Source organism: Amblyomma americanum, chromosome 6 (assembly GCF_052857255.1).
Source record: "Amblyomma americanum isolate KBUSLIRL-KWMA chromosome 6, ASM5285725v1, whole genome shotgun sequence".
NCBI classification, from domain to species: domain Eukaryota; kingdom Metazoa; phylum Arthropoda; class Arachnida; order Ixodida; family Ixodidae; genus Amblyomma; species Amblyomma americanum.
The window spans coordinates 39,205,151-39,328,104 of NC_135502.1; the positions used below are offsets into that span (position 1 = coordinate 39,205,151).

Sequence of the window (122,954 nt, forward strand, 5' to 3'; positions counted from 1 at the left end):
TGTAACCACAACGTTGGCTAATTTTTGCCTCTTAACTATCTTGGCCTAGTTGCATGGTTGGCTATATTTGGCCTACAATTTTTGTATATTTTGGCTATGCCACTCAGCGCTATTTGGCAACACTGGCCCTAAAACATACCGGCACTAAAACATTAGGGACTCTCTCGGAGAGCGCGAAACCGGGGGAGGGAATGGCTTCATGAGCACTTGACTTGCCAATGCCGGCCGCGTTACGTCCCGTTCTCTCCTGAGGTTTTGTAGCGACAGCTACACTACGCCACCTCTTCGACCCTTCAGCGTGGCACCACTTGAGCTCCGTGGCGCCGCCGTTGGTCACGTGGTGCGGAGCAGCAGCTGCTGCCGGCGGCGCGGCGCACAAAAGCCGCAACAGCTGTGCGCATGCGCCGTGCCAAGTGGGACGAAGATGAAGAAGGAACGCCCCGCGAAACGGAGTGGCGAGACTGACTTTGCAATTCGACTGAGCGAGTTCCACTCGGCCAGCTGTAGCTACCGCGTCACTCCTGGTTTAACCAGAGCTAAGCCACAGCCATTTTTATGCGAAGCATACTAGCTGCACAACCGAGCTCTTCCTTGCTGCGCCGCGCGCGGCCGCGTAGCTACCACTTGACCTACATCGGCGCACCACGTGATATGACGTCACAACAGCTGTGAAAGCTGGGGCTCAACTCGTGCGCTCGCTTGCGGACGCGCTGCCTCCGCCGGCGGCCTAACTCCCGCTCCTACCGCTAGGAGATACTGACGTCACGCAATTGTATAAAAGGCGACGCACTCGTTGAGTCAGTCGAGCAGCGAGATGTCGGCCAGGGAGAGGGCGGCTCGCCAGACCGCAAAGCGCAAGTTACAAAGAGCCACGGAAACGGGAGAAGAACGAGAAGTACGGCTTGCCAAGAGACGTATGCTTCGCATCCTAGGCTTAACCATAAGCTAAGCCAGGCCATTTTTTTTCCTTCATGATGGTATGACGGCAAGCGCCATTATCACGTGACTAAGCAGAAGCAGACAAGACGCTAGGTGACGGTGCGGACAGTGCAAAATGGAGTTTTTGTATTCTGTTGGGATTTTGGTAGTATCAAAACCAAGCAACTCCATTTGAAAATGGGAGTTGTAAAGAGGATCCTCCATTACGATCTACCTATTTCAGTGAGGGGAGGAAAAAGCGCGTATATAATAATAATAATAATAATAATAATAATAATAATTGGTTTTTTTGGGAAAGGAAATGGCGCAGTATCTGTCTCATATATCGCGCATATTCTTTTCATTTGCATTTTCCTTCCACTTCCCAGTTTTGATTGACTGATTCTCAATTTTTACTCCACACTAATGGAGTAAATGGTTCATCACATGGAGCGACGTCAGACATTTAAACTCCCATTAGAGCTGATTCTTGCTTACAGTGTCGGAAGTAGGAAACGTAGCGTCGGCGGTACGAACCGAACAGACACCTGCGGCACGGCTGAAAAGCCTGCTATAGATTGATTTCCCATGCTATGCGATCAGCGAGCATTTGCGCAGTCGGCGAGCAGCAGGCAGGTGCTACCAAATGGATGCTACATCTTGCATCTAGTGCTGATACCGGGCGGTTCCGCACATACCAAGCAGATGGCAGTGTTTGTCGTAGCTCGTCTCGATGCATGAGTGCCTCATACGTATAAGTTCATTAAGGCACCCTGATTTGTTGGACGAGGTATACTGCAGGCGCTTGTGTTTTCTGCGACTCGTATTAACGTTTTGTCGTTATGAGTACACGTGGGCCTGCCCACTGGCTCAAGCTGAGCCACAATCACTGCCACGTGCAGACAGTAGGAGAGTTAAAAGAGATGCAAGAGGAAAGATTGGAAGATAAGACGCGTGTCGCAACAACCGCGTCAACCGAAACGACGACGGCGGTTTGGCAACAGATACGCCCGGTGACAAAGAGCCCTCACCACATTGGTGAGAGCTCCTAGATCCCAGCCCCATAGAGCCAGGAATCCACCGCTCCACCCCGTGCACATGAATGCGACAGAAGTCGACTCCAGACCCCCTTTTGAGGGAAAGAGCAGGTCTTGAGAAGGAAAGGCTTGACTCGTCCTCCACTCTCTTCCTCGACGTTTTTGCACTTCCCCTCAGAAAGTGGACTGGAGTCGACTTCTGTCGCATTCATGTAAACGCGGCTAAGGTTACGTCCCTGCTGAGTTCCCTTTCCAACCCGACTCGCCTTATGCACGCCCGCCTCTGCTTTTCTGCCTTGTTCTTCCCGCACGTGGTCCCAAACAAGTGCTCGCTCTCTCTCGCAGTGACGCTCGCGAGACTGCGCATGGGCCTGTTCACCAACGACCGCGATGAACCCGCCCGGAGCAGCCAGCTGCGTCACTCCTGGGTGCTGCTGCCGATCGTCATTGCGCTCGCTGCGGTGCTGTCCATGCGCAAGCACCGCATTCTCCACCAAGCCAACAACGTTAACCTGCAGGTGCGCCAGATGACATCCTGCCCGTTCTCTTCGGAAGGGTACGGGAAAGGCCTTTGTCTCCTGCTGTGGATGTTATCATGGTAGTTATGCTGGTGATGATATGTACCAGGTGCTTCAGGGAAGCCCGCCACTAATTTCTTTCAATTGGGTTTTAGCGGTAAACAGAAGCTTCTTGCGGTATTGTAATACCAGTGTTGGTGGATCTCTGAAAACCGGCAAATCATGTTAAGGATACATGCGCAGGGAAAAAAAGTGATTTTTTGGTTTTTGCTTGTTTCATTATGCGTAAGCCTTCTTCTTTCTTGTTCAACAATGCCAGTGCCGACAACAGGCGGGAAATTAACAAAAACTGTGATGTAAACAAACCAAGTGACCGGGAGATGACAAGTGAGCTGTTTTCACGACGGTATACCAAGTTTGAGTGGCGGCGTTTCCACCATTGCGTCGCTTCAGCTTTCTCCTTTCAGACGCGCGTTCTCGGGCTTTTCGTAGCTCGAAAACAAAAAAAAAATCAACACTGTCATTTTTGTGTTCCCAGGAGCTACTGCCAAGTACGAATAACTGGGAACGCATTTTTCTTCCTTTATCATTTTCATGCAACCTCAATGCTTGTGCACGACATGCTTGCACTTGCGCTAGTCGCATTACAATGAAATTTGGCATTGATATCCCTTAGTATATGGAGAATGCAACTATGCTATTTTAACTGTAATTCAGGGTTGGGAATGTGATTCAAGTTGGTCACAACCATTGCAGTCTCATCAAAAAGAGAAGTAAATATTTCTAATTTTTTCAAAATTCTTAAAATTTTCCACGCATGTTTTTTTTTCTCATTCAATAAAAAGACTCATGGTGAGCAAAATGAGAGATTTTCAGTGCTTTCGTATGTCTATATATACTGACGAGAAATAGGCGCGCAAAAACGTCCTTATTTTTCAAATGCATGATTAGCAAAATTTGAATCAGGAAAAGTAGACGAAAATTGACAATGCATGCAGTGAAATGTTCAGCCATCTGGCACAAATATTAACAAAAGCGTTTCTTCAGGGGCAGGTCCCCTTAACTGGTAAAGCTATTGACTAAATTCTAATAGATGACATTTTAACTATTACCGATAGGCGCCTGATGGCAATTAGTGATTAGTAGCCGGCCGGTATAGTAATAGCCATATCAGTTTCTTTAGAATTTCGAAAACGCAATCACCCTCGCCGCTGTGGCTCAACGAATTCGGGCCATTTCTCGCGCCGTTCGAAAAGCGTGCGCCGGCGGGGAGCACAAAATGGCGAACATCACATCGTGTATACCACTTGGCAATCTTTGCCCCGTCCGCGCTACATCCACTGGATCTGCGACTCTATAGGTTGTTAAAAACGACGTTGACGGACTCAACAGACTCTTAGCAAGGACATTCGAATAAAGACTTGCACTATAAGATTTCTGCATCCGATTAAAGACTCCGGAATTCCGTGTGAACCTTTCGTGTTAATAGGACGGTTTAGCCTACATATGGAAAACTCGCATGATGGATAAACATGCATGATGGATAAAACCGCCACGTTGAACGAGGTCACTGCTCAGAGAACAGTGCATTTTAGCGCAGCATTGCATCTTATATCACTGGGACTGTCGCTCGACGTTCGCTTCAGCTGCGTTGAGCCCCTCTAAATTCTTTTCTACTGCGTCAGCAGTATAGCACCCTTTCTCAGAAAAAGACGCGCGTGTGTAGCTTCCATCCTTGATGTCCTCTCCGGTGGGCACACACCCGCGCACACTGGCAAAACTGCGTCTTCCGTAGTTTCTTCCTATTCACTAGAGGGAAAGCTGGCAGCTCTACACTATATCCACCAGGGACGCCCGAGGCATGCCGGGAAGACAGCAGTTTCGGACTGACATCTGGTGGCTTGTTGGCTGTGCTACGAATCTGATTTTTTTTTTGCTGTTCAGTTTTGTTTTCCATACTGTAGTTTTCACTGTTTTGTGCGTCTTTGTGGTTGTGCAGTTATCCAGTACGCACACGGTTCGTTTGAGATCCGAAGCATCCAAAGGCACTCGAAGTGATTTGAGCACAGTATCTCGTGCCTGCTAGGCCTGAAGCCCGTTTGCCCCATCGCTTGGAGACATTTGAGCAGCAAGCTGGCTTTGTCCGTTAGAAGTCTGTGCTACCTGTGCATTCAAATATGAAAGAAGGGAAAAGTTTTTTGCGCATTGAGAACTCAGCAGACTGCTGCCGTGACCACTCTGCACATTTCTCGTGGGTGTCTCGGAGACACTTTTCTTTTAAAAAAGATAAGTACTTCGACAAGTGTAACTATTGTTAACCGTAATCTCCGATGATTGCGTTTGCTTCTTTTCAAAGACTGGCGGTGGCCGCGCATTGCATGCTGGAACGACTTCCACTTAATGAATTAAGTCACGCAAATACCTGCATGTTGCCCTTCTCCGCATGAGCACGGCCGTCATTTACTTGCGGTAGGACAGGTTTCCGCTTCCTAATTAATGCTTTTTCTTGGCAAAATCTGTAAGCGGCAGCGCCAGGACATGGCGCGAGTCTGCACTTAGTGCGTGCAAACTATCGTTTCTCATAGAAAAGTGAGGGCTCGGACAAGTTGCTCATTCCATGAACCATATCTTATGCACGAACATACGACGTGAACCCGCAATAGCAGACTACACCAGTGCATTTTTTTTTTCACAATGCGAAAAAGGATGCCGCTATAGTTTACTATTTTAAAATCTAACAATTGTTTTGAAAGAATATTTGCTCTGAAAAGTGTGTCTGTTAAACGCAAGAAATTGTTTTCGGCGGTTAGTTATATCTCGCGACATGAAGACAAAGCGTTCTCTAGCCACGGGCAAATTCTCGGTCCTTGTTTAGGCATATCTGTTTTTCTGCTCATTTATATTGCAATGTACAGCGACCATATTTTATTACAGGACATATTGACTGTAAAACAACGTTTCCTTACAACACATAATAGTAGTAGTAGTAGTAAAAACATTTATTTTCACAGAAGGAAGAGTAAGGGAGTAGGGTGTTGGGGATAGATAGAAGTGGAGCTGCAGTGGTCGGTATTCCCTAGTCCAGGATCCCGTTGGCCTCCGCCGCTGCCTTGGCCCTCGTCACCAGCATAAGCTGTGTGCTCGGGTCGGAGTCAGCCAGGAGGGCCTCCCACTGCTCTAGACTAGGGCTATTTATCTTTGGTAGTAAAGGGCTTTTTTTCACAGCCCCAGGTGGCGTGGTACGTTGTGGCGTAGCCCCCACACCACACGCACTCTTTCGCATATCTGTTCGGCCACATTTTATGATACATGGCTCTGCTTGGGTAGGTGTCTGTTTGTAGTCTTCTGAGCGTGGTGGCCTGCTCTCTGTTGAGGATATCCGCCGGAGCCGAGTACTTCTTGCGCGCTCCCAACAACGCCTTCATTGCCTCCCCGTACGATTCTGGCGTGCTGAAGGGTTCGACCGGCAAACCCGCCCTCCGGTTCGTGAACCCTCGGACAACGGTGTCTGCCATGAGATTTCCCTCAACCCCAGTGTCAGGGACCCAAATGATGGTGTGTTGAATGTGTGTGTTGTTTGATCCATGTCTGTGTTGGTTTTGTGCGAAGAGAATCCTCGCGGCTTTTTGGCCGATCCTGCCATCTCTGTATGCCCTCGCTGCAGCCTGAGAATCCGTCGCTATCCAGTAACTCAGTCCCTGCCGATGGGCTTCAGTCAGGGCTAGAGCTATGGCGATCTCTTCCGCTGCTTGAGTTGTCCTTGTGCGCACTGATGCACCAGTAATTATCTTCCCATTGGCGTTCACTACTGCTACCGCCCTAGCGTTTTCCTTCGTTCTGTACTTGGACGCGTCAACATACAGAACCATCTGTTTCTTCTTTAGGAACCTGTCCAACTCCAATGATCTCGCCGCCCGTCTTCCTTCGTGGTTCTTCGGGTCCATGTTTCTGGGCACTGGTTTAACCAAGAAAGTGCTCCTAATTTGGCTGTCAATAACACATAATAGGTGGTGCCCAAACTACGGCGAACATTGCGTCACGGCGAAGCTCCGTCACGTGAATGTGGACTTCCGGGTGGTTCCTGCGGTTTCGTTTGTATATTCATTGCTTGCAGACGTGCGGTTTCGACCTTTATTTCCTTAATACCAACCCTCACATCGCTGAAAAAATGGTGTTGTGCGCTGCCTCAAACTGCAGCAACTTCACTGCAAAGGAATGCAACATGTTCCGAGAGCCGTCAAGTAGTGAACGGCGAAAACAGTACGCCGTTGCGATCCGTTGGCAGACGGCCTGCTACGATCTCCACGGAAAACTCTTGGATTTGCTTCGAGCATTTTGTTGGTCGTAAACGTTTCAGACCGTTGTGAAAGTTTGGGAGTTTGGTTAAGTAGGCTGTTTTCTCTCCTTGAAGAGCACCGATTTCTCGCTCGGACAACTTCGAACACAGCCGCTCTCGCATGACGCCGGTAGCACCGCGCGGTCGTAGGTGTGCAGATATGTGCTATTCGGCCTCCATCACTACAGCTCGACAAAACGTTAAAGGACAGAACGATTTATTCTTCAGAAATTTGTGCTGCAAGCGAGTTGCTCTAATTGAGAGCTAACACTTCAGACCTATGCGATCACAACCGTCAGCTGCCGAAACGGCGACACCGGCCACGGCAGGGTCCCGTTGCCTGACATTGCTGGTCGCAGTATATGTTTACGAGCACTTCTAGGATTTATAAATTGTTATACGAGAACATACTTGCTTACTACATGCCCAAAGTGAAACATGTCTTCACCAGCAGACCAGTCGACAGGTGCAAGCAGCAGGTAAGGAAAAATTATAAGCGAGCTGTTACGTTAAAGTTCCCGCTTGCGTAGACCCGCATGTTGCAGTTATGTTTCTTCGTTCCTGTGTGCGGAGAGGGAGGGTGACAGACAAGGTGATCGCCTTACAAAGTGATAAGATTTATTCACCACCATTCTTTTCATACTCTGAGGCAGTAAGTTATCAGAAACTATACTTCAGGATAACCGAACTTAAAAAAAATATAGCAGCCAACACAGTCTAGCTGTTTATCACCTTTCATTCTACAGAATGTAGGAGAATTGACATCTGAGACAAATGTTATAATACTGAACTGTCGTTGTGCAGCAAAGCATCATTTGAAAACTGTCTAGGTGCTGAACATGCACGTGAAGTAGATAAATGTCTCCGTCTCTAGCCTACGTGTCATGCATTGCATGCTTGCATATAAGAATATTGCACTGAATGGTTTACTTATTAAATGAGAGTGACGTTGATTTCAAGAAGTGCCGAATGCTGCAAGGATGGCAGAGGTTGGTCTGGTGGTCGTCCGGATCAATTATCCATAAGCATAAAGAGTAATAAACATGCTATACAATTGCTAGATTTAAAGGCCAAGGAACACATTGTGTTCACAGACATTCCAGATTTTTTGCTATCACCAGTGTCTTAGGGACGGTTTACCAAAGTCAGTTAACATACAAGCTATGCTGCAGAGTTCACGCCAAAACTAAAACTGGATGGGAATGCCTTTCGTTCAACATTGCACAAGACTTGGTTAAAGGAACTTGTAGAAAATGCTGAAGACAAATCAAACGTCTGTGTGTGGTGGAAAAGCCGAAGCATGATTTTTTAATGCTCTACCATGCCATTTATTATAATTTACTATTTGTCACTCAGACCTCCTGCATTAAACTCATTTATTGCATGCTGTGCTGTATATAATGTGCCTGCAAGAGTTTAGGCAAGACAAAGGTTAGATATTATTACCCACATGACAAGAAGAATTTCCAATTAACAGCCGACGAACTTCCTCATTCAGCAGTTCAACAGTGAAGCTGCCTATGTGAAGAGTTAGTTCTGCTTTTGACTGCGGTCTGCTTTCTGTTTTGTCTTTATGCCCGACTTTTAATTTGTTTATGTTGTTGTTGGTGCCTGTAGCGAAGCTGTGCAGCAGGCTTTGATGCTTTGCTTTGGCTTGGGGTTTTCATTAAGAAAAACACAAGGCAAGCTAATCTTCTGCCTAGCTGCTTGTGTTATTTCTTGCCTACCTTGAACACTTTGCATAAGTTTTATATTTTCACAATTCTGTACATATGCATCAACAGCTGTGCCCACCATTGGGGACATCTGTCCATACATTGGCTGGTGGTTCTTCTTCAACTAGGCTCCGAGCACTAAGTTCACGGCAGCAAAATAGCTACAGGCTTTCCTCTGCCTTGTTAGGAAGCCACATTGTTTTACTTTCTGAAGCTAGTGAACATTTAAGAGATGCCATAAAACAAAGCATTTATTCTAGTGCTTCTTTTTCATCTACATACTGCAGCAACCAGCATTGGGAAATCAAGCACAGGAATTCTTAACATTCAGAGCTGCAAGCTATATGTAACTGGCATGTAATGTCCCACACCACCATGCAGGCTATGAAATGCATTGCAGTGCTTAACTATGCGTGGTTAATTTTGTGTGTGAGTGAGGTTCTTGTGCACTTACCAAAGCCTCAGTAAATGGGTGCACCTCTCTCAGTGCTGGAATAGCTGCTTTGTCACTTGCCTATCCCCACCCTTGACGCACATTAGTAGAGGTTTTCAGCCACAGTCTCGGTGCATGCTCGGTGCAATTCGTACTGGCAGAAAGAATACAGTAGGGCTGAAAATGCAACACTTGTCATGCAGTTCCATGTTGCCATTACAGACTAACTGAAAATCAGTTGCTTGAGACGGAGGTTGCTAGCGGAGGTCCCCGTAATAATTTCGACCATCTGGAGATCTTTAACATGCACTGGCATCGCACAGCACATGGGCGCCTTTGCATTTCGCCTCCATCGAAACATGGCCGCCGCGGTCGGGTTCGCAACCAGGTACTCCGGATCAGTACACGTTTGAGGGAATTGATTTCGCGGCATGAGAGTGCATGGTCATATGATATTTTGTCCTATTTCGCACGCTTTCTTCTCAAGGCAAATAAAATCTGATCTATGAAATACATCAAAATCAAAATTGATAAATAAGATGTTTTTGGAACGCGCAAGAATTTGGTACTGAAATTTTTGCCGGAAACTCTATATCTACAAAGTTATTTTTTACTTCAACAAAAGACAAAAATGCCCCAACCTGCTACCTAGAGTGGTCAACAACATGGATGAAGTTGTATCTGCCTGCACTAAGGCACAACTTAAAGAAACAGCAGTTGGTAACAATGGGCCATCTGTATTTATCTGCTAACCAATAACAACAATAAACGAAATCAACTTTTTGGTGCTTTGCTGTATCAAATAGGCAGAGGCACCAAAATTCTTGAGCATATAATTTCATCTTGTGATGTGCATTTTCTCTAGGTAACAAGAAAAGCTTTAACAGCGGACTATTTTTAGCCACAGGAATTCTTTGTGATGGCCACTGTAAACTTAAGTACCCAACTATCATTGCATGCACTCGACTTATAGTCCATCCCAGTAGTTCCTCACAGCAGTAACAAAGCGGCGATGAATGCGCAGGCAACTATCTGACACTGTGGAATGTAGTGACACTATAAAATGCGCATACGAGCATATGGGATGGCCTGCTTTGAAGTGCGCATGTATGCCATTTCCCCGAGTTTTGCGTGCGTTACTCTTGCATGCTCTAAGACATCGTTTCCAAAATGCCGGGCACACTTCAGGCAGAATCGACCTCTCGCTTCAGACTCAATTAGTCGTTGTTGCTACCTTTTTCACTGCGTTCACTGCCCATAAATGGGGCACCAGGCTTACGATTAGTCTAATCTCACCTATAATAAAGCGCATAAGCGATAAATTTGCTTCATTTTTTATTTAGAGTGACAATTCTACTCGTTTAGTCCTAGAGGGAAGCGTCGTTTTTGATGACAAAATGCTTCCTGTTCTAAACAACAGGCTGATCTTATTGTTCTTTCTTCGTTTGCATGCACTGAACTAAAGGTACGAATGTGACAAATGGCGTAGCATCATGAAAATTGCTTGCGTTTAGCGTACATAAGCGTGCGTAGGGATATGGTATGCAGATGGCGTCGATTTCTACTCTTTTTCTGACCATATGTGTGCACTCCGCGAACAGACGATACGCAGATGGCTAGGCACATAGGAACACGTCTAATGCGCTCTCCTGATTGGCTACAGACGTCTCTGCCTTTGGTAGTGCTACAGGTTATTTATGGGATGGAGTATAGTGAGTGCCTACCTGCTTTTTGGAAAGAAATGTTCAGATGTTCATTATGACCATGCTCTGTAAAGCATGCTCAAACAATTACACATGCAAAGTGTCTCAGATCAGAGATGGGACTCTCAAGCATGCTTCAATCTCTCCTCCTATTACGTCTTTTTCCTACTCTCTCCACTACCCCTTTTATTTCTGCCAGCCACCACTCAGCTGCCCAACTTGAATCTAACAATGTCTGCAGCTGGCATTCTACTCTTCAAAAAAAAATAATAATCACTACCGTCACCATCACTATTGCAACATGCAGAGTGTAGTACAGCAAATAACTTATCCTTGAAAAGACAGGTAAAGTGGAAGGCACGATTCAACTCCCATTACTGAAGTATGCAAATGCTCATAACAGGCAGGATGTGCAAGAGTGAACTGATGAAATTTATTGGTGTCAGAGGCAGATTATGACATCAGTACAGCAACAAAAAAAGAGCCCAGCTCTTAGGCTGCAATGTCTGAAAAAAAAATATAATCTCTTGAAGAATTATTAACTACAGAAAACTCTCAAAGCACTTCCAAGATTTGACAAAATAAGCCCTGTACAAGAACCTGATTAAGCAAAGTGGAGGCTTGAAAATTTTCATTGTGAAATCAATGCAACTACTGGCCTCTGAACAAACAAAAGACCTTAGTACCATTTTTTTTTTCATTAAAATCAATACCGCAGCAGATTTAGCTGGCCAAATACTGGACTAAAAAATGAACTATTTATACAGCAACACACAAATAAAACAAACCTCTATCATATGATATAAAAACGCGAGTTATTTTGTACTTTCAATAACATATGTAATAGAATAGCACCACAAAGAACTGCTACTTTAAGAACGAACTAGTGAAAATTGCATGAAAGAAAAACAAGTTGTGAACAAAGAAGTGTGCAAATGATCAAACAGGTTGCATTCACTACTGCCACATCATCAGTACTGAAATCACAGCATTATGATACTTCATGCAAAGCACTGAACAATGCAGTCAGCATCATGGTTGCAACTAACTGGACATCAAAAGATAGGTAACGTTACACTATCACATATCACATACAAAGTGGCCAAAGCCACCTCGAGCTTCTAATGACAAGCAGTGCAATAAGAATTCAGTAAAATGCACAGCTACTGCACTGAATGCAAAGCCCAAGAACAAATAACGAAATATAATCGTATCGTGTCAAAGTGTTCGTTTCTTCAGATCACGAGTTCAATAGCTTCGATTCTGTGTGAAATGAGGTTCACAAAAATCGACATTACACTATTTCAAAAGGAATGAGAAGCTGGTTCATGAAGCACACATTAGGCTCTTCCAAAAAAGAATGAAAAGCAACACTGATACAAAGAATATCGAAGGCAGTGTTGTGCCACAAGGAACGCGAAGGAATTAATGTAGCAACACATCTGTAAGGTTCAAGTGCCGCACAATCGCACGCCAGCAGTCCCCATTGAGTTTCTCCACCTGTGTGCCATTTCCGGGATGGCATTTCAGAGAGTTCCGAATGACCCCAGTAATTACGAGATAATTGTCCTGCAGGAAATGCTCAGCCGAAGTAAGGGCTTGTAATGCTTCAGCTTCTGTCTTTCCAGTAACTTTAATCAAATGAGAAAGAAGGCATGGCTTCCCCCAGAAAAGCTCGAAGGCTTCTGCATACTGCCTATCTGCCCGGGGTAGGATGGCAAATTCAACTGCAAAGTTTAAAAAGCCCTTGTTCCTTCGCAGTGATTCCCAGACAAGGAAACTGCTTTGATCACAGAGCAAGTTGCGAAATAGACCGAATTCTACGATTCGCTTGTTCTGCCACAGACCTTTGGCAAACCACATCACAAATTCATCATAGAAACAAGTCATGGAGGAGAGAAAAAACTTAGTTGCTGTCTTGTTGTGAGCCAGGAAGTAGCAGATATCTTCTGCTGTTTTGTACTGTCCGATGGTTCTGATGCCAATCATCACCTCAATTATGCTCTTGTTACCTGCAAGGGCATGCAGAACATTGTGGACTATAGTTCCACTGTCGTTTTCAATATCTATGTCCAGGCATTTAATGGACCGATTGGCCTTCAGCATTTCAGAAAGAAGTGTGCCCCTCTTGCCAAGGTTCCCTTCAAAACGCGCTCTCAAAGTGTGAACGTGCTTGTTGCATGCGACTGCATCAAAAAGCAGCTGGAGGTCCTTCTCTGGAAGGTGCTGAACATCAGGCAGGCACAGCTCTTCAGGGAACTCTAAAGAGGAGGTCAGTGCAGCCAACAAGCCAGGCATATCAGCCGCAACCCAGGGTAGCTGCACACGGTCATAGCACTCACTCTCAACCAGCTGCTTCGCCAAGGATTTCCTAAAGAAAAAAATTTCAGGAGAAAATTTTAGGTTTCACATGCTTACCAAGAAGAGCGAAAGTTCTTACAGGAGATGGAATTCTTTCTGGCTCTCCAAATGCCTTCAGACACTACACATAATGACTATGTTCAACATGGAACCTGATGCCACGCGAACACCAAGCAAAGGTAGCTGAGACATTCCTTACATCACAGAAATGCGTCGATCTGTTATGCTCTTGTCACACGGGCATTTGCGATCCTGATCAACGTAACTAGATCAAACTCCCAGCAACGCTAAACAGCTAAATTTATTCCCGATTCAACCAAACCCCACTCGCTATGAGGCTAGTTCTGAAAATGAGATTTCTTTCAGTCTTGATCAAGGACGTTTGCTGCTGCCCTTGTGCACAGGAAACCTTCTGACACAAACTAATAAGAGTGGTCAAACTGCTAGGTTGCACATGATTTGAAGATTAGAAGACAAAAAAAAAAGTAAAAGACTGAAACCTGGGAAAATGGCGCATTTGAAAATTAAAAACAGCTCCACAAAATGCAGGAGATGATGTCGCTCCATTTCGTCCACTTTCTGTGCCCTTTTCTCTACTGCTACTTAAAATTTGACACCAAAAATATTGACAAAGTGCTTTTGCATTATTTGCACTTGATCAGAAACTCGATTTGTTTGCTACAACTTATGCCACAAGTGCATGCAGGGACTCCTGCATGCAGCAGGTCAAATGAATCAATCAGGATTGAGTGAAGCCATGTACCTGCATGCATGTAGAACACACTCAGAACATCAGTCAATATCACGCTCAGTCAGAACTGAAGTCCCCGTGTCAGAAAATGTATCAGCAATTCACTTCGTGAACAGATGGATAAGATTTTGCCAATGGTCTCACCGGCTTAAGTACAAGGGGAGCCTCCACAAATATCCTATTTACCAAAACGTAATGTCCTTTTTTTTTCTCCTCACAACAGAAGTGAAAGGTCACCCCTAATGTTATACCTGGATCACTTTTTCAGATTACATGCTAGCAAAAGGAAACTTCAAGTTGCAACTGTGGTTGTACTACAGTGAGCTAAATATGGTGCTAACTCGGTGAAAATGGGTTCTGCAGTGATAATCTCAAAGCTTAAAAAACAAAAATTGTGAAAGCCATGTGCATTATTTGAGTATTTTTTGCAGTTTTAGATAAAGAAATGAGTTTATGGTATTGGTACATTATCAAGAGTGCCATCCTAAATGTAATTAGCACTTTTACAGTTCCAGCCTTTTGCTAGCTTTGCCCCTTCTCTGAAAAAGCATTTCAGAAACAATAAGGAGGGGCAACAGAAAGCACCTTTTCATTATCTTTCCTTGTCATTTTCGTTGCACTTCTTCAAAAAGATGTATCGGCATCAGCTTGCTGAACTACTTACTGGTTTTAATCTCTACCCAAAAAACCCGTCTCTACAATTTTTGTTACTGCACGCCATAAAACGTGTACAAGAATTACTTTTCAATGAATTTCACACCTTTTAGCAAGGTGAAACCTAAGCCATCCAGCACTTTCATCCCTATTTTAAGATGGAATTTACATGTTTACAATATGCTACCAGTAGCCCGAGTCATTATGTTTTTAACTGCAAATTTTCAAGTGCAGTTCGAGGGGTGGCATGGGATATCAGCAAACTTGCACTGTGAAGACTGAAGAGTATTTTTCCCCAGGACAGTCGAAGTGCCATGTGCACACACCACAGCACAATTTGTTTGTGGGTACAACTGCAGTCTCTTTGCAGCACAATGCTGCCCTTGTATGCATTATGGACTTCACAAAGAAAAAAATGGTCACATATCAAAAGGCGCGACTCTCTGGACATCAAGGACCACGAAAGGTAAAGATACACACTGAGCAAAATGCAATCATTATGCCGAGTCTAACCGAAATGCCAAAACCAAAACGAAATTTAGGAAATGATGTATTTTAATAGTGCTGTTCTGCTGCTTGGCTTCCTTCCACCCTAGTTTCGCCAATTTTTGACAGTGGCAGCTGTCATCTAGTCACATACCAATCAGAAAAAGAAAGCAAAGCTGTAAAACTCTCCTTACCGTTCTTGTTTTGAAGCTTTGAAGTCTAAAAAAGTCAGCTTCTTTAAAGTCTTGTTTGTAGTGAGAACTTTGCAAAGCGCTGAAATTCCACTCATGGGCAACCGCTTGCCTGAGATGCGAAGATGCTGCAATGTCGTGTTTTCCACTAGAGCTTCTGCCAGCTGCTCCATGCTGGTGGAAGAAATGGCAATATCAATAAGATACAGATCACGAAGGCTGCAGTTTCTGCGCAGTGCTGATGTCAACGCTTGTGAACAGCTTGCATTAATCGTGCAATCCAAGACCCGCAGTTCTTTCAAGGTAGTGCTGACTTCCATGGCAGCAAATAAAGGTTCAGGTGTGCACCTTTTTTGTGCGATGGACATGGTCAGCGCTGTCAGTGATGTGTTGACCTTGACAGCGTCGGCTATGACTGAAATCTGCCTCTTATCTGCAATGGGATAGACGCTCAGCTCTTTCAGAGCAGTGGACGAACGCAAAAGTTGCGCCACTGAGACCATGCTTGGGAATCGCGAAAAGCTGTTCTTCAGGGAAAGCTTCAGCGATTCGCATTTGGTGAGACACTGCAAGGCGTAGTTTACGTTTCTGGGCAGCTTCGCTTTTCCGATCTTGACTGTCTTGAGGGTGCTGGAATTCTGCCGCAACAGCGTTTCCAATTCAGTTGCAAGCTTAAACTTGATTTTTGGGGTGCTGATCTTGAGTTTTTCAAGGCCACTGATTGCGTCGATCCCTTCCAGTGAGTAGACATGTCGAGTGCGGTCACCACTTATCGAATCCGATCCGAAATATGACATCGAGACTTTCAGGCAGCGCATATGGCGAACGGGCCCGCTTTCTGGCTGAGGGTGCAAATTGATAGGAAATGAGTCGTCCCAAGTATCGTAAGCAGACACGCTAAGCCCGTCGATGCACTTGTGATGCTCAAGAAGCCACGACAGTAAAAATGCGGCCTCGCGGGAAGTACTCCGTACCGACCTCTCGATGCCGCTGTCGGCATTTCGGATTGACTGCAGATGAAGCTTGCCTGGTTCGGGCTCGACGATTTCGATTGCGAGTTCATGCATCACTTTGTTCCACCCACTAAGTTCTGAGCTCAGCCAACACCGCTGCCCCGGTCCCAGCGCAGTGCAATCCCGTTCGAAGTCCAACAGACCCTTCCAAGTGTCTGTTGTCACTTCAGCGTCATTGTGGTCAGGAGGCAGGTCTTCGCAGATGCATTTCTCGGGTAACGGCTTTGAGGAATCGTCACGCAGCATACTATTAGACGCTGACATTTTCAAAGCTTCTGTAGGTCTTCAGTCAATCATTCAGCCCGTCGTCGCCACGCCGAAGTCGCACGTGCGTTTTGTCCGCGCAGAAGTTAAGGCGCTGAAACAAAAAGCGTGCGTTAAAACATTGAACCCAAACGATGTGAATCAAATAGCGGACACCACAAAAAACTTACGATGCACAGAAAACTCGTCGTCTCTGCAAAAAGCTCAGCTCGCCGCTGCAATACTGTCAAACCTGGCACCCTTCGTAGAAAACACCATTGTGCGCCGCGCGTTTTCATTTTTTTCTCTCTCCCCTTTCTTTACTGCCTGGCGCTGCCTCTGCTCAGTTTCGGTTTCGGTTCCGTCTTCATACCAGGAACAATAAAAATTTAACAGACCCCAGCGCGAATCATTTTTTTATTAAAATGCACTTAGTTGTTATAATGCGTAAATGCGCTTTCAAAAGTGCGAAATAAACAGCTGACGGAGCTGGATGCATCATACATGAGTCAGAGAAAATTTAAATAAAATTCTCTCGGCCTAACTTCTCGTTTCTCCGGGCTCAGATTTCGAACAGAGTTTGCATATTGTTGGTCAGTTATGATCTATATTACGTTTGGGTGGAGTACCTGCCTAATTAGGTCAGAATTTATCGGAAATCTCCATCGTCGGCGGCGACAGCGAACCAAAACTAGCCACCATACCAAAGGTCCTTTCGATTTGGCTGCACTTTCTGCACCAGTTCAAAGAATGCACCACTTTCGCATTCGTTTTGCCAGTGCAGCGCGCTCCCACTGCGCTTCCGTCTGCGTTAAGCGCCAGTCTAGTGCAGCACGAGTTCTTGTCTGGTTTGCACATGTTGCACTTTCCCGAGTGGAACTGCAGCAGTTGTGGCTGTTGTGCAGCAATATGGCGGCGCGCATGTGTAGGTTGGAGAAGCTATGAGAAGCGACGAAGATATGACAGTAGTTTCTATATGAAACGACAGTTCTTTCTTGAAAGGAGGAGGTGAAGAACTGCTCATGGCGTCATAACTATAAACCTAGGCGGTCAAGTCGAGCCTCATGGGCAGGATTTCAGCGCATATTCGTAAATCGTCTGCGTGTATACATGCTATGGCTTTTTTTCTATAAAACAACTATTTCTTGGGGCTGGCATGGCGACACTACCTTGGGATTTCCGGCTTGAAAAATTCTTAACGCGGTTCGGGATTTTGGCGCCCGTTGATGTCGGCGGCACACAGTTGGCTGCAATTTGGTAGTGACGCCAATTAAGGCTAGCAAACGACCAGGCTTGCACTCAGCCATTCGTTTTGGAGGCATGCCACTGCCAAGCTGCATTTGAACTGACGCTGCACGCTGGCAGTTCACCGCTGCGGAACTCCACGGAACTAGTGCAGCCAAGTCGAAGTCTTCAAAACAGCAGGCTTTCACAGCAATGATGCCGGTAGTGCCATCACGCACCCTCCGGACGAATGTGAACACTGAAAATGAAAATTGTTTTTTGAGGAAAGGAAATGACGCAGTAACTGTCTCGCTTATCTCGGTGGACACCCGAACCGCGCCGTAATGAAGGGATAAAGGAGGGAGTGAAAGAAGAGGTGCCGTAGTGGCGGGCTCCGGACCGTCTGCACAAATGTGGCGCCGGCGGAGCCACCCACCACATATAACGAGCTCAGACAAAAAAAAATGCCGCAATGGTTTGGAAGACTGATGTAACGAGCGTTAACTGTTTGGATTACTAAAATTGCATAATATGGGGTGGTGCTACTGACAGCAGACGACGAGGGAACAGCGGAGCCATGTGCGGTTGCGTGACATGTGCCAATGCTGCTCCATGGCAGGTGTCGGAGTAGCGGGACCGTAGCCAGCCGAGCGACGTACAACGGATGCATATATGGGTCAGACATTGAACTAGGGCGGCGCTTCGGGAACAGGAGGCGCCTGCGCAACCTGCCGCACTTCGTCCCTGACGACTTCTGTCGGCACTGCTAGGGGCCCAGGCGCTACCTGGGGCAGACGGAACCGTTGGAGTTCCTCCCGGACAACTGACTGAATCAGTTCGCGCAATGTGTCTGTACTGCCGCCTAGGCACGACGAAAAGGTTTCGGGCACAATGCTGTTGATGTCCCGATTGTACTGGCGGGCCCGTTGTTGGAGCGTCGTCTCCATGGTGGTCGCCTCGGTGAGATATTCCGCTACAGTGCGGGGTGGGCTGCGTGCGAGTCCTGCGAAGAGTTCCTGCTTAACCTCTCGCATCAGATGGCGAAGCTTCTTCTCCTCAGTCATGCTGGGATCGGCACGCTTGAATAGACGGGCCATGTCCTCGATGTACATGCGCACACTTTCGTGCGCTGGTTTCGGGAGTGCAGAGAAGCTTCAGCCTTCTCCCGGCGGTCGGCGTTGGGGAATGTAGCCAGGAGATTCTGGCAAAACGTCTCCCAGGTGGGAAGGGTAGTCTCGTGGTTTTCAAACCATGTCCGGGCAGATTCTTCCAGAGCAAAATATACGTTGTGGAGCTTGCATGCGCTCGTCGCTCCAACCGCTGTTGCGGGCGACCCGCTCGAAGGTCTCCAGCCAATCTTCAGCGTCTTCGAAAACGTCACCGTGAAAAGATGGCGGTGTTGGCGCGGTGGGTGGCAAAGGATCGGCGCCAAGAGCCGGGGGTCAGTGGCCATGGCAGTTGGACTCACCGGGCTAGGCTGGGTCGGCGCCGGGGACCCGGTGTCAGTGGCCATGTCAGTTAGACTCGGTGACCGAGGCTGCGTCGTTCTTTTAGGCGGGGGAAGAGACCCAAATACAGGCGACTCTCCGCGGATACGGTGGCTGGGTCGCTGGTGGACAGGTGCGAGGTCCGTTGTGATGCTGTGCGGAGTGCGGTAGTCGGGAAACGCTACCCCGTACCTCCACCAAATGTTACGAGCAATTCGAAGTAGAACCTCCGGAGTCGAGACGTAAAACTGTGGCGGTCCCTAAGAGGTCCGAGCGCGCGAGCGGGAGAGCAACATCTTCTTTCTCCACGGACGCAGGCGCTTTTTCTACTTCCACAGTGGCACGTATCACTATGAATAAGATTAAAGTGAGGTACACCAATGAAAATACGAATTGGACATCTTGGATTTATAACTGACGTCACCAATCAATCGTCAATTGAATATATTAGTGACATCACCAATCATTCACCATTTCGATATACTAATGACGTCACCAATCAGACACCATTTGGGTTGCTATATCGATTTACTATGGGGCCGCCATCTTGAATTCCTCGGACAGAAAATTTCACACTGAATTGAGGTGGTAGCAGACCTCAAGAAATCAAGAAACATGATGAGTAAGAGCCAACGCTCTTAAAAGTCTTATGAGCCCATATCGACTGGCCTTAATTACAAAAGGTGAAGTTAATCCTAATTGCCAAATTTGTGACAAAAACATGAACGCAGATGATGACCATATATTCTCTGGGTATGCGAGGGAAATCCACCCCCCAGAAAGCTCCTGCCATATATCCCTCAGCTGACAGCTGGGAAAATATCATACGCAGTGAAGACAAACAAGTACGAGCCAACATCGCAGATTGAACCCTCGAAGTTGCCCCTTCATGGAAGCCACCTGGGGCGGAAGAGGGCTAACGACGACCGGAAATCCTAATAGAGTTTATTCCTCCTCCGCCTCCTCCGGAATAATTTTGACCTCCTGGGGATCTTTAGCGTGCACTGATATCGCACAGCACATGGGCACCTTTTGCGTTTCGCCTCCATTAATAAGTTGTGGAGAAATGCATGAGAGATATATGCAAGGTGCAGAGAGGGGAGCAGTCACGTGCAGACCATGTTTCATGAGCCAAATTTTGGCACCGTAGTCGAGAAAGCACTTTAAAACCAAACGCGCTAGTGTTCCTGTATATATGGTCCCGCATACACAGAAACACTAAACCGTGCAACCGCTATCTCCCCCTTGCGTTTCACCGCAGACTCAAGTGTAACTAACTATAGGGTGCCTGGATGAGCGCTCACGTCTGCGCTGGCCACGGAGGCACGTGCAGTATAGCTAGGCCGTGCACTTTCCGCTGTTTATTAATGTGAAAGCATTATGTTCTCATGCGAGCAAAAAACCATCATCGGAAGTTGTCCGCAGATCGTATCGGCAAAACATGTGCACTCAGGAAGTGTTAGGTGTTTTTATTCTTTAATTTTTATTTTTTGTTACCTTCTTGGCTTGATCCGGTTTTTAGTACTGTTTATCTCCCGATACAAAGGGATAGCCAGTATCATCATCATCATCGGTACATGTGTTAGATTTAATTGTGTGATGACGGTGTGGTACGTAGCAACGCAAATGAATAAGCTGGTTATAATGAAGTGTAATGTGAAGAATGATGAGATTCATAAAGAAGTAATGACGTCATATAAGGGTCATGTGACAAGTGTCACGTGCACTAACTACAATTTGTGAAAATGAAAAAAGTGAGGACATCTAATGGTCATGTGATTATTGCCACCTGACAATTATGAATTGTCATGTGACAAAGTCACATGACAATGACACATGTCATTCAAGGATCATATGATAAGTGTCATGTGACAACGAACTTACAAAGGTTGCAACATGATTCATATGATAAGTGTCATGTGACAACGAACTTAGAAAAGTTCAAATGTCATTCAGTCACGTGACAGTGTCATGTTAAAAATAACTTAGAAAAGCTGCAATATCATTCAGTCACATGATAGTGTACAAACTGAGTGCTTAGTGGCACAAACGAAGCACCTAATCACCACAACAGCAGCAAGAACGCAATGCTTTCGCATTTCTCCAATGCAGCGGACTGTAGTGCTCTCAGTTAATTTTTTATGATGAAAATTGCCTGGAAATGTGCGAAAATAGTGCCTGTGCATAAAAATGGTCCCACTTCTAACATTGAAAATTATAGACCCATTTCCCTCATTAGCACGTGTTCCAAGTTACTCGAACATATTATGTACGCTCACTTATCAGCTTTTCTTGAGAGTAACAATCACCTATTTGTAAACCAGCATGGCTTCCGCAAGGGGCTTTCTACCATCACACAACTCACGGAAACTGTACATGATCTTTCCCAGTCAATTAATTCCCGCATGCAAACAGACATCGTAATTTTGGACTTTGCAAAGGCGTTTGATAAGGTTTCGCACCCTAAACTATTACTAAAAATCAGTGCCCTATTTAAAAATGAAACTATAAGTGGTTCAGGTCATATCTTTCGTCTAGAGTACAGTATGTTCAGGTTCAAGAGTATAAATCCAACATCATGCCAGTCGATTCCGGTGTTCCCCAGGGCAGCGTTCTGGGCCCTCTCTTGTTTTTGATCTTCATCAACGACTTGCCTGTTGGTTTGAGCGTTCCAGTTAGACTGTATGCAGATGACTGCATCGTTTATAAACAAATTAATACTCCAGAAGATTAGGCAGAACTCAATCAAAACTTGCAGAAAATACATGAATGGCGTAAGGTGTGGCAGATGGTATTAAATTCAAACAAAACAGTTTTTATGACCATTACAAGAAAGAAAACTGTCCTTGATTACAGTTACAGCATTAATGGTAGATTACTAACTAGAGTAAGTAATTTTAAATACCTTGGAGTAACACTCACATCTGACTTACGCTGGAATTCACACATAGATAATGTATGTACTAAGGCTTCCAAGGCACTCTGGAGCTTGAGACGCAATATGTGCAGTGCAACTCCTGAAATAAAAAGTCTGGTTTTCAAAAGCCTAGTTAGGCCTATCCTCGAATATGCAAAAGTTGTCTGGGACCCGTACACTGCTTCCAACTGTTCTAAGCTGGAAAGAATCCAGCGTCTCGGAGCAAGGTTTATATTTAATAGGTATCGTTATTCTGATTCTCCAACTTCTTTGTGTAAATCTGCTGATTTGCAAACACTTGACATTAGAACCAAATGCGACAGACTCAAGTTTCTTTTCCAGATCGCTAACCACTACTTGAAAATCGATCAAACAAAATACTTTGAAATTAAAACAGGGGAAACATCACGCCATCGTCACAGTTTGTACATCCCAATGCCGCCTGTCAGAAATGATTGCTTTAAATTTAGTTTTTTCCCGAGAGCCATTAAGGAATGGAATATGTTACCAAACTCCGTTGTCACGTCACAATCACTTAGCGAATTTTTAGATAAACTGCACAATGTTTTATGTTCTGCTTGATTTCTATGACAATGTTTTCGTTTTGTTCAAGTGGCAAACACAATTATGTATGAAATTTAGTGTTGATCTCAGTGTTTGTTTAATGTGTTCTTTTTCTGTTTCAAGTTTGATATCCACTCCTGTAATAGCCCGCCCAGGGCTGACAGTATGAATAAATGAAATGAAATGAAGCTTTTATAAATAGTTCAGCCATTTTTTAGTCCTTCATTTGGCCATGCAGATGGAATCTATATCCTCAGTCGTAATTAAAGAAAACCTATCCGTGCTCATATGCGAATCAGCGAGATCTGATATGGCCTCCCTCGCCTCTATCTTCCTGGTCGCACTTTACCTCTCCCTTTTAGAGTGGGATTTTCATCTCTCCACTTGCCACCTGCCACGGCTGGCAGGTGTCAATACAATGCAATACAGGTGTAGGATACAAATTTAATAAATTGCAGTAGTTAACAATGGGCCATAGCCATGGTTACTCCACTGACTACTCAAAAAATTAAATGGAAGCACCTTTCCAATGTTGGACTCTGTTGAACAAGCCAGAGGCATAAGAATTCTTGAGCTTATTATTTCATCTGGTGGTTGCTTCTTGTTTAGATAACAAAAAAGATTTTACTACTTTTTGTTGTGGAGGAATTCTGTGTGGCGAATCCTAGCTGAATGTGGGCGGAGATTCACTGCAGACTTCAGTTGTATGCGTGGTGGCATTTCATCATATATCTATCATGTTGGCCAGCAACATAACACTTCAGCTTTGTTCCTTCCCCTTGTTCCCTCCTTACATTATTTTCAACAATTTTCTTTTTTGGTGAATAGACAAAATGCAATTCAACACTTTTAATAAAACATCACATGAATCTCCCATATAGAAAGCACTATATATATACATACAGATATAACATAAAGCAACCCATTCGTAAACAAGCGAACTTTTACTCTCTTTGCAATACGTATGTCGTTGCTGCGATCCAGCACAGCAATTTTCTTGATCACAGCCGTGAAAGGTCTATACTAACTATAGACAAACAAAAGAGGAACTAGGTGCAGAACATGACTAAGAAACGGCAACCTTTGGCTGGAGCTACTCATGATGAGTTGTTTTAAAAAACATTGCTATGCATCAGTGAGGGAAAAAAATTTTTCATAAATATGAACCAGACAATAGATTTTGGCAGAAGCAATAGCCCATCATGAAGCCCTCCTAGAGTAGTATCTGCAAATGCTGTCTCCATTGGCACCAAACAGCACCTGTTGAAATATGGAAACAGGCACATGCACCCCATTTAAGACAAACTATGCAGAGTGTACCAAAACATCCCACAGGCAGGAAAATACAGCATGAAATAGGGCTGTGAGAAAAATGTTACAGTAGTTAAAAAAGCTCATGACTGAAGGGAAATAAAAGGCCAACAAGTGGGCATGGGCACTGACTTAATTTACTTTGCATGGTAAAGGAGCAATGCGCAGTATGCTACACACCTTTATTAGGATATACGGTATATCGTTCACAAAATTAGTTTAGGCAACCAAATCTTAAAGTGGCAATTACACAAAAGCAAAGAAACATGTTTACTACACAGCAACTATACCTGAATAATGTCCTAAGCTATGAATAAAATGTTCCTTAGTGTCTCTCAATGTTCTTTTTGTTGATTCTTGTTTTTTATGTGAACAGTGCAGGCAATGAATACAAGAGTACATGTACAACCAACCTCGATAAAAAATATGGATGCCAGATCAACAGCTTTTCTAAATGCAAAAGAAAAGCGAGTACCACAAAGATCATAATGAGGCTATTGGCAAGTTTAATGTGTATTACCCTACAGACTTAAAAAAGGAGAAAAATGTTACAGTAATCTGAACAAGTTACTAATTCAGCACAGGGCACTAGACTGGTGCAAACAGCGTCAAATGTGGTCACAGCTCGTATCCAACATATGCTACATCATTAAGATGCATCAAGCCCATTATATGCAACACCATTCTACAACAGGCATAAGTGCCAAATATTAAACAGCTGTTACCACAGAACAGGCATACATACACAGCACCATGACTAGCAACTTAAACATAGCATTGCTTCTCAACTGCAGGCTTCTGTAAGTCCATGCACTGAGGGTGATTGCTTTATCATGACCAGAGGGCAAAAGCAAGGTTTTTGACGCTTCCACTTAAGTTTTGGTTCTTATAGGTAGCGTTGCTTGGGTTCTAACAGAAGACGAACCAGTTTGACTTGTTGCTTTTGCTGATAATATTCTCCTGGAACAAACCGCAGGAGCATATGCTTAACACCTGCATTTGTTACTAAGTTGAACAAGTCAAAAAGAAAAATTGACAGATGATTACTAAAGTTGGTAATTCGAAGTGTTAGTGCAGCTCTTCACACACCACGTACCTGCCACTGCTGCCAGGTGGGATGTTACCCTGCTAGACATTCTCTGGGATCTTCACATGGCAGCCCCCTTCCGGTTCTGCATTCCTCCCCTCTCGCCATGGCAGGTGGCGTTTCGCTCTGCTACTACCTGCCAACACGCCACCTGTCACACGTAACACGCCACCTGTCAAGTGGCGTGTTACGCCGACTATGCAGACTGGGATCAACTGCCTTGTACCTGCTAGCCACCTTGACGCCAATGGCTGGAAGGTCTCGTTTAAGGGGGGCATAAGCAGCTTCGTTTCTGGTTTCCATGTAATAGGAAGGGCGCCATGCCATGTTTCTAGCTGGTACACAGACATGGCAGTGAACGTGACGTCGGTGCAAGACATCTGTAAGCTTGCAAAGAGCAATTATTTTTGCAACGTGCTTTAGGTCCGGGTAACATAGACGCCAGTTCCATACGACAGGGCATGGTAACGGGCAGCAAACAGCAGAGGTGGAGTTCAGAGCAAGGTGACCTCACCGTACAACTATATGGTGTACGTAAAAAACAAAAACGCCCAGTCACACTCACGAGGCACAACACATCAATAAGAAATAGCAAAAGCGAGATAAGGCTGCATGTGTCCGCATAAATAATTGCAGCGAAACACAGCAAAGAAACCACGCTTCTGTGACACCGATATACTGCTGCTTATTGGCATTTTCGTTCAAATAGTGCATTTATTGAAGATCGTCCAGCGCGCAAACTGTGGCCAGGAACTGCCACATCACAGAGTAAAGGAGCCACCAGAGAGAAAAGAAAATATATATTTATTAGCAATAGGTGGGCAGCACAGTGTAGATTGGGAAACATCGGGCGAGTACTGTGTGCGTTCGAACACCCTCTAGGCGTCAATTCATGGCATACACGCTAAGAACACAAATACAAGCATGTTGCAAGTTTGACATACAACTAAGTTCAATAAGTAAATAATTCATGTAATGATGTTCGTTGCCTGAAGGAAACCGCGTACGTTGTGCAAAGTGAGATCAAAACAACTCATTATACCAGCAGATAAACATAAAACTAGTACAGCAATTCATATAGCAAGCGCTAACAAAGACCCTAAACCACCTCTTGAACATGGTGAGTTAACACTTTCGGAGGGTAGGGTATGTTGCAGTGGGCACCTCAGCCAAATCAACTGTCCTATTCACCACGCTCCCAAATGAAGTGATAAACTCTCCTTCATTTGATAAGAAGCTCTCCTGCACTTCAATATGATATATCTAACCCACCCTACGAAAACACTGGCCACAGCGGTGTCACCATAACATCAACCCAACGCACCTTACAGCAAGGCGAGTAGTTGCTTCGGCTGATGATAGTGAATCAAAAAATTAGCTGGATAATTCTAATTGTAGGAAACTGCAAAAGTTAAATATTGTACCATCACTGCCTTGGCTACAGCAGAGAGTTCAGAAAACTGAAAAAAAAAAAAGACATTTTGGGTAGACATCGCTCGTACAGCACCCTACAATTCCAAAGTGTTTCTCACTATCTGCATAGAGGTGTGCCAGGGCCTCTGTAATCTATATACGCCTAGCGCCCTACATGTAGGCGCTTTTTTATACACTATCAAGTAAAAGCTTGAGCCTGCTGGCGTAGGTTCAAGAGGCTCTAAACTTTCCCTGTGCAAGGTTTGTAGTGCATACGTTCCATTTTTGTGCATTGTGTGCATTCAGAAAGATCAGCCAGGCATCTCTAATGCATTTTCAGAATCAACCCTGCCGACTTCATGGTGATTTTGCAAGAAAAAAAAATATCTACGTATTGTAGCAAAAAAACCACCATTTGTGATAAGAAATGTCATTTTAAAGTCGATTTCAAATGTTTGAAGCATTATCATACGCAACAGGTAACAAATTTGCCTAGTATCTCAGATTGCAAGATCGCTCAAAAGTCATTGTTGAGAAAAATATTGCTGGCAATAGCTCTGAAGTGAAATAAATGTTTTATATCAAAACATATTTTACTTTTTTTAAATATCTTAAGTTACAACATATATGGGTTAAAGGCCTTGAATTAAACCTGCATATTCAGGAAAGCAGTATGGAGAACTGGCAGGTATAAGTATACACCAGAATATCGACTGCCTCAAAGCAACTGCAGCATGCCCTGCAGCAACCTCACAATCGCACAAAAAATTGAGAAACACAACATGAGGCTTGTATACATCTTTGAGTGATACAAAGGCAAACAAAGGCTTGCAGCTACACACCGATTGCCACAGTATTGTCAAAATACACCGTTTCATATTACAAGTTCACTCATGCATTCCAGCAAGCAACTGCAATCAGTAACTCTGCTCATTCCCACAAAAAAAAAAAAATTTTTCCTTAAGCTAAACATCTTACCCTTTAAGGGAAAAATAATGATATGTCTATGGACAATGTGCGATTCCAGTACAAAAAATTGTCATACATCAGGTGCAGCATTGCACAGCACACTAACTTGCAATGATTTTTGTGTGTCAACAAACATATTTTCAGTAACAAAATGTCATCCTGTGTGGAGAGAAGACCAATCCGTCCCCTACTGTACACAGCACCAGCCTGCTCTTCAAGGATCACTATATACTTCAGGACCCCATTATGCAGAATAGAGAAAAAAAAAACTACAACAAAAAGATGTTGCAAAAATATGGTGCCTAGAATAAAAGAACGAATGTGCAAGAACCCTATGTTCATAGGAAATCTTTGATCTCAACACACAGGCACCAGAATGAGGCTCAAAAGGTTGATACTTTGCTTTCAACCATACTCGCTCTTTGTGCCAATTTGCCATGCCAAAAGGCCATGAAACGGTACTATACACATACATAGACTACAGGTATAACATTTCTCCTCCACATCCACTTCCTCGACATTGCAACATGTTATTTTGCACAAGCCTACACAGTGCCAAATGTCATCTCTTGCAGTGAGCGATACAGCCCCTACCTAGCTCAAGGGCACATCTACGTACCTTAGTGTTCATACCCTCCCATAAACTTGTATAAATCCAGGCACCTATTGCGACCTGACCATAACAAACCTTCGTGCTACTGCTAATAAAAGCAAGTGAGTGAATCTATACGTGTTCACACTAGTGCAGAACACAGATATGAGCACCAGCAAGCCACGCCAAAAAAACTATTCCCGAGAATTTGCAGTGGCAGTTATAAAACAGTCCACACAATGCATACATGTGCTTACAAGAAATGCACAGTTTGGCATCAGGTTCAGAATACTGCACCTAGCAGTAAGCGGTCCTATGCAGTCAAATTCAGTGATTGCTGCTGTGACTGTGATTTCAATTTAAAATGACTAGAATCAATAATGTAAGGTATATACTGCTCTGCAAGTCGTTTTTCCTGCAAACACTTTAAATAGAAATCTTGAAGCACTGAATACCATCATCCTGACTTGCACGTTTTGAGCACTTACAATGATATTAACAAAAACTAATAAAGTCACGTTTTAGCCACAAGGAAGTCTCTCCGAGTGGCTAAAAGAACGCAGTGGAAGCGGTCAATAGACAATCGCATAAGCGATCCAGTCGAGCCCAGTTATTAACAGGCATGACCATCACATGGAATGCATCCAGTTTTCGTAATGAATGAACTTCTCAGGATAAGATGAAAAATACGTCGAAAATTTGTGATGAAACAAGACATCAATAATGCAACTTCAATTCTTCACTGTGAACCAGGCAAGCTCAGTTTATTCAAGCAGGAAAGTCTTTATTACTGAAGATCCTGCTGGAGACAAAGCGTTTCAGAGATGTGCTGCAAGAACCTGACGTGTTCACAGTCAACAGTAACCACTTAAATTTTGTTCACTTTCATTACTACAATCTTCGCAGATTCCAAATCCCAAATTTTAAAAATAATTTTCTCACCAGTGAACTGTACTATGATGTAACCCATAAAGTCGTTTACAGGGACGTCAGTGGCCGTCACCTATGGCACCAGCAATGCGCTGTCATATATTCACCAGTGAGTAGTTTGCAGGTCTGTGAAAGTGTTCTACTGTCTAGCACTTCAACACATTCTTCAATTCAAAGTAACAATAAAAAAGGAATAAAACATGAAGCTGGAATTCATGTGGCTGCCATTCTAACAGTAGTAAAACATAAAATAAAAAAAATGGCTGTGTAGTTACACTGGTGGTGCCACTGTGTTCAAAAGTGCACACCCTGTTCAGCATGCCATCCATAGTAAAAGCTAAAGTGAACTGAACAGGAAAGTGGAAGCGCAAAGAAGAGTGTAGCTATCCTGGAAAAATTAGGAAACCACACATTCACTCATAACAATTGTGCGTCAGCATGTGCTTGTTCTAAACAAGGCAGGGTGCTGCTGCCTGAACACAAATGATGACAGTCAGGCTGCCTCTATTCATACTAACCAGGCAATGATTGCAAATTACCTCTATTGTAATAGACAACAAAGTCCAGAAAAAAAAAAAAGGATACAGTAGAACACCGCTGTTACGTTCCTCACTGCTGGGTTTTCCCGGCTGCTACGTCGATTTCATCCGGTCCCGGCATAGCTTCCATAGGATCCAATGTATAAGGAACCCCGTTGTTACGTAGTAGCTGTGAAAACGTTCCCGCATGATACGTCGCAACTTAGCGCCCTGAACACGCCTGGGCTGAAGTAGGCAATGCGCTGCAACCGCCATTTTGACTTTTGGCGAGTTTTGGCCAGGCTTGGCTATGGAACTGGCTGCAAGAAGCCGCACGCCAGTTCGAGAGGCCGCCACTGGGTAGCCATTCGTGAAATGTGCTCTCACTTTTACGGTCGCCGCATGGTTGTTGAACGGGTCGACTCCTCTTCTATCATGCTATCGTCATTGTGCATCAAGCCTCGTGAACGTCGAACTTGTGCTTAGACGGCGTCGCGCAAGCGGAAGGCGCTTTCCCTTGAGGAAAAGCTGGACGCATTAAATGCAGTCGACAGGCAGCCAGCGCGGAAGAGAGTCGACATTGCCAAGGACCTTGGTCTCCCACCCTCGATGCTTAACAGCATCATCTCGAAGCGTGCCGAGATAGAGGGGAATGCCGCGCTCTTCGGCCCGAAAGCAAAGCAGGCTCGTGGCAAAAACGGCAAGCCACCATTCTGGATTTCTTTAAGTCCTAAGCGCACTCTGTGGAAATAAATTGTCTATAGTTGAAACTGCACATTTTGATTCATTTTCGGAGCTTTCCTCACTGTTGCGTTTTCCCGGCTGTTATGTTTTTTTCCCCCGGTCTTGTGAAAAACGTATGAACGGGGTTCCACTGTATGCCTTTCAACATTTTGCCCTATTCCCTGGTTAGTCACCTTGTAGCCACTATCTCAACATAAAATTTCATGATGACGCTGACAGAGCATGCCTACCCCATTAAGCAACATGCTTTCGTTCAAGAGATGATCAGTGAGCAATGAAGACACCCCGTGTGCAATCGCTTTCTTAAAATTAACACAGAGTGAAATCAAATTCATGGAAGGAAATGATGCAGATCAAAAGACAACAATAAACAATAAAGCCAGACCAGCACTATCTGACAAACAATCACGCTGCCTGGCAAGAGAGGCACCATTTTGCAAGAGTAGCCTTCAACAAATAGCCACTGTTCATGCCAAGGATGCACACAACATTTCTTAAATCAGTAGCATTACCAGATGCATATTTAACGAAACCATTACTTAGCTATGCTTAACAGGTTAAAGGTGGCAAAATTTTAATGATGACACAAAAAGGACAGCCACAGGTACTTGAAAGGCCACAAGGCAACAAATTTCAGCAATTAAGCCTAAATTCATTCAGCCGCCATAAATATTGGTGCAATTTTTAGTAATCGTTCACCACAATTTGTTCAATGCGGAACTAAATTATCATACATATCAATCCCTCTCACCGGGAAAAAAAGGTGGTGCAATTAAAGTAGCATTAATTCATCATACCCATAAACATCAATCTCTGAAACCTCCCAGTGATAAAAGATTCCCAAAAACAACAGTTTCAGTTTTGTTGCTTCATCTTAGTCACAGTAAATAAAGCATCTATTCACAAACCGAACATTTGACGCAGTGCCTAGCCACAAAGAGTAAATGTTCATTTCCTGCTTATTAAAAAAAGATAACTTTAGTTAGGCTATTAGAGCACATTTTAGCTGCACATTACATTGAACAACTTGCACAGTAGCAGTCTAGCGCTGCACTGCAAAAACCTGCAAGCCTGTAACAACAGAGCCTGCAAAACACTCGTCCACACTGTCCTCTTCCTTTTTTTAAGAAAAAGTTTGAAAAGAATAGCAGTGACATGGATATAATATTGATTGTATTAAAATTCAAGTAACTACCATATACCAAGTATCATTAAATTATCATAAACTATCAGCACACAATCAGCATAACCCATATTTACACACTGCACAATCCAACCAAGAGGCAAGTCACGAGCACGAGGAACAGATGGTGATGAGACACTGACCTGGGTTTCAACATAAATAACAATTTACCCCAGAATCCTATGTATGCACAAGGAATCACACATCATACGACAAAGTGTCGAGATTCTTCGGTGCAGAATCACAGGGAAACAGCCACAGCAAGGGAGACCCTGCAAACAGCCAGCAGAATTGACAGGCGTAAAGAATCCAGGAAAAAACATTCATTTCCAACTTTCTTTCATTTCATGCACATACAGTGCAGTCCCATAATAAAAGAAGGCATGGTACAGGGAGGCAAAGTAAGAAAACAAAACAGAGGCACAAGTACTGTGCTTTAGTTAAAAAGAACAATGAGAAATTACTAACGATAAGCCACCCTAAAAGTTGATTCAATGGCAGTAATCAAACAGCTCCAGATAAAGAATTACAAAGAACAATGTTTCGAGGAGACAAAAGGTATATTAAAGTGCAAGTCCCGACAGTCATAGGTCAAGTTCAGTTAGAAAATAAGGACACCTCCAAATGAAATCCAACTGCCCCTGCCTTGCATCAGCTAGCAGCACATTCTATCCCAACAAATCACCTAAGTTGGTCATTACATCCGGCATTATGCCACCCTTTATTATGTTTCCCTTCCTTTGGTGTACACTGGTGCTACATCAAAGGTTTACTTAAAGCAGCCTTCAGTCAACCTTTGAAATAACACAAGCAGCATTCCACACCTTTTGGAGAAGCCATCAAAGAAAACTTTGACCACCCTTGTCAAGCTAGTGGCCCGAATTGGCCAGTCTAGCAGCAAGAGTGCATCCAAAAATACGTCTGACACCAGCCTGAATGAAGCTGGCTGACAGCCAACAGATGCATACTGAAGGTGGTTTCGAAAAAGGTTCCAGGTCCAAACTGGCTTCACTTTCTGACTGCTGTTCAAACTCCACTAAGGAGGGATGCGGCTTTCAAATTCCAAAGAGCTCGAAAAAAAATCGAATTTTAGAAGACATCAGATTTGGTCTGTTTAATCACACCCCGAAACCTGCCCAGAAGTGACTTAAAAAACACTTTTGCAACCACAGGCAGCGAAAAACTGGCTGCAATCTCTGTAAAATGGCCGATTTTCAAGCATGATAGCTCGGCTTTTGCAGTGCTGATTGCAGCAAGGCTGGTGTCACCGGAAAGCTGGTTTCACCGCAACTCTCGTCCTGTGGGAATCACACTTCTACAAATCCCCCACAGCCAAAGACACTGAACAATACAGTCCTGGGGCATTTTGATGGACATGAACTGCTTGCACAACTCGGTGCCAATTTTCTCGAGTGTTTTTTGACGTGACCACTCTGCTTGCAGGAAGCGCAGCATGACAATGGTTTCACGGATTTCATGCAGCTTGTTGCATTGTGTTTCTTTATAATCCTTTACGTAGACGTCCCTATATTTTGGAATAACTTTCTCAATTTTTTAAATCTGCCGCTAATTTTTCATGATGATAATGAGTGCATTACGCAAGCGCGGATATCACGTTCCATGTAGAAAACATCAAGCTGCTAAAAATATTCGGAGAATGTCCCTGCATCAACCACTCCTTTCGTAAAACTTGACTGGACTGACCACACTCTGTTGACACCATGCAAGTTTGGCATAGCAATGAAGCACATGAAAGTTTGTGATGCTGAAACTACTTAATATATTTCTGTAAAATTTTGTATCTGAACATTCAATGAACTTTCTGGTAGGCATGACAAATTTAATTGCTCTATGCAGAAAAATAAAAAAAATGGCGGCGGTTTAACTCTGGTTAAACCTGGAGTGACGCGATAGCTACAGCTGGCCGAGTGGAACTTGGTCACGTGACCAACCACGTGACGAACCACGTGATCAGCCACGGCGCAGCGCCACCGGCAGCTGCTGCGCACCACATGACCAACCACGTGACAGCGTGGGGCCGTCGCCGCGCTGAAGGCTCGAAATGCTACCGTAATGTAGCTATCGCTACTAAACTTCCACCTCCAAAACTCACATCCCCTCTTAAATGAAGTGGGATTTCAATACTTGTAGGAATACGGTAAAAATCAGTTGTTTTTTTTCTACTTCCCTACAAAGAATAACAAAAAGAAAGGAAAGACAAGAAGGGTGATGAATGCACTTACCACGCCCACAAACTTCACTCAGAAGGGCCATTTTCGGTTTCCTGGCCCTAAAAGGCCCTTTTTTCTGCATTTGCTCAATAGCTGTCTCATCAGAAAGGATAGCCTGGAACTGAGAATTGCAAGTACTTCAAAATCAGAGCAAGAAATGTTGCAGTCCCCAGCACTGATTTGTTGCTTCTAAAAGTGCTGCGTAAAATACTTGCTCTTATTTTCATGCAAGAGGCTTGTTATGGAAGTTTCTGCTAAATTTTTGTTTTCTGTTTTGGATGATTCTAACAGCGCTTTCTTTTTTCTTTTCCACTAAGAACAATAATGACACTGCCAGTGACATGGCTTAAAGAATGCCAGAAAACTACAAAGTCATCTCTAAGGAGCAAGTAATCATGATTACATGATTTCAGTTCCTAAAAAATACGACATTTAAATAAATGCAGAATAGTGACACACACAAAACGCAAAGATAAGCTTCAACACATTTCCAACTTTCAAGGGTGAAGCTCAAGGCATGGCACACATAGGAAGTATAATATACCAGGTGGTTTGCCTAATGTGTTTTGCACTTTTTACAAACATACTTTTTGAGTTTGAATAGCATTTTTTTTTCTTTTTCGGCATAGTATCATCAGCAGTGAAGTCCATCAGAATACAGCTGATACGTGCTAACTGGTAGGCTGTTAAAGGGGCCATGACAGCCTATTTTCACACATACCCTGCTTATCACATTTAATTCTCAACTTGTTAAATTAAAATTCCCCCAAGTTTCAGTTGATTCTGTGCGGTAAATATTTTTAAAACGAATTTTTTCCGTTTCTCCTGCGAACTGCTTGCTGGTCTGGCAACCTATGATCGCTGACGTCAGAGGGGCATACCCGCCCCACGTCGTCTGCTGCACATTGTTGAGGTGCTTGCATGCACGCCATAGACGGCGGTCGCTCGAAAAGTTTTCTTTTTTTAGCTTATCGAAATAAATTGCATTTTCAGCGTTTTCTTTTCGCAAGCCGTCAGCTTCGTACGCGACCCGAGTGATCCTTAAGAAAGCGGACATGCTCGTGGTACCCCTTTTCTGATTGTTGAGGAAACAGAAATCGATGGACCCCTGATTTATTATTTACGCTCATAAACATGTTATTTTTACGGTATGAGTGTGGTTTCTTTTGAACTGTCAAGTGCAAAAAGCGCCACGTGCCGTGCTTGCCTTCGCCGATGTGCGCCGTGAAAGCCGCGGCGTTTTGTAGCTGGCTACCAATTTCTTGTTCTCTATTCATCGGCTCGATAATTAAGCTCAAATTATCACAAGGTAGCACTAGAGTAACCTTGAGGCACGAAAGGAGCAGAGAAAAAGGCCGAATGAGATGACTTCCCCGCTGCATGTGTGCATTTGTAAGTCGAACATATATTCCCTTCGGCTCGTAGAACCCTTCTGCAGGAACCAAGCCGCTTGCAAAACCCTACGCGACCCGAATGCTTTCACTGCCCGCAGCAATGAATAGTCGCCGCCGTCTAAATGAGTGCTTGAAAAAAATAGTACATCATTACGATCACGACAACTGCAGCCCCGCGCTGGGGTTGTTTACATAGCGGTGCGCAAACAGTACTGCTCGTGTGCTTGGCATAAAACGCAAGGTGGGCTCTCCTTATCTTAAATATTACGTACTATTGCTCACAGATTGTAGTTTTACTCATTTACACACTATGATAACACTGCAATAAGCACCGCTGATGCTATATCACGTGCTTGGGAAAGCTAATTGTATCTACTTCCTCTTATGTCATCAGTATTTGATTTTAAAGCGCTTTAGCTAAAAATACGTTCGGACATTACATGAATTAATGAAAGTAACCAGATTTGTTGTCCACAGTCGACGCCGACGGCTGCTGTCGGCTGCCTTCAGCACATGCTGTGCAGACCGGGTCACATATCGGCGCTTCCCCCTTATTGTACTCACGCCCTGCGATATAGGCAGTCGTCGCTTTGAGGGCACTGTGGCCAAAACTACACTCGACAGCTATTTTCAGGCGCTAAAACTTGCGAATTCACTCTCCGTAATCGCTGAAATCGCACACACGACTCCTGCGTACTCGCTACGCCTCGTCACGAAAGGGGCCGGCGGTCCACCGTAGACCGAAATTCAAGCATCTGGCAGGAGTTCTCCACTGATTAGTAAGAAAGTGTGAAGATATGAAATGCAGCCACTCGTTTAGCTTTTTGCGATAAGGATAAGGTACACAAGCGCAGTTTTTCGGGCCTCTGGTGCACACACATCGCATATGTTGCCGTGGCTAGCATCAGGTACAATAAGATTTAAAATTCTTAAGTTTATAGAATATCATACCAACTAGTTCCCCACCACTCTCTGCCAGTTCCCACTAAGTTCACTCTTTACACTACTGCGATATGGGGTCGTTGGTCATGCTGGCGTCGTCGTCGGTCTAGCTTGACAGACCAGTGCGTCAGCGATGGCATTTGCATGTTGACCAGCCAACCGACCGCCGATCGCCATCCCATCGGCCTAGTGTAATCGGACTCTATACCTATATCGAAGAATAACTGCGTTACTATTATTAATGCTTTTGCGGCACCAGTCACTCATATATGGGGGACGACTGCTACTTCAATCGCTCGCGGAAGTACAGGGGACAAGAGACCTCGCTGCGCACATTGCAGCAACGAGAGCAGACGACGTTGCTCTGTGTATGCCCTGGTGATGTCACGATAGCATTCAATATGGCGGTTGCTGTCGGTGGGAGAAGTTTCCCGTTCTCAATTTCGATCACATTTTCTGGAATATATAGCGCGTCCAGGGCAGCCAAATTTCGGAAACTGAATCATAAGCTCTTGTATTAGTTACTGAAGCACAAAACTGCAATATGAAGAACGACCACGTCATGGCCCCTTTAAGTAAAACTCAATATAGCAAACTTTTTAACTACTAGTGTTATACCCCTGTCACACGGGACTTCTTCTCGGCCTTTGCCGTAAAGTTGTCTTATTGCACTAAAGGAGGAAAACCGAAAAGGAGCAGCGACGCTGCTACACGGCAAATCTAAAGGAGCTAGAGCGCGGCCTCCGTGAATGCCAAAAGTCACCGCTGTGTGTGAAGCGAAGCTAGTAACATTATGAAATTAAAGCAGACGGTAGCACTTCAGCTAAGAGTGCATTCGTTTATGTTGGAAAAAGTAGCTATCACGATAATAAACGAGCGTTCTGACGGTGAGAAACGGATATTTTGAAACAAAGTTGTTGTTTTTTTTCATCGTTCTCGGTCCGACCACGGTAGGCGCACTTTTCCGTTCGGCTCCTCGTTGTGTTCGAGAAGCGTGCTTTGTTGCTTGTGTCTTTGTGCACACAAGCAAACTCAAAACACGCACACAACAAAGACCAAACGAAGAAAAAACAGCAAAGCGAGATGCGTAAGCATCGTGTGTGTCGATGTGGCTGCTGAAAAGCGTTCAAGTCCTTTCTTAGCAGTGTGGATGTCTTTAGTCATAGCCCCCTCTACGGTTAAGTGCACTGTAACGCAAAATTAACCATTGAATAAGATAAATTAGATAATTTTTTTATGGTTTCAAAACTAAAAATTGCGTCAATTTTTTTTTCTTTGAGCTCGCTAGCTGGCGCTGCCGTCTGGGTTGCTCCTTTAAGCAACTTTAAGGCCGCTGATGGCCGCCTTTATTGCTACGGAACTCTATCGCAAAGGTTTCGACGCTTTGCCGTGTAGATGCGTGTCATGCGCCTTTGGGGCAAAGGACCTTAATTTCTAAGGCCTTACAAGTGCCCGTGTGACAGGGGTATTAGTCTGTTTATTTACTGAGAGGCGTGTAGCCCACCATAAGTGATACCCATATCAGTTTTTAGATTTCGAAAACACAGTTACCCTCGCCACCGTGGCCAGGCAAACTCTGGCTAATTAGACGAATTGCGTACATTGGAAAAGCTGCTTTGCCTGCAAGCTTTTCGAAAGCGCATGTATTTATAGTGCGATGTAGGAAAAATTTTTTGGACCACAGATCTCATGAGGTTGACTGTGTTTTCGAAATTTTAAAAATTGATGTGGATATTACTTACGCTGGGCTATATGCCTCTCAATAAATGAGGAGACTAGCAGTTATAGTTTAAAAGTTTACTATTCACTATTAGTTAACCAGCATCAACACATCTTAGCTGTATCCTGATGTGCTACACCACTGACAAAGCTATGCCAAAAAAAGCCCTCTTCTAACTCAAAAAGTATTGCAGAGCACCTTAGGTGAAACACCCAGAATGTGTTCCACCATTGCGCTGAAATTTCCCACGAAGACAATGATTTCCAAAACCTGCATTTGCCAAAAGATCAAACCAGACACCAGACCAGGAGAGCTAATACAGGGTGACCAAAAAATACTGCAACGTGCGTTGAATTTCATGTTATTTATTATTGTTTGCATTTTTGAGCATCAACACTGATTTTTTCATGTCACTTGTGTTTTTCTAAAATAGAACTACTATTTTTACTGCCATTGGTGCGACATTTTTCAGGAAAAATTGTCTGAAGAATTGCGGTACTCCCATTGTTGCCCACCACAAGCTGGGGATGGCTATTCCGAAAACTGCAAAGATGCTTAAATTGCACTGAGTCCAAGTGCACCGTGTCGTCAAACGATCCCAGGAGACAGGAGGTGTCGAGGACCGGCCGCGAAGCGGAAGGCCTCGAACTGCAAGAACCAGGGAACTGAAATTTGCTGTCAGCGAGAAAGTCAAGCGAAATCCCCTGAGGAGCATGCGAAAACTGCTCGCGAGCATGGAGTTAGCAACTCCACCATGCAATTACTTGTAAAAGAAGGTCTGGGACTCCAGGTCCGCAAACTAGCAAAACGCCAGCTGCTTACAGACCACATGAAGACCTCCAGATTGGAAAAGTGCCGCAGAACGAGGCAGCTGAGCCCCGGCGAAGCCCTCAAACAAGTTCTCTTCACAGATGTGAAGATTTTCACTGTTGAACCGGCCTGGAATTCACAAAACCATCGAGAATTGCTGCCAGTCGGGTCTCCTCGAAATGTTAGTGTGGAGAAAAGCCATTGCCCCAAGAGCGTCATGGTTTGGGGTGGGATTTCAGGCGTTGAGAAAACCAAGCTTGTTTTTGTCCCAAACAGAGTCAAAATCAATGCCGAGACGTACCGTGAGCTCATTCTGGAGGGCGCCGGCCCTGTGCTGAAGAAAATGCAAGAAAGGTTGACTGGCGGCTGCAGCAAGACTGGGCATCTGCCCACGGAGCGAAGAAAACAATCCAGTGGTGTGAGGCGAATCTCCCTGGCTTCTGGCGGAAGGTTGTTTGGCCGTCCAATTCCCCTGATCTCAATCGTATGGACTTTGCTGTTTGGGGTATCCTGGAGCAAAAAAGTGTGTTCTTCCAAGCACAAATCCATCGAATCCCTGAAACGCGCTCTGCAGAAGGCATCGAGGCTATTTTCAAAAATTTTTGAAAGCATCTGGAGGCCTGTGTAAAAGCAGAAGGTGGACATTTAGAGAATCAAATGTGAACTGTTTTCCAGAATTCAGTGCACTTACAAATAAAAAAAAGTGTGCCTCAACTAGGTTGTTTGTTGAAAAGTTATTGTTGTCTTTTCGCGTTACAGTATTTTTCGGTCACCCTGTAGAGTAAGCCAGGGCAGTCAGTTCACCAAATGAGCAACCCAAGAAAGCTAGTTACAGCAACTATCCTAGTCTTAAAAAGTTCCTGGGTTTGATCCCAAAACAAGCACATGTTTTTAAATTAAAGAAAAAATGAAATTGCAGGGTCTACACGACACCTGGGCTATGAGAGACGCTATAGTGGAGAGCTCCAGACTAATTTAGACCACCAGGGGTTGTTTAACGTGTTCTGACATCACAGAGCACGTGGGAATTTTTATATTTTGCCGCCATAGAAATACGGCCTTCGCACCAAAAGATATAACTCGCAACCTTGGGATAAACAGCCAAATGAAAAAAGTCACTAAGCCATCATGGCTGATTAAGTAGGCGCTTTTCTTCAAATCCCGAGGATTTCACAAAAACTGAGTTTTACTTTCTACCTCCTTTTTCTAGGTTACCATTCCATGTTACCACCTGAATCATGCCTTCAAACAGCAGCCAACTGAGGGTTCCCAATAATCCCAAATTTCTCAGGACAGTCCTGTCTCTTGACCCAGAGTCCCAAGACACTAATCAACCCTGTCAGGATAGCCAGTGCTCTTGAATTTAGGTTTGCTTAAACAGAAAAACACTGTTCACACGTGCTGCAAGCACAACAAACAAAACAAAAACAAACAAATCAAAAATATGCCACAAGAAGTGGCATAAATCTAGCCTGTATTATCCCACTGCCACTGCTTTCATTGAAAAGTACTTTTCCTTGATAATGCACTACTTAAGCTTTCTTGCATTTCCCTCTTCAGCTGCAGAAACAGTACACAAAGCAAGGTGTCGTTTTTGTGATGCTCTGATTTTTGTCGTACTTTCCAACTCGTCCTGACAGTTCCTGTATTTCTGCCTTAAATGGTAGCTGTGTCAGCAAGGCAGATAATTAATGCACCTGTGCAAGTGTAAGCTGTGACATGGAGGGCACAAAAAGGAAAATAATGTGACGACTTTCCTGTACATGTGCACCAAAACGTGACTCTATTAACTTCACATCACCTTTGCGCAATCACAAGTCGAAAATCCAAAGCCCCTGCTTCCAGGAGGTCATAGTACACACTGCCTACAGATCATTTTAGCATGCAAATCCCAAGCCAGAACATATTAGTAGCCTACGTCCTCCTGTGATCTTGAAAGAAATTCTATTATATAAACAAAGTGCATGAACTATTTCAAATTGATGAGTCAGTACTTAAAGTCTACACCTCAACTGTATTTAGAATTATGGGTCTACACTCATTTAATCCAAAGATTTTGCTCACAGCCAGTGCTTAAAAGCAATAAGCAAGTATGAACACCATGGCGTTCCCCATCTTTACTTACACTTTATTCTGACAAAAGCAAGGTACCTTAGAAATAGAGATGTACTCCTAATAGACAGGTCTCCCAGCAGGGCCTGCACTCACTGAAAAGCATAATTTCATTTCTTTTGAAACAAAAGGACACATCCAGTGCTCACCTGGTCACACATGATTGCAATGACAAAGATCCCAAAGAGAATACTTTCCACCAGAAGGCAAACGGAATGGATCCTACAGGGGCCCAGCACAATGAAGAAAATATTTTAAGAGAGATGAAAACTGGGGCACGGTCACTAAGTTTATGTTCCCAACCGGCAACAGACATGTAATGCTTCAACACTAATCACAATGATTTATGCTAAACCATTTATGCTAAACCAGTGAATTAAACTACATTTATGGCCAGCTCACCAAGAGGGCAATGTTAATAAAGGCTCATCGCATTCTGAAAGACAAATTCATGTCCACTCTTTAGTTGTGCATGGGAACCATGCAACAAAAACAAAGAAAATATAGTGGGCACTTTACAGAAAACCATGCAAAAAGGTGAACGTTTTTACACACTACGGCTAATGCAAATATATTCCAACTCCAACCTCTGCATTCCTATTTCGGTAAATCATACACCGTGGCATTAAATCGGAACCAATAAGGAAGTGAAAAACTCCTTATGAGCTCCTTGGGTAGATTCAATAACTACATACCACAGCCAAAGTTAATTTAATTAAATACTCACACTCGGTTTTGCTTGTAAGCAGCATTATGAATACAGTTTGGACATTCCAGGTTCCATGAAACAGCCACCAAAACAATTATATACAAGCACCCAAGTCCTGCAAAGCAGAAGAGGCATTAGGAATACGTTAAAAGTGTTACCATTATTGTTATTTATTTACTATTAGGTATAATTTATTAATTATTACTTGCTAACAAACAAACTAAAAGGCAAAGCCATCATCTTCCATACAAGTCGCAGCCCTTACCAACATAGAGGAGGAACTGAATGAAGTACTTCTGGTTTTGTTCCCCAACACAATTGTTGATCCTGCACAATAGTGAGACAAAAATGTTACCACAGGAATAGCCAATCAGAATTTTTTAGTGTACTTTGACAAAAAGAAAAGCAGATTTTCAATAATTTCAATATCACAGATTTCTGCAAGTGCAGCTCACAAATGACAACTTGTGTGCACAGAAGTAAATAACTTTGCTAGTCGAATACGTATGTGCTACACAGGTTTCGCACCCAACACAATACACACACATAAACACCAATGTCCAGTCTTCAGCGAAACAGATCCTTATGTGAAAAGCGCAACTGGTGCCACAAACTTTCGCCCGGTTTTACCTACTTATCTTTTCTTACAGGACACCTACCCAGTCAAACTAATTTCAAAGATAGTTTGTCTACCTTCCTGATACTATGTAGCAATTGTCACAAAACTTAAAACAGGCAGCCTAAACAAAGATAAAGACAAGAATAGGTATACGGTATAGCATGTCAGGCTTAACATCCCATAGCCACAGCTAGAGGCCTCAAGATTGCATTCAACCACCCACGCACACTGGTGTTTCTGCATTTCTCCTCCACTGAAATGCAGCCACTGGGGGCCAGCATTGGACTGCGCAACCTTGGGCTCTGCAGCGAAGTGCCAGAGCCACCAAGCCGTTACAGTGGTTTGAGAGACAAGAGCAACCTCCCACCACAGCCCTTAAGCACGAAACATTTTGTACGCTTCAAATTATTTGACATGCCATTAATCCGGGCCACAAACACAGCTGTCACAAGTTTCATGACATAAGATGTTGCATCTTTCATACGTCTCTTCCACTTGCATACCAGTTATTTTTTCTGAGAATTTATCAGAAATAGCTCACAGTCACGTCCACAACTGCTGCATGCACATTCTTTTCTATAACTTCCTCCTCCTTCACCTGAAGCACAATGCAACTGCTACACTTTTCCTCTGCTCTCTGTATTCCTGCAAAGCTCCCATTGAAGTCCATGTACTCTATTACGACTATCTTCTTCCACTACTGTACCCTATTCTTCATTTTATTTTCCCAAACACATCCAGATTATGTGCGCATGTATGTGAGCGCAAGTGTTGCGTGTGAAATTGTCTCTACGGAGTGTCTGTGTGCTGTTACGTTTGGTGACACCAACATGCCTAGAATATTCAAGCCACTGGGAGTCATCAATCGCCAGAGGCTTCAAAGGGCCGTCAACGTGGTTGAGGCGCCACGAATGCATGTGGTGGCGTCTACAAGGAACCTCCCCCCCCCTTCTGTTTACGGGGCGAAACGGCCCTCCGCTGCCTGAGAATGGCTTTCGGGACCCTGTCGTTTGTTCTCAACGCCGGACCCACCCGGGACATAATGACGTCCTTCTCCCGGAGGGGACGGCGGGGGAGGCAGCAAGCGGCGAGTGGCGCGGGGCTGCAAATGAGCCGTGGCAAACGCAGCCGTGTTTGACTAAGCCAACGACGCAGGAATCCTTGTGCTTCGAAAACAACCTCGTCTTACCCTAAGTGCTTTTTCTTACACGTGGAACCTTCTGCAAAGCGCAGTGGCAGCCTTTCGTTCCCATGCTACCGCTGTGAAGTGCAGGTGGCTGACCTTCGACGCTGCTTGGGGCCCCCTTCGAGCTATTCATCACTGCTGCCTGGACAGCGCGGACCATAACCTGCCAGAAGTGGCAAGAGTGTGTTGTTGGGGGCGTCCTGGAAGGCGGACCCTAAAGGCTGGACACGTGATCTATATCACAGTGATTCGACGCATTTTTAATGAACTAAATTCCCCAACTAGGGACCTGGGGACAGCGGACCCTATTTAAGCAGCGATCTGGCGTGTGATCAGCCAGCTCCCGATTCACTCTTTCGAACTATGTAAAAATGTAAATAAACCCTTTCAGTCTCTTCTCCACCTCGAAGACCCTCTCATCTCTTCGTCACCCCACAACAGCAGTCTCCCGATCCGGAACCTGGGGACACCGACCTTGGCGAGAGACGGTCCAGGCGAACCAAGGGCCCGCATTTAACAACTGGTGGCAGCGGTGGGATCGAAGCGCAATCCCCCAACACCGGTAGCCTGCTATGGGGTTGGAACCCCACACCTAACAGTGCCTACGATTTTTTATCTACGAAAACTGCCATGCTCCAACAAAAACTGAAAGTGAAAGACAGTAAATATTAGTGTAGAGGATAAATGCATTCCTGCATTTACACAGGAATTGGCACACTAATAAGACAAACTGTAAGACAACTTTTCACAAACCATGGACAATGGTGGTCCATCCTGCGAATGCATCGCTGACATATCCTGCAGTGATGAGCGCGCGGTGGCCTGTACGTTTCGCAGCGCGAGCATATCGTCCAGTCACCCTGCCAGAAGAAACGTCCAAGCATAATTAGCTTGAAGGGTGTAAAACATACCACCTCCTAGCCTACCAGCCTACCAGCCAAGCACCATCCGTCGCCACAAGGTAAAAAAACAGTTAAAAAAAAATTACATTACAAATAACGTCACTGAAGTGCTTGCCAAGCTGCATTTCATTAATTTGAGAGACTATACACACAAAGATTTTAGGTCTGCTTTTTTGGCGATAACAGCATTCAGTGCTTTAGTTAGCCTACTACTGCACTGTCTTGTTCCCAGACTTTTGGATTCGATTCCTGCAGGCTGTCATGTATGAGGGCAGTGTACAAAACTGCCACGAACCTCAAGCACGCACAGCAGGTAACAGAGCAATAAAAGCACCACTGTTTTGTCAGTGCACATAAATCATGAACTTGATTTGTCACAGAATGCAGGAACTAAAATAAAATCTATAAGAGAAAAATGGCATTGTAACAAATTTTTAAAAGCATACTCGGGGTATCTTTACCTGTTCTGTCATTCCCAAGTCCCTGCCCACCACTATCAGAAAAAGGAAAAGGGAACTTCAAAACTTGGTTCAAAAAATGGAGCACACAACTGCCTTCAAACATTTTTCAAGCGTTGCCTAATTGAGATTCACAGCTATGGCATGTGCTAGCGGGCTCATTTTACTCATGTCCACACCTGTATGCCTTTAGCAATACCGCTGGGACATTTCGGGGTGGATATTTGTCTGCAAATTTCTGAACATCATTTTTGCTAGTGCACTCAACAGACATAGGGGGTGGTGTGTCGAATTAGTTGCAGCACCCTGGTGAAAGTGTCTGTGATAACATGGTCCTAGTGGCCCCCGAAAGCTGGTGTCCAGAAATTTTGTGCACCAATGAGTACTAGAAAGACAGGGTAGTGGGAGCGGGTGCATGAAAATCTGTCTGCAGTCTTCTGTCACCAGACTGATTGCTGTCCAGGTTGGATGACTCATGCTACATGAGACTATTTGGAAACCAGTCAGTAGTTTTGTACCCATACCCAATATGAATCACTCTTTAGTTATCATATCTGTCACTTGACATATTTGTAAAGGAACAAATGATGGAAGATAATGCCAAAGCTGTGCCATCAGAGGATAACAACACCACGTATACGGATTAAGTTGTACCAAAATAATGTGTCCCTTCATCAACTACACGGAGTATTGCTTCTTATTTACACCATACCTACCATAAGTTTCCTCCAGCAAAGCAGGCCACACACTGCAAGGTTTTTCCCCTTAATCTGACCATATCCAAAGTTCTTGGCAAGTGCCCACACTTCTCAATGAATGAAGGATCATTACTCTAAAAAGATGCTACTAAACATCAGATAATGCAAATGAGAGACTCCCAAGCATGTAGCCTGGAAGTGCTAATGGTAGTGCTAAACATGCTAAAAGAAAAATTTTCTGCCAACACAGCTCATCTAAAGCAGGTGCACCTAAGCACATTAAGAAATCAGTCAAGAGAAATGGTTACTTTCTGGACCCTTTTTTTGTTACAAAGACACAATGCATACACAAGAAAAGGCAACTTATTTTTAAAACGTAGTCGCATGTCCGTTAATTTACCAAGTCTACGTCAATACAGCAAGTTAGACTAAGTGCACACAATGTTAAAATGAAATTTACTAGCATTCACAGTTATTTAACAACCTAAATATCAGATTTAAATGTAATAAATGTCACACTATGCAAAAGCACAACACTTATAACAGTAATGCTGCAGAGGGCGATATAGCACCCTTTGTCAGCAGTGACAGCCATAGGTGAGAAAGAATGCTTTATAATGGCAACTCCATCATAATGATGTTAAATTCTCAGTTGCCCTCTTGCATCATTTGTGCTGATTCATGTGGAAAGGTGCCACCGCACATAAATAGCAAACAGCTCAGTAACGGGAGTGTTGTCTGTCCCTACCTTGTCATCAGTAGGCTTGTTAGCTCTCAGTGCATCTGAAAAGTCTAAGTTCGTTTCTGGTAGAGGAACTGTCCCAGGGTCTGAGAATACTGCTCTCGTGTGCGCCATTAATGTCAGGAAGACGATGATGTTGAAGCACACCACATTGAATGCACCCCATAAGCTGGAAAGAAATACGAGCGTGGATGACTCATAAATGAAGAATATTATACCCCTGTCACACGGGCACTCTAAAGTCACTTTGAACTAATGCTCCTTTACGCTCCCAAAGGAGCACTACTTCAAGGGAGTTCGTCCGTGCTACACGGTCGCGGAACGACCTTCGCAAGAACTTTTTAGCGCCCTCATCGGCGAAAAGCGTTATTTAAATTGCAAACCTCACTGCACATATAAATACATAAATGTCACATTTTTTTAGTAAATTAGTTTTATAACCGTATTATGTTAAAGCTAGAGTCACTAAATAAAGACTTAGAGTACCGTCACTGCAGCACGGCGGTAAGCAGGGGCGGCCATTTTGTTGTTTATCATTGTTGCCAGATTGCCGCTTCGGCGACCTCGCCGCTAACTTTGGCCCGGCCATTTTGTAAACAACGCTGTTAGCCACCCTGCGCTGCGGCGGGGATCGTAGCCGTACGGCATGGAAAGCGGAAAGCGCATGAAGCGTTTTCCATCATTCTGCGAGTTGAAACAGCCAACAACGCAGCAAAACGGCATCCTCGTATGCTCTTGTGCAGCTGAAATGCTGCGAGGCGCGGAATCCCTGGTCACTGAGTCGGTCACCGGCAGCACTCGCAGCACTAGGACTACCACAGTTGCCCGACTGAAAACGCATAAGCCACAAAATGGCAGCCCCCATGAACCGTCGCAGTGTAAACAAATATCACGTGATGCAAACTGACCAATGATCGTGGCGGCGGCACAGAACAATAAGAGAAAAGAGTGCCGGTACTCTAAGTCTTTATTTAGTGACTCTAGTTAAAGCAATGCAATTTTAACTGCAATAATGACATGATTTTCCAAGTACAGAGCATAACATCACAGTGCTGGCCACACTGAGCCCAAATGGCTCGTATATCTGGAACGAGAGTATGGCGTGGTGAGACTGCCACAAAACAAATGATCTTATATTTTAAAACACCACTAATCTTATGAAGTGAATTTATAAAATGAAAGTTTAACGTTTCTTTTCTCAATTTATTTATGCTGTTAACTCGCCGGGAGAGAGAGTACTCCCTTGAAGCCTCAAAGGACGAACTCGAGCTGCCTTGTTTCGAAGCTCCTTTGAGCTAGGTGTCCTTTGGCGCGTCCGTGTGGCAGCGCGCGTTCGTCCTTAGAGTAATGGAGCATTAGTTCAAAGTACCTTTACAGTGTCCGTGTGACAGGGGTATTACACAAAACACACATATGACAGCTCCTTTTATGGTTAGCGTGGTTGACAACTGAGATTAGTGGGCAACTTTGCTGTAATGACCACTATAGTTTCATTCTCGAGAGAAATTCTATCTACTGCTACGACTGCGCAAAAGCGATAGTTTCGATGAATTCGCTAGCACGGATGACGCGCGTCATTAAGCGCGCACTGCTTCGAACAGACTTGAGATGCACGCCATTGGGCTGCCAAACTATACGATCTTAGATGTCGGCACTTCGGCAAATCCCAGTAAATGATGAAACTTCAATGCTGATATTCAACGCAGTACACATGACTGCCATGCGCAGGAAACTGGTTTTACTTTCGTATGACACAACGTCTGGATCACAGATCGCAGAAAAGGGAATGCGCAGTTCGTTTCGCGTTCACGAATCAAACGATACCGATCAATAATACGCACCTTGTATACATCGTCGGAATAACCATCCACTCGACAATGGCATAATCAGCATAAATAATTGATCCATAAGTGGAACACACGCAAAGCAAGCCACAGATATCGTAACGCCACACTACCATCGTTATAAAGGCAACATGTCAACACTTCTTGCTGCTTTATGAGAGAGTCATACTTCTGCCCAACGGCTCCTGAATAATATAAGATTAATAAAAGCGTGTTTGCATTCCTAACGCTTACATATGTATCTAACTATCATTGCATCAATGCAAAATACGTCGCCTACGCTGTAAAATTTGACGCCATCAACGCTGTTGTAAAAGCTGTCGCGCCCCCTGGGCTGGTTCAAGAGGAACGTCTATTTGTAGTTCCTAGAACCGACGCTTCTCAGGAAGAAGTGCTAGAGGTTATAAAATAATTTTAGTTTCGGTTTCAAGACTTAAAGCTTGGAGGACTTAAGAAGCACGTGTTTGGAAGTCTCCAGGACGCGTAGGCGTAAGGTGCTCGACTCGAGACACTTCTGGAGGCAACAGCGTGTCTCGCGTCATATTATATGCTGCAGTCAACTGAGCCGATCACCGTTAACGCGTCTTCCGGAGTCTGTTGGCGCCGTGTTGGCGCTTTCGGTCCCCTGTTGCATTTGTACGTTTGCAGTTAGCATCGTTTCGGTGACAGCTAGGCGGCCAGGCCGCTAACCCTGTCCATTTGTTTCCGGCTGTGGGCATCTCGATCCGTGCGCTCTTTGTATTAACCTTGTGATCACAAAACTCTAAGAGTTAGGCGGAAAGCATACAGCTTTATTGCGTAACTATAGTGGGGCAGGATAGGAGAGGCCTATTTTACCGAAACGACGCGCACCTTTTCTGCACTGCTGTATCCTTCCTCCGCAGATGAGCTAGGTGGGCTAGGCGTCGTGGACGTCGCACAATCGAATCACGATGATTCGACCAGGCAGGGGACTCGAAATTTGTTTTAAATGGACAGTAGTTCGAACTGTTGGCTCGTTCAGAACGACAGGCTGGTGCACTACTTTTCGCGGGTAACCCTGGTGGTGACGCGTCAGCTTACGTCAGTTCAAGCGCATACGGCACCACGTCGGTGCAGCTCACGGCCGTCAAAACTCACCGGTCGGTGCAGCGCTGTGGTCGGTGCCATGGAACGGGCAACGTTGTACGGCCACAATGGCCGCAAGTGCGAGCGAAATCCGCACCGCAGCTCGCTTTCCGATGGAAAACGCGGCGGCTAGCGCGACCGGTATATACAGGCCCCTCCAGGCCGATAGGAACTAGCCAGTTTGCACAAAAAAAAAAAACACTATTTTTGGTTACTTCTCCACAAAGTTTAAAATGATTTTTGGATACCACACGCCAAAATGAAAACTATTTAGAAAAACAGGAAAATGTGCACTTGTCACTAATAATTAAGGAGTGATCACTAACTGAATGCTTCGTTCCCATTCATATCAGCAGCACCTATACCATTAGGTGGGGAGATTAGATAGGATAGGATAGGAAAACTTTTAATATCCAACAGAAAGAGGGTAGCCAGAGGGCTACCCGCCTAGACAACGGCCGAAAGGCCTTGACTCTCAGCGGCGGCTTCGGCCAGTCGGACGAGTTGTAACTGAGTCGCCGGGTCAAAGCTCAGTAGTAAGGTCTCCCATTGATCTTTTGTGTTAATACCTCGTCCCTCCCGGGGAGCATGAGGACATTCCCATAGTATGTGGTCCAAGGTGGCCCTAAGTTCGCAGTTCGCGCATTTTTCTGAAAATTGCTGGGATAGACTAGACAGGCCGTCGTTTACACACGTCAGGGCTAACCGAAAATGAGTTCGGCAGGTAAATGCCCTGCAGTGCCATTCCACGCTGCACATTTTCTTTTCATCTGTGAGCAATGCTGGACACTGTGACATTAGCTATGTCGGTGTTCAAAGTGATGTTGCACCACTCCTTCGTATGCACCTAACACGGTGCAACAGCAGCAAGAATGTCATTATGCTGAACGGGGCCAATAATGATGCACCCTCAATTTACAGGAAGCTGGTCGCCTCGATTTTCTTCCTGGTTCTTCAACGACGATTGTGCCAATGCCCGGCATCGAAGTAACATTGACACGTACTCTCAGTGTCCATAAGTTTCTATTCCCACATCCATTTGCAACATACCAGCAAATTTATAGCCTGCTGAAAGTGACGTTATTAATAAAATGATAGCCGGAGAACACATTCTCAGTGACATAAAGGCATACAGGTGCAGCTTCACATCCGCAGTTTCAATTTCCACACAGGTTGTGGATACCACACAACCCTGGAGTCAAAACACAGCCAGACAAATCAGAAAACAAACATCTTTATGTGTCGTTGTATTTACAGTTTCAATCAGTTTTACTAATCCTAAAATGTGCTGGCCATAATAGCCGCATCCTAAACGTCACACGAGCTAACGGACGCATCACAACTTTCGCTTGAGGACAAAAAAAAAGAGCATTCTAGCAACATTCTGTACAACATTGTGTGTGTATTGTCGGCATAGCCTCAGCAGCACGGTGCAGCGTCAACATGCACAGTAAATCTAAAAACAGGCTACGCAATTGTTCATGCGAAATTTTGCTCCCAGGTGACGACAAAACGATGGCGAGACGGGGGTGGGCGCATCCCACAAGCCCTCGCCAAATGACTCGACAGAACAGGAGTGCTTGCAAACACATGCAATAGTGACATTATCGGTACACATAATTGCAAAGATTCTGAACACAACAACTGATATACATATATATATAATATATATAATATATGATGAGATATTTATAATTGTGCATATCTTCTCATTTCACTGCTGCTCTAACAGTTGTAGTAACTTTCGAAATTTATTACAAATGATGTTGTTATTTCGTGCTCTCCTTGACAGTGGTAATTACAGCTAAAACTTCTATTTTATGTACAGGTTGACTCCCAAGGATCACAGTTGGCACCCGTAAAAACCACTCAAGGCACTTTCAGGTATCGTGTAACATCATTCTCCATCTTGCATTTTTTCTCTCGTCGAATCAAAGAAACAAGACACGTGTGCATATCTCGCACATCTGCCGACCAGAAAAATATCTTTCAGGCACAAGGCCTCAGTTATTATCTATCTGTAGCTCACTCTTATCTTTGCTTCAATAATTTGTGTTCTTCCTTACTCTTGATTCTATGTTGTTTTTTTTACACAAGGTACCAAAAAGCATGCTTGTTTATCAGCTACACAGGTGCCCATTCATCTCCTATAAAGTTTGCTAAATCTAAAAAATCTTGTTCGCATTTCACAAAACAAATTAAAAAATGCACGCAACCATTCAGTCATGGCACACAAGTACTCTACGTACATGTTGGGGGATCAGTGGTGATGGAGGGATAGGCAGAATAAAAGTGAAGGGTAATGACAATGATAATAATTATGATGACAATAATAATAATACACCATAGCTGACAGTGGACAGGTGTGAGGGTGGGAAGGAGCACAACAAGAGAGATGGTGAGGTTACAGACAGAAACAAAAGACTGTCGAGCTAAAAGCCTATGTACACGTCCCGCAACAACTGGTAGTAAGCTCGATGCAGGGGACATGGGCACTGCTGTGAAGGAGCTCTTCGTCGCACTGCGCACGTGCCCATTCAGTTCAGAAACTTGCGGCACCTTCGGGAGCCGCACGAGCAGGGAATCTTGACGTCTTCGATGGGGAACTTATAGTCATACGTCAGCTCCTCTCCTTTGAGAATGCTGGTGGAAAAGAACAGAGAGAGAGAGAGAAAAAAAAATGGGGCGATAAGACACCCAATGCGACAGTTCTGAAAATGCAGTTGGATTTACCCTCGGTGATTACTTTGACGCTTTTGCTCAACTGAATGCTTATATTCTATGCCGAGGCTTCACACACGCGACAGAATTTTTCTGGAGGGTGAAGATGGGCCGAGGTGGATTAAAGGTGGCGTTGAGTAGGTGTGTCTTTTCCTTACGACGGAAATAAAGTAGATGGCTAAACATCAGCACCGGACTTTCACAATGCACGTGTGCAGTTTTTACTGATAACACGAGCGGCCATTACAGTGTGCTGCTGGCTGTTTCACTCCGGTCACGATGCTCTCAAAAAGAAAAGCATTCTCCACATCTTTCAAGCCAAGTGGCTGAACATGTGAAACAGTTGGAGTCAAACTGTGCAACTTCACAGGGGCTTGGTCCAGGCAAAAGCGGGGTTCGTTGCAAATAGAAAATAAATAAAAATAAAAAATGATGAGCGACAATGACAGACTATTTCTGTGTTAGCAAAACAGTAAGCACGTGCCAATAACTTTTTATGCAAAGGCCGCACACCTGACCATTGAGGAAAATGTAGAGACAATGGGTGCAGAGTATGTTCCAGAAATTACAGCACCATCGTGCTCTTGCCACAATGTCTCCCGCCCCCAGCTTTGATGAAAATACAACTCGTATCAAAGTGAAACTACTATAGAAACCTGCGTATAATACGACGTTTTTTTTCCAGATTTTAGCATGCCAAATTTCCTTATCGTCTTATAAGTGGATTCCAGCAATTTTCAGGACAAATTCACAGTTCCAGTCTCGTTACTATTCAGCGTTATCACCATCAGGCTTCCGACGAGAGGAAGCGTTATCTAGCAGTGGCGTCGGTTGACAGTTTCGATGGTTTTAATTTCAACGCTACTTCACCACGCTTACCACGCGACACCCACGCTACCGAAAGCAGGACAGTCAATTTTCTGATCAGCATGTTGCCGCGACATGGGGAGCGGGCCAGCACCAGGCACATGAAGATGTGTGCCCCATTTCAACAACGCACAGTGTGTAGACCTTGTGAGTGTCCAACAAGTTGCTGGGTCAAGCGCAATATGCAATGCAAATAAGTGCCTTCGGTCAGCTTTCCTCACTTGCATTAAATGTGGATGAAAACTTTTTTTTCATTTTTTTTCTATCCCCGAACTGCATCTCACTTTATATGTAGGTCCGTATTATACACGGGTTTTCATGGTATATCACGAGCACTCAGCCCATTTCTTGCTTGGGAAAAGCCCTGCACGAGCTTAAAAAGCATGTCACCTTTACAAGTGCATTGAGAAGTGCAGAAATATTACAAAGCAACAAAATAAAAAATCTTTGTTGTAATGCCATCTTTACTGTGTCTCACAAAAACACTGCTACATCGCAGAAACCATGCCTGGTACAAGCAGACTGGGGTTTGAACATTTCAAACTGTTTGTGCATTCGAATATTCAGCTATTGGCTGGAACCTCAGCTATCATGACAACCACCCTAGTCATGAGCATGATCCTGTCACAAAGGCCCATATTCTGAAAGTGTCCATTAATGTGGCATGTTCACACCTGTCCAACTAATTTCTTGGAGCCCAAATGAAAAAGTGACGCCTGCGTGACTGCACTTGCAAAGAAAACATTTGAAATCAGAAACAGAAGGTTGTGTTTTATTTTAAGTCGGTAGGAGCTTGTACGCAACTAATGTGATTCGAGACAATGGTAGCATTCACTTTTTTGGAGCAAGAGGACACACTCACATGCGCATTTACACAAACACCCTAAATTCATGGTTACTAGCCGATTATAAGGTGCAAACATGATGTAAAAGACAGGACAAACGCTTGTCCTGTCTCTGTCTTATCAACCTGGGAAAACCGCACCAATTAGTCCAACTAAACACTTTAACCATAAATACTTCCAGAATATGGGTCAAGGTTTGGGATTTAAATCTCCCAAATCGACTGACCTCCAGCTGCACCTCCGACGAGGCTGCCACATTTTATTGAGACAGAAAAATAATGTGGATAGGTTACAGCAGCTTGCGCACAGCCATAGCACAGCCCATATCCATCCCTCAAGTCCACAATTCCACACTCACCTTCTCAGCGCAAATATCACAATGTGTTTCTTGTTGTCCACGGTAATCACCTTCGAGTAACAGTTGGGCTGTGTGGAAGAAACGAAGATGAAGAATGAAGCAGTTCGTCAGCTCCTAGCGATCAATAAAAGCCACGAACATCATCTATACCTCAAATCAGCAGTAAAGCTGTACAAAAAACACTGAAGAATGCAGTTCCTGCTACGTGCAATTTAGCAAGCATTTTGTTACACATAAAAGATGCCACTTTGGCCGTCAAGGTGCAAAAAACTTAAAACAGACCATTTATGTAGCCAAATTACAACCACAAAACAAAGCTGCTAGCTCAAGAAAGAAGGGTAGTAAGCACCTCTCAAAGGAGCTCCTCCAAGCAATGGCACCAGCATACTGTCATTATGTCATAGTCTACTTACTGTCATTATGTCATAGTCTACTTTGTACCTGCTAGCATGGCATCACAGGTGTCTGGCAGGTGTAAGGTAATTGACCATAACTTCTGCTTTTGATCCATTTCCGCATTTTTAATGAACGAATAAGACTGCCAGCAAGATGATTTGCTCAATGGAAAATACTGCTTTCTTTCATGAAATGGCACCTAAATTTTTTTTTTCGTGTGGCAGAAAATGAATTATCATTTATCTACTGTGAATTTCCATTCACTGCAAATTATGCTTGCGTTGCAGTGTGACACGGTTATTATGCTGCCAATATATCCACATGCAGAGGACAATTCATCATGGTTACCAAGCTTAGCATACAGTATTATCTCAATGATACAATCACAGATGATACAAAATTCGCAAAACATCCTGGCTGAAGTGCAGTCTACAGTGTTCAGAAATTTCCTAACACTCTCCCATGCCACTACAGATGATGCGAATCCAAGAGCCGCAACCGCACCATTGAGCGCTAAGCACTCTACTAATCAGTCGTGCAGTATTCAAGAGTGCTAAGCGGGGGCACAGTGAGCGCATCGCTGATGACATGATTGTCAGTCACGTAGTATATACGCACAGCAAGCACTAAGCACTGGCGTGCGGCCCACACATTGGCGACATTACGATCACCAGCTGCACAGTACGCACCGCAAGCACTGAGCGGTGTCACACAGCCATAAGTAAATCCAGTCAGCCGAAAACAGATTTGAAGAAATGCTTTTCTCGTGCTTCAACGTTTGAATCTTGCTCATTTTTTAATTATACGAATATTGTTCATGGCCTCTTGCGGTTCATATCACCTAGATTCTACTGCACTATGATGACAAAGCGAGACGTGCACACATACCTCACAAGAGTGGTTGATGAACCTAGCAGCATTGCCATGCATTGTGGCATCAACAACCTCATGGTCGTCAATGCGGAACATGTAACAGCCAATCCCCTGCAAGCAATAAACACAATTATAGTACCAACTCTGACAACTTTGCATGACTGCACTCGACTACTGCCGACATCACAATTAACGACAGCACACAGCAATGAACCAAAATGTAATCAGTTGCAAATTAAGCAAAGAATTTCGTTAAGCTGCAAACTTTAATCATAAGGCCGGGGACTCCATACTTTCTTTAACAGCGCAAACACCAGATGACAGCAAATCTCACTTCAGCCATTCCTACAAAGAGGCTCGGCAATGGAATTATTAGATTCGCAGACAAAGTGCATACACTAACACTCACAAAAGTTTTTCAGCCCTACACTGGCGCACTCTGAGACTGAAAATTCATTCAATGTAGCAACACCTGATATAGTCAGTGACACATCAAACTGCAAATTTTTCCACCTTAGCACACCATGCTATTTTTCTGGCAAGAGGTGAAAAGTGGTGCAGACAGAGCACCCACTAAAAGGTGCACTGTCACTCACCTTGCTCTCGTAGTACTTCTCCCTCTTGTCAGTGAGTGCTGCCCTGATCACTTCACCAGCGTACTCAATTATCATCTCTCCTCCATCTATGTTACGCTTGCAGTACAGCCCTCTGCCATGGATGTTAGACCTAGTTGAAAAACAACAAAGAAGCAAAGAAAAATAAGAATGAAAGCAAAGCTACCAACCACAACTGTGCATAACACCAGCCACATAGCTTCTATCGCTTCCATCAATATGAAGGTAGCAAGCAGAAGGCACAAAATTTAGATTAATCTCACAACAAAACTATGCCTCACATATATCAAACGTCAATCCCATAGTCCTCTTGCATCGCCCACAACTGCTCCTCTCTGCGGTTCAATTGCACGACATGTCCAATATCTAGTTCAGAAAATACCGGTGTGACTCCATCAGAATTGTATGTAACCCGTTAGAAGTAACTGATTAGTTGTAATATATTACGATTTCTTAGAATTTTGTAATGCATTGATTACTTTTTGTAGAGCATAACATTCTCAGTACATTTCAATTATTTTTTTCAGTAACTGATTACTCGTAATCTGTTAATTTTTTCCCCCCCAAAAAACGATATGTAACCAGTGGTGTGGAGAATATGAGCTCTGTGGCAAACACTGCCGCAGCACAGTAATGCCTCGCATCAGAGCTACAACAGATGGGCTGTGGCAAAGCCGCGTGAACGAGGATGTCCACACATGCAAGCCCTAGAGGATTGCATTGGACTACCTTCGTGTTCCACACTTAGCGCTTCACATTTCACCAGAACGGCACAACGAAATGTCATGTTTAGTGAGCTTGAGCTTTGTGCCCTCAGAGTGCGAACAGCGAAGCGCGGTGCTTAGCATAACTTTAAGTGCAAGGTCTTCATTAGTTAAAGCAATCCACTTCCCTCTGGCACATGCACTGAGATGCTCTTCAGTGTCACTGCTGATGTGTTCACAAGGAAACACGGAAAAAATACCGACTCTGTAATCGCTCGACTACTTTTCAAGGGCTGTAACTGACCACTGAAATCAGTTACATTTCAGATGAAGTATAACTGTAATTTTAATCAGTTACTTGTTTTCTGCGACGCGTGGAAGACTGGACTCCATCATTAAACACTTTAATCGATCGCTCTTTCTATGCTTTGACTTTTAACTGTATTTGCACAGTGTTGTGCAATCGGATTTCGCAAGGATAACATGGCACATGAAAAGGCTCGATAGTTGCCCTTTCGGATAATATTTGCTGCTGTAGCCCATTAAAAAGTCACCACACGCCACTCATCACTGTTGCATGTCTCTTCTGTCCAACTTTGTTTCACAGCACAGACAAGTTCTTCATTTATTTATTTACTAACGATTCATGTAGTTATACCTCAAATGCCCCATGTTGGGGTATTACATAATGGGAGGGGTTGTTACCGCGCACAGATGATTATTTCAATGAACTCCTTGAAGTGTGCAGTATTAAAGGATTACACAAGCAAACAAGGGGCTTCCATTTTTTTTTTGCGTTTTCACGACACTCAGCAACTAACCCTCTCCGAGTCTCTGGGGTGCAAGAGGCTTGAAAGATTAACACACAAGCTCGGCCCTTTGATCACCTGTACACTCCGACGGCTTCCTTGGCGGTGTTCTTGAGGTGTCGGAAGCGCATGGCCATGGGCAGGTCCAGGCTGGTCAGTCGCCGGGAAGACTTGTGCAACACCTCCACTTCATCGCCGTTGTCATTGCTCGGATCGTAGCTCGGCGGTGACCGGTGCGCCGATGCCAGGAACTTGAACATGTCGTGGTGGCCCCGTGACCTGAAGCCCTCTAGGCGGGCACAGCCCGACGGGTTTTCTGGGAGCTGGAGGATCAAAGGTGGAGACAGGACATTTATTAGTCTGAGTCAAATGGCGCTTACTGATGTGAACAGGAAGTTGGGGCAAGTGCATCAGCAAGCCATTTGGTACCACAACAGGAAGTAAGATCTTTTTTACAGCCTTATACAACTCCATTTCAAATTTATTTGCTTGTTTTAGGGAGGAGGCTGGTATGAAAAATATTTTTTATTAATGAAATCACAATTCTGAATCTTCAAGGAACACATATTTTTGTGAGCCGATTCTAAATATGTCATTTAATTTCATGTAAAGCAAGTCCTTGTGCACTTACATAAATATGTTATGTAAGTTTTTGCTAAGAGATTTGCAGAAATTTTGCTGAGGGGAACTTCCTGAAATACAAGCCATTGATTTGTCTCAACTTCAAGGAATGCAATAACGGTAAAATTATCCATCTACTTATCATAGAAGTCGAGCTATGGAGTTTTAAAATTGCCACTAAATTTAGAAATGTAAGGAAAACTCTGCAGTATTCCACTTTCTGGAAAGGGTACTTCCGGACAGCTTTGGTATTTTCATGGTGAGCTCTATTTCAAACTCGCATATCTCAAAATAATGGCAGAGCCAAAGATTTCTCAAATCTCACAATATGCTTCAATAGGTGCCACGTGTTTACCACCACTTAACGAAAAAATTCGATAACCCTGAAACCTGGCCTGTGCTTGAAAAAGCCTTGGACATCCCACACCATGGCAAAAATCAACGAGCAGGTCTGAGCTCGTGCATCACGATGTGTACCCCTCATCGCCACTCCGTAATCTGCGCATTACCTGTGCCAATGACCAAAAAGTGCACCTTCTCAAGGCGAAAACAGAGCCTGTTTTTTAGGACAGTCACAGCTGGGCAGACTGAAGCAGAGAACTGCTTGGCCACTGCATGTGCACCTGAAGCTCGAGCAACTTGCCTTTGTGCTGTTTCGCTTGTGGTACTGGAAGATGTAGTTTTCGCAGTTGTCAGCTCCTCGAAGCTGTTCCGTAAGGTAGACGACAGCCTTGTGTGTCAGGCCCATCATGGCAAAGCCATCCACATCTGGAATGCACAGGAAACAACAAAAGCGTGAGTAACGATGCATGCTTACAGGGCCAACTTGCAGCACAGAAAAAAAGAAAAGACAACAGTGCTAGCTTAACAACATCATAAAAGACAGGGACAGTGGCCACACAATGTAGGTGCTGACTAAACGCTTCTTCTTCGAGTACAATGAAAGAAACTGAGTTCTCACATTTCTGACACTCCTCTCAGTTGTAACTTAACTTCCTAGCCAGGTGTTCTGGGCAGCACCTGATTGCCCGCCTTTCAATGAAGAACTGTTGTTAGCGCCTGTGTTGTGTGTCCACTGTCCCTGTTCTTTCACTAAATCTACAGCAAACCAACCAGCCCAAGCGAGTACTGTGGTGTGTTTTGAAACTCTCACACTTTTCTCTCTCATGCTGGCTTATCACAGCTGTGTTCTTGGTAAAAAGCACATATTTGGTGTCTCACAGTACGAGTCCATTAATCTGGCTTTATTCAGTATTCCCCTCTAGTGTCCACTTAAGAAGGCTTTTTGTTTTTTCAGAAATCCATACATACTGACACCAGGCAACAAAGCTACGAACTATATGTTGGCTGTGTTAGCCGAACTAAATTTTTGTTATTTTTTTCTTCAGGACTGTGAAGGTTAACAGTAACAAGAGTGTGTTGTGTTGCGTTGGGTTTAATAGCGCATAGGCAACTAAGGCTATCATGCGCCAAGCTCAAGGTGTGAGAAATTGTTTTCTGAAGATTTTTACAACTAAGTGAAAAAATATGACGGTGTAGGAAGCTTAAAGAGTTAATTCCTTCTAACTAGTATTGTAAGCAAAAACAAGATTTATAAATCGTTAACATTTAAAGCTTCAAAGGAGGTCGGGTAACCTCATCAGCCGTCCTTGGCTGGGCAAGTAACAAGAAAGACCATGCACACAATGCAGCTGAGTGAAAATCATGCTAGCGCTCCAGAGATTGCACAGTGCACTAAGTTTTTACATCTCGTCACTTTGAAACATCACTTTTAAATATTGATAACACCAAAACAGTGCTGAAGGCGTCAACAGCCAAGAAGAGAACAAATGCTGCGGGTGAAAAATAAAGAAGGCGACAGCATCTGCTCACCATCATTGGTCAAAGGTGGCATGTTGGCACCAGCACGGGCATCCTGAAGCTTCTCAAAAAGGTACCGCCATGCCTCTACAGAAATACAGAGAAATGCCAACAATCAGTAAAGAACAGTCTTGTTAAAAAGTTGCTCACAAATGCGTTTTGATACATATTAAAATGCTAGAAAATTATTTTGTACTTGCCAAGCTTCTCAACTTTCTTTTTATAGCAACATGATGCCAAAAGTTGCAAAGGCTTCAGATAAAAATGCATGCCGACCACATGACCTAGTTTGTGCTGTTCCCAAAACAGCCAACAAAGAATAAAAGAGGAATCCAGATAGTTGCTAACCTCAAATCATTTACTTTGCAATGCACCTTGTGTTGCATTCCAAGCCACGATAAGAACACACCTTGTCATGCATGTTTGTGAAGCCTCTCTCTTAACGCTGACACCACGAAACACAACACTGTGTCAGCGCTTAGTCCTCAATTATGGTGCCCTGCACAGTTTAAGCTAGTGTTATGATCATATTAGTTCCTTTATTTTCCTCAATATGTAAACTCCCCTCTCGTATTATATTTGTATAAACATAGTATGCTCTCCTTGCTGAGAAGGCATAAGTCGACTACCTTTTCTAAACTGCAAAACTAATGGTGAGGAAAGATCACTATTTATGCAAATCAAATTAGCATGCTTTTTTGCATAGCTATGAAAATGGAGGCAAGGACACATATGAGAGGTAACTTGTGCTCCCATCAATCAATTTGGTTCCCTTCTTGTAGCAGCAGTTGTGTCTCACAAACGAAAACGACCCCATGATAAATGTCCCACATACAAAGCCCAGGTCCAAGGAGTCTGAATTAAAGCAAGTTCTTAACATTTCATGAGTCGCTGGATCACCCTCAGTTCACAAAGCACAGCTACAGCTAGACTCATACATAACCGTCAACCAGCAAAAAGAGGGCACAGTACAAATCAAGCGCGAGAGAAACAAAGAAGCCAAACACTACGAAAAAAGAAAACAGAAAGCGAAAGAATGCATACCATGCGCGTCAGGTGATGAGTGCAGAAAGCCATCTTCACTGGTGATTTCGTAGACAATGTAGGGCCTGTCAAAGAACGACATCCGCGTCTCCTCCTGCAGCGGCAGCGTTGGCGGTAGCGCCCCCACCGTACTGTGCACAGGCTCCTTGCTTTCTGGAAGCACCGCCGTCGAAGAGGTTGGAGGGCATGGCTCAGGATCAGTGTCTGCGGGCCAGCCGTCTTGTAAAATGCGCTGGGCCGCCTTCTGGAGCAGCGCAAAGATGGACTCTGCCCCGAGAGCACCAGAGTCGCCCGCACCACGTGGGCTCTCCTGTGGGCTTGGGCTAAAGGGCGGCTGTGGAGGGGGCAGAAGAACCGGCGACACGCGTCCCGGTCCACTGAGGAACTCCGTCGATGAGTCCGGCTCGGGGTAGACCTCGGGGGATGGGACACTGCGTGGCGGTGCCGTAGTTGGCGCAGGTGGAAGGGGGGATGGTAATGATGTTGAACTTGCCAGGGTGGGCACCTGTGGGGAGCAGGAAGTTGTCGGTGCAATTTTTGTGGCCTCACTGGCAGAGACCACAGCTGCAGGTGGGGCAGTCGCTGTGCGTGAAGGCAGGACCACACACTTTGTGCATTGCTTCCGTGCTACGAATGTCTGGCTCTGGGCCACTATGGTCTTCGCTGCCTGCCGCCCCGACTGCAGAATCCGGTTTCTCATCATGACCGCCTTGGCACACTGCTTCTGGGCGAGCATCTTTCGGTGGGCATTTGCGTAGCAGGGAACACGCTTGGACGATGAACAGGAACGGGGGCCCGATGATGGGCCGCTGTTCACAACGGAGGTCTGGCTGGTGACAGATGTTACAAGCCCCGCTGCAGCTACACCAGGAGCCACGACACCAGTGTTGGCTACAAGCCCACTGCCGGCGACAAGGGGCATTTGACTGCACACACCAGGAGACTGCAATGCAAGTGGCATCACGGGGGCTGCCTGGCCTCCTAGGCCGCCGATGAGGGCGAGTGGTGGTGGTGCCGCTGGCTGCACAAAGGGAGATGCCACAAGGGGCAGTGAGCCCAGGTAGGCCACCTGCGCCCCAGTTGCCATGCTTAGTGTTGAGACACAGTTTTCAAGCCGGTAGTGCTGCCGGGGAATGATGATGGTACCACCGGGCACTTCGTACACCTCAAACTTGTCACAGCTTACACTTGTCATGTTGATGGTGGACGGGAACTGGTTGATCACGGGAAAGTTGTATGCATAAGGAGAGTAGCTGACGAGGGGCTGTGTGGCAGCGACAGGGGGAATGCCCAGGCACGGGGACTGCGTGGCCTGCAGGGTGGGTGGTGGTACCATGGAGGCTGGACGCTGCTGGTGCTGTTGCTGATGGTGGTGGTGATGGTGATGCTGCTGCTGCTGCTGGTGCTGTTGGTGGTGATGATGATGCTGGTGCTGGTGCAGCTGCTGGCAGGAAGCAGGCCTTGGCCTCTGGCAGCCCTGGGAGCCCGGTACCTTGGGCAGGATGGTCTTGGGTGACACGGCGGGCCGCGACCGTGCCCGGCTGGGTGTCGTGGCAACTTTACTGGCCACAGTCTTGATTGCTGTCCGGTTTTCACAGGTGCACCCGCACACACTCTGTTGCTGCCTCGCAGGTTTCGCCACACACTTTGGAGTCGCTGACGTTGCACCACTGCTACCACTGACCTGCTCGCCATCACCCTGTGCTGCGACGAGGGCCCCTGAGGAATGCGCCGCAGCTGTTGCAGGATGGGCCCCAACGATCCCTTTGGCACCGTCTTGCTGCTGGTCCTGGCCCCCAGCGCCACAGGGGACAGGGACAGCAGCCACTGGCTCACATTTCGCCGCATTACCGTCACTCCCTGCCACATTGTCCTGGTGTACCGCCACTGATGGGTCAGCCACCACGGGAGGGGTCACAGTTGTTGCCACTTCTGCGAGTTCACTGCCACTACCGTTATGTACACTGCTTGTTGGGGCAGTAATGCCACTGCTGCCACCACCACCACCGCCACCACTGCTGCTGCTGCCAGCAGAGCTCCTCGTCGAAGAGGCTGCCGCATCACAGGACCTTGATATGTTCTCCAAGAGTTCAGCAAAGTCCATTTGGCTGTCGCTGCTCTGAACACAACGAGCAAGTTCATCCAGAATCTTAGCATCGAGGTCATCCAGGTCGGCAGCAGGCGTGGCAGGCAAGACATCACTCGATGAAACACCCAACCCACTGCTGCTACCCGTGCTATCACAGTTCGCTGAAACACTATCACATTGCGCAAGCGGGACGGCGGCCCCACTCAGCGGCGGGTCGTCGTGCACAGTGGTAACGTTCACACCCCAGTCCTCCTCGCACGGCGGGGGGCGCGGTGGGCGCACCTCGTATGTCCGGCACATATACACCACTCTTTGCCTCGGATTCTGGGTACTCCAGAACAGACGCCGACACCTGCAACAAACAAGCGATGAAGAGTTCTCAGTAGTTCCATCCTACAGCAACAGCTGCTAATGGCACAGGCACCTGGACCTTCAACACTGTCATAGACAACTGTACAGTAGGAGAAGTGGGAGGTGGGTGTGACGGACGGAAGGAAGAGAGGAGGAGCTAAGCAGATAATTAAGGTTTGGCAACGATTAACTGTGCATGCCAACACCACCAAGTGTTTCTACAAGTTCAAGTGAGTCCTCTTGCGCAGGAGCCTAGGACATGTGCTCATTATAAAACGTCCAAAGGTCTGCCCTGCTTCATATTCAAATCAAAACATAATGCCCTGAAACACAGCAACGGCGAAATAAGACAGCTCTAAATTAGTTATCAGAGGATTATGCACACAGAAGAGCCTTTTTGAGCCACCAATGACCAGCCCACATAGCAAGCAGCATTTCAGTCACAAGAAGGGCCAAATGAGCTGTACGAGTTCTCTCATCAATCCTTCTCTCATAGTCTTCACACCAGTAGTCCAAGCACAAACCAAAACTAAAAGCCGCGTGATAAAAACCATGCAAATATTATTGTTCCACAGATTTCGCACAGATCCCATCATTTTCACAAGCAATGGCTAAACTGCTAAATCTGACCTTTTTTAAAAAAAGAAGAGAATAACGAAAAATAAAGCTTGCAGACTTTCCACATGCCTTCAGGGCTACACCTGGACCATAAAACCACATGAGGAACTTGATGATTTAATGGCCACACCCTCTGCAACAAGTGGGCATTTATGGTGCGCACATGATCGAGAGTGCCCATACCGCCTGGGCAATAATGTCATTGGCAGGCAGGGGAATAAAGAGAGTTTTTGGTTACAAAATACTACACCTACACCATTGCCGCTGCACAAAGATGCCTACATAGCTGCCACTATGAAAAAGAAAAATAAACAGGTCACACGTCGACATCCCACTACAGCAGTGTAGTCAAGCATGAGATCTCTGTTGCTTGCCATCATCGTTTCGAGTGACAGCTAGTCTTTACCTGTAGTTGACGGGAACAAGAATGTTCTCGAGGTCAGATGCCTCTGTCAAGTGTCCCAGGCTCTCGATGGTCATGGCCCCTGCATTAGCGCACGAAATGCAACATTATAACAATGCAGGATAAAAAAAACACTAAATTAAGCTGGCACGATCATAATAGAGAAAGATTAGAGTTCAGAATCCACACACTGCAATCACCCCTTTCACCAGCCTGTTTGAACAAATCCTCTCCGAGAAAAGTACAAACAAGAGGCCATCTGAGTTCTCTGCCCTCCTATTTGCCCGCTTTTGGTCTTGGTAAAAACAAATAAAGCATATAAAACACACATAGCAGTTCGTGTTGCGTACAACATACAACAGTTCCAGCAGGAAATCTGGTGCCACACTTTCCCTCAAAGCAGCTTTTTACTCTATACTTTTCAAGTGGTCCAGATGGGCAGGCCCTTAAAGGTCTATTTCTCAATGTCTTATAGCCACATCTATGAGTAATTGACATGCCGGTCTAAACCTTGAGATGATAACAATGTTTACTGCTCTGTATGCATATTAAAGATCAGACACCACCAACTGGGGGGTCACCATTTTCAGTTCAAACATTAACCTGAGATTCCACGTCTCAAACCCACGCATGGTCCGCGAGACCGCGGAACAGACACAGAGCTTAATGTGAACAGCACGAGATTCCTCAAAAACAGAAAAATACAAGCATATGGTCATTTCCGACAGCGTGGCCACAACAGTGAGCCCACAAGTGCTAGAATCTACAAGCTACCATGTCACTCACAAAAGTGATAACACCAAAAAATATGTGTACGTTGGCACTCAAAGAGGCAATCTTCATAACCGATGTTTATCTACCTATGCCATCATCCATGTTAGCATAAATGACAACAGCCATAGTTCCATAATATTTTGAGGTTCAAAGCTTCTGTGGTCCTCTAGCAACAAGTATGGCATACTGGCTGCAAGTGACAGCTAAGAGTCAGGTCAACGTCTCTCTAGTCAACAAACACACTATCATGAACAAATTTTCAGAGGAACACGGTAGCCAGCACGCTAGTAAAAATCATTTCAGTCCCGTGGGCATGAAAGGGCTGCTGCGAGAATGCACTACTTCTGGGGAGACAACCGCTCATTGAGCCAGTCAGTCACTGTCACATCACCTGCAATGACACTGAGCTCCTTGGCAAGGCTGCCTTCCCAGGCTTTCTGCCACTTGGAGTTCACGTCCTGTTGGTCCACATAGATTGCCCGACAGACAGAAAACTTGTCCCCTTCAACCACCTGCAAAAGAGTTCGTCACGTCAGTTACTATCAAAGACCATCATCAGAGGCGACAGAAATACCTACTTCCAACTACACTTTCTGGCAGGCAAGATTAAATCTCAGTTCTTAATAGCTGTGACATACCATACTCACTATTCCATCATGGATACATTCATACAACAAATGCATCGCTATACTGGTTGTCAAAATATAAATTTTTCGTTAACGTATAACCGCGCATAATGAACGCACCCCAAATAATTTGTAAATTTAGGAAAAAAAAAAGTGCATTCCTTATACAAGAAAATTCTGTAGTCATCACCTTTTAACGTGGCTTGTGGGAAGCCACAGAAAACCTTTAGTACTCAAAATTAAATCTGTAACTGTTACTGCCCAATTCCTACAACTAATAAAAAAGGATGCAATCTGTATGTGAACAAAATGGAAGCACCGTAATATCTGGCAAGGGCTACTACACAGCCACTATGCCCAATTAACTTCCATCTTACAATCAGAGGAGCCATCATGCTTCTAAACATTATTCTTTAAATGCACAAGACCCTCAACACGCAATTCAATTCAGGTGCTAGACCAGAATAAGCAGTGATTACCCTCACTATATCCTATTATGCAGGGAAATAATTCAAAGCAGTTCATTAAACAGCAAGAGTTTCTGGGGCACTGGAAATGTCACTACGGGGTTGAAAAGGTCCCGTTGACCCCTATCAGAGATCCACAGGTCTAACACATCTGTCTCCTATTTTGCAGGACACTGTTTAGACATCACACATGAAGCATGCCTTAGATTTTGATGGCTGGGGGGCAGAAATTAAGTTACACAGCAAGGCTTTCGTTTTTTGTTCAATTTATCCCTCGAAAAAATTCGCATAACGCCATTTCCAAGAGTTACCGCACTTCAAAAAAATATAGAAAGCAAGAAAATGCAAGGGGGACAGTAAATGCACACCTCTCGGTTGACGTTGCTCTGGTGGAAGGAACAGTAGACCTTCTTGTCGGCCTGGAAGACGGCCTGAGCAGCTCGCGCACAGCCGAAGTGGAAGTTGGCGGGACAGCCACGTACGCAGCAACCCACTGTCGCACCCACGATGCCACACACCTCGCAGCGCTGTTTTTTTTTTTCACCAAGGGCAGGAAGGGAGGAAAGGGAAAGGCCCAGAAGTGAGAACAATTCACTCGATTTCTCCTCTTCAGAACAAAATTGACAAATAACCTACCAAAAATTCGTTTACATTAAGAAACATGACGCACAAATCATTGCTCATACAACAAAAAATCATACTTTGTCAGAAGCTTCTTCAAATTTCAAAAATATCACCAGGTCTGGGTTACTGCATCTTCGCATCATAAATGTTTTCTCCCATTCCAAAAACATTTTTTGGGCTGAAAGATAGTATAAATGGTAATTTATGAATAAAATTTCGGCACAAATTGCAACAACTGCGCAACTTCAGACATAACTGCAGTGCAAAGAAACGCATTCACATTAGGAAGATGCACATGCGTGGATGGACACTGCACTCATTATTTATTGCAAGAAGGCACACCTGAATATAAAGCCTGCGTTGCGCATGCACGGACAGACTAAACAAAAACCACACACTGCAGAACTATGCAACTGAAATCATCATCTATCATCGGAATTCTAAACATTTGTGCACTGGCGCAGCTGTGTCTTGGCACACTGCCAAGGTTGCCAGGCAAGCCACCACTACCTGCACTCCCGTCAAGACAAACAAGCCTTTAGTGGTGCACAGAATCTTGGTCTGCTGCCAAGGTGAGTGCTGAGGATGGCACCGATGCCAATGGCACGAAATTGAGGAACAAGCTAAGAACTAGCTCTGAAATTAGTTTTAACAAACAAGGTACAGTGTATGCTTCGGGCACACCCGCCAGTAGTGTACCGGAAAGGGGGGACAGGTCAGTGCGGGTGCTCATGGAACCCATGAAAGCATCCCGCAGATCCCCTGGGTTCCATGGAATCCAGTTAGAGAACCCCTGAACTAGTGCAATGAGAAAAAAAAATGGCTGGGCTTCAACATGGCTTGAACCTAGTAATACGAGAGAAAGTTCTGTTAAGCATGGTCTCTACTGTCTCAAATGAAATGCCAAGGTCAAAGTCAAAGGTCAAGGTCAGGTACCTTATGGTCACAGTCACATGATCACGTGGTCATACTACCATAGTTTGGGCCATACCACCACGCAGTTAAGTTCAGTTTGGCCTTGTGAGGCATTCAAGGTCACTGTCCTATCCACATCAAAATCGGAAGTTGTACCCCGAGGAGTAGAGCTATCGCTCTAAAAATGCTGCAACCACTTACCAGGTGGCGCCCTCTCATGATGGCGGAATGAACTCGATGCAAGGCACCATCAGCTTGCTCAAACACCTCAGCCGACCAGAGAGCGCAGTTGACATGCACCCAGTTGTCCTGGCCAGCGTAGAGCAGCCGGCCAGACTTCTGCACAGAGAGTAATAATAATATTGACTTCACTAGACTGAGAAAAACAGAGACCCCGTGTCCATACAGAGGGGAAAAAAAAGAAACAGCAAGACACAGCACATGCCAGAAAAACGGTGAGCGGATTCTCAATCATTTCATAAGGTTGCATCTACCCAAACACAGACAGCAGAATGTGCCACCTTCCTCACCATTCAAGGGTGAAATTCCTTAAAACTGTCATGCAACTTTTACTGTCAGAGGAAAGAGAAGTGTCACCACACAACACTCAACTGTGCCCCTTTCGTTTTGTAATGTGCAGCTGTTTCCCAAAGCTGACTGGTTGCAGTAATAGTGGAACATGTGGTTTAACATCTCGAAACTGCACCTGGGCTATAAGAGAGGTTGTAGTGGTGGGCTCTGCATTAATTTCAACAACCTCGGGTTTTTTACTATGCTTTGACATCACGCAGCACATTAGTGTCTATGTTCAGCCTCTACCAATATGCGGTCGAAGCGACTGGGGAATCAGCAGCCTAACGCCTCAGCCACTGAGCCACCACAGTGGGTATTACTGAAAGAACAGATGCTTAAAAGACAAAGATCTGAAGCATCACGCTACTTTTAAAGTGCAAATTTTAGCATGCAGAGGCTCAAATATCCCCACCACAAGTTCTATTGCATGAGCAAGTTTTGACTCTAGAGGCTATTGCAAGCTCGCTCAAAAACAGCTAAGGAGTGAGAATCGACTCTGCCGTGCTTGAATGCGAATGAGCTAGCATGCGCTTTCACGGACAAGTACTCACAGAGCTGGAGTCGTCACCAGGCCGACCACATAAGACGCATCGCCGAGAGTCGACTCCTTGCTCTGCAAAAGGCCCAAAGTGCCAAGAATTATCGCTTGCAACGTGCACTGAAGTTGCAAGAACTGGGAGGGGGGAATGAATAAGCAACCATTATAAAGGCCAGCACCTCTCTCAGCAAGACAAGTGGCAACAAAAAAATGCAAAAAGTTGCAATTAGGGATGTGTGAACACTGAAATTTTTGAATACGAGTTGAATACGAATATGAAGAAAAAATGGCTTCGAATATCGAATATCTGTTCAGTACAAAAAAAAAATTTCAGGAAATGATAAACAAGCAAATGTTGCCCTCCTTTTTTTTCAAGATAGTGTATGGTATTTGCAACTAAAATAAACAAAACTAGACTGCCTCAGTACCGTACAAAACACCATGCTGTGCACAGAAATGTATGTAAAATCTCGTTAATTCAAACTCGAGGGGGACCAGAAAATTGTTCGAATTAAGCGGAGTTTGAATTAACGAGCGGGCGCTAAAAAAAGCGGCCATCACGCCCGGCAGCACGGGCCGAAGCTAAAACAGGCATATCTGAGATCGTTATCTCTTACTACGCGCTACTACACATTTGCGGCGGGCGATTGCGCGAATTAAAATCATAGAGCTTGAATGTCGAAGGAAATAAAGTTAATCTGTTTATGCGGTTGGAGCTAACATCAAAATGCATTCGCATAAGCAGCAAGCTTAATGATTAAATATGACACTATGCTTCAAAAGCATGTTTATTAACAGCAGATTGGCAAAGCATATCAAAGAGAAAAATAATCGGTGATGCGCATTTGTTTTCGTTTTCTTTGCCGTGACTCGACAAGCATCGTCTGCAACTTGCCCAACAGCTCCAACGCAGCGTCCGAATTATCATCGGCGGAGAAGTAGCGCGCAGCCAGATCGAGTGCTGACGCTGTTTCACATGCACTCGGGGGTGGCAATGGATCGTCGCCTCCGTCGGACTCGTCGTCGCTGTCAGCTGTGCTCGCCGCGCCCGAGTTGTGCGGCATCTGGTCACCGCAGGCCGCTTCAATAATCTCGGCATCGCTTAACGGCCCCGATGTCTCCACGCCGCTGTCAACGTCTACGAAGCTCTGGAAGTCAACACCCTCCGATAAAGCAGCGTAGGCAGGGTGCAGCGCGACGGAGTCATCACACTGAGCATCCAGCTCTGCCGTGCTGCAGGCTTCTGGGCCTTCAATGAAGCCGCACTTTCGGTAACAGTTCGCGACTGTGTCCGCCTTGACAGCATTCCACGATGTTGCCAGCATGTGGCAGGCTCCGAGGAGATTGACGTCGTACGATTTGCCGCTGTCCATACACACAAGAATCCGCTCTAGGAGGTGGCGCCTGTACAGTGTTTTGAGGTTTTTAATAACCCCAAGGTCCATAGGCTGCAGCACAGCCGTAGTGTTTTTCGGCAGAAATGCCAGACGGATCGCCTTCAGTCCGCTGATGTCGCAATGGGCTGAACAGTTGTCGACGAACAACAGAACATTCCTGTTCTGTGCCGCAAACTTCCTGTCGAGTGTGAGCAGCCAATCCGTGAAAATTGCTCGCGTCATCCACGACTTTCTGTTGAAAGTATAATCAACAGGGAGAGTTTTTAGCCCTTTAAAGCAGCGAGGCTTCGCTGCTTTGCCTATAACTAGCAAGCGGCACCGTTCCGTGCCAGTCGCGTTTGCGCACACCAACACCGTCACTCTTTCCTTGCTTCTCTTCCCGCCTGAACACGTGTCGCCTTTGTAACTGACAGTCTTGTTCGGCAGCAACTTAAAAATAAAGCGCGGTTTCATCTGCATTGAACACATCGCTGAGCGAGTAATCGGCAAGGTAGTCCTTTAGTTGACCTGCGATCCAATTTTGAAACGTTTCTTCATCGACTGCGGCTGCCTCTCCACAAACGCTTTTAAACGTAAGTCCGTGACGGGCCTTGAAACGCGACAACCAGCCTTCCGACGCGCTGAAGTCACTTATGCCCATCTGGCTGGCGAAGTCCACTGCCTTTGCGGCAATTATTGGTCCACTTAGCGGAATGTTCCTGCTGCGAACGTCCTTAATCCATGCCATTACAGCATCCTCCATCTCTGGATGAGCCGATGTTCTTAGTCGTTTCCGCGAGGGCTCCATCTCCTTTTGATACGCATTGAAGATCGAGTCCTTGTTCTTGAGGTATGTGGACAGCGTGCTTTTCTTGACTGCAAACTTCTCTGCGATCGCTGTCTTTGTTAGGGGACCACGTTCGACCTCCTGTAATATCTCCACCTTCGTCTTCAAATCCTTTGCGGAGTACTTTCCTCGGTTTGCCATGATTGCCACAGTTGATGAGACGTCACCAGCGAGATACCAAACAAACGAGGAATATCACGCAACACAAACTTCGCTAGACACCGCGGCAACATAGACTAGGCGCAAGAGGGGCTGGGTGCTGCGTGCAGGATGAAGGAAAGGAAAGAGTCTTCGCTTCCCGAGCTGCACAATAAAAGGGTACCGGAAGTCACGTGTTCTCGCAAGGGCTACTGGGAGAGTTTAGCCGACGGCGCAGCCAATAGAACGCTGCGCGCAGCGGCGTCGTCTGCTGCATGGGCAGGCGCGCTGGAACGGCGCCCAAGTAGAGGGAAGCAGGGGAACGGGGAGGGGAGGCCCGCTTGATTGAAACGTTTATTTCCATCAGAAAAAAAGCGCGGCTTCAAAAAAATGTGACGTAACCGCCTCTCCCGAGTACTTCTTTCCTCCATGGTCGCGTGCCTCTCCAATGGTCACGACCGCCTCGGCGCAGCAGACACCTGCAACGGCTTGCACCGGAGCCACCGTGACCGGAGCATAGGCGGCGCCCGCGGTAGGGTGGCTACCCGCGTGACCGCGCGTCAGCCAAAAATAGACAAGCCAATGCTTCGACGCTCCGGCAGCGAAAACCTGCTACGGCATGCACCGGAGGGTTGGTTCGGGCAACGAAATTCACGTCTCACCTCGTGCGTGCTGGCTTATTTTTTTCTCATCATTCTGCATTTTTTAAATTTTCAGCGCATTGTATTTGCTACGAGGTGACTTCTATATGCGAGGAGCAATGCCAGCCATCGGCGCCTAGTTCGAATTAACCGACGTGGATACCGGCATATTCGAATTATCGGGAGTTTTGACCCATTGAAATACACAGCGCTTTGCCGGGACCCGGCCGTCAGTTCGAATTAACCGGAAGTTCGAATTAAGCGATTTTGAATTAACGAGGTTTTACTGTACTGCTTGATTAGGCAGCATAACAGTATCCAAACTGTAATGAGGTCATGCAAAGCAAAATCCATAAATTGACCAAGGCAAAAATAACATGACTAGTAAAACCTCATTCGTTCGGAGTTCAAGGGACCGGAAGAAATGCCCGATTCATCCAAAGGCCTCGATTTATAAAATTCCCCAAGCCCACCCCCCAAAAAAATTTGAAAAAAGCCTGCCGAAAATGCAAAGATGCAGTAAGGCCTTATGAGGCGGCTCCATCGCGCTAACGCGTGTAAGCCCGTGACGAGCCACCCATTTTGGAGTGCTGGAAGAACAACACCAATGCAAGCAAGGGGCCAAAGAACACACACAGGCATCGGAACGGCGAGACGTTAACTGAAAAGGAAGAATAAATCAACTGCGACGCGCCAGTCGGCGTCTGAAAGCCATGCGAAGCTGGGATTGGACTACCGGCGAATGCACGGGCCGACAGCTGCAGTTGCCATGGGGCAGCGGCGAAGCTCAGACATTGAAACTACGCAGCCAGGCTATTTTTTGACCTAGCGACAGAGGCCTTCCAATCGTTGTCACGCCTGCCGTTACGCCCACTAAAGAGGTGCACGGGTTAGAATGCACCATGAAATAGGCGGGATTTTTACAGGATCGCTTCCCCTATTCTGGCAACTCAACGTGCCCCTTCAAAAGGCTCCAGCGAAATTCCGCAAGTGGGCTTTCCCGCATAGCGTAGTTTACAAAACGGGATGGCGGAGGTCACGCTCGCAGAGTTACGAAGGCGACAGGGCGTGTCTTCAGATGTGGGCATTAAATATGTAACGTATTACGGAAGGATTAAAAAAAAAAGCGCGATTTCGCATTGCGATTGTTTGAAGCAGGCTGTCAGCCATTTTGTTTGCAGCATGTGTGATATGTGAAAAAGCCCACTTGCAGAATTTCGCACGAGGTCAAGCCTAGCAGCTTCGGAGTGCGATCAGTCCGTGTGATGAACGACGGAGAAGCAAGAAAATAGGACCTCTATATTGTTTTCCTGAAGTTTTTAACTCAATCATTGGCTAATTTGCCCAGGTAATGTGTTTTTGCCATGGTCGAATTTATGAAAGTCTGCGCAGTATACGATCGCTGGCTAGTATTCGGGAATTTTTGAATATTCGGGAATTCTCGAATATCAATTTCTCGAATAAGAATCGAATATCAAACATCTTCGATTCGTATTCGAAATTTCAAATATTCGCATACCCCTATCGCAATAAGACTAGGTTAGTGCTTAACATGAAAATGTCTGAAACATGCCTGTATTTATACTGCCCTGATATCCCTGTATAACACGTTCACTTGGTCCGCCTTCTCAATTGTGTGTTATTTACGCACAATACGAAACACTGAAGCCGTCAAGGTGCTGGCGGTCGGTCATACCAACATATAAATAACACAGATTAGCAGGAAAGGCGGCAAAAGAAGCATAGATCCAGAGATGACATTCATTATTCTACTGATACAAAACGATCTCAAAGATCCTAATGTCTCTGTGGTGGAGGATTCCTGTTTCATGCAAAAGAGCTTTTGAAACTTTGCTGAAGGGTGTTTTCAGGGCACCTCCAAAGGTACAAAAAGGTAGGTACTGGGAAAGGAAAGCTTGCAACAAGGTTGTTATTTTCTCTGTTTTTAGGCAGAGAAAGCCAAAGAGGTACAAAGTGCATCAAGTGTGAAATAACGACAGAAAAGTGGATGCAGCATCTCCTCACCCGTGGTCTCCCTCAGCAGACCAGGTTGCTGTGGCTCGGGTGGTCCGGTTGAACCATGTGGTCGTGCCTGGCACTGGGCATACAGGTGATCCCCATGAGGGGGAAGCACCGCATCTGCCAGCAGGAGGGCCCCACCACCCAACAGTGCACTTGGCTCGTGCGGAGGTGTCGGTGGCAGAGGCGAGGGCCGCAGACCCGGAAAGGCTTCCTCCAGAAGCTGCCGGATGAACGGAATGATCTCATGACCATGCATCTTTGAATATCACTCGCTCACATTATAAGAAACTGAATTAGAGTTAATTCATTCATTCATTCTATTTATTTATTTATTTATTTATTTATACACTCAGGGCTGAAGCATTATAGAGGGGAGTGGGTTAATACAATGACAACATACAAGAACAAAAATACACTAAAAACATAATTACAGGTGATGAAACAAACAGTTACTATACAATTCTGGCCAGTTCAGTTTCATTAAATATAGCGGAACGAAAGCTATTTACGTTAGCAATGCTTACATATGAGAAATTAAACTAAATGTCCTTTCATAATAACAGTCTAGGTAGCACCAGCATGTTACGATGAGCGCTAATTTCCATGCAGTGCCATAAGGTGGCACAAATGATGGAAGAGGTGCCGTGAACAAGGGGATAATGCAGGAGTCAGTGCGGACGACGTGGTGTGAAGGTGGAACAGTGAAGCAGGGACGGTATCGGCATAGTCCAGCATGCATGTCGGCAAAGACGCAGAGCAGCGCAAGGCAACCCAGAACCGGAGTGCATTGGTGTATGAATGCACGATTGTGTTGAGGCACTGTACGCCCGGCGACATGGCTCTGCCAGTGAGTCTGACAAGGTAAGCCTGCCCTAACGATTCATTCATCCGGCCCAATGGTTACTGGCCAGGGAGCCCTCAAGCAATGCACCAGGAATCCTTGATGACAGAACAACCTAAGGAAGTTGGGGTTGTGCAGCTTACTTGATGTAACTATACACTACAGATGTTCTATGCATGCACTATCAAATATATATTGCAATAGTTCATTTCGCTAGTTTGTCTGCTACAATGCAACACTATCATCTAAACAATGGCTGAACAACAGGCATAAACATATACGAATCAGTTCAAGTATTTTACGTGTATAAGTATCAACAATAAAGACAATAGTTCAAAACACCCCAGCAAGGCTCGAAATGCATGAGTTCAGCTGTACTGGGATAGGCCTAACAGAACGCCAACCTAAACAAGCAATATTCTAAATTCTCTAAACTCTTCATAATTGAAACAAATGTTAGATCCCCTTTGAATTACCCAAGTTTCCCGTAGCCAAGTCATGATAATGGGGCTGTGTGCTGTAAGCTCAGCTTTGTGCCAAAGATCAACAGCAGCAGCTCACCTTTCCTAACATGTCCCTCACCATCTGTGCAGATACATGGCTTTCTGTGGCAGCATGCAAGATGTCTTCACAAAACTCCTTCTGCAAGTAGACAATCAATGGTAGATTGAAGCACCAATGGCAAAAAGTCATCACAAAACATCTGTTTCAAAGCAATGAACCACTAAATACCAGCGGAAAAAATAGTGGTTCAGGAACAGGTCTCCCTTTTCTTTCATTGCTTTTCTCAACACGACAAGGCCTTTTCAAACACCAAAATCTTTATGTTATCAACGACAGCACATCATCAATCAGCACATGAACAAATTCCATGGTACATAAACACTCCAGTGGTAAATGCATGTCGCTGTCACCCGCGGTAATTTCCACAGGCTTGGAGCCATCAAGCCCAATCTGGCTTCATGTTAGCACTACTAAAATACATATTTTTAGCCTTTTTAAGACAGTGACAAAAAAAGCCTGTGCCAAGGCGTAGTGCAGTGGTGGCAACATGCTGCTACAGACACCACTTTTACCTGCAAAAAAGCACTGATGCCCGCACCTTGCAATGACGATATGATTTTAATGATGCAAGGGTAGCTTAGCCAAACAAAGCTATGACTAAAGTGTATTTAGTCTGCACAAGGTGGCAAGACTGGATCAAATGCCCCTTTTTCCAAGCATTTCACTCCAGGAGAAGCCTTGTACTCATTGGAAAACTGGTGCATATGTAGCCGCATAGCAAATCGAATCTTATACCTCCAGCATACCGTATTTACTTGCGTAAGATGCGCATTTTTTTTTCTTAAATTAAGGCTTAAAAAAGGGGGTGCACAAATTAGGCAGAAATTTTGTGAACACGTCCTAAAAACTCTGCAAAGAGCATAACATCAACCCGGCCCAACTAGCAGCCCTCGCTGGTCAAAAAACAGTAGACTTCAAATATAAGACACATACCGCCTCCCACCCTGCCCCATGTTATACAGTTCCCACAGGATGGCATGATGGCGCGTGCGCAGCTTTAAGCAGTAAACACAAAACGATACAATCGCGAAGCCAGCAGTCAGAGGAAAATGGAGATAACAGGTGATAAAATGGCGCCCTCACGTGCAGCCCAGCCGACTAGCGCCAAACAGAACAGCAAGTGGTGCGGCAGTTTCGGATTGCGGTGCGCATGAAACTGTTTGTCCGCGAAAGCGACCGCCAGCGCGAGCGAACCGGTTAAACGGTGCACAATCCATCCCCTCGCCACTTGCACATTTCGCAGCTGTACATGGCGAAGTGGCCACGTCACTTTCCCAAGCCTGCCTTGTGCGCACCCACGTACATGCTGATGGTCTGGTGCAAAAAGGAGCATAAAATATGAGAGTAAAAGTTTTTTTTGGTACAAACCTAGTGGTGAGCAAATTACATGAGAACACAAATTATGTGAGCAAATACAGTATGAAGCATATGCTCAAACCACTCAGCAACCGCTGTGGTACTACCTTCACAAGCATGCCGTTTTAACTCATCATGACGACACAAAGTTGGGTGCCACACTGACAACAAGAGAGACAGAAATTGCTCTGTAGAATTAAGTTGCCAGTGAAGTATCTGGAGCAGCATGAACTAATTTTGCATTATTGTGTTCAAAAGTGAATTATGTTGAAGAAAACAGGGGGGGGGGCTGAGATTCTTGACATATCCATTTTTTCGCATTACACAGCTTATCCTTGGGCTGAATAGGGAAGAAGGCACAAGCTGCCGCATAGGCATGCGATTTCGCTCAAGGAAAAGGAGAGGAAAAGGCAAAGATTAAAACAAACACAAAATAATCTGCACAGGGGAAAAGCTCACCACAGTCGTGTACTCCCCGCACTCCAGCCTTCGCTGCACCTTGATAAGATCCACAAAGTGAACTTCTGCAAGAGGGAGGCATGAAACAACTGTGGGCTCCAAAGATCACACCCATGTAGCACAGAACAAATATGAGGTTAGCACTGCCAGTGCACGTGCAGAGCAATCTAAAGCAAGAGGTATCATATGTACGTTCTCTCCTGCTTCATCCCACTTTGGAACATGTGTGCGAACCAGTGTAGTAATTCTCTATGACGAAAATGACACAAAATACTACGGCGGTAGCTAAATAAAACCCACCAGCAGCGTAACAAACATTACTCCACCTTTTCCAAGTTAACTCCAGGTTTAGCATCACTTGCCTGAATTCTTACCACCACTACTATGGCCACATTTAAGCCTGCCTTTTTCACTGAATATCCACTCCTTGCTACACGCCTTTATTAGTATCAGGTGCTGAAAGCCAATTGGCGTATGCCGAATAGTGGTTCTGTTCCAGCAGTAAGTCTAGTACGTCGCCACCTTACAGTGACCCCATCTTTGCAGCAAGCACCATAACCAGAAGAGGCTCACAACACAACAATATAGTGGGACTAAACACCTCTAGAGTGTACTGCCACAGCAACATATCCAGGTGTAACTCACAACTAGCAAGTGCGCCGCAGACAGTGCTTCTGCCATGTAATCAATCACCTTTACGCCTAAGCTTTAGAACTGGAGGTCCAGTCACTTAGGTAACAGAATGAAGTGTAGCCAGCCTCCGGCGCGGAAGCACAGATGTTGAGGAGCAACTTGAGCCTTGCAGCTACTAATATAAAGTCAACAGCACAAAGAAACCTGCCAGTGCATGTTTAGATGGCACCAACAAAAATAAAAGCTGCTCCTTCCGCTGCCAATATGTCGACAAAAAAGTAGCACGCCAAAGCTAACATTTTGTTTCAACTTGTTTGCAGTACAGTGTTCAAACAATAAGAAGTTGCAAACCTCAGCAGTTGGAAGGGCCTACAAGAACATGCAGTACGGTCAGAGCTGGCATGGTTGAGAATGTGAAAGCAACATGGAATCGCCTGAAGACACTATAGAAGACAGCAGATATAGCAATACAGTGAAAGCTCGTTAATTCGACCCCCGTTAATTCAGACAATCGGATAATTCGACCTGCACGCATGGTCCCTACAATTATATATAGGAGTCTATGGGGCAAAACTCTCGTTAATTCGGACAAATTTTACCGCCCATCGGTTAATTCGACCTAGTTCCACGGCCCGCCAAGAGCGGCGCTACTGTAAAGTTGGAAAAAAAGAAAGTAGCGTAGGCCATCCGTACGGTCATCGTCATCAGCAGTGCGAGAGAGGGAGAGGGAAGCAAGGTTAGCAGTGGCCGAAGCGCCCGGTGTCTTTCTTTGTGCTTCGTTGCCTCTTGCAGTCGTGCTCAGTCGTCGTGTTAACCCTATCTTCAGCAAGTCTCGTTTTGGCGTGTGTCGTCGTTGCCCCGTGTTTCTTGCTGCTACGATCGCGGTTATTGAACCCTAACACGCCTTTTCTGGATATTGCGTGCTTTGCCAGCGTGTTTACTGTGCTGTTTTTGAGTGCGTAGAGCGCCGTGCCTGCGCGCCTCGCCATCGCGTCCTGCTTCGATGGCGACACCGGCAAAGCGGCCGAAGTACAACCAGGCGAAGGACCTAGCCACGAAAGTGGAAATATTGAAGGTGCTGAAGGATGGTGTTTCACCACCTTGGCCACTTACGTGAAGAATGAAAACAGCATTATGGAGGCGTTTGACAGTGAAGCCTACGGTGACAAAAGGAAACGACTGCGGACTGCGGCCCACCCGGAACTCGAAGAAGCCGTAATGCGATGGATTAGAAACGCACGTGAGGCCTACCTCCCTGTGAGTGGGCCATTAATTTGTGCCCAGGCTGAAAGGTTCGCCGCAAAAATGAACCTTGAAGAGTTCAAAGCTTCTGAAGGTTGGGTTGCTCGCTTCAGAAGCCGTCACAATCTGACTTTTAAGAGTGTGTGTGGCGAAAGAGCATCCGTGGACGAAGACAGGATCGAGGAGTGGCGGATCACCGGGCTTCGTGAACACCTAGCTGCGTACGACGCTCCGAATATATTTAACCCCGACGAAACAGCACTTTTCTTTAAAGCACTCCCGGATAAGACGATCACCTTTAAAGGTGACCCCTGCACAGCAGGGAAAAGAAGCAAAGAAAGGGTCACTGTGCTACTTGCCGCCAACATGACGGGAACAGAGCGTCTGCCTCTCCTAGTGATCGGAAAGGCTCAGAAGCCGAGGTGCTTCAAGAACGCGCGGCGCCTTCCGGTTGAATACCAAACCAACAGGAAGGCTTGGATGACGTCCAGCATATTTCAGTCCTGGCTTCATCATATGGATCGGCGTTTTCGAGCTGAGAAACGGAAGGTCCTCATGGTTGTGGACAATTGCAGTGCTCACTGCAAGGTGTCGGGCCTGGAATGGATTAAGCTTGTGTTCCTCCCGCCGAATACAACCGCAGCCCTTCAGCCCATGGACCAGGGCATAATCCAGCATATAAAATGCAAGTACAGAAAGCATGTATTGCAGCGCATGTTTCTCTGTATGGAAGCTGGGAAGAAGTATGACCTTACGCTCCTCAGCGCTTTGAACATTCTGGTGCACGAATGGGCCAACACGCCTACAGCAGTTATTGCGAACTGCTTTCGGCACAGCGGTTTTGTGCAACCGAACTGCGGTGTGGGGGAACTGCCGACAGAAGCAGCTGATGCAACCACAGAAGACGACAGCTGTTTCGACAGCGTTTTGCCTCCTGTCGTGCGGCTCGCGGATTACGTGTCCATCGATGATGGTGTCGCCATTGCCGGTCAGCTGACCGAGGACGAAATCATCCAAGAAGTGACAGGCGCCGACAACGACGATTCGTCGGAAGATGACGATTGTGAGCACCTGCCGCAAACGCCGAAGCACACGGTGAAAGAAGCCGCAGAAGCCTTGTCCGTGCTGGAAGACTTCTGTGAACAAATTCCGGATGGTTCGCGTGCCGCGGAGCATCTGGCAGCTGTTAGAGCTATTGTAGCCGCTCAAATTCGCCCGAAAAAGCAGACGACGATAACAAACTTCTTTGCCAAATAAAGGTATGTCATGCTGGGGCAAATTTCATGTTTTTTGTGGTTCATTCGATATTTCGACATTCGGTTAATTCGACAATTTTTCGCGGTCCCGTCAGTGTCGAATTAACGAGCTTTTACTGTACCACTGGCCTCCATGCCAGCAAAACTAGTGCTTAGTATGCTAGCCTGCTGCTCTGGTCTTATCACGTGACAATGTGGCAGCGATGCCACCCGATTTACCACTAAGAGCACCCCCAAACAGCTGTTGTTGCAAGAAGCACAAAGCCCAGCATGCAGCAGCCACCAACCTGTTCTCATGAGAGCTGTAGTCGGCTGGGTGGACTCCAACGGGCCGTCTTTGTCCTGCGCTTCTTCAGGCAGGGCCATGAGGTCAGGAGGTGTGGGTACTGCCTGCTCCAGCACTTGGCAGCGATCCTTGGATGCTTTCTGGAGCTGCGCATCATTAAGAACACCGAGGGCTGGACTATCAAAGCTTGGCTCTATCAAAACCCATCGACGGACAAGTGGGCACATTATGCAGCCATTGAATGCACCAGAAGAAGAAATTTGCAGCGCAGAGCTCCACTCAGAAGCGCATGCCAAAGCAAATGACAGCTGCAGGACATTGAATGAAAGCACATCCACCCACAAGCTTTCTTCACTGGCTAGTTTTGGTGGCTAGACTGTTTTGAAACATGCTCCAGAATTACGCTAACAACAAGCGCAGAAGAGCACTGCCGCTCACCTCCAGGAGGGAGTTCATGATGCACCGAAGCCTCCCTTGAAGCACGCGCTCAGCAGTGCCCAGCCAGAGACGGGGAGAGTCCGGCTCGCACAGCCGGCATAGGTACAGCTCTGTCTCCGGCAGCAGCGACAGCACCTGGTACAGCTCCTCTGCACGACGCAGGAGAGGCACATCAAACAGAGCTGACAGACACACCGACCACACCAACTCGCTTAGATAAACTGAAATCATCAAACTATCACCATCACCAGAGCTCTACCAGCACAGTAGTACATACACAGTCTATGTGAAAGGGACATCGAGGACAATTTTGAGTTGGCCTGTAGCGATACATAACTGCATTCTAATGCAGGAGACGCTAATCTCACCAAAAACAGAGCTGTTTTAAACTAGAAAAGGTCAAAAAATGAACTATGGATGTCACCATCACCAGTCAATTTCACAAGTAAACTGCGTACGTTGACACAATTTCCTTGGTTGCAGATCCCAGATCACGCCATTCACTTCAAAACAGTGATCACGGAATCCTTTTCGGTGCGGACGTCACGAGTTCGAATCAAATGGCACAATAACTTTGAAATGCAATTTTCTCAACAATAAATGCATCTTCTGCAGCCAGAATAACGTCAACACTCCGTAGAAGAGCTGTAGATTCGGTTTTTTTGATTATCGAAAATTGCATGGTGTTGTCAAGGGTCACATGGGTGCCAGATGACAACACAGCCAGTAATCCATGCCTGACAGGTGACGGAGCTTGCAGAGCATCACCCGACAAATGCCGCACACTTTCCTGCTGCACTCACCCGATATGCCGTCGCAGCGCGCATGGACCCACTTTTGGCACTGGGAACACTGGACCATCTGAAAATTATAACAATATCGTCACCTCTGCTCCAGCATAGTGCAATTATGCTGTGTGCTAAGCTGCACAACGTGACATGAAATTATCTGCATGGAGAAAAAATTGTTCGAGGACTGAAATCTCTAAAACACATGCCAATGCATGTACTTTCGTGCTCGGTATGATCCGCAACACGCATCAGCTGGTACAAGCTCACATCACAAACCAATGCGAGTCAGGCGCTGCTGCAAAGTTCTGCATAAAGCTGCCGAGCAGTGTGCCCGTGTGTATGGTACTGTGCAGCACAGCGTATTCATTTTCTATCAAACGCAAACCAGGAGAAGGTGGCTGCTAGAGCGTTGCAGGTCATTCTGATCGTGACTGTGCAAGCATTTGGGGCTTTTGCAATCTAAATGATATCAATAGCTCGCATGTCTAACAAACAATGCTGCAAAAATGTGCCTCTGCACATGAAAGGTCTCCAGCCTTTGTCATCGGACATTACCCTCATACCCTTTTTCCATCACACCCAATATCATTAAACTTCAATTGTAATGCCAAAAAGAGCCTGGCAAGGAAAGTGATCTGTAACCTTAAAAGGAAGCTACTTACCATTGACTCGTAATCATCATCTTCATAGCACTTCTCGCACAGCGGGCAATAGTTGCCTGAAGTGAAGAATGGATAAAAAGATGTCAATCGAGAGTGTTCCAGTGGCTGCACTAGTCACAGTCGCAGCCCCACGTTTAACCCGCTGCTCACCTTTCTCACGGAGAACCAGGCACTCATGGCACAGGGACAGGTCAAAGTTCCACGAAGAATTTTTTGACGAGGTGGTTCCACAACTTTTGCACCTAATGCACTTGGCACAGAGCTACAAGCGAGACAGTAAAAAAAAAGTGTTTCAACGCACACTTCTTCCATAGCATGAACTAGCATGCAAGAATTATACCTTGAGCACCCAAAGTGCACAAAAGGAATAAATGAATATGATAAGCCAACTAAACCTGTGCTACAGCTTGTCAAACTTATCAGAACAAAAGCCTATCTTGGCATTTGAGACAAAAAATTTATAAGTAAACCCTCGATAGCATGGGCTTGCATATCTGAAAATATCAGGCAAGTTTTCCATGTTGCACAATAAGCTCCAAACAGTTCTATGTGTTTGTAGCCACTTATTTCGAATTAATTGCATGATGACCTTGAAATATAGCCGCTGAGAACATGCAAAAAAGGATCGCCAACCAGTCATTTGTGCAACCCAGGGGTCACACTGCAAATCATGCCATAAACCTACAATAGCAAGTCCACACTAACGTGCCACAACACACATCCCCTGCCACCACTTTGCAACACTTGGTACTTTTTGCAATTTCAAAGCAACACTAAAATCGTAGGGACGCATAACTACACATTGCTGGTAGCGTCCAAAAAAAAACGTATTTACCTATTTTTCAAAATTTGAAAATCTGAATTGGAGGGTCGACTTACAATCGAAATGAAAACACGGCGATATAATTAAAGGCGAGACAAACGAGATATCGGGCATGCTACAGAATGGTTGCATTTTTGCTGCGCGGCTCCGTCGCATCGCTCTTGGTGCTGGCCTTGAGCAGCTGCTATGTCAACACGCAAAATTGGCATCCCCTCCCCGCGCGGGCGGCGGCAGCTATCGATAAACAGCAAACTGGTACCCCACACATACTCCCCACACGTGGCTGCTGACTGCGGTTGCTGATAAGCAGCGGCGGCCCGATAACGCAATCGCGTTCTACAGGAAGCTCAAGCGTCCAACAAGTTTTCTTTTTTACTTTCAAATGCGCGCTCGGCACTCAAGGGAGTGTTGATAGTTGACAGAAGGGCCGCTGTTCCAATCGAGGCAGCACCCCCCACTCGGAACGGTGCCGGGGAGTGTCGGTAGCCGACGGAAAAGCCAACACCATTCACGTGTAGTTTTTCTTTGGCTCTGACGCATTTGACTACTGCCAGCAGCATTTCACTAGTTTTTAATGTAGTGCTTCGTCAGTCGTCATTTCTGCTCTAGGTCCAGCAAGCGAGCGGCGCTCGTTGATGGCGACATTCAAGATGGCTGCCATTCTCTACGCTGAAGAAACGAACAGCTGCGCGCCGGGCCGCAAGTTCGACGTTCGCAACGGGCGATACAGGTGAGGCAGCTGCAGCGAGGAGAATTCTCAGCTGTTTTATGCGATGTCGTGATGTGACTGTATGCGAAGTGCAGGATTTCGCTGGACGACGACATTAGAACAACGTGCTGTGGGACCACAGCAGCGATCACGATGGCAGCGCTAGTGAAGACGATGGCACAAGTGTGGACGAGTAGTCCAATGACTAAAGGCTGGTTCACATGCAAGCGACAGAGCGAGTGAGCAGCGCATCGCAGCGAAAATTTTCAATTTGTTGGAACCTCGCCGCTCATCGCCGCGACAACTCAAAAACAGGTTTTTCCGCTGCGGCGGCAGGATTCGCTAGCATTTTCGTTTGCATGTGAAACAGGCTTAATACATTTTCGTTTTGGAATGTGCCCACGGGCACGCCTGCACGCGGCAGCCAATAGCGGCTGGCAATAAACGGCGGCCGCTGGAGAATGCTATCGCGTTCAACTTTCAAGGCCAAGCTTAAACACCCTCGAAGTTCTTTCTTTCGGAAATGTGACTTGGGGGGGGGACTTACATTCGAGTCGACTTACAGTCGTGTAAATACGGTGTTTCCTTCCGATTAAAATTCTAGAAAATGCAACACTGCCCAGGTTTCATGCTCAGGTGAGAAAGTGCAAGAGGCCACAGAAGTTGTGAAGTTATTGCCTTGGATTAAAAGAAACTAATGGCAAATTTTAAATAATACAGTCGACTCTCAATAATTCACTCAAAGAGGGCCAAAATTATTGGTCAAATTATCAAGAGTTTGGATAAACAGGGGTCTTTTTACTACCCCTGATGTTAGTTCAAATAAATAGGCTGTTCAAGTTAAGCAAGTCTGAATTAGCAAGAGCCCACGGCATTTTAAAAACCAGAAAAATCAAAAGGAATTTCAAAGTTCACTAACAAGTTTGCACAGTCCTACAAAAACCATAATGTGCAACAGGGCCCACTAACTCACCCAAATTTTCTTTTTCCTCGATGGCTTTGACGGATAACCAGGTCCCAAGCAGTCCGTGTGGTACGTTTGCTGACACTTGTTGCATCTCAAGAGTTGCTGCAAGCCAATACAATCCCAATAAGATTTACAGTGAACAGTTCAAGCATGTGGGGAAAGAAAAAAAAATGACACTGCTAACTCTTTTTCCGGTGAAAAAGAACCCCCAGGACACCAACTCTGATTAAAGGGACAGTAAGAAATTATTATTATTATTTACAAAGAAAGAAAAGATGCAGAACTGATGCACATCAGGTTCATCAGCAACTTTTGAGAGCTGTTGGGGTTCCTTTAATCTAAACAGATCGAGCACTTATCCTTTAACAAATACAATCGAACCCCGCTACAACGAAATTCACAGGGTGCGCGAAAAATTTCGCTGAAGCGGAAGTTTCGTTGAGGCGAAAACAGCCCAAAAACACTGTCAGGTTGGACAATATAGTCCCAAAACATCATCAGGATCGTTGACAGCGTGCTCAGTGAGATGCCGAAGTCTGCTGCAACATCTCCCTTATTCCTGCCGCTGGATGCCGCGCTGATCATTCGTGCCTTCTCTTCAAGAGAAAGGAACTTCCGCTTCCTAGACAAAGTTGCCATGCTTGTCTCGATTGCAGCGCACAAGCACGAGTGAAAAAAACTAGGGCAAACGCGCTGCTGCTGTTACCAGGCTGCTGCGTCCTTTGGCGACGGATTGGTCGCGGCTCTGGCTTGGAAGAAAACGGGAGCTTGCACCCGCGCCTTGTCGCAAGGCAGCCAGCCCGATTGTCATCACCACCAAGCAATGGCGGTCTTCATGTGCGTTTGAATGAGTCGATCAATTGGTTCCAGCGAAAGTTTAGTGAAACAAAGCAGCGTGGACCTGTGGAAGTACACAGATGGGCGGCGATATGCTTGTTTTATTGTAAGATAGATTTTTAAACCCTTTTCGCATAGCAAAAATTTCGTTGAAGCGGAAACGCGCCCCAAAAATGGTTCGTTGTGATGAGAAATTTGTTCCATTACTTTCTATGGCTAGCTGACGAGGAACTGTAAATATTTCGTTGAAGCGACGTTCGTTGTAGCGGGGTTCGATTGTACTCCACCGCAGGACATTTTCTTTCCTTGCTTTGGAAAATTAATAGAACTTAAATAACACGCACACTGCTCCGATGGCCGCAGACAATGCAGGCCTGACAACGTGGGCAACACCAGCACTCCTGGTCCACACCCGCTTGCGGCACTTCATCGGTGTCCAAACAGAACCAATGGTATGGCTCACAGCAAACAGTGCAGAACAGCAACTGCCAAAATAGAAAGAAAATGCCACAATAAGCTCAAACCAACAAATATTTGCAGTCATGTCTGTGAATGCTGGACCAAACTGCTGCAGGAATGCATGCACCTTTTCTCTCCACATAACCCATAGCAACCTCTCTCCTCACACCTCAAAGTGCGAATGAGCTCTAGTGCCCAAGTACTACCGTGGCTTTTTGCATAAATCCTCCACCTAAGGGCACAGAACTACAACTTACGGTTGCACCTCAAAGCTCGCCTCATAACTTTATAGATGGCTATTCTGGCTCAAAACAATCTCAGTACCTTACCTAAAAGCTAACATGCCCAGAGAAGATCATAAACAATTTGCATGCTGTCCCAATTTTTAGCAAAGAGAAAAAGATGAAGTTGAGCATGGAGATTCCAACTGCAGCCTTGCACATCTAAAAATGTACAGCTAACTCACTGCACCACACAACCAGTGCTACCGAACACTTCTAGATGTATCCTCAATCCTTCCTATAAAATTTCTCCTTTGTACCACTAGCTGGCAATGCAGAAGTGTGGAGCTGTGCCTTTGCGAAAATGAAATCATGCTTCCAGGTCATTCCTCCACTAAACCCTACAAAATATAAAACAACAAAGCAAGAATTATTAAAAAAAATTACTTCGGTGCACAATCACCCTTTGTTAATTTGAGAAACACACACTGCAAGGAGGCATAAACATGGCAAAACTCTTCATACATCTGCAAAGCAAAAACCTAAACAAGTGCAAGGCACATGACCTTAATTACTACTGTACCTCTTCTTCCCCGGCGCTTCCACACAAGAAACAGACTGCCTGCACGGCAAACTGCTGAGCCGACACCAGCGGAAATCCTGCTGAAATTATCTTGGACCGCTCGTACTCGTCCTGAAACACACAAGGGCAATGCATTACATTAAAATGAAGTATTCAGTTACAATACTGATCTGTTTGATTTGGCTGCATTCATTACACAAGTTCCGAAAAACTTTTGCAACAACGATGCTGCGGGCATGCGGCCCCTGCTGAGGCAGTTCTAGTTAAGCTTGACACTACCGCCCTGCAATTGCTTCCAAAACAAACAAGTGAGTGCAAGCCTGGTCATCTGCTCATCAACCATGGCGTCACTGCCAAATTGTTGCCAGTTGTATGCCCCAAGTCAATGATTGCTGACAGGCCGAACCACATGGGGCAATTTCCCGAAGCAAAGCCTGGCAGAGCATTACTATCAACCAACCTCGGGAAATCATCTTTATGAACTAAGTCGCTGTGTGTGCCAATATGAGTTACACATACACGATTTATGAAAACACACTAAACTATTGCCAATGGGACTCGATCCCTCAGCTTAACTGTCACCAGTTATTAAGACGTTGGACATTTCCTCACCAACCTACGCACAGCCATCACAGTTTTGCTGCACTTAGCTACATTTGCACTTCAGTGAATGCAAGCTAGCCAAAATAGCCAAGAACTCATGCAGCAATAAGTACACACATTTGTAAAAAGAATAGGGAAGAGCAAGAGGCACTTCCCTATTCTTTTACTTAAATAAGATTAATGCAAAAATGCTGCGCTCCTTGAAGTGGTGCAGTGAGTGCAGCAAATCAGAGACTTTATACAATGGTGCACCTATGTGGCTTATCACAGAGAATGTCTCAAACATTAGTTTCAAAGAGTATTTGTACTTTACTGCAATACCCATAGAACTTGAGTATAGCGTAAAGGCAATTACTTAAAAAGCTTACTCCAGGAAATTTTGCCGTGTCGCCAAAAAGCCATGTTGCCTGGGCAGATAGCCTGAAAATGACTAATTTCCCACCCTAAAGCACAGGCTGCAGGTTTCCATTTCAGGATACATCTAGTCATCATCATTATCAGCCTGAATATTCCCACATAAGGGCAAAGGCCTCTCCCATGTCTCTCCAATTAACCCTGTCCTTTGCCAGCTCCGCCACTGCATCCCTGCAAACTTCTTAATATCATTCGCCCACCCAACTTTCTGCCGCCCCGCGTGCCCCGTAAACATTTGACGCCCGATGTGCATCACTTTTCATTTTAGCTAGAGAGCCAAATACCACTAAGCAACTGGCATGAGAAGAGCACTGCAATGCATGTTGAAGGGCACTTAAACCAGGGTTCGTACAGACTCAAAAGAGGCAAATTCAAGGATATTCAAGGAATTTCAAGGCCCAGTTGGAGTATTTTTAAAGGACTCAACACAATGCTACATGCAGCAGTTTTCAATATCAGGTACTAATTTTACTGAACAAAGTAAAAAAAAAATGTCAAGGAACAGCTTGTATTGCACTAAACCGACATAATATATGCTCCGTCTTGAAAAACACGCTGCAGTGCATTGCACCAATGTCGAACAGCAATCCATTATGCAAAACTGCTAACGGCAACTTCAGGGGACCTACTGCCGCTTTTCCTGAATCTTCTGGTTGAGGCTACACAGTTCCTGAGTCTTGCTTCGTGCAGCATACGTATTCGCTGAAGCCTGGAGGTCAGCTATTGTCGCCGCAAGTTTTTTTTTTTTTCATTTCGGCGATCTCTTCGTTGATGCAGCGCCTCTTTGATTCCCTGACATCATCACACTGCTTCTTTTTTACTGCTTCCAGATATGCAGCATACTGCTGCCGGGCAGCTGATACAGCAGTCCTCAGCTCTTTTGTAATAGGGACATTAAGAATGCCCCCTGCCTTGTCCACAGCATCGCATACAATACATTGCGAAATGTATGACAGGTCCTTCAGGTTTTCTACAGCAACCTGGTGGTTCACGCTAAACCCTCACTCCACAGTGGCCTGCCCGTGGCTGAGCACGAGCAAAAGCTTGACAACCTTTCACAGTTCCCCATATGATGAATAAAACTTCATCAGCTCAGACAAGAACTCGTCCCACCTGTTTACGTTCTTCTCAAACATTCGCAGGTTATGCATCTCTTCCTGCAGGAACTCGGTGTAGTCCCCCAGTACAGTGTCTCTTTGGTGCTCAGACATTCTGCCCACTGTAATGAGGGCATCGAAGCCAGCCCTGAAGCCAGCCAGGCACTCATCTGGTTTAGTACACATATGTCGTGGTTCCAGAGAGGATAAACTCCTAACAATTGGGAATCTCAGTGGACTTCTCTCAAGCACCTTCTTTGTCACACTGATCAAAAAGTGTTTGCATTCCATGCGGAACTGGAACATGTCCTTCTGGCTTGCTTTGGTGTTCCTGACAGTCTGCTCAGCCGCATGGCCTACATCCGCCTTTTCAAGTGGAGTGTGGTTCTCGGTGCTTTCAATGTCCACCATCAGCAGACCAGTGACTCCTTTTGCTGAAGACAAGACCGAGCACTTCAGAAACTTCGTCAGTAGCTTCCTGACCACAGTTTCCAAGTCGCTTGCAAGAAAGAACACCATGGGCTGATCCGTTTGGTACTCAGTGAGGAACTGCTTGAGAGTCATGGCCACACCCAGTGCAAATTGAAGCTTTGCTAGCAGTAAGACATCACTGGCAAACTTACACAAGTTGTGAAATGATCCACATTTTGGGGGGCTTACTTCCTTCTTCCTTGCAGCTGCAATAAACTTCTCAATATCACACCACAATAGCAAGGCTCTCTCTATCACAGGGACATTCTCCAACCACTGGTGGGCAACAAAGTTCAGGGGAAAAGTCTCCTGACCGGTAACTGCTGAGAAGTCCTCCTTCCTTCCAGACTGGAGAGCAGATGAAGTCAAGTCCCCACTTACTTGCTGTAACACCTGCCCTGTAGGCGCTGTGCATGGTATGGAGGCCACAAGTCCCAATGTCCAGACATTGAACTTGGTATGCTTGATGCAGGTGCTCTTGGAAATTCTTGAGTAACTGCAGGTTAACATTGGGACCATCCATTGAAATCTGAAGAATTTTCTCAAGAGGGAAAGGCTCAAGCGCACTCAGCAGCTTTCCTTCGATGTTCTCGGATGTCGAGTGCCTTCTAAACACCGAGGTATATAGTACCTCGTTGCCACCTTGTGAGACGAACTCCAAAACCAGATGTGAACATCCAATTGTTTCCGCTGGAGATAGTCGTTCATAGACTCGTCGAAGAGTACCACATAGTAATCACAATCTCTTATCTCCCACTGCAGAGCAGATAAAAAGAAAGGCTTCAGACCATGGAACGTCACACAGGCACATTTTTTCTCTCCGCAAGAAAATGCTTTGGCCACATCACTGTCCGGGAACATACTCTGGAATAGCTGGCCTGCTTCCGACGATGACCGATAGGAGAAATGCGATGTGACGACCTTCAAAGTCCACAGAATCTCTGCGTTTGTCACCAGCTCATGTGCCTTGCAAGCATCGTATAGCTTTCCCGATTGCGAAGGAGGCGGGATGGCTGACTGCTGCCCCGTACTTGGAACTAAATACCTTCGCACCGAGCTGTTGGCTGCAATCTTCACGACGCCAGCACGCTTAGCACTCTTCATATGGCTCTTTAACACTGACTCGCCCATGCTGGTGATATCGAAGGACTTGCTGCAAGGCCTGCATCTTGCGCGGTGCTCACTCGTATCTGGTGCAATCCAGTCTTTGTAAGAGTCTTTGTGAAGGCACGCGCCTTGAAATTTGCTTTTCCCAGGCATTTGCTTTGTAGTCAGATGCTTCAGCCGCAACAAGTCGGGTGCAGAACCGACGGCACAATGCAATGCCGTCAACCACCATAACAAAGCGCCAAGATCGGATTGGATTGAATCGGCTCCAGTTGGCTTCAGAGCCGAGTGGCTCCAATGGGGCTAACCGTCGCACAACATTGGCTATATTAGCACAAAATGATTTTTTACGCCTGAAACGCATATATTTTAACTGCGTTTTTTTCTGGTTAATACCCATTTGCATGCACTGCGCTAGGAATTAAAGGATTTTCAAGGAGCAGCAAAAAGTCCAGGATTTTCAAGGGCCTTGAAAACGAAATATTCAAATTCAAGGGTCTTCAAGGTTTTCAAGGACCTGTGTGCACCCTGACTTACCCATAATAAAGCCTGAACCAGCGGCTGGTTTCCATGCCCCACAGACTTCTTGCTGAGCTGCCGAGAAGACAACGGGTGGTCCACCACCTTTGGGACCAGGGGCGCATACAGCTGGGAAGAAAGGGCAAGAATCTGGAGCGCCGCACCTTCAGCTTACAAACAGCATGGCATATTGTGGCGACAGCCAAGATAATAAAACTTTCAGCTGTTCACAACTGCTGCAATACTATAAAGCTCTCAAACTTCTGCATTTCAAACTTACGGCTTAGTGTAACCTTCCCGTGGAATCCCCTAACATGGCAAAGCCATACCACACCTCAGGATTTCTCTGAACAGACTAGAACATCACTCTTGGTATTAGTTATTGGTCAATTATGCATAACCCTGCCATGTGCTTATACCTCAGCACGCACATTGGACTAAAGATGAAACGGGACATAGCAGAGCGTCTCTGTCATCTGCCGCCCCATGTTCCGAGCAGCAAGCTTTTGCAGCAATGGTGCTGGTAGAGGCATCACGCGCCCTCCGGATAAATAAAAACTCTATCATGCTGGCATGCTGCGGAGAAGCGCTAGATAGGCGGAGGGGGCAGTCGTGTGCAATGTTTTCTGCGCCCACTATTAATAAAGCAGTCAGGAAAACACTTTCAAAGACCAACTGCACAACCACTCTCTCGTGTTTCTCTGCAGCCTCAGCGGTACAGTGCTCACTATCGGATGCATATGTATTTGTGACAACGCTTTGTTGCCCACAGTGCGCAGTTGCCCGACCCAATGTTGCATAGGGATACTTCGTTGGTGCAGATGATGACGACGACATCATAAAGCCATACACTGAAGAACAAAATAGTACACTAGTGAAGTATGGGAACTCTAGCACTGCCAGGAATCTGATTAGGACAATGACGACGAGGCCATCTTGCCACCTGCTACTGTGAGCGCTTCTACCGCGATTAGTTGTATCACGTCCATAAACCAGCTTGTTGGTAGCAAAGAAATCGGCAAGGAGAACATCACTGCGCTTGGGAACTTGGAAAGCACAGTAATAGGGCCTAGTTTGAATAAGCAGGCGTGCAAAGAGGGGTTACACTGCGCGACTTGGTACTTTTAGAAGCAGCATGGGAAGTCCACTTACTACAAACCCTGGATACAATGAACGCACTCCTCGTTCGTTATAAGTGGGCTCGACAGTAATTCTGACCGAATAAGGTAAGTACCCGCCCCCCACCCCACCAAATGTAGTTTAAAACGAAACCAACCGCCAAATGCCACCTCTATGCAAAATTTCAGCCCGAACAAACATGTGGTTAGGCTAAAGGAATTTTTTTTTTTCCATTTTCTCTGAACAATGCAGCAGTCAGTATATACTTTATATTGTCCCCTTTACGTCAACCCCCCAACTCGCACCCCTTGCTGACCAGAAGAAAAAGTTGACTCAATATGTCATCAATATCACAGAGTGATAAATAACTCAAGCCAGCTAAATTCAATTTTACCGTATTTGTCTGCATTCAAAAGGCTTCCAGCCAAGCTCCACGTTTCAATGAACAGATTCATACGAGACTCCAAAAGGGGTCTTTGTAAGATAAATCTGACCTGACCCAAACGGACAAAGATGCACAGAGAATTTTTTTTACTAAGCACTTCCGACAAGATGGGTTTTGCACATTTTTACTTGAAAAACCTTACCAAAAACTGCCACGCCAAGAAAAACTGTTAAATCAAAAAAGCTTGCTTAAAAAATGGTTTCAATGCAAAGTTTGATACAGGTTTCAATGCAAGTATTCACACAAAGTTAAATAGAAACTTTGGTAATAAGAGTTACAAGTGCTCTGTTTTTACAGTCATCCCGCAAGGATCTTTACCTTTGCCTGCAGCCTGGCCTCCTTAGCACCCATGCCACTGCTGCCAGCGGTGGCAATGCTGCTGCTAGTGCTGCTGCTACCAACTCCACTGTTGATGCTGCTGCTGTTGCTGTTCTCCCAACTGCCGAGGCTCATTGCCTCCTGCTCGGCTGCAACAACACCAGCCACAGAAGCACATTCCTCTTCAGGATCCCCACATGGCATTTCCGTCTTGCAGTTAGCCTCAGCTTTCCGCACAGACTTGCCCTTCTTCGTGAGCCGGCTCCTCGCAGTTGCCTTGACTTTGGCTTTCTCCTTCCGTCTCAGTAGCCGCTTGTATTTGTCTAGCTTGGGCCTGTAACTCTGCACGGGCTTTGGTCGCGGCACCCTCCTTGGCCTCTTGGGCTTCGATGGGTTCTTGGGTTCTTCCTCCTCCTTGATCCTGCATGGCGGCTCTGAGGAACCCGCTTGATTTTGCGCGGACGAAACGTCCGCTTCGCCTGTCTCAGGTTGCGGAGCTGGATACCCTGGCCTCAGGCTCAAATTCGAGCATCGCCTTTGCCTGGGTGAGCAAAAACAGACCATAAGTATGAATCTACATATGCCAACAAAGACGTCACATTTTTCGCACCATCCCCAGCCTTACAGGGGCACCAAAGGAAAATAATATAGAGGGTAACACTATCAATTTCAACAAAAGTTAAGGATAATATTATGTTCACTTTTAATGCCATTCATTCCCAATTAAATAGCAATATAACACCACCTGCTGATAACAACATTCAGAATTGCGTGAGCCCGAGGTCTCACTTTCGCTTTCTCCTTCAAATAAGTTGAGGGCTCCTCTGCATTCAGTTAAAGGGACACTGAGGAGAACTCTATCAATTTGTTTTGTTAGCAAAATCTGATAGTTCGGCATTTCATGGTTTTGTTGCCGCTTGTCCGGGCGCGAAAGATGCATTTATTTCAAAGAAATTTGGATTCGAAGTTGAAAAAGTTTTTCCCGCCCCTCTGATTCAAACTCGGGGAACTCTTATGACGCCACGGCAACTCTTATGACGTCACAGAACAGAGTGACATAAATCGTGACGTAAATGCAGACTCCGTGATTTCTGACGGCTGGCGGTGCGGTGTGCAACCATCCTTTGCAAGCCTCAGAGATTCGTGACATCCATGAAGTAAAGAAAATTCCTCCAAGGTGGCGGCTCTTGTCCTAGGAAGTCATCATGCTTGTACTTGCGAGATTGGCCTGTGGCGGCGATACCTGTATTTTGGTTCTTGCTATTTTCTACATTACAAGAGCTTTGTTTTCAGGAAGAGTGGCGTTTTTACGATCAGTAGCTGCTATTCTATGGATACAAGCCAACTTCAATTTCTCCTCAGTGTCCCTTTAAAGACAATCTGCTACATTATGCGAGAGCCTAATGAGTATGCAAGAATGCAGAATTAGATCGCAAAAGTGCAAAAAACAAATGTCACTCCATTATCCATTTCATGCTTCGGGCACCAATTTGAACATAAACACTTTGCAACAATGCTAGCATATAATTTTGTCCCCGTGCTTGTCCCCAAAACCATGCTATTATGGATATCCATTTCAGAAGCTCACGACCTCTTCAACCAGAACATGGCAGCCTGGAAAACGCCCCTTGCCTGCTGCCAGAAAATTCTGCAATAACAAGTCGTGCATTTCCACTGTTCGGCACCGGTTACTAAGAATGTTGCTGCACCTATTCAGTCATCCCTACCCTGACACGTTAGTTTTCATCTTTGTCTTGCATTAACTTCTGCTACCTTAATTTTTAATGACTTCACTCAGTATTTTTGGAAACTGCATAACGTTTTTATAAAGTTGGCTTTGGAAAGTAAAAACTTTAAAACGTGCTAGTATGATCATGCACAGATTTTTCCGCATGATGCTGTTCTTAGCCATCACTGCTAAGATGCACAAGTGACATTATACTTTGCAGCATGACAGCAATGTGAACAAAACAATGTATGCGCATTTTACTCAAAGGAGCCCAAAAGTGGTCACATGACAAGAGGCCCAAGTACCACATTTAAATTAACAATGTAACCATGAATAACTTGAGAGGGGAGTTTTGAGATCTTACAATTTTTTTTTTAAACATTGAGATTATGACCCGATTACAGTTTGTTCAAGCCAACTACAACCAAGGTGCCAAAAACTCTAAGTAAATAGAGATGCCACGCACAAATACAAAACTATAGGATACAATTGATATTATTTGAGTACGTAGGAACACTTCAGAAATGCACGTGACATCAAGATGCGTAAACACGCAGTCTCCCAGGGGTAGTAGCAGCCGCCGTCATCCCCATGCCTCTGCTGCGTACGTTTTGTGCTGCCCAGTCCTGTGCCCCTTTGCCCTCTTTCGTTTCCCTCCTCCACTCAACTCTTTCACTGCCTTTTTTCTGTCAACGGTCCACACCACCTTCTTTCCACGTTAATATAGCCACACTCTCCTTAGCCTATGCAGACCCGCTGGGGCGCCATGCGGCCCTATGGTCGCCAGAAAGCTTGCTTCTTCTAATAGCTCAAGAATCTGGTGGTAAAATCCACTGTAGCTACCTTAAGAAGCAGCGGGCAAAAAAAATCGTTATATTTGTACCCTGGTTCTGAATATTACACGAAGTGCGTTCTGAAACTGATGGAGTAAGGAAAAAAAATTTGCATTATATTCGTGCAAATATGGCATATCCACTTTATCTCAGACAATCACTTGAAACTACAGCTATGGATTCAGAAACTGCAAAGGATGGGAAAATTCTCAAAGAGGCACTGAGGGAATACTAACAACTTTCTCTTCTAACAAAAATCTGATAATTGGCCCTTCTGTGATAACTGGCTCTCTGTTAACATTTGTCCGGCAGAAGAAACCTTCAACTGCTAAAAAACCTAGAACTACAGTTGCAATGTTTTCTTCCATCATTCCAATTCAAACATGTGATATGGTGATGACATCAAATGTTGTGCGTTTGTTTCACGTTATGCTCCATATTTCATTGACAGTTTCATCTCGTTCGAGCAAAAAAGTGCACGAATATTGGCAATACAATAGCCAGCTTATTATTCACTCACATAATCCTTCGTTTATCTTCTATGCTACAAAAAAAAAAAAAAACTCAACTGGCAACAAACATAGCGCACTTATCTTCTATGCGACAAAAAAACAAAAGAAACTGAATTGGCACAAACCTAGTGCACTTGTGGAAACAGCCGATTACAGCAACAGCCACCCCTCATTTATCGCTCTTGTCCAGTTTGTACAGTAGCCGACAAATAATTCGGACTCCAATAATTCGGACTTGTAGGATATTTCGGACCTCAATGAGGTACCGTCAGTCACCCCATAGAAGCGCATACATATTAACAACGGATATTTCAAACTTCAAAAGTCCAAAAGTTCGATTTTTCGGACTAATTTCAGTCGCCTGCGGGCCAAAATTGGTCATCTTGTCGGCTTTTTGCCGGTGGGCGCAAAAGTTGCCATCTTGGATTCAAGTGGAGTTACGCTGCAGTTGGGTTGGCTTGACATACTTTCGGTACCTAATTGTTGCCGGTAGAGGTCCCTGCGATCTCTGACACTTCGAGGTGGCAGCCGGATTGTCATCGCCGTCAACTCGCTTTTGTTGCCATCGCCCACGTTGTCGCGGGCAGTTATTGCTTGTCCCATACATTGAAAATTGGTTGTTGGGGGAAGGGAATTGTGAGGAGCTATCTCACATCTCGGCGGGAAGGGATAAAGGAGGGACTGAGAGAAGAAAAGATGAAAGAGGTGCCGTAATGAAGGGCTCTGGAATAATTTCGACCACCCGGGGATCTTTAACGTGCACTGAAATCGCACAGCACACGGGTGCCTTTGCGTTTCGCCTCCATCGAAATGCGGCCACCGCGGTCGGGTTCCAACCCGGGTACACCGGATCAGTAGCCGAGTGCCCTAACCACTGAGCCACCGCGGCGGGTCTCATACGTTCGCTATTCGCCATTTCGTCACTTGGGTTTCTCTGACTGCGTCGACCGAGTGGCACTCAGTCTTCACGAACTTACATCTGTTTGCCGTTTTGTGAGTGTGTCCGGCGGTTCCGCCGCTTTGAACGAAAAGTGCCTTATCTTTGCGTGTGCTTGACGAGCGGTGTGGTGCACTATCGGGTTGTGGACAACGTGGCCCCGCCGGGTCCATCAAATAAACGTGGGAAGCATTCCAACTAAACGCGGTGACCTTGCCGTCTAGCGTGTCCGAAAAATCGGTCGGGACTGTATAAGGACTTCGTTTTCACCGACTCCAGCTTCTTTGCCACCAGAAGGTAATCCATCAATCTAAACCATCTTCAGTTCATCCTTATGGAAAACCTGTTCCCCCCTCTGTTTCAACGCGGCTGACCACTTTCATCATCGTACGTCAAGACAGTACCGGCTAGACGAAGAGGGAAGTCTCCCTCATGGGGGAAGCACCGCCTCGAAGGTTACACGGAACTCTGTGGAGCCAGTGAGGGTCTCTTTTGGATCCGGCCAGCGTCACGAGCGGTTGCAGCCACACGCTCTCGTCACCTTCCGCAGTAGGTGCATGGAGATCCGACATGCCTTGCCGCTGGACTTCTGGTTCCAGGCAGCGAAGTGAGCGCAGCAAACGCGCGCTCTCGGCACCTTCCCCAGCAAATGCTTGGGGATGGCTTTGCCCCAAGAATGCAGAACACACACGGGAAAATCCAGCTGCCATTGTTGGCACATAAAAATGTTTGCCGCCGATACCTCCGAAGTCGCGCCCCTGCCCCAGCCAGTAAGTCGGAAGCCCTTCTTACGTAGCCTTCTATTTCCGAGGAATGCCTCGTTGATGTTTTTTTGTACCCGCTCTGTGTATTAATTGCAAGTGTAATAAATAGCATGCGAGTGTTCACGCTTTGTCGTCCCTCCCTTTGTTCCATCGAGCACAAACCCCGGTTGGCATGCGGAAACGCTGCATCCGTGGAGTGGGAGTGCGGGGCGGAAGGCGGTCCCCCAATATTTCCACATCCTCAGTGTCCCCTTAAAGTGACACGCTTCACTTCCTTTGTGAATTGCCATCTAAAGGAGGCTTAAAAGCATGCAGCAAGAACAAAAACTGTAATACGCATCAAACAATAATATTAATAAAGGATACTCACAGGCAGGCCTGTTTCAGAAGATTTTTTCCTCCAAACTTTTTCTTGTCCCTGCGAATGGGCCACAGACACTTCAATTAAGATTTGAACACACGGCAATCACAGCAGGCACACCAAAGAACATTGCAATGAAAGCGGCTATTTTGAGTTTGGATACATTCTTATCATGTGCTTTCATACCAGTGCTAGTTTTTTGCATTCACATTCCACAAAACTAACCTGAATAAGTAAACAAGATGCCGCTTGCTATTAAAAGATGCTAAATGGCTACTTAAAGCAATTCAGCATGTCTTAAAGGTACTGACAGTGTACTAAACTTCGACACAAACTGCGATCAAAATATCTGTCAAGTCTTTGACTGACTATGAAACACTGACTTTTCATCACCTAACAACTTGTGCCTGCCTCGCTAGGGTTATTAACTTCCAAACACTCAAAGGCAACCTCAGACCTTCTAGAGGCCCTCAGCTCATTCACTGAATTCAGTGGCCCAATAGCAATTGCAGCTACCTCTGGTGCAGACCAGTAGGTGCTTGTGACAAGAGAGAAGGCATTGATGGCCATTTCAAACACTGTGACGTGTGATGCGATGTGTGCATGCAGACAGAGAAATACTCCCATGGATTTGCACAAAAGTAATTACATAGGCTTAAAATTTTTCTCAACCGAAATGTGCTCTTTAAGATGTATATACTAAGACAAGAAAAAAGCGCCAGATAAGATAAAACGCTTGCTAAGACCAAGGCTAATGTGTATCTAAAGCACACAACAAAGTTTTTGACAAAATACCTTGCATCGTACCCTACATCTCATCTTTGAATCTGTTTTCCACATAAATGTAACAACAAAAGTCACACCGTTACAGATTAACTGCAGGCACTGACCGGCAACAGGCACACTTTCCACAGTCCACCGCCAGACAGCCTGCACAGCGGTTGCAGCGGCCCTTGCGCACCCTCAGGAACCCGGACACAGGTGTCGAATAGCGAGCATTGCGCCGCAGCGGTCTGCTGGTGCATGAAGTGTCTGCCGGTGCCTCTTCCTGCTCGCCTTTCGATGCGAGTGCCTCCATCGGGGACTCAGGGGGTTCTCCCTTTTCCTCAGCACCATCAGGAGTCTCTGTTCTCGGCTGTAGCGTCAGCGTGCCCTGCTCATCACTGATGTCTTCCTCTTTCACCTGCATTGCCAGTTGGCTGGGCTGCTCCGCCAAACTCTGGTCCCCACCTGCTTCCTCCTCTTCCACTTTCCTCCTCTTTGTCTCCGGCACCCCCAGCACTTCTCCACTTTCCTCCGGTCCCTGCTTCTTCTCCTCAACCTTGTCCCCTCTGCCACCGTCCTTTCCCTCGCCTTGCTCTTGCTGCCCTTCGTCCGGAGACTCGTGCTGCTGCCTAGCGCTGCTGTTATCTGCCTGTTCCTGACTCTGTTGCCGGTGGTGGTGGCGTTCGTCCCTTTGGTGCTGGTGGTCTGTCCCATGATGTTGGTGGTCGTGCTCCTTGCTCCGCCATGACCTCTCGTGTGAAGGAGGTTCGTCGTGCTCCCTGCCGGACGCACCGCCGCTGCCACCACCCCTCCTCTCGTGGTCTCTCCTCCGACCCCCTTCATCCCTCCTTCGACCGCCGTCGTCCCTCTTCTTGCTGTCGTCCTTGCGCCGGTTTCGCTCGGGCACTTCGGGAGAGGAGTCCTCCTCTGCAAACAGCAGAGAACAGAAATCATGCTTAGAGGGACTGACAACTGGCCAAAACCTGTCAGGAGGCTATGGATTAAAATACTGCTCCTTATAGTGCAAGAATTGAGTGCTGTAATAGCAATAACACATGACTTATGGCTTATGGCTTATGGGTGTCTAACGTCCCAAAGCGACTCAGGCTATGAGGGACGCTGTAGTGAAGGGCTCCGAAAATTTCGACCACCTGGGGTTCTTTAACGTGCGCAATGAAACATTAATTAATAATTTTAATTTGGCACCGAAATTCACATAAAACAAGCTGGAACGACATCCTGTATTGAAACCTGGCCATTATCAGAGTATTCCACCATGCAACTGCATCTATGTAAAATGCCGCTTGTATTGCTGTTGAAGGGACACTAAAGGGAAATATCAAACTAAGCAAAAATGATAGATTATGCCTAGGAAACACTATCGACGTTTTTTTCTACACGGAAAGGTGGCTGTGTTGCTGAGGAAGCCACAAATAAAAGCCCCAAAATCCATCCACGTTCAGAGCACCTGCGAAAAATAAACTGCCATGTGATGTATTTGCAACCTGACCAATCAGAGGCACCACTTCCAAAGGCCAGAAACTCAGCTCGGAACCGAAAACCAAAAGTCCGCAGATCAGTGACCACAGCAGAAACGTGCAAATGCAGCCTGCTCCCCCCCACTATTTCGTTGGGGGCTCTCTGCTGCATCGCGTGCGTCTGCATCTCGCTGCAACGTGAACGTATGATAAAAATAGGTAGGCTCCACAGGTGCGAAATAAACTATGTGAAGTTACTGAGAGCAGCCACAGACTGCAGAACAAACGACTGATCGAGCGCATGCATATAAACATCGGCGACGATAACACGAGTGAGTAGTCTTCAGTGCAATGTGTGCTGTCATGAAATGTACGGGCATGCTTTGAGATATCCTCGAAAGCGTGCGAGCAGCAGTCTCACTCCGATGTATTTCATTTAACACTACATCTGAGTGAAAAAGTGCACACGAATGACACGAATGAAACGGCACACTGTGCTGTAGATTGTCGAGTTTTTGTCGACTAGCAGTACGTATGATCGCAGACAGTCGTTGTGGTCAACTCTGCTGTGGTCGTTGCAATTTCTACATTTCTGAATTGCTTTCTGTGGGTTCTAAGCTAAAACGAATCAGTATATGTTGCGCCCACCTGTGGTCTGCCGCATGCCGGCATTAGCTGCCAGCAGAGGATACACGCTTAATCTTGACTAACACACATCAGCGTTTTTCTCGCGGAAAACCCCGCCTTGCGTGCCAGTGCCTTACGCACTGCGTGCACGATGACCGTGCATGCGCCTTCGATAAAAAGCAACACTCCCTACAAATCACCAATGATGTGCTTCAAGCTTTTGTTGATAGATGGTGCAACAGTGTTTTGAATTTCTTGGCTGAAGCGGTAACCATGGCCCAAATAAACACTGCCATAACATGCTTTAAGTGTGAAAAGAAATGGACATTACACTATACCCAAGCTGTCTAATTACCATCTGACAGCTGGGACTATATAGTCCTTATTATATTAGTCCTTAGTTCATCACTTTTTTTCTGCAGAGCAATCGCTGTCATGCTTGTCTTGTTGATCATGGTTTCCAGTATCGGGTTACAGTACAGCATAGACCGCTTATAACGCATACCACGGGAGTCGGGAAAATCTGCGTTATAAACAGTACTGCCCTGTAACCAAGACGTAGCCTTTCCATGCATTTGCGTTTTCAGAACGGCCAGCCTACCTCTCAAAGTGCACCTGACAACGCACCAGACGCACAACACTGCAATCACAGGCAACAAAGAAGTTTATTTGATCTTTTTGTTGAAGCATTGTAATGAATGAAAGAATGACGTTATTTTAGTTTGGCGCTACGACTGAACTGCATTGCTAATGGCTTCACCTTCAAAAACAGTGAGGCACTTAAAGCTTGCTCGCTGAGGTTTCTCTGAGCGCAGTAGAGGTGCAGTTTGTTGCAACCGTCGAGCGCGTCTTTGCACGAGACTTGTGCTGCACTTTCACTCACTTCGTCAGGCTCATCCTCGGAGAGAGGCTCATCGCGACCGCGTACCACTGCCACGATGTCTTCATCTGTGGCGGCTACTTTACACACAACGCTGTCGGGGTCGGCGACGACCTTATCTCGTGCCGGTCCTTGAAACGCTGAATACAACCAACCATTCAATGGGTTGAAACCATCATGCCCCAAAATGTTTGCAAGGCACCTGGCCTTGGCTTGCAATATTGAGCCACTCACAGGAAAGATCTGGGCCCGGACTTCGTGAAACCGTGCAAACAAAGCGGCAACATCTTCGTACTTCGACGCACAAATCCGCTTCCTTGCAAACAAAGTGGAGTCGTCCTGCAGCTGCTGTCGCAACTTGTCGCTGTTCTTCCAAATGGCGGACACAGTAGCGTCCGCGACACCATACTTTTTTGCCACCATAGCCTTTTTCAAAAAGCTCTCGACGTGCCTTGCAATGCTCTGCTGGGTTTCGAGAGCTTGCCATTTCCTGGCTTTTGGAGGCTTAAACGACATTGGAACTGAAGACAGCCGAGGCTGGTAGACTTGCTCACGTTGTCAGCTGACTTGCCTACGTTGTCAACTTTTCGTTACACGCGACGACACATATCACGCTCATGGGCTCAAGCGTGACAAGACGCTGCAATCACGTGCTTCCCAGTTTTGTCCAACCAGTGTGCCTATCGGAGGCGCATCGGAGAGTGAGAGGAAAAACGCTTGCTTTAGGACTATTTTTTTTTTCTATCCTCTCCTGTCGTCAGCCTTGCGTTGAACCGCACTGACAACGCTCCCCCGCCCCTCCTGCTGCCCCCTTCTTGCGCAATCTGGGAAGCACGCTCCTTGCGCCCGCCGGTACCCACGGGTCCATGCCGGTACGCGGGTCGCCTGGCTTTCAAGAAACTGCACTATACACGGTCTTCGGTTACGCGCCGCCGCGTATTAAGCGATACGCCAATACATTGAACTCTATGGGAAGCGAAGCGGTTCTCACAAAAAACCGCATACAATGCGGTCCCGCATTATAAGCAGTTACGTTATAAATGGTCTGAGCTGCACTGGAAACGGTGCACTCACTCATAGAAAAATTCTCGACCAAAATCTTCTGTAGCGTTTTAACAAAAACACCACAGAATTCAGCACTTCGCTTATTAAGTTTTCGGTTGCGGCAAAAAAAAAACGTGGTCCTTAATATTCAGTTGCCGATCCCTTTAACCATGCTTCACCTATAAAGCAAAATTATATGTGACAAGGAACCCCACTCGCTGCCTAGGAGTACCACAACACAGTTACATTAACAACTAACATCACTGTGGTTTCCACAGTGGGCTATCTGCAGTTTGTATGCACAAGTAGTCCAGCCTAATGCGTCACTTCTCACCTTGCGAAGAGTGGTGCACGGCGAGCCGGCTCTTGTCTTCCTCAGAGAGAGCACTGAGACTGATGCGGCCTGCAGGCACCGGCGAGAAGGTGGCTCGCTTCTGCCCTAGTACGACTGCCGCTCGACGACACACGTGCTTGATGCGTGGCCCATGGGTGCTCTTGACTGCACAGGCATCCAGGAAAGGAGGCACAAGCGTCTAACAGCAACATAACTCACATCAACAAAGAAGCTGACCTGGAGGCATAGAACAGGCACAATGGCAATAGCTCATACCTGTGCCAGCCAGCCAAAGCTAAAGCGAAGGTGACTGCGAGAAATAATGGTATTTCACCATGGCATTACGGCAAGCGTAATGCCATGAACAGTGCACAGCTAAAACAAGCGAGCACAGATAAGAAATGAAGTCACTATACACCAGAGTACACTGCCTCAGGCTTGCTGTGTTCAGAGAGCCAGAAATTAGAATCTTGGCTAATTAAAGCAAGAAAAGCACCCCCTAAAGCAGCACACACAAAAAAATGCTAGCCCACCATTCCATCGGTAATAAATATACGAAAATGGTACTGATTGGCACTATCCAACTGTAGTACCAGGGTAGTCCAGTGCCACATGGCTAAACCATCTGGAACTCCGAACTAGCGGTTCCAGAAAGTTTCAGGAAGGACTAACAGACTAACGTTTGCTACAAAGTTCAGTCTGGCTTCAGTTGGACATGGAAGGTAGTGCATTACATTGCAAGAAACTTGAAAACAGCTGTGAAGAAAAGACCTCAGAGACAGAGCAGAATATTTTTTGCATCCATCTCTATGCCCTCACAATTGAGCATACAAGCTTCCGCACCCAACCAAATTGTACAAATTAATTGGAACACTTAGAACCCTTGCTTTGGTTCCATTCCTTCGAGAGCTGTGAAATGCTATCTTTCATGCTCAAACATAGTGAATCTATCCTGTGCAATTTGAGCATGAGCACTGCCAGCTGAGCTTGTTTTAATCATGTCATACTCACTGCAGTTTGGTGAACAACACGTTTCCTGCATGGGCCCTGTAGCAAGCTCTACAGGCTAAACAAGAAAATGCCTTTCTTTTATAAAAACACATCCAAAAGCTATATTATGCACTCCAGAAAAAGACTAGACAAACAAACAAGCCTAACACTCTCGCATAACTGCTCCACAGGTCTTTTAGGCCAATTTTAGGGCACCCTACTTGACTCCAGCAGTGTACTAGTATACCAAACCTGCAACAACATGAGAATGAAACATGCCTCCTAAAGTGCAGCACAAGAGAGAGAAGTGGTGACAAAGCGTTGCTTACTCGAATCACTGCTGGAAATAAGGGTATCCTGGGAATCCTCTGGACTAGAAACAACAGGCTTTGGCATTTCTGAGAAGCTCTCGGCGCCTGGAAAATTAATGGAAAAAAAGGATCAAAGTCAAGTGTTGAAATCCCAAGCATTCGCAATAGAGCACCAGTAAAGATAACCACAGATACATCACCACTGCAACCAAGCAGGATGGTAAATCAAGGTGTCCTTTTACTGCAAAGAGCATCGTGGAAGCCAGCCATGACAACGGTAGTTGCCTAGCAAAATTGCAGGCAATCACGAAGGCTCGTCAATCTCTGACACATAACTAATGTGCCACCTCAGCCAAAGATGCAAACCACCATGCCGTGCAGCAGGCCAATCTCCACAGCCAGCACTGGTTAGTCATTGCCAGAGATGCCCGCAATGTCTCGTTTTTTATTTTATCCCCATGTCCATTGCTGTGAGGTGAAACTCAGTTGCCTACACAGCCTTTCATATTAAATACATTATTGTTAATATGAAAAGTATCTGTTTGAACACAAGAATCAAGTGACATACCTCGTGCCGTTCTGCCTCAGTATACCGTACATACTCGTGTAAGGGCTGCCCCGTGCAAGGGCCGCACCCCCTACTCTGAAGATGAAATTTTGAAAAAATTCCTGCGCCAGCAAAAGTTAAGTTTCACAACTTGCTACTAGATATCGCTAGCTGCTTTCAACCCCCTATCATCATCAGTGCTTTGAGATCACGTGGGGACGCGGTCTTGTTTTTGCAAACTGTTTCGCTCCGGGAGCCATTTTTTCTTTGTGTGTTCCTGCAGTCTTGGGCAGTGTGTTTGATTGCGTATACCGTGGCGTTCAAGCTGAAAGTCCTCGCTTACGCTGAAGAAAACAGCAAGCGGGCGGCTGGATGCAAGTTCAACATCAACGAGAAGTGTGTGCGTCAGTGGTGCAACCAGAAAGAACAGCTCGCTGGTACAAACCACAATCAGAAAGCATTCCACGGGAAGCAGTGAAGTTTTCAGAGCTTGAAAAGGAACTTGAGAAGTAGGTTATGACGACAAGAAAAAAACGGCTACGCAGTGTCGACGGAGATGATCCGCATGAAAGCCATTGCCATCGCTCGCCACATGGGCATTCCGCTAGTGAATTTTAAAGCAAGTAACGGATGGCTTCAAGGCTTTATGAACTGGAACGCACTCTCCATTCGGCGCAGAATGGCACTGTGCCAAAAGCTGCCCAATGAGTATAAGGGCGAACTGTTGAAGTTCCACCGTTTCGTTACCAGCCTTTGAAGGGAGCAGGGCTATGACGTGTCTCAGATAGGAAACACGGATCAGACGCCTATCTAGTTCGATACACTAGAAAATAGCACACTTGATTTTAAAGGTGCAAAAAGCATCCCTGTGCGTACAACCGATGTAGAACAGCAACCGTGCACGGTGATGCCGTGTATCACTGCCGATGGCAGAAAACTGCCACCATATGTAATTTTCAAGAGGAAGACGCTGCCAAAAGAAAATTTCCAGATGGCATTATCATTCACGTCCACGAAAAAGGTTGGATGTGCGATGAACTCGTTTTGGACTGAGTAAAAACGGCGTGGGCGAACCGATGGGGCACAGTGTTACAATGAAGGGCTTTGCTCGTCCTCGACGGTTTCGATGCCATCTCACAAACCATGTCAAGGCCCAGTTCATCGAAATTCGAACGAATTTAGCTGTCATTCTTGAAGGAATGGCAAGCATCCTGCAGCTGCTGTATGTTTCTATCAATCAGGCATTTAAAGCTGAATTCCGGCGTTGTTACTCGGAGACGATGGCAGGGGACGCTCTTGAGATGACTCCTACTGGACGGCGGTTAAAGACAGCTTCACTGCAGCAAGTTTGCGGATTTCAAGCACATGGCGTTTGGTGTCGTGCAACAACATTGTGAAAAGCTTCAAGGTGACTGGAATATCGAACCAGATGGATGGCACCTCCGGAAAGGCGCCCATGAGACGGACGAGGTCTTCAAGTAGCTGCCAGAGCGAAAGCGACAAGGAATTCCCTTGAATAAAGTATGCGTGGTCATTTAGCAGTGTTTACATTATTATTTAAAGCATTCACAGCAGCAGTGCGACATTTCTGCAGATAGATATCGGCCTGACTCGTGTAAGAGCAGCACCCCGTCAAAGTTCCGGAAATAAGTGCGGCCCTTACACGAGTATGTACGGCATAAACTGCTGACACTTGCAGGCCTAATGCAAATATGGCACTCTAATGCAGTACGGTACTGGCCCATAAACACTTCTTCCTGGTAGCACAGAGTAGCGACATAGATATTAGTAGGGAGCGTTGTAATACCCCTGTCACATGGACACTTCTGATCGTGATCGAGATGATCAGGATCAAATTCAATGCAGATCCAGCGTTGCTACACAGCCAATTGAGTCGCGATTGAGCCTGATCCTGCTCAACAACAATCCAGTCCCTGAAGCGCAATCAAGGACTGCTACCTTCGTGCTCAGGAAACAATGAAATGCAAAATAAAAATTAAACATGCAGAAAGGTATTCCACAAAAGCTACAAAGTTTTAAAACATTTTTTTAATCTATTCAGTGCAGCTTGATTTCCCAAATTGTGTCCTGCCCGGGCAGTAAATTACCATCGAACCTGCGTGCTCGGGCCAGCGGTATGGTGTTTAGTACGCGTGCATGATGGAACCTCCTGTGGCTGCGTCAGAGCCACGGGATTTTTTATAACAAGCGTTCTTGTTCAATTTTCCTTCTTACAAACAGATTTGTTTGCCACCATTTATACAACCACGTGAATGTGCAACGCCACCTGCCATTTAACAGGCAACTCACCAATCAGGATCAAGTGCGAACGTTTAGCAACCTTGCATATGCAGTACGCTCAGAACTTCAATCCCAACCGGCTTGATCGGAATCGAAAGTGGCTATGAGGAAACAGTATGTATAACAAACAGCACAACCCAGCTGAATCTTGAAAATTCAAACTGAAAGATTTGTTCAAATTATGGAATGGTTGAACTAAAGAGAGCCTACCAGGCCAAGCAGTAGGCACATTACTTGAACAGCTAAACACACTGGAGACAGGCCAGCATGCAGCCGGTCTTTTTGCAAGGATGCAGCCGCCAAGCAATGAGGGCACATGATAGATGTGTAGTGGCCACCAACACTCACCGGAACTACTCGGCCATTGTTTACCACCATTAGGCAGTTATTATATGATTAACTGCGATGGCTATTGGTGCACAACCGCTCACTGCTAGACCGGAGGCAAGCCAGGACATTGTCGTGTTTCCTCGGCTGGGACCAGTCGGACGCATGACCCGCTCAAATTAACCATTAAATACACTAATGCATTCAAATTGCAGCTATTTTCTCTCATTGAAAACGCAGGAGTTTGACAGGACTGCAGCATCAAATTAACAGGAACTCCAAGTTAGACGAGTTGGGATTAACAAGTATCCACCACACTTATGCTATGCGATGGTGCCACAAAGCAGATGTCACAAACCACCTGAAGCCAATCATATCCCATTTTACTTACGCATCTTATCCTCGGACAGCTTCCTTTTTCGTGGTAGCCTCCGTGACCGGCCATCCCCGCACCGGGGTGGCCGCAGATGCCGCTGCATGCGATGCTTCAGGGGAGCCGGGATGTCAAACAGGTTCCAACATGCATGCACCAGGCAGCCCTTGCACTTGGACGGTTGTGCCAGATTGCAGTTTCCTAATTAGTGGGAGAAGTACACAGAGATGCCGATTTAATTTTAGTGCCACAGGGGCAGCCTGGATAAACAGCACCAAGGCAAATGTATTTGGTCCGCATGAGGTGGGGCACCAAGAGCCTTTCTCCCACTCATTTCACTCGAGAGAAAGCCGAGCACCAAGCCAGGGGAAAGCTGGTGCCCATAGGAAAACCCATGGGTATCAGAGGGTACTGGGATTAATCCTCTCACCTCTAGCATTAAAAAAGGCCCTACAAAACTCTAGCATTACAAAAGGCTGGCATTACAAACTTTGCAGACTGACACCGGTCTCAAAAGCAGCTTCAAGCTTGAGGCAAAGTTCACTGCAACTTTCAAGCCACGTGGCAATGCAAAGTTATAAACTAATGTCAAAAAGTTCAAAACATGTTTAAACGCAAAGTTTAAACAACTTTCCGTGGAAATCTGGCACAAGTTTCAACCAGATATCTGAAACAAAAAAATGGAAACACCCAACAATGACAACTGAAAGCATCGCACATCTAAGCACAATAGCTTACCATCCTTGGGGCAGACAAACTTCTTGGGCTTCCTCAGGAAAGCAGCGTAGAACCGGAAGCAGAAGCGGCATGCATGCTGGCCGTACCGGAGGGAAAGCTCGGCTGAACGCTTGTACTGCTGGCAGACACTGCACCTGGACTCTCTCGAAGCCACTGATGACCTCTTCTCTGCCACTGAAGCAAAAGAGAAGGACATAATGATCAATAATTTCAACAGAAACACCATGGCACCAAGAAAGTTTCCCAGCCAGCCAGTTTAAGAAAAGTTCTGACACATTCCTATACTTTCTCTATCTGCTCCTGCCTGTCAGAAAACCAAACCTCAAAGTTCCCCGCCATGATAGCAACTCCAGGTTCTAAGCCTTGCATGGAAAGTGTCTCGCTTTGCGTTTTCCGCCCGCATGTGTCTTGTGATAGCTGTGACTTTGCTGGCATCACTGAGGCGCAGTAAAGCATGAGTGCAGCAGAACAAGCAACCATTAGTGACACCAACTGCTGCCGGACGTGCTACTTTTAAGCAATAGCTTCACATGCAATGATACGACTCCCGAACTCTTCTTTAAACCTGTTTGCATAATGACAGGCAACCAACGTTCGCTCGCAGACACCAAGGCTTGAAGTGTCTTACCGCAGACCAGATATTCATTTGACTACCAGAGATTTCAAAATGTGCAGAGATTGTTGGCCCCTCAAACATACTGTCACACACTAAAAGACGACGAAGTGGGCAGTGGTGCGGACAGGAGCGCTTGCACTAGGCCCGCAGGCACTAAAATCATGCCATCACCATCTGTCATGTCACTCTGTTCTCATCAGTTTGTCGTCTCGTAACAATAATCAACAATGTGAATTCTGCTTAAATTTTGCAGAAAAGCAGAGGTAATAATTTCTGCTAACTAGATTTAGGTTAAAGCCTGAACTCCATGTACGCGAAAGCTCACGCGAACGCGATGGCGACGGCGGCACGCGATGGCGACAAGCGACGCCGTTTGCCGTGTCGCTTGTGACGCCGTTTGCCGTGTCGCTTGTCTCGCGGCAGGAACAGCGCAGCACGAGACAAAGAAGGGACAGGCGGGACACGGCGGGACACGACGGTGTCCCGCCTGTCCCTTCTTTTTCTCGTGCTGCGCTGTTCCCGCCACAAGATAATGAACCAACTAGCCCAACTTTTCACCTCGCTTGTCTCGTCGCTCGGATCTGCGCCAACAGAAAATTTCACTCGTCGTCAAGCGGTCCCCCACGCGATTGGCCAATCAGAGCCGTTTCCGGTTTGTCCATGATTTGTCACGGGTGCATCTCACGAAACTCTTAACACCAGCGCGTCGTCTTGGTCATCGCCACCGTAAAGAAAATATTTGCTTTTGTAGCTGTGAGGCAGACCCGCATGATTTAAATAATGAAAACAATTTACTTGTTGGTTACGGAGGGCTAACAGCATTTGGAGCGAGCTACACGAGCGGGCGTACTGCAGGGAGAGATGTCTGTCGAGCCGGGGTACCGGCGCTCGAACCACCGTGCCGCTGCGCTCCAACTGTATATACGTGCAGAAACACTCGCGGCGCGCTTTCTCACTTGCATATTATAGTTTGCTCACTTACAATCTGATTGCGGTGACAGTTTATCGGATTGTTTTTACTAAGCCGAAGTGCACAGCCACCGAACGAAAGCACACCTCCCCCGTGAATTCGTGATGCGACTTCGTCTCCGCAAGCACGCCGGCTTGGTTACCTCCACTGCCGCTAGACCGCTTCCGTAGAGGAAATATTTCTTTTGCCCTGACTATGAGGCACACTCACAAAATTTTAAGAGAGAGAACAGGTTACGGGCGTGTTTATTAAGCTCGTGCGCGCAAGCGCGGAGTCCGCTGCGCACGTCGCGGGTGCGCGTCGCCTGCCGCCTTCGCTTGCATGGAGGTTGCCCACTAAGTGACGGAGCGACGTCGCCGCGTCGCCTCGTCGCGTCGCTCTGTTTTTCGCGTACATGGAGCCCATGCTTAACTTCAGTGGATCAACCTTGTATGAGCATGCACTGATTTTAGATCACTACAGTAAGGCAATTCAAGAACAAAGCGGCAGATAACCATTAAGGGAGGCCCTCCAGCCAAAAGTGATGACCGATTGTCAGCACGTCGTAGTTATTCCGGTTAATCCGTGGTTAATCCCTTCGCACCTGCCAGCCCCCTGCTATGGCAGGCTAGGAGGTGCAAGGAGATAAACCACGTCACTATTACAATCGATCAACATCATTGGCTGAAGGTGTCTTTGCCGCTTTGTTGGCTTGTTGTATCCTACTATAACACATTAGTCACGTTTCGTGATCAGCTGTTGCCTTCTGTTCATGACACTGCACTGTAGAGACCCAGACAATTATGAACTTTGTTAGGCAAACATAGAAATTGGCTATTCCGCTAACCTGAACGTACAAGTGCATTTGTGTCGACTTGCAATTCATCAATGCATACCACTAGAGAGCATAAGATACAATGTTCAAACCTCGTTCAAACCTACATTTATCATTCCCTAATACCTGCCTTTAAAGCATACTACACCTCAAGAAAAGCAACAAAGCTTAAGCTGTTGAATCAACATTGCAGCAACAAAACAAAATGAACAAATCGTGGAACAATCAGCAACATTCAATGAAGACTACAAAAAGTTAAAAGTTCAACAGAGATTCCACCAAAGACACCAGTCAAGACGTGAATGTAAAAATTCATTCCATCTAGAGCAATATTACAGGACATAGATAGAGGTCCTTCATATTAAAGGGGCTGTGAAGGGGGCTCTAATAATGTTGCGGCATGCCTGGGATATTGAAGCACGCCGCTTCATGAATAGTGTCCAGCAAGGATATTTTTAATGCGCTTTGTAGAAGCTGAGTTATCTGTAGTTAAAATTTGAATTTCAGCATCTTCGCGCCTTTCCCTCTCCTCTCGTCACTTTTTGCACGCTGGAAGGTAGGCGCTCCTTCGCCGACCACCCTATGGGAGCGGACCTTCCCGACCCGCCGGAGATAAGTGGATTATTGGCCGCGGCCATGGAAGCTGCCTGACGTCTGAAAGAGTAACCAATGGCCACCTCTAACCACGTCTACGCAGATGCGGGGGACGGAGGAGGGCGGAGCATGATAAAGTCGCCGGTAAGGGCTCGCCAACTTTGACGCGCGATTGTGGGTCGTCTGCAGCGTGTAGAAGAGTATTATTTGGCTCTGGTTTTCATGGCAATACAGTGCAGTGATTAAGTGAGTTAATGTCCCCTCCTCGGAAGGCGTTTCAGAGCCCCTTTAACTAAGATTCTCCAATAATCCCACAGTGCACAATTAACGACCAGTTCAACACACATGCCACCTTTATAGACCACAAAGGTATGAAGTACAAGAAGCACTGTTAATTTCACATTGCGACGACAGATCCGAGACACTGATCAGCACTGCTACTAGCAGCATCTATCTTCTGAGAAAGAGACCCAAAGTGTAAACATGCACACTTTCATTTGAGCAAGCCAAACACCTTTCAATATGTGATTATAGGGGTAGTAACATATATTTCAAAAGCTTCCACGCCTGCAGAGAGTGCTGTCAACTGTATCTCTTGAGAGCATGGTTGCGCTAATCTACCCATGTAGGAATTCCTCTGTGTCTCGAATTGTAAAAACCAACCAGAGCCCTCCACTACAGCACCTTTTTCTCTCTTCCTTCTCTCACTCCCTCTTTCATCCCTTCCCTGAAGGAGCAGTTCGGGAGTCTACAAAGAAGTCGAACAGTTACTGCACCTTTTCCTAAAAAAAAATTTTTTTCAATGCAAAATCGCTACTTAATGGGGTCAAACCAAACCAAGAATGCTATGTGAAGCCTCGGAGTAACTCGGGTAAGCTCCGGTTAGCTTGGAGGAGCGTCACGCAAGCTGCAGGCAATGGAAGGAAGCTCGGATAAATTCGGAGGAGCATCACGCCAGCTGTAGCAAATGGGAGGAGGGCTTCGCACCAGCTGCTGCCGAGTGGAGAGGGCATGAAGATTAGGGAAGGTGAAGAGCGAGAAATGGGGTTGCGTGCATATGCACATGCCAGAAAGAAGACGCAAAGAATAAACGCATGCTTTTGCACGTCTACTCGGTTTAACTACGTTAAAACCCTACCACTTTTATTTTCAGAGATCACTGCCTCACTACAAGGCTCCACGTTCACTCTGGTTACAAGTGCCATGCTCCAAAAACTTTGACGTACCTCCGAAAAAACACACCGTGCACCCTTTAAGGAGAGCTGCCGGTCATGCTCGGACAGCAGGGTGGGCAGACTAGAAATATACTTGCCACTGTCTTTAACCCTTGCCTACCAATTTCCTTGCTGAATGACCAGCTCAAGTCAAAAAATATCTCTCTCCTTGCCATAGGCTCAATGTGTTTTTTACTATGGCTGGATATGATAGCATGCCAGCATCTTGTTCCATTTTTTTTTTCTGCACCGCCCAACCCTTGTTGCATCACAATGGCTGCACACCCAAAATATCCACATGAAGTCCAAAACATAGGATGGCAGAATAGTGCGACTCTATGGGTCAAATGACTGAGTCTAAATGTCACTCTGAAAGAGTCCCATGGCATGTATTAGGAATTGTTACATGCCTTGAGTGTGAAAAGGCTCTGCGCCATTATTCATCTACTGCCAATATTTTTTTTTTTTTTTCAAACCAAATGAAAGCCGAAGAGCTGACGAAGAGTCAAAATTTGCCTTTCACCCAATTTCAGGTTTTCGCTTTCCCCTAGCTATTCCTAGAGTTGAATACAACTCAAGAACAAAGCAGCAGATGCTTCACCAAAGAGACCCTCCAGGCAATGGCGACGACCGATTCTCACGCCATCGTGGTTACCCCCAGCATCTGCTAGCGTGACGCCGTAAAGAGTGGCAGATGAACGGGAATTAATCATGGCTTTATAAGGATTAACAGTGGTATCAAGAAAATCGGTCGATGCCGTTGGCTGGAGAGCCTCCTTCGGGAGCAGCTACCGCCTCAAACTTCAGTTGTATCCGACTACAGTTGTATCCGACTTCAGTTCTGTCCCTTCGCAACAAAGTTTACAGCCAGGGGGGTTTGCTTCTGGACCATGCCGTGTGGCTCGTAAATGCATTCCCAGAGTTCCGAATCTCATGAAGGTAAGGAGAACTCAGGTCCTTCCCTTTCCGAAGGTTAGCACTCCCACAGGTGCTAAAACAGCCCCCCTACATGGCTCAGAACCAAAACAACTGGGCTCTAAACTTTTGAAAAAGGCTGTACATTAGAGGCTGCAATCTTCCATAACTACACGAGAGATTACTCATGCTGTGCTGCTTCCTTCTTTGGCCAGCAATGGCCACTTAGCCTTTAATGGAAACAAGACGGCACTGCAGCGTAGTGTGCCCCCGTACCCCCTGCCAGATGTAAGCATTGTGACACTCTCAGGCATGACTTAGCAGAACTAGTGGATGTTTGTGCCTAGGAAACATGTGAAAGTAGACAGTACCCAGAAGCTACACACTGTAATACCAAGCAGAACTGCTTCCTACACATTCTCAGCCATGTACGAGTGTATCACATCAGTACACCAGTTTCAGTGTTGGTCACCTCTAAATCTGGTCTTTTAAAGCATGGAGAGAGACTGTAGCCCGGATTTTTTTTTTTGCAATACAATGATTACACAGGATTTGCTTTTTCCTTTCAAACTCTCAAAGAAGACACTGATTTGTAGCGTCAGCACCAACTACCAATATGCTTAAGCCTCTCAATCAAAGTTTTTCTGGTGACAGGTTTCAGTGCTTGAATAGGAACAGTGACAACCCACCAAACACCGAAAACTTCCCATGACATGTCATTGTTTGCAAAGTGCACAGGCATTTGAGGTAACAATCCTGTCCTTTGACCATCAGGAATGATCCGCTGCCACAAATCTGGCCTCACCTCTCTTCATGCCATTCAGAGGTGGAACCCTCCGTTCTCGCTGCTTCCTCGGAGACTCTGCAATCTCCTCTGCTCCAACATCTGGCGTCACCTCCGACACAACACTTTCCTCCGCACTCTCTTCAAGCGGCTGCCGCAGTTTCTTAAGCGTCCGCTGACTGAGCCGCAACCGTGCTTTTCGGAGCACCACATTCCGCCGCGGGCCACTACCCCCCGACCCCAAGCGGTTCTCCCACTGCGACTTGAGCAGCCGTGCAATCTTGGCAGCCACCTTATCCTCCAGAGGCGCTGTACCAGGCGGTGAGTTGGGAACCTCGGCTGACGGACCGTCTTCACGCGTCGCCATGATCTCAGCATAGCGTGACACCATGTCCCGCTTGATGGACTCCCTGGTCGAATCAGCCGAAGAGGTTGTCTGTGACCCTGTCCGACTGCCTTTGAAAGTGAAAGGCGAGCCGAAGTTGGCCTCTGAAAGCCGAAGCTGCACCTTGAGCGACGGTTTCCAGGGCCGCTTGCCCTGCACCACGAGCGGCTGGTCGAACAGGCCCACACGTGCACCAGCGTCCCCCTCCTCCGCACCGCGCTCCACTTCAAGCTGACAACTCGAGTCATCCGTTCTGTCTGCACTGTGTTCCTCCCTGCTTCCATCCTCCTGCAAGGCAAGCTTACCGTCAGCATCTTTAGAATCTTCCACTGGCACACCTTCTGGAACAGCTGGCAGCTGTGACGAGACACTCCTCTTCTTCTGCACATGAAGCTTCTGTGGCACGTCTTCCTCACTATCCTCGAGGTATCGCTTGCGTGGGATGATCCGCCTCGACGAGCGCGCACTGACCGCAGGCAGCTGAAAGCAGCCATTCCGTGTGGCCAGAGCACCATTGCGGTTCTCCGCGTTCTCTTTCTTTGGCAGGGCCTTGCTACGGCCCCGTTTGGCACGGTCTAAAAGGCGCTGCGCTGCATGGCGGCCGGACACCCTTCTCCTCTCCCTGGTGTCCCGGCGTTCTGGCAAGGATTTAGGGGTCAATAGTCGGCTGTTTTTGGTGGCGACAGCCACGTGCGACTGGTCAGTTGGTCGGCCACCACCTGGATCTGGCGGCAGGTTACTGCGACCGGTGAGCTTGTCAGCAGGCTTAACGGGCACAGTGTCACCAATGAGCTCATCCTTGTGGCACGGTTCAGAAGCATCACCACTGTAATGCCTCAGCTTTTGGATGGCCTTCCGGACGTCCCTGGCCGAGAAACCCTCGAACTCGTCATCCTGCAACAGTGGCAAAAGCAATAAAACTGGTTTCAACCTGCAAGGAGTAAAAGCGACTACCTCGACAACACATGAAACAGCCTACTCTAGATTATTCCTAATGCACTACAACGATAGCAAAGAAAGGAAAAGTACCAAGAGATATCTCATCTCACTTATGCTCGCAATGTACACAAGGTGCATCGAGCAAAAGAGATTGTCTGTATACTCGCCTCGATCAATCAATCAATACCTCTTCACACCTGGGAGCAAGGCAGGTTGAGAGAGGCGGCAACAGAACTGATGTAAATCTTGAGCGACTACAATCGGATACAACTCAAGAATGAAGCTGCAAAATGCCCCTCAATGGGACCCCTCCAGCCAATGGCGTCAAGCAATTCACCACCTCTCCCCCTTGACTGATCCCTTTGGGCCGGCTAGCATGAAATTGCAGGGGTATACGAGAATAACCATGACTTAATCGGATTGACCACAGCATCATGAAAATAGGTAGACATCATTGGCTGGAGGCCTCCTCTGAGGGGCATCTGCCACTTCATTCTTGAGTTGTATCCAACTATAGTAGAAAATGTTTACACTGTTTGTAGCTGATTCTATATACACGATGATGGTACAGTGTAAGAGTGGAAAATGTCAAGTTTCACAAACACCACAGAACAGCTTCAAAAATAAACCAATGCAACCATGCAACACATGCGCACCAGTGGACAATGCGCCAACAGTATGAAGGGGAATGTAAACAGCATTAAGCAATATTTAAAACACCGCGATGGGAGATTTAGCATCAGCCTTGATCGTAGAAAACCAAACGCATATTGAGGCCAGTTGACATACACAAATGTTCATGCATGCAACTGCGCCTCATTTGAAGTACACATACAGCAATGAAAACAGGGATGCTTGGTTAATGACGAAACGTGGAGCCAGATAACGATTGTGTATCTTTCTGAAATGAAGACAACGCTGTGAACGGCAATTCACTAATCGCCCAAAACACAAATTCTGGATGTCACACAGAACAGCTACGAATCAAAGTCTAGACATTTATTGACAAAATGACAGCTGTCCTCGAAGCAACCACTCCAAAGACGTGTTGTAACGCAACACCTCGGCAGCACGAGAGAGCCATTAAAGCACGTCACAGCTACGGTTCTTCATTTAATAAAAGCTATACACCACTAAAACCCTCAGACTAAGGTTAAATGGCAGAATAAATCCATATCAACACGAGAGAGCAGATCTTTGTCAATCCCCAAGCAAACGGCGACCGAGCAGAGCTCCGTCACGTTAAAAGCTTACGAAATGCCACAAAACTCCTGGACACAGACTGGATTAACGCCAAGACGGCGCGAACAGGGACTATACAGTATAACGCGAAACGAACGACATACAAACGACACGCTGTGGAGCCCTACCTGGCGAGTGCTAGCGAGCTACCGTCAAAACAAACGGCCATCGGACAGCTCGCGCGAGACAACACTAACGTCAAGACGACAGGCTTTAGAGTTCTACTTTGAACATCGTACGGGCTACTACTGTCTTCCAGCCATCATCCGTGTTAAATTCGTACACTGGGATCCGTGCCCGCAGCGGTGGCAGACCGAATTCCAAAAGCACCACCGCAGCGCTATTTAACAAGCCGGCGACATGGCAGCAAACAAGCTTAACCGCAGCAGCGTGTCGTCATGCATGCGCGGTGGCTCGCACGGCGCGACGTCGCACCCGTCGTCCATTTGGAGAATCGCGGCAGAGGATCGTCGAGGAAATCAATCAAACTACGAGAAGCAAGCGTAAAATAAGATCACTGCAGATCGCAAATCGTGTTACGAGAGCGCTTCAACGTATGTACTACAACACGACTCCCCCCGTTTGCGAGCAGGGGGTCGCGAAAAAGAGATCACAATCCATCAGCGCAAAGTTAAGTGAGCGCCGCCTCTCCAGTCAACACTTAAGCTGATCGCGGCATTGAGTCGACATTGTGACGGAACAAAAACATATCTAACAAGAATAGTACGCGACCGCGCAACACGTACAGCGGCGGCCGGTACAGCCCACACGGCCAACAGCGAAATCGGCGCCGCTCGTCGAGACCGACAAAACGGTAATCCTTGCGGAGCAAATACTTCGCGCGCTGAGCAAACGCCTTTCGGGGCGAGTGACGAACGAAGAATATGGGTGACCGCTGTCACCAAGATCGGCAACCTGGATTCGCCACAGGCTCCCGCGCAAACTGGACATCGTGAACACACAAAATGTCAGCGCGGAATGCGCGCGCCTTGGTTTTCGCCGAGCTGGCTCGCGCTATTTCGCACCACAAACAACGTGTAGCCAGCAGTGCCTCGTGTCCAGATGACATTCACGGCGGAGCGTATTTCACTTACCGCGGTCGCCGAAAGGTTGTGTAAATAGCCGCGATCACAAGGGGGAAACGGCTAGGCACGCTAGCGGCACCCAGGCTGCTACTCGGCACAGACTTCGCCAAGCAAGCTCGTCTGATCAAAAATACTTGGTTTCCCATTGCTCGAAGCCACCCCACGGCGAGACATTGCAAAGTATACGAGCAGAATACAACATGCGTTCAGACGATCCGCTCTGACACATCATGATAGAAAGTTAAAAAGCGTGAGTTTTGAAACAACGATGCAGCGACGGACGATGCTGGCACGATCAGGCCTAGGCCTAAGTACATGTTAAGCCGTTTTCGGCGCTCAAGACGCCCTCAGCACTAACATCAAGTACCAATAAGCTAGGCGAAAAGCCAAATATTAATCAAAATGCCAGATCGATCGCTCACATCATCAATAAAGGGTTGAAACCGAGCATTTTCATCACACTGCAAAGCCACCTCAAATACGCAATGTGTCGTAAGGCAGTACCTACCTCATCTGACGGTCCAAACAGCTCATAAAAACAGTGATAACTCCTCTGAAGGTTTGACACAGCACTTAATGATGGATCACACACCAGACGATTCTTATTGTCCTCAAAAGTGACACGATTTCTTCCAATTCTCTGCCCCGGACAACCAGGGAAACGCAGTCGCGCCATTTTGGATGGTGCTATCGCGACCTCACTCGGCCCTGCGCTTCAAAACGTAGTGCCAAATGTTTCAAGTGTGAGTTCGCTTTAGATAGTCAGCTTAAGAAATAATGTTCTCTCTCACTACCTACAAATTTATTGACGTTAGGGTGTGCTGCCGTAATCAAGTCAAACAATATAGCCAGCGCCCTCAACCCACTTTTTTTCTTTCTATGAAAACGTTATTGTATCCTTGCGCAGCTTCGCGCCATATTCAATGTTTGGGAGTATTTTTATTCGCTTGCGGTACAACAACGTTTATGTTTTCAGGCCTGTTGATCCTTCGATGACTTAAAGAAATACGAAATCGCGTCTGTGGTGTGCGTACAGCGTGCAAGACCATGTTCGGAGCCTATTTCTCGGATTTTAACAAACTTTAGTAACGGAATTAGCGCTCTGAATGCAACCTTCGCACAGTCGCAGTTTTCTTTCAGGTAAAATAAACAAAGAAACGGTTTAGTAAAACCAAGACGTTACTGACTCCCAGTCAACGCGCAGCGTACAGATTGTATGCCTGAAGTGTTCAAGCTGTGCTGCCGTGTTGTCTTTCGCTCGATTTGATCGAGTACGAAAAAAGCACGCTCTCCAGCATCGCTTCGAAACGATTCTTTACGCATATATGGGTTCGTTGTCTTTCATCTTCGAGCTATTTTGTCAGTATTGTTTGTTTAAACATACAGTAATTACTGAGACACATGCTTGTACGTTCACCCGGCACTACCGAATTATCGATTGGATGTCGTCTGCTAGTGCGGCGGCCAACCAAAACTAAAATTGTTGTTCTTTCTTTTCTGTTTTATACCATAGTTGCCAACATAGTGTGGAAGAATGCCATCGTCGAAGTTTTGATTTTTATTTTAACCCAGTTGATCGTACGAAGCTGTGCAGCGCAGTGCGCTTGTCCACTGGGCATCGTGAAGATCCGGTGGGTCAGTGATCAGCAGCCGCAACGTACGCAATGGCAGTTAATCTCGCGGCGTGAAAAGATCTGCAGATGCGGCAATGTTTTCATTCCATTGCGATAGCGCCAGGCGGGCGGTAATTAAGGATGCGCAAGATAAATTATACAAAGCGCATCATGGTGATAACAATCAGGCACTTCTAGGATTGAAACAAATATGAATATTTTCCCGCACCTTAATTAACATTAATTTCTTTATTTATTTATCCTTTCCAGCACATGAGAAATCAAGATGACAAGATTGAGCCGAGGCTTCGAAGGATCGATTTCGTCGACGCAAGCGAGGACAAGCTGAACTTCGAAAATTGATCATCTGCGCTGTACCATAACCACAGCTGATTTCAAAACGCGTCAAGAAATATAGATCGCCGGACATTACGCCACCGACATTGAATGCTTCACAAAGCCGACTAATCCTCGCAGTCGCATGAGGCAATTGCGAAGCGCATGAAGCTCCAACGAAACTTAAAAACAAAAGAAAAAAAACAGGAGCGGACGAGTCATTCCTCACTCGACGGTGCGAAAGGGAAAGAGTGAGGAGGTTTGAGACAGGAATATCCGAGCGCGCATACACGTCGCTCGTTCCGAAAGAACGCAGAATTCATTAGGCACATGCGAGCGACGCTCTTCGAAATTGTTAGCGACGTTTCCCAGACGTCCCCGACCTTCATCTTCACTTAGGCGCCCGCTCGCTCCCTTGCTTGGGCGATCGGGAGTTCGCAGAAAACGCTACCGTCGCCACGCAGACGCTTTGCCAGTTTGCTAGCGCTGCGTGGGGGCTGGCTGATGTCTGTGCGCGCAAGAGAATATCGACCGGACTGCCGCGGAGTTGAGAGGAAGGGCTACCGGACGAATCGGCTACGAAGGCGCCGCGCCGGCAGCCGACACACACGCACACAGCCGCGCACAATGCGCACAGGATTCTCGTTCACCCCGCGCGCGCGCTCGCGCTCCGGCGCGTGCGTTTCGGTCACTACATTTGTGCTAGGTATATTTTTTTTTACCCACGTCCTCTTCTCCTCCGCCAGCCTCGCTCTCTCCGCGCTTTCTTTAACGCGTTGCCTCGCCGCGCTAGCTCAAACGCCGAAATTGTCGCTTTGTTTGTCTACACCGTGACTCGCTCGCGACGCCCTCGCAAAGGAAATGCTGCGGCCGCCGCCTGCAGCGCTCCGTTCTCTCTTGGTTAACCTATTCGTGTTATTTTTGTGTGTGTGTGTGTGTGTGTGTGTGTGTGTCGCTTTATTAAGCTTATTTTCTTTACAGCTCCGGTCGCTCCCAGGAACTGCAACGAAAAAAGAAAGAAGAAAAGCACTCGTCGTGGCCACGATGGCGGTCGTAGTCGTGATGTCCCGACAACGAACGACTGTTGCCACGTGCCTGTTTTTACTTTTGTTTTGCTTTCAACGTATTTGGATTATTCGTTCCAGCTCAACCCTTTCCCTTCAAGCTCGATTTTATTATTATTATTATTATTATTATTATTATTATTATTATTATTATTATTATTATTATTATTATTAGTATGATTGTATTTCTAGCTTGTATTTCAGAGGTTTCATATTCGTTCATATTAGTATTGGCTTTATTCTTGTTTGTATTTTGCTATATGCTGTACTTGGCTGTTATCGGTCGTTCATTCTCTTTGTTTATTGTTTCATTAGTTATTTATATGTCTGTTGCCTGTTCTAGCTGTTTTCATTTACCGCTGTTCTCTCTGTTTTCTTGTTTTCGCTTTTTTGCTTCATGCTTGCTGTCACGCCTAGTTTGTCTTTTTTTTTTCTATCGCCTTGACTGCTGCATTACCTCCCCTGAGTGTCTTCCTTTGTAGTGAAATAAATTTACATTTTGTGCGTGTGAATGGTGTACCAGCACCAAGACCTTTGGGTTGTTCCTGGGGCACCGAAAAATAAAGATTGATTGATTGATTGATTGATTGATTGATTATTATTATTATTCGCCTCTCATCACAGCGTGGACCGACCGTCTAGCAGCCAGCTGAGCCTCTGAGTCACTACATATGACGGAGACAAGTTTCCAAAAAGAAAAACGACACCTCAACGGGCCAAAAACGGTGCACATTGTTTCGTAATCTTTCGCAAATATGTGCGCACGGGAACTCTTTGACGAAACTCACTTGGTGGAAAAAGGCATAGAAGCAACGGCAAGAAAATCGGGCCTAACAAAACGTCAACAGCTTCCCCTTTACTGAAGCCTAACCCCCCCTCTCTCTCTCTCTTTTCTGAAGTGACGCAAGGCCACCAACCGAGCGCGTCATGCGGACGAGCGCGTCGGAAGGCATCTCTCCCCACACAGAGGGACGATTGCCCTTTCGCAGTAACAACCACTTTAAGCGACCGAAAGGTCCTTGCGCGCTCACAGGGGCATCGATTTCTCTTCAGACGCGGACGATGCGGTGCGCGTGTGACGTAATCTCCTACTCCCCGCGCTCTACAGCGCGTTAAAGGGCGCACTGTCATTGCGCCATCCCCCAAGAGCGAGCGGACGCCATCCCGCAATCACCCCCACCTTCACCCCTATTCCATTTCCCTCCATCCCCGTCTAGCCCTTCCTCCTGTTCCTTTAATCTCCTCTTCTCTCGGCTCATCCCAGTCGTCTGGACTAGAGCAGCACTCGTATCGTGTTCATTTATATTCGCTTAAAACGGTTTTCTTGTAGTTCTTGTTCGGGTCATGACCTAGGTGGCTACATCTGCGCGCCGTGTACTTGCCCTTACCCGCGACCATAGGTTTCGATCGCTTTGTCCGGTGCTTAGGGTTTCGACACCGACTCACAGAGCAATCTTTTTTTTTTTTTCGTCGGCTCTTTCTGTGCGTAGGTTTGGTCTTCGCGGAAATTTTCGGTCTTTCTCGAGAACACGCCTGGTCTGCTTTTGATCGCGACACCTGCTGCTGCAATGGGGGTTAGGAAGAGGGGGGGGGGGGGGGGGGGGGGGGGGTTAGTGGAGGCGGAAAGCGCGCAGGCCCGAGGCGTCGTTCCATTGCTGTTTGATATCGAACCGCGCGTACGTCACGGCGCTGCGTCCGGAGCCAGGTAGAGACCATATGTTGCTTTTTCTTCCTGTATACGTATATATTCCAGCTCTGTCTGTCACCCCCTCCGTTCGCTTCCATTGTACCGCGCCGTTTGTCTCGACGCTGTCGTTGCGTAGCGT

The 122,954-nt window shown here is 46.0% G+C and overlaps 3 protein-coding genes across 5 annotated transcripts; all 3 read right to left on the reverse strand.

Moving 5' to 3' along the window:
• Positions 1–11,072: 11,072 nt before the first annotated feature.
• Positions 11,073–16,645, reverse strand: LOC144136645 (uncharacterized). Its single transcript, XM_077669155.1, has 3 exons — positions 16,551–16,645; positions 15,107–16,474; positions 11,073–13,031 (listed from the first exon to the last, which is right to left on the reverse strand). The coding sequence occupies exons 2-3, from the start codon at positions 16,378–16,380 to the stop codon at positions 12,086–12,088; spliced, it is 2,220 nt and encodes a 739-aa protein (XP_077525281.1). The 5' UTR covers positions 16,381–16,474; positions 16,551–16,645; the 3' UTR covers positions 11,073–12,085.
• A 9,089-nt stretch (positions 16,646–25,734) lies between these two features.
• Dnz1 (DNZDHHC/NEW1 zinc finger protein 11) lies at positions 25,735–48,005 on the reverse strand. 2 transcript variants are annotated; one of them, XM_077669156.1, is made up of 9 exons: positions 47,663–48,005; positions 45,828–45,990; positions 43,775–43,881; positions 41,482–41,543; positions 41,235–41,331; positions 40,657–40,729; positions 38,697–38,905; positions 33,542–33,650; positions 30,255–31,570 (listed from the first exon to the last, which is right to left on the reverse strand). In XM_077669156.1, exons 1-8 carry the CDS (start codon positions 47,779–47,781, stop codon positions 33,560–33,562), a joined length of 921 nt encoding a protein of 306 aa, XP_077525282.1. In that variant the 5' UTR covers positions 47,782–48,005; the 3' UTR covers positions 30,255–31,570; positions 33,542–33,559. The 2 variants fall into 2 exon arrangements, with proteins under 2 accessions (XP_077525284.1, XP_077525282.1); XM_077669158.1 differs by lacking the exon at positions 38,697–38,905 and having other exon boundaries at positions 25,735–31,570; positions 47,663–48,001.
• Positions 48,006–49,990: 1,985 nt separating this feature from the next.
• On the reverse strand, positions 49,991–118,801 carry LOC144136647 (histone-lysine N-methyltransferase 2B-like). 2 transcript variants are annotated; one of them, XM_077669159.1, is made up of 34 exons: positions 118,624–118,801; positions 114,486–115,743; positions 108,558–108,731; positions 107,838–108,020; positions 104,290–104,376; positions 102,971–103,135; positions 98,733–99,534; positions 97,852–97,899; positions 92,707–93,247; positions 90,843–90,953; positions 86,614–86,724; positions 85,695–85,835; positions 84,520–84,615; positions 82,165–82,276; positions 82,015–82,070; positions 81,365–81,422; positions 80,562–80,710; positions 80,125–80,269; positions 76,707–76,771; positions 74,889–74,969; positions 73,490–73,706; positions 68,476–68,537; positions 67,553–67,690; positions 66,181–66,339; positions 65,111–65,231; positions 63,949–64,027; positions 60,485–62,925; positions 59,453–59,527; positions 58,224–58,348; positions 57,038–57,282; positions 55,429–55,558; positions 54,848–54,943; positions 53,564–53,631; positions 49,991–51,415 (listed from the first exon to the last, which is right to left on the reverse strand). In XM_077669159.1, the coding sequence occupies exons 1-34, from the start codon at positions 118,789–118,791 to the stop codon at positions 51,310–51,312; spliced, it is 8,613 nt and encodes a 2,870-aa protein (XP_077525285.1). In that variant the 5' UTR covers positions 118,792–118,801; the 3' UTR covers positions 49,991–51,309. The 2 variants fall into 2 exon arrangements, with proteins under 2 accessions (XP_077525285.1, XP_077525286.1); XM_077669160.1 differs by lacking the exon at positions 118,624–118,801 and adding an exon at positions 117,777–117,858.
• Positions 118,802–122,954: the final 4,153 nt, after the last annotated feature.

Bases quoted from the DNA above. Each gene is read 5' to 3' on its own strand.
- Dnz1 (XM_077669156.1), bottom strand. From the start codon at position 47,781: ATGGTAGTGTGGCGTTACGATATCTGTGGCTTGCTTTGCGTGTGTTCC. The intron at 43,882-45,827 runs GTAGGGACAGAC...TTCTTCTGGCAG, and splicing joins ACAAGCCTACTGATGACAAG to GGTGACTGGACGATATGCTC. The intron at 41,332-41,481 runs GTAAGGGCTGCG...TCTGCTTTGCAG, and splicing joins TCAGTTCCTCCTCTATGTTG to GACTTGGGTGCTTGTATATA.
- LOC144136645 (XM_077669155.1), bottom strand. From the start codon at position 16,380: ATGTCAGCGTCTAATAGTATGCTGCGTGACGATTCCTCAAAGCCGTTA. The intron at 13,032-15,106 runs GTAAGGAGAGTT...TTTTTTCTTTAG, and splicing joins AAAGCTTCAAAACAAGAACG to GAAATCCTTGGCGAAGCAGC.
- LOC144136647 (XM_077669159.1), bottom strand. From the start codon at position 118,791: ATGGCGCGACTGCGTTTCCCTGGTTGTCCGGGGCAGAGAATTGGAAGA. The intron at 99,535-102,970 runs GTGAGAAGTGAC...TGCTGTTTGCAG, and splicing joins CGTGCACCACTCTTCGCAAG to AGGAGGACTCCTCTCCCGAA. The intron at 58,349-59,452 runs GTGAGCAGATGC...TGTGCATTCCAG, and splicing joins GCCACCTTTGACCAATGATG to ATGTGGATGGCTTTGCCATG.